Source organism: Eucyclogobius newberryi, unplaced genomic scaffold (assembly GCF_026437365.1).
Source record: "Eucyclogobius newberryi isolate DKJ021-1_F unplaced genomic scaffold, fEucNew1.0.hap1 SCAF_17, whole genome shotgun sequence".
Taxonomy (NCBI): domain Eukaryota; kingdom Metazoa; phylum Chordata; class Actinopteri; order Gobiiformes; family Gobiidae; genus Eucyclogobius; species Eucyclogobius newberryi.
Genome location: NW_027315801.1, coordinates 22,912,705 through 23,034,600, shown reverse-complemented (window position 1 = coordinate 23,034,600; position 121,896 = coordinate 22,912,705). Strand labels below are relative to the sequence as shown.

Sequence of the window (121,896 nt, the reverse complement as noted above, 5' to 3'; positions counted from 1 at the left end):
TATTTCAAATTGAAGCCAATTTAACTATTGTTGGTTCATTGTTTTGTCTGCAATGCCCAAATTATACTGAATACACGCTCAGAATTGCAGGCTGACATTGTGTCCCGGGGCAAACACCTCACCTACACACAGCCCACCACAAATCTGACCATATCCCTGTGCAGGTTTTCAGAAAATGTGTAGAAAAAGAAAGTAAATATCTACAGCATTGCTTCAATAACAGAAACCGAGCCCTTTTGGATGATCTCGCCCCACCAAACGGAGGCACGGTCCATGGTGAAACTTTATTAGCCGCAGTTTGTAGAGGGGTGGGGTCAGAACGGCCACAGGAGACCACACAGGCGCAGTTATTGTCTGGGGGTCTGGAGGTCTGGGGCTCGAAGCGTGAGGGGAATCCAAAATGTCTGACACACTACCAGAGTCAATGAATCACACCAGAAAACAATAAACAGGACATCTTTTGGAAGACACAGTATGAATAGGAGCTTATTGGACTGTGATCGGTAGTTTCCATTGTATTATGGCAAGGCAAGGAAAGGCAAGTTTATTTGTAGAGCACATTTCATACACATAACATATCCAAGATGTACCTTGGTGCTAGGCCATGGAGAGACTTGTACACAAGCAGAGCTGCTTTAAAGTCTCTTCTCTGAGCCACAGGAGCCAGTGCAGAGACCTGAGAACAGGACTAATGTGATCATACTTCCTGGTTCTAGTCAGGACCCGAGCAGCAGCGTTCTGGATGCACTGCAGCTGTTTTACAGCTCGTTTGGAGAGGCCAGTGAGCAGGCCGTTACAGTAGTCTAATCTACTGGAGACAAACGCATGGATAAGTCTCTCTAAATCTGGTTTTGACACTATATTTTTGATTTTGGCAATGTGTTTTAGATGGTAAAAAGCTGCTGATGTTATTGATTTGACGTGGCTATTAAAGTTCAAGTCTGAGTCCATTATTACCCCCAGATTTCTAATTTGGTTTGTAGGTTTTAGAGCGAGACTCTGGAGGTGACAGAGTGCTACTTGTTTAGCAAGTCACATTTTAGAATACAATTTTAGTGACTTCTCTAAACTGTATTCATATTTGTATTTATTGTAAGGTAAAAGAGAAGTCGCTACTCGTTTAGAATGACTGGGTAGAGTGGCCAAAAAATGTCAATGTAAGTAGAAATACAGGAAGATTACTCAAGTGAGAGTAAAAAAGTATTTGGAGAAACTACATCTGAAGTAAGAGTAATAGTGAGAGCAACTGTCTGGATGTATCTGGTTTTTAGTTTGAAGTTGATGTAATTGTGAGGACAAAACATTAAATAATGCAAAAAATCTGGTATTTTCTTTTATTTACTCAAACATTTGAGGGGAGGTGCTGAACCACGAGAAGCAAGAATCCAAGAAATCATTGTTAATGATATTTGTTGTCAATATTACATCAGAGTGAGCGATGCACTGCTGCCCCCTTGTGGTAAAACTGTGAAATTACACCTAGGTTTTATCAGGCGTGTCTTATGTATTGTATGTAACAGAACAACCCACAAATAATACACAAATGTGACGGAAGTGAGACAAAATGAGGCAAAAAATGTGAATGAGTTGAACGATAGTTAGAGATAAATGAGATGAAGAACTTTATTGAGATGAAACCCACAAATCCTCCACTAATTGTAGTTTCATGCAGAGGAAGAATTGTATTATTCCTGAAACATCCAAAACAAGATACACTAAATGTGACTGGAGAAATTAGATGAGTTTATGAAATGCAAACATCCAGATTGATGAAGCCGTGTTTCATTAATTCAAGCACAAACACGGAGATGAGGTGACATTTAGCTCCAAAAATTGATTCAAAATGAGTTTTTTTAAAATAGATCTAATTACATTTTAGTTTCCAGTATTGAGTTTCTGAGTCAAATTTAAAATGTCTCTAATAAAGTCTGAATTTGAACTGATGCACTAATTCACATTGACTGTTTCACTGAATTATGAGCATTTTTAACATTGAGCAGCACTTGCCATGACTGTCCAGCAGATGACGATAACGAATACGTTTTTATAATGAGCAGATTCTTGAAAATTGAAGTCACTCGCTCACTGTGGGTGTTTCTTCTTGTGAAATTATATTTGTATTCACATGTTATTGTCAAAATATGATGTCATGCTGTATGAAACATTTGATAAGAAAAACTGAGAGCTAATGTTACCTTGGCTCTTTCAACATCTGACTGTAACATATAAAGATAATATAAAAACTTAAATGTATTTGTAAACGAATTTACTTGCATTTGACAGAAGCAGTAACCCACCACAAAATCTTATCTTTCTTTTATTATTGTTTAGGTTTTGTTTTGTGTTTTTTTAATTTTTCCAAAAATGTAAAACAACAAACAGAACAACATCAGTAAAAATAAAACTATAAAGAAGTGATGGTATCCAGAGGGGCGGGAAAAGGAACACGAAGTCCAAAACAACAGTCCCATTTGCCAGTGTTCCATTTTCAAATTGAGTCAAAATGTGATTTTATTTCTTTATTTTTTCATTTTCTGTATGTCAGTCACAATGTTGGTCCAATCAGCGCATTCTGTGCCATCAATTATTTTTGTGGCTTTTTCTGCTGCCAGGAGTATAATCCAAAGATATCCATTTATTCTGTCCATGGCAGGGGTTTGGAGGCCCAAGTACATAGTTCTGAAATGGATCTTAATCCTGATCTTAATTCAGAAAGATCAGGTGGATCAGTGCTGTTTCCATGAGGAGACGATGAACATGTAGAGGGCAAATACAGGCCTCCAAATGAATGTTTTAGGGTTAGGGCCCTCACAAACGGCCTTGAGCTTAATGACTGAAACTTAAATACTTGTACATGCAGACATAAGAGCACGGTACACTGATGGTATGTTTGAACCCTGGACCTGCATGCCATTCAACTTATCAAACTTTTTTCAAAAGGTTTTTGTGTTGACAGGACATCACGACATTTTATAATTCCTAGTTTAAAATTGAGCTGGAACAGGTCCGAATTCTATGGCAGAATTTGCTGTTTAATATTTAATGTCAGACTGCCGATTTGTTGACTTGGTTTATGGTTCATATCTCTGTAATTACTGGGCCTAGCTACACAACACACAAACTGGCACAAAGTTCAACATCTCAGCATCAATAAACAAAACTGTTTTTTATTTTTCCCATAAGCCTTCAAAAGTGGTGCCATTATTCAACTCCAAAGAAGTGGTTCTTGTGTCAGTTGAAAGAACTTTGGGCCATAAGAATAATATGGCAAGTTTGTTTAGCGAATCATTTTGTTCATTTCTATTTTTATACTTCTTTCAACATGCCTCTGCCCACCATCTGAGATTATGACATCATCAAACACTAGAACGTGAACGCAGCATATTTGTAGGACAAAGACCGGCCTGTTTATGTTTTCTGTTGGCAGTCATATTGACAATGTAATCAGCATAACTGTTAAAGTCTATAACAGTGTTTTCCAACCAGGGGTACGCGGCCCTTTGGAGAATGCAAGCACTTATCAAGAACTTAGAATAGTTTCAAGTTTTAAAAGAGAGTGAAATTTAATATCACCCGAATAAACCTGTTATTTGTAGTTTTGTTTTTATTTTGCATTTTTTTGGACAAAATATCATGTATGGCTAAATATCATTGAAATAAAAAATAGCAGTATACCACAAGCAAACTTGTCGTAGTAATTGTATGGTTTAACGTCCTATAAAGTGACAATAATCACATTTTTCACAGATGTTTGTTTATGCTGAAATCAAAGAAGTTTAAACTTTGTGCCAGTTTTTGTTTCATGTGGATAGGCCCAGTAATTACCCATTAACCAGGTCAAACGCCTCCATTTTGTCAGTTAAACAACAAATTTCATCATAGAATCGTGACCTGTCTCCAGCTCAGTTTGAAACTAGACATTGGATCTGCTCTGGTCTCCTGGGGTCGATCCCGGCAGACACGGAGGTGGAGGAACAGACCGAGAGCTGACGACGACGTGGATCCATGTTTGTTTGGACAGCAGAGGTGTGCGCACAGATCCGACATGACACACACTGCATTATTGATACACGCTGAGGAGGAGACCTGAGCCAAGTGGACACTGTCTGCAGAGGACGTTCCTCTGAGGATACGGAGAAAAGAGAAGATGAGCTCACACTCAATCACTGCTTGCATACGAAGGCTGAAATAAGACTAATATAATCTTCAACGTGCACAAACTATATGTTTTTTAATGGAGTATATGACACCTGCTTGTTTCTTTACCTGGAATCTTCCACAGTATGGCATTAAAGTGCACAAGACAGGTTCTCATTTTCTTCTAATTATAACTTTATTTGGTGGGATTGTCCCTGTGGTAAATATTTATCATAAAGTTTTATATCAGTGAAGTTGTTGTTTGTGAAGAAAAAAAAACATGAAAAATCTGACTGTTACAAGATGGTGAGCAGAATTTGAATTTATTGTAAAAAGTATCTATTAGTCTATCTATCCATATATCTATCAAACTAATGAAAAAATATATTTGATATATTATGGTACAGTGTCATTTGGTGGTATGTGGCAACACTTTACGAGCACATGTGCTTCAGCATGTCCATTCTCTCACACATAGTTCAGATAAGTGATAAACATGGCTTCATTGTGTTATTTTTTTCTAGGGATAAGCATTCAAAATATTGTAGTTCTGTTCCAAATTTGTGATCAGTATTTTTGTATACAATTGTTGCAAATACGTCAATGGCTTCCTCTAGTCTTTTCCCTCCCAGTGCAGTTGAGTTTTCAGACACGCCATTCCAGTCCAGTGTCTTGACCCACTTTCAGCCTGTTTCTTCAGGGCAGACCACATGTTACTAAAGAACACCAGGAAGTATCCGACTCCCTCAGAGCAGAGACATGTGGACATGAAGTGAGCAGCACAGTTCATGTACTGCAGCCTTTAGAGCAGAATGTTAAAGTTTTCAGAATTGAATTTTAACACCCACGTCCAATCAATATCATCAGCTGCTTTTTATCATCTAAAAAACATTGCCAAAATCAAAAGTGTAGTGTCTAAACCAGATTTGGAGAGACTTATTCATGCATGTGTAGATTAGACTACTGTAACAGCCTGATCACTGGCCTCTCCAAACGAGCTGTAAAACAGCTGCAGTTCATCCAGAACGCTGCTGCTCGGGTCCTGACTAGAACCAGGAAGTATGATCACATTAGTCCTGTTCTCAGGTCTCTGCACTGGCTCCTGTGGCTCAGAGAAAAGACTTTAAAGGTCTCGTACACAGCTCTGCTTGTGTACAAGTCTCTCCATGGCCAAGCACTAAAGTACATCTCAAACATGTTAGTGCCATATGATCCATCTCGGACTCTGAGGACCTCAGGGACCGGTCTCCTGCTGGTGCCAGAGTCAGGGCTAAACATGGGAAATCTGGATTTCCAGTTTCATGCCTCTAAAAGCTTCCTGAAGACATGAGACGGGCCTCTACATTGGCAATGTTCAAATTGGCTAAACACGGTTTTGTTTAGCTTTGCAAATGACTGAAATAATTGACATTATGATCGCTTTCACAGTAGTACGTGTGCTATTACTTTTGACATTTGAACAACTTGTACTTTTAGCAGTATTTTCAAAAGTATTAGTACTCCATTTAGACAGTTTCAACTCCTTAACGCTTTAACCGATTTCAACATGTTATACCTCATTACGATCGCTTTCACAGTAGTACGTGTGCTATTACTTTTGATATTTGAACAACTTGTACTTTTTGCAGAATTTTCAAAAGTATTAGTACTTTTTCCCCATTTAAATGAATTTGGGCATTATGAGTGTCTGTGGATTTCTTTAGACTTTATTCTTTAGACTTTTGTGACGAAGCCGAGCAGGGGGAGAGAGGGAGAGAGAGAGAGAGAGAGAGAGAGAGAGAGAGAGAGAGAGAGAGAGAGAGAGAGAGAGAGAGAGAGAGAGAGGGAGGGAGGGAGGGAGGGAGGGAGGGAGGGAGGGAGGGAGGGAGGGAGGGAGAGACGCAGACACTCTAGCAATGGCTCCAGCCGTTGCAAATTATCTAGTTGTATATGCACTCTTCTTAACTGTTTTGTGATTTCTGTACTTTAATGAATTTTTCCAGCTGTGTGAAGCACTTTGAAATGCCTTGTGACTTGTGCTCTACAAATAAACTTGCCTTGCCTAGATGTGTATACAGGAATTTTAATTCAATTATGTTTTTTATTGAGTTTTGCTTCATGTGTTTATGTAATGTATTTTTATAGTTTTATCTCAGTGAGGTTGTCCTATTTGAATAAAGGTTAGGACTTTATAAAATTAACTATATTTTGTGACAAACCTCTGCATGGATTTGGGCCTATTCGTGGGTTGCAGTTTCCTGTTATATGCAAAATTTTGGACTCCTATTGTCTCATCATTTTGGAACCCAGAGATATTCAAGGAATAGCATTGACTCACCCTGGCCCATGTCTGCATGGCATCACTTTAATCATCATTTTTTCAAAATCTGAGAAGGACCAGGAGGGTCACTAAAAAGTTCCAGATTTGGCCCTGGAGCCTGACGTTGCACACGTGCAGCTCATCCTCCTCCTCACACCACTCTCGTGGTCACGTCTCTAGATTTACCAACGTGCATTTGCCCAATTCCCAAATCAAGGTGAGTAGCGGCGGGCGCACGCTTTGATGCAAATTCACTGCTGTTCCTGCTGCTGCTGTGGCGCGCGCATACGTGCCTGCGCACCGTGCCTGCCTGTCATCAGTACAACATCAGCATCTTCCGGGGAGCGCGCGCGGGGAAGAGGAGGAGGACAACGGAGCGCTCGAGAGAAAGCGAGAAGAGGAGCAAAACTGAGCCGATAATGGAGTCGAGGCGGTGGAGGATGCGCGCGGAGAGGACTGTGTGACAGCGCGCGTCTGTTTTCATCCACGGAGTCTTTGTGCGTGTTTTTTTTATTTTGGGGGGAGACGGTAGGGTCAGTGGAGGAGCAGAGAAAAAGAGGGGAGCACCCCGCGCGGATGCTGGGGACGCAGAGGGACGGAGGCTGCACCGCTGGCGCTGTTCAACGGGCTCCATGTCAGCGACACGACGCTACAATGAACCTCACATTTGAAGCTGTTCCCAAAAAAGACACACGCTCTGAAGCTCGTTGTAGTCTTTTTTCTCAATCATTGATGGGCCCTGAGGAGACGCGCCTCAGAGCGCTATGTTGAATCACTGGTGCTGGTCAATTATTTAGTAGAGCTATAGGTAACGCGGGGCTGCGTGCATGTAGCGGCGTTTGTGCGGCTCCGCGCGTGTCACTGGCATCATTAGTGTTGTGTTAGGTGATGTAGGCCCATTCAAGCCTGTGTGTGGAAAAGGCGTGGGGGTTTTTCTTCGTTTTTTCTTACTTTTTTTTTTTTTTTTTTTTACATTGAAATCTTACACAAAGACCAAACATGTTGCCTTCCCAAGAAGCCTCCAAGATCTACCATGACAACTACATGCGTAACTCGCGGGCCATCGGCGTGCTGTGGGCCATCTTCACCATCTGTTTCGCCATCGTCAACGTGGTGGTGTTCATTCAGCCCTACTGGATCGGCGACAGCGTCAACACGCCGCAGGCCGGATACTTCGGCCTGTTCCACTACTGCGTGGGCACGGGGCCGTCGCCCAGTCGCGAGCTGACGTGCGTGGGCAGCTTCTCCGACTTCAGCTCCATCCCGTCCGGAGCCTTCAAAGCCGCGTCGGTCTTCGTGCTGCTGTCCATGGTGCTGACCCTCAGCTGCATCGCATGCATGGCGCTCTTCTTCTTCTGCAACACCTCCACCGTGTACAAGACGTGCGCGTGGATGCAGCTGCTGTGCGGTAAGTGACGCTGTGCCATACCATTGTGTGTGCTCGGGGCTGGATGTGAGCTGCTTTGGCAGATGGACAAGCATTTAGAACAGGCCCAATAGGCTTCTTTGTGAATAAAACAACAATATGTTATATGTTCTCATGGTCTAGGTTCAAATCATTGCACACAATGCAACTGGCTCCACTTTTAAATATAGCCTGCAACATAACAAACATATAGATAATTACCTATGCATACATACACATGTAATATCACAGTATTGTGCTTTACACTCCTTGATGTTGAGACAGTTTCAAACATCCGTTAGTTCTAATGGGCTATGAAGAAAAAAATATGAAGGCTAAATTTCCCCTGTATATTATGTCCAAATGGTTGTGAAAAATATGTGAAGAAACAATGAGCAAATGCTGATAAATGCACTGTTGGCTCAAAGTCTTAACTGCCTGTAACTCCACATAATGGACAGTCTTTATCAGACTATGAATTAAATATGAGGAGATTGATAAACAGAAAATGCTGAAAAGAGAAAACACAGATTCTAAATGGACTTGACTGGAATGCACCAGTGTGTGCGAGCATGTGCAAAGGGAACCCCCTGATATGAATCATCATCTCATCCAGGTGCTCCCCAAATATTGTTTGTATACTGTACACCTAAGATTTGATCAAGCCTTAAAGCGTCACGAATAATAATGTAGTTTTGACTGTAATTTAAAAAGAGGTCTTGGTGTGTTTTTAGACGCATGTGTCCCAGAAACGTAGGGTGCATTCACACTTGTCCTGGTTTGCTTAGTCCTGAAGGTTTAGTCCTGTTTAGTCTCATTCCCTATTTTGATCCACCATTTGACCTATCTTCATAAAGTTTCACAATAGTCCATAATCTAACACACTTATGCACTGGTGAAAATGAAAAGAGTGTAAATGTTCATGTTAATTTGGTGGGATGCTGAGTAAAGCAATACAACATAAGTGTGAATTAAATCATGAAATTGAATGTATGTACAGGTCTTAACAGTAGAACATTTTGTGAAAAGATGCATTTAGTTTGTGATAAAGTGATTGTCATTCTTCCAATGTGATACAAATCTTGGAAAAGTATGATTTTGAAAGTACTTAAAAGCTGTAAAGGAGAACAATATTGTGCTCCTTTACAGCTTTTAAGTACTTTCAAAATCATATAATATTATTATTATTATTACTATTCCCAAAGTAACGCTGCAAACAACAAAATATCTTCATTTTAAAACTGTATATCCCTATGAACATCTTTTATCCGTCCACCACAAATCTTGATAATGGATGAGTTTAAAATGTGTGCACCATAAATTAAATTCTAATTTTAAAACAAATTGCAAATCTAATTGTATATGCAATGTCCCAAAAAATTGCAATTACACATTCAGCCAAATCACCAATGCTAATTTATAATCATTCAATTTTATTCTGTGAGGGGGCAAAAAAACATGGATTTTTACTTAATAGACACAAATAAATTGGTGCTGCCCGATGGTCGAGTGGTTGGGGCGCGCACACGTATCCCGGGCTCCAGGTGCGGCCGCGGTGTCCTGGGTTCGGACCTCCCCTCTCTCTCCCCCCCCATTTCCAACTGCCCTCTCCTGTCTGGTAAAGCCTACGGGCCATAAAATCTTTTAAAAAGGATTAAAACTCTTAAAAATAGATATTAAAGCCAACAAACACACAACGGCAACAAAAATCCGGGGACAGAAGACAGTATTACAATGAAACTTGGGGAAGTGAAAATAGCATAAAAAACAATGCCCGTAATGTATGGGAAAATACAAAACGCAGAAAGTCAAAACATGTTCTGCATAAGGTAAGATATAGAGTATGATTTATTTAATGAGATGCACTTTCTCCTGGATTACTCATGCTCTGGATTCCTGCTCCATTATTTTAAATGACCAGAACATGTTCCTCCAAACGTGATGTCTGAATGATATGAAACAATAATATAAATGCAAATAATCCAGTGTTCCACTTTAGGAGTAGATGTGTATTAATTTCCGCATATGTGGGCTCGGATATGTTTATTTGGGAGATTAAATTGTACCTCAGACTGGTTCAGATCATGTTTTAAATAAATGGAGAGATTTGTGAACAGTGGTCAAATCCAAATGGACAAATGGATGTCTGCGACTATAAAGTGGTATATTGCACGTCTGGTCGTTATGGGACACCTTTTTCATAGACATAGTATTAATATTGCAAGAGTCATGGTCCAGGTGGAGTCCGTGTTTGAGAAAAGAGGCCTGGGAAGCTGCGGCAGTGTATTTAATTAAAACTGCAGTCACCAAACAGTGATATAATGAAATATGACGCTTTTGTTTATGAACTGCTTTTTCCCAGAGTACATTTGTAGACTGTGCGAATACAAGGTAGACTAAAACAATATCTGGATATGAGATTGTATTGATATTAGTGCTGTTCTTGCCACATTTGCATTTGTGTGGGTAAAAATTGTAGTTTCAAGGCAGTTCACTGTGGTTGTGTGAGAAAATACTTCATTTAAAGGTGCGCTACACCACCTTTCTCAATTCAAGCAGGTGGTGAAATCTCCACCAGAAAAGCTACGCAGTGCACCTTTAATCCAAACTGTCAGAGGTCACTTTTGTTATACTGTATATATGATGATGTTGCGTTACATTTATCCTCGAAGGTCAAAACTCGTACCTCGGAGAAACACTTTTGTCATATGTCTGTTATGTACTGTAACGTCGCAAATAAAAAGATAAGAACCAGGAAAGTGCACAAATCAACCAAAAGTATACGTCCAATTAAGTTGATTTATTAACCCGGGCAGTGTTATCAAATTTGTGAGTAATAAATCAACGTTTGAAAGAGAATTTTATCAGTTCTGTGTAGACTTTAGCAGCATTAGCGTAAAAGGAATATAATGAAGTATTTATAACTGCAGTGGCTCAGCACTGGGGCAGTTCACAAAGAGCGAGTGGACAGTAGAAAGCAACCTAAGGGAAAATTACACAAGTGCTATAAATATTTGAACGGTCGGATGTTACATTTTATCCACACGCAGAGCACAACGATGTTGTAACTCGGGCTTCTGAAATGTTGCCCGAGTTTCCAAATATAAATTCTGAGACGTATTACTACATCTCCGAGGGCAACTGTAACGCAACATTACTATTGCAAAAAAAGAAGAGAAAACAAGTCTATAATGTTCACTGCATTTGCTAACAAAACAGACACCCATTAATGTACTTATTTGGCTATGCTTTGGGTTATACTTTTATCATGACCAGTTTAAATATACCTTTTGACTCACTCTCTTACTCACTTGTCTATAATGTATTGGCAATGGCATGTATACATCAATTTGTTGCTTGATATTTGTTAAGTAGTACTCCTGATTCACCATGACTGCATTACTACCACACGGTGCAGCCAGAGATGCCGATGCTCTTCTGCAGGAGACTTATACGTGTACAAAAGCCACAGCTGCGGAAGTTGCAGCGCACTCCAACCGATTTCCCATTCACACCAAGGCCCCCGACACCTGATCTGCTCAAAGATTTTCTCAAAGATCTGTTAATCTCACTGTAGTCAGCAATACCTCAGTCCCATTGGATACTACGGGAACCAGGCCCATCCAAAGCAAATTCCTGCATTGGCCATTGTAGTATTGGCCGGTATATGCGGGCAGATGAAGGCTTAGAGGACTATTTTGAGGTGCTATTGCAGGTCGATTGGATTAGTGTTCGCGGCCAGGTGAGCGTTTGTCTCTGCTGTCGGATTACTCTGTGCTTGACAATATGTGCACAAGAGCTTTTCCCACATCTGTGATAGTGAGCACTATTGCGGCCGGGGTATATAGCGCGGGATTTTGTCAGCTGATGGTTGGGGTTAGCGCTTCTCAACAAGAAGGTTGTGTTTGTTGTTTAGGGTAACGTAAGTAAAAGTACAAATTAGCTTACCTCACAAAACGAGATGAATTCTGGTGATTTTTATGAAATTACAATCTTGTACATCTGCTGCGAATGGGCTCGACCCACCAGTTGGTCTTTGCAATTGATTATTTACTCTGCAACATTGGAAGCCAAAGGTGAAACACCAACATATATAAATAGGCGCAGACATTCTGACAATTATGTCTTTGGAAAAAACATCCAGAAAGAAGCACTTTGTGCATTTGTGGACAGAAAATGTACCTGTGTTTTTCACTAAACTGGAATTAACAAGTTTGATTTCTCTGCTCGCTTCTCTCTTGGGACCTTTCGCTTCTCAATTTTTCCCAATCACTTTTCATCAATCCAACTTCTGCCAGATTAAAAATGAGCGAGTAAAGAACTGGAGACATTGAAGGAATCTGCTGGTTGACTACTACAACCATATGGTCTATTTTACCAAACAAATAGGCAGAATAAAAATACATGAACATTTCACGGATCATTGAGTCAAAATTATATGACCAATACAGCAATCCAACAACACGACTGTTTTTCCCTGGTTCGAGGGCTAGTTCAGCAAGGTTTAGACATGATTTCACCTTATTTTTCTCTTTTATTGTCTGAAAGTATTATTTGACACCTTGAACTGTAGGGAAAGAGAGTATACTTGTAACAACTATATGTGCAACACGTCCAACCACTACACCACCACTACCACCTATTCTTACACTCTTGAAGCATTTTACAAGCAGGCAAAAGGAAACCCTGCTGGATCATCATTCAATTAAGCTCCCAGCTGTTTGAAAGGCTTTCCCAAATCACACATTAACCTGCCCGTCTTTCCACCACATATTAGGTATTCCCATGTGTGAGCGCGGGACATGTTCGGTCACGGTTCATGTCCACAGCCTATTAGCCACAATGGCGTCCCCACAATCCCCGCTCTCTGACGGACACATGCTGAATGAGATTTATATGGCACGATGCTGGATAAATGACTGTAATGACCGTGAGACCTTTAGCCGACATAAAGCAGCATTAGGCTCTGGAGAACAGCACGGCAACTGGCGGAAGGAACTAATCGCCGATCAGTTAATGCTTGGGCTAAATCACAACTTTCCTCATATTTAAGAAACATATATCGACTGGTAATTGTGCTTTGGATGGAAAGGATACATTTTGTTGTCTACTAAACACTTTTTTTGTATTTTTGCAATACTAGACTAGTATTCTATCTGTATACCTTTTCTGTACTTGTTCCAAAGCTGGACAATGTAAAAAAGGGAATTCAGAGCGGCGTGGGAGTCGAACCATCAGCCGAGCCAACCGACATGAAGAGATCAGCACTTTTCGCTTTCTGTTTTTTCTCTTTCCCTCATCTGCCCACTCGATGCCCCATTCTGCCGACTACGATAAAAGAAACTGCAGCCTCTATAAAAGAATCAGCGCAAATTTAGGGAAAAGAGCCGAGGTAGTAAAGACAAGGCTCCACAAACGGAAAATCTGAGCGCAGTAATCAATGGCAGAGGGAGGATACTAAAACAAAAAAAAAAGATGGTTGTACAGTTCTCCGTGCGCTGGGATCATATAGAGGAAATGCATTATGGAGAAAGTGATGATTCAGCGGTCTGTAATGTGCTCTGGCGGTATGTGCCTGCTCAGACGTCCGTCAGAAACATGGGAGAAGTAAGTGAAAGGCTGTAAAGTCAAACGCTGTAACCGTATCTGTGTGATCACCACTTAAAACATCCTGCAATATTAAAGTCTAATGACCCATGGATTTTTTTTTTTTGAGTACCAACAGTAAAGAGACTAATGTAAAGCTTTGTGCCCAGTAAACCATTAATGGAGACAAAGTACCCTGCTTTATTTTTACTTCTAAAGCAGCTTTTGACACCTTGGCTTTGATATTTCATGTTTTGTAAAATATTGTACAGGGACACTTTCACCTCAATTTTAGGCGTTGAAGGTCCCAGCTGTAGAAATGGACATTGTGTAAAAAATACATAATAACACAGCCATTATTTATTTATTTATACATTTATTCTAACCTTTACTTAACCAAGAGTTCCATTGAGATTAAACACCTCTTTTCCAAGGGTGTCCTGGACAAGAGGCAGCAACATAATTACAGCATACAAATGAACAACATAAAAACAACCCAGGTTATGAGAAACAATTGCACTTTATTGCTTTATGTATTGTTTGTGTCTGTGTAATCCCTCATTCGTCCTGGAGCGATCCTCGTAAAACAAGTTGTCATCTGGACTATCATGTGGACTGTCATCTGAATGTTTTAAAAACAAGACCTTTTCACTTCCAAAAGTCATTTTCAATCTGCAGGGCTGGTTTGAGAAAATTTAATAAATTCAAGTTTCTCAGATTGTCTAGATCACTACCTGTGAAACTTCTTTTGAGATGCAGCAAAAATACTCAAAAAGAGTCCGCTGAGAATGAGCTTAAAAACTGGGTAGGAAACTTCCAGGTTTCTAGTCTATAACATAACTTATCTTGGAAAAATGTAATTGGAATGATTTCTGAGTGCTCAGAACGAGAGGACCAGTAAATAAGAATACAGAAATGTTTGTGAATGAGGCAAAATACAACTCCAGGTTAGTTCTGATGAGAAGACAGCGTTAAAACACACAAAAAGCAAATTTAGCATCATGTCTTTTCAACTTGATAACCTCATTTTGCCAAAACAGAATAAAAATGTTATTTCTGGTGGTGCTAAGGATGAAAACATAAAATAAACACAATGTTCTTTGGTTGTGAGTGGTGAGGAGCTGCACAGGTGTTGGCTGAGGGCCTAAAGTTTGCCACTACCCCAGAGAGGAGCGTTTAATCAGAGGCTGGTCCCGCTGGGTCCAGCAGCACGTTTCCTGGCTCTGCTTCCTAACTAAATGGACCACTTTAAACTGGACTAGACTCAACACAAATACACCTTATGTGTTTGGTGGAGGTCTGTTGTAGAGCTGAACATGTTTTTGTCAAAATATTGAATTGTGATTTGTCCGAGACACACCGCAATAGTGATTACATTTGTGTTTAACAGTTGGACTCTTCTCAAAGTGCACATTTTAAACTGTCCAAAAGGAACATTTGAGAGAAAACATACATGTTCTGAAATGCATTTGATTCTTGTATTATTTTTTATGTGTTTACCGAAGTCTAAGCTACAAAGTTAGTAGCATATTTTGTTATTTGAAAGGGACATAAATACAGTCTTTGATTTGCTAATTGTAACCATTAAAAGTGTGCAGCCCTAGTCTGTGGTGGTACCAATAGTTTAGAGTGTGTGAGTTTGAGTTAATATCAAGGTAACAGACTCCACTTTGATATAGTATTTCTTCCCACAATGCAGTTCTGCCAAGACATGGTTAACAAACATGTCCCAAAGACCTTAATCAACCTTACTATAATAAGTAAACACCGACAACAACACTGGGTTGTGATACAAATTAAGGACTGGAATTATGCAATATTCCTTATTTTGTAATTAAACGTCTTACTTATTTTGCATGGTGCACATAATATTTCTTCAATTGCTTTTTGTTTGGCTGAAGCACTTTGTCCGACTTCTTTGTTTCTAAAATTGGTCCATTGTCTACTTCTGCATGATAAACCGAAGAAGGTCAAGTTTCTGAGTTGTAATGGGCTAATATCAAAAGCCATCCCTACATGATGTCCCTCTTGATGTGCCCTTGTCTGGAGATAGAATGAAGGATGATTGAACGCGGTGATGTGATGCCTTGGCTCAGCACGTTCTGGACACTGCAGACAGTCAATGAGCCAGCGCAGACCTCACTGTTCCCTCACAGATGGGACACGGGACACGGGACACGGGACGGTGGACACAAGACAGCGTGTTTACCGATCGTCACAGTGATGCAGAAAGATGAGCCGCTCTAGTTTCTCTGGTGCCTACGTGTGCCACTGTTTGAGAAACCTTAGAGCATTTAAGTCTATGTGTGAATCGCCACTGTCTCTTCGAGCCTGTTATTGTTAAAGGTGTACTGTGTAACTTTTCTGATGAAGGGTGTGACAACTGCTCGTGTCCATGGAGGCGATGTTGCTTTGCCTGGAAAGTTACACAGAATGGCGTTTAACTGACATACATCCATGGAGACAGCAGATCATATAATGCACGTATGTCTAGGTATCTTTTAGGAATGATATTAAGTTTATCCATCTTGTATTTACTCAATTACATTTACTCAATTACAGGTTTTATTGCTAACAGAAACTACACATAAGCTGCACTTGTTTACATAGCGTTCCAAACGATTATGCAAATTGTTTTTAATTGTCATAAAGATAATTTGTTCATTTTTTCCAGTGAAACTCATGGATGGTTTTGTGTCTCAGGGCTCTTTGTGTCTGTGAAATCAATCACAGACAACAGTGCCAATTAGTTTGCCAGGTAGGTCCAATTAAAGACAATTTGAAAAAAAATAAGTAAGTTGTACATTATTAAGCAGATCACCATTTTCAAGAACTATGGGGACGAAAAATTATCCCCCTAGGACCAAATAGTGTGAAACAGTGTTGTAAGCAGTACTGTTACAAGGTATGACAACTTAAGCGTGATCGTCGTTCTATTAAAAGATTTGTAGATTTGAGCAGATGAAGGAACAATGAGGAAGGTTTCTGCCAGACAAATACATCGGATTAAGAGAGCAGCTGCTAAAATGCCATTACAAAGCAGCAAACAGGTATTTTGAAGCTGCTGGTGCCTCTGGAGTCCTGTGAACATCAAGGAGTAGGATCCTCCAGAGGCTTGCAGTTATGCATAAACCTTCTATTCAGCCCTTAACCAATGCTCACAAGCAGAAACGGCTCCAGTGGGCCCAGAAATACATGAAGACTAATTTTCACTAATGAGTGCAGTGCAGCCCTGGATGGTCCAGATGGATGGAGTGGTGGATGGTTGGTGGACGGCCACCCTGTCCCAACATGGCTGCAATGCCAGCAAGGAGGGGGCGGAGTCATGGGGCGAGTGAAGGTGCGAAAAGGACCTCTGTAAAGTATGTGGAAAACATCTCCATGCATGACAAGGCACCATCCCATGCTGCAAGGAATACCTCAGCATCATTGGCTGCTATGGACATAAAAGAAGAGAAACTCATGTTGTGGCCCCCGTCCTCATGTTGTGGCCCCCGTCCTCCCCTGACTTCAACCCTATTGAGTGTGGAGCATCCTCAAGCCAAAGATGGATGAAGGCGGGAGGCAGTTCACATTCAAACACAGCTCTGGAGGCTATTCTGAAATCCTGCAAATAAATTCAAGCAGAAACTCTCCACAAACTCACAAGTTCAGTTGATGCAAGAATGTTGAAGCCCCTGTCAGATAAGGGTCCATCAATCCATCCATTTTCTACCGCTTGTTCCCGTTCGGGGTCGCAGGTGACTGGAGCCTATCCCAGTGACTTCGGGCTTTAGGCGGGGTACATCCTGGACAGTGGCCAACTCGTTGCAGGGCCAAATAAGGGTCCTTTGTTAAAATATAACTTGACCAGTTAAGACGTTTTGATTGAAATGGCTTTTGATTTCAGTAAATATGACCTGCTTATGATTCTAATTTCACAAATGACCATTTTCAGTTCTTTACAACAATAACATGGTTTAATAATTACGTTTTTATTTTTGACTCTCTTTATATTTACTATTTGGCAAAATCAGATAAAAATATAATTTGCTTCATAATTGGGAACGTGGTGTATTGTATGGCATTGTATTGTGTGGTAAAGTAACAGGTTAGTTTTCCAGGGCAGTAAAGAGGTTACTTTTAAAAGGAACACCACACAACATTGTTCTCCACAGTTTTGACCTGTAACTTGGCCTGGTAGTGTCACCTCTCTGTATCCACGGAGACGGATAAATGTAATGCCGTATTATGGAACATTCTTGACAAAGCAATAACATCTTGATCAAGACGAGAAGTGAAAAGTGACATACCATAGGGCAACGGTTCTCAAACTTTTCAAGTCAGGACCCCTCGAAATATCCATGCAACCGACTCACGACCCACTGCGGAATGAAATTGAAAAAGGTGATAATTTAGTGTCTAAACGTGTTGAATAAGGTTTAAAGGAACGTTTGCGCTATTGGACCTTATTTCACTCAAATATACTGTTTTATACCAACATATTTATTGTGTCTTAATCTTAAAATCTAAAAATGATATCTTGAAATCATCGTGCGACCCCCTTTGCAGGATGCTTTCGAAGATGTGAAGGAATAATGGGGTCGGCATGTAAACGGCTCACTACAGACGAGTTGTGGGCCATTAGCAATCCAAGCAGAGGCTAACCACGAGCAGGTGACGGTCGCTCCCCCAGTTCTGTCGGCTCTCGAGGGGATTCTGAGTAATGGGCTGACTTTAGAAAACTCTCAGCCGAGCAGCAGAACACACCGCACTGGATTTGTCAAATGTTACAACAGGTCATGTCCTGAACAGTAAGTAACCTTCAGGAACAAAAGGCACCATGTCTGTCCTCTGATCTAGTCTCAAGGCAGATTTAGTTACAAGTATTAGTGCTAGTTTAGAGGGAGCCACTGTAGCTTGTATTAAAACACTAAATATACTGGGCCATGTCGTATGATATTGAACATATAAACTGACTTTTGACTCATAAACCGAAAAAAAGAACATAATAAAAGAAAAGTAGAAACATCTTTTTTAGATATAAAATATTTTACCAGAGCATAAAATGTGGCCCCTCCCAAGGTAAATATGGTCAACAACACATGTTTTGAGTTCAAACGACTTCCATTTAAATAAATTCTTAAAGTAATTTCTGTGCTTGCACTCAACTTCACGTGAGTGCGTAAGCCTCTGTAAATGAAGTGAATTATTAATGAGGCCGTTTCTGTGCTGTGGAGCCACTGTGGGGGTTCCTCTTGTTCCCCCCTTCTCTCCGCTGCAGTAGTAAGCGCGGCGTGTGCGTCATACGTGTGCAGCGCGTGCATGCGGTTAAACGCATCCATGCGATGCACTGCTCAGTACAGAATGGATTTAGATGAACAAAGAGTACAATTTATAAGCTGCAATTTTGTAAACCTTTGTGAGCATTTGTGTCTGTACATTTCAGTTGTAGATTATGCTCTTGAATTTTATCATTGATTCCAGTAAAGTGATTATTGTTTTGATGTTTTCTTGTATGTAAGTTCTTTGGTTGCAAGATATCTGATGTAAAAATATTGGTATTACTTTATTATGACTACTCCCTAATTAGCCTTAATAAAACATGAACAATGACTTAATTCATAATGAACAATGAAATCATGCTGATTTAGACTTGGTAACTAACCTACTTAATTAAGGGGTTAAGGTTTGGAATTAGGGGTATGGTATTTAATATGACTGAATCATTCAGTAAACCAGTTCTTTCATTATGAATTTAGTCTTAGTTCATGAGGCTTATTAAAGAATAGTTTTTAAAAAGTGTACCACATTTTGGAAGGCCAGTGATGCTGTAAAAATGTACTGGACAGAACATTCTATTAGTTATTAGCATGGCGCATACACATTTATTGAGTGATAACAGTAAATATGTATTTAGTCAATCAATAATGACTCCATGGTGCCTGACTATGGCATAGGGGTTTGGTTGCACCACTATGCCAGGCTCTATGAAAGCTTACTCTTCGTCCCATTTCACGCTGCTGAGTGTTGAATGTAAAAACAAAACTGTGGCCGACAAAAAATGGGTTTAAGATGAATATATGTTTATATTGAGTTGAGTATCCACTCTAAACCTGCAGCGTATCGGTGCAGCAATGTGGTTGGCCTTTGTTGAATTTGTGTTACTCGCGTTGCTCATTTATCTGGTGTGCTCTGAAGCCTGTTTGGGAGTTCCTGTGGTTTCCCCCTCTCACTGCAGTGCTGACGCTTGTATGTGTGCATCATATGTGTGCCAGTGCACGTATGTGGATAAACTCATGTGCACGCCTCCATGCTGCAGTGCTCAGAGTTATATATAGCGCACAAAGGGAGAACGTTTCCCCAGGGATCTCCCAGCTCACTCATTCACTGGCCCCTTCACAGTCGAGATTTCTGCCTTCTGCTCTTCCCTCCAAACAGCCATGTTTTAATTATCAGCTGCTTAATAAATAATTCTAAAGTCACCAGGGTGTTTCCATAAATAGCCGTGCAGCTTAATAATGGATTCCTTTGACCCCCTCGCAATGGCATTGTCGCAGCGTGAGAGGTGGAGAGATGCCCTGCAGCCACAGGAAATGATGCACTGTGGACAAATGAGAAAGTTCTTTTCACTTGTTTGTCCTTTAACTACACTTGTTTATGCGGGGATTGTATTTCTGTGCTCTTGTTAGAATTTGGAGGACGGCCATAGTTCTATCTCCTGGTGCACTGCAGGAATGTGTTTGGGATCTCATCCGCTCAATCAAATTGTTCAAGACAAACACATTTTTAAAAATCCGACTCAATTACATCTGTTCAAACTTTACAGTCATATTCTGATAGTCCGTGACTCAAGCGTCTTTGTGGATTGATGAGGAATTCTGACACAAGCTTCAAACCCATTTTTTTGTTCATTCATTTTTGCTGTACTCTATGTTCATAACTTAAACTGAAGAATTTAACCAAAAGACACACACTCTGTACTATTGATCGAACGTTTGACCGTGACACAAAATGCTATCTTCCATTAGAGTATATGTGCATTAGACCTCGCTATACTCAATAAATTCTTGAGAAATACATTTGTTGTTTACTGTTACGTAAAAGTCTTCTGCTTGAACGTTAATGTAATGTATATTGTGCAAGCCAAAAGCCTGCAAGCATTTAAAAGGCCACAATACACTGTAGTGACCCGTGGACATGTGGTGCTGCTCGCTGACATTAAGGTGAACTCTGAGGCCACTTTGCTGGTCTAATACTGTATAAACCCAGAGGAAAGTGTTTGCATTTGTTCTACGTTAAACTGTACATGCTTTAGCTATGAATTATATACTGCTACAACCAGTTCTAACCCTTTGTGGAATTTCAGCAAAAGGAAAGAAGGATACAAAATGGGGTAATAAAACAAGTGTACATTTTTTCTTTTGTTGGAACCCGTTGAATTACCAGTTACTAACCCATGACTGCAATACACATAAGACTGTCACTACGTTTACAATCAGACCATGAAAACCGGACCCTTAAAGTGAACTTTTCAAAGTGTAGTTGTATCTCAGCTGCATGTAACCGCGCAGTCCGATCATACGAGCAGTACACACTCGTTTTAAATCAGCAGAGGTAACAAACTATGGTCCCCCCACCGTGGATTAGTACATGTTTAGTTTTGATCCGCTGCGTTAAAACAAACGTTGCTTATCTATTTTTTTTTTCTTATCATTTTTTATTTTATTTTACATATACTGTACAACAAAGACAATAAACAGGAACAGCAACAATAACAACAATAACAAGAAAAAACAAAACAAAAACAATACATGAATGAAAGAAACAACCCACATACACACAGACATATAACATAAACAAATAACTAAATAAAAACACATTAAACAAGAGTGAACGTTGCTTATCTATGTTCGCTGTTTGACATGTTTTGGGACAAAGAAAAATGTGTTTTGGTTGTTTCAGTTGAATAAATGTTATTCAATTTGTTTTAATAATTACAAACTTGAGATGCAGTAAAACGTTGCATGCACTAAACTGGAGTTTCTTGGCATCATTTAACATATATAAACACCCTAAGCTTTATATAGTACATTATGGAGTGAGTTGTAGGTTTTGGCCACAGCCCTAGTGTTAATGTATGCTAATATATGAGCACAAGCAGCGCCTGGCTGGTGGCTAATAACAAGACGCTACAATACTGCTAAGATGTCCAGATCGAAGGACAACCTGGGCCGGAGAGCTCCGTGCCAAGTGGGGCAGTGAACCCTAGTGTTGGGGCGGTATAAAGTGCCCCCTCAGCATCATTCACACCATATCCTCAGCCCTACTTCCACCCAAAAGCAGTGTCCATTAGACTGATGGAAGACTCACCCTGCAGGTCCGGGCAGTGTTTTTAAGTTGTAGCGTGGACACGGGGGTTCCTAATGTGCTCATGTTGACACCTTTCCACTCTGCCGCGCCGTGTCTGGCAGCAATTCACTTCCTAAGGTGAGCCGAGGACTGTAGCTGCCACGGGAGGTTACCCACAGATATAAATAGCCCTGTTGTTAGGCTTTGGGCTTCTGAGGAAGACTACCAAAAAGATAACAGAAAAACAACTACAGAGGAAATCCCCGAAAACTAGGCAAGGTTTCTATTAATGTAACTGACCAGGGTGGAACTGAAAACATCAAAACATATTGTATGACATACCACACCACAGGGGCACGTGGTAGTGGTATTAATAATGCCTTAAACTGACTCAATACTTAGCAAGAAACACAAATTGCTTAACACCTGAGCATCTCACTGTACATGCCCACCAGGAAAACAGATTGACTGGCCAAGTCCAATTTAAAGGGGCTGATTTTTACTGTCTTAAAACGTGAACAAACTTGTACATTTTAAACTCGTTGCAGCACTACAAGTCTTGCTCACTTACCTGAGATGTTTGTATAAAAGTAAGTTTGCAATGCCTCTCTGATTTAAAAAATTGGCTTGCTGAAAACTTTTTGCAACTTAATGATGGAAAAAGAGAAAATGATTTTGGCACCGGATGAGAAACGTTCTGTAATTAAAGATCACTTTGGCTTTCTGGGCCTTTCTGTACGATCAAGAAATCTGGGAGTCTTTTTCAAATCTATGTCTTTGGATGGTCAAAACGCACCTGGGGAAAAGACTAATTGTATTTGGTTGTTTAGCGAAATCTAAATCAATCAAAGTAAATGTAGTGTTTGTAACGCCACATTTAAACTATAACCTTAGCTCAATTTGAGTTGAGATAACTTTGTGGTAAAAACATGGACGAATGGTTTGGAGACAGTTGTGCCATGGAACACGTAAAGCAAAGGCGACCGCAGCTGAAGATAGTCCTGTTTGTCTTATGTTTGACAGTTATGGATATAGGTTTCTGAATATGTAAAAGATTTCTTGAGTGTCTGCGTAATGACACTATATGTTCTTGTATTATGTATTATACGGCGCGTTTCAACTCCTTTACGCTTTAACCAATTTCAGTTAGTACCTCTTAAGTTATACCTCATTACGATCGCTTTCACAGTTATACGTTTGTTATTACTTTTGACATTTGAACAACTTGTACTTTTTGTAGTATTTACAAAAGTATTAGTACTCCATTCGGCGCGTTTCAACTCCTTAACGCTTTAACCGATTTCAACAAGTTATACCTCATTACGATCGCTTTCACTGTCTCATTATTGCTATTACTTTTGACATTTAAACAACTTGTACTTTTTGCAGTATTTTCAAAAGTATTAGTACTTTTTCCCCGTTGAAATGAATGGTGCATTAGAATTATTATTCCTTAGACTTTAATTATTTAGCTTTATTGTAATTTGTTGTCAATCAAACCTGACTTTTTATCTTAAGTAGTACCACCAGTACAACTTACACACATGTAGTACTCTTACACACATGTTGTACTTTTACGCAAGAACGCAGACACTCATTATTATCTAGTAATTAATTTAAGTTTTTACATCCCCACCAAACTCAATCTTCATATCCACCTGAGTGCAGTCCTGAGTGGCCCAGTAATGCCATACTTTGGAACATTCCAGTCAAAGCAAAAACTTATCCGTGGATATAATTTATGATACAAAAATAACAGTGTAACATTTTGAATCTTGAATCTATCCATCTCTCACTGATCCAGTCGACTCCACCATTAGAACGCGGTGGATTCAGAAGCTGCTCTGATCCAAAATACACAACACATAATATATATATAGCACTGCGATGATATTTCGGGAACAATTACGTAACCGCGTTTGGCTCAAATGAAACAAGACGTGTGTGAACATGCAGATAAGAAAGTCTGACAAAATCCTTATGTAACGACTATAAATACCCAAAACAGTTATAAATAGACAGCTGCACAGTTGATTATTTCTTCGTCTTCCAAAGTTTCTGCCAGTTGGATCGGCTTTGATTCCTTGACAGGCCGATGATAGGCGGTGATCAGACTCAATGAGAGGGATGAGACAAATAAAGAAGCAGTGGCTTTTGTGGATTGGAACATCAGCTTTCTCTCTGTGTGTGCATGCCTGTTTGTACCCCTTCCCTGCTCCGATGCGTTTGATGTTCTCGTGCAGCAGGGTCCCGAGGAGAGGAGCATCTGAAAGCGCCTGTGTGCTGTGGTAGTAGCGAGGTACGGGTTATTTTTAGATCTACGGAGTCCACAACCCGATCAAGATGAAGAGATGAAGGCCAGATGGAGGGGATCTATGGAGAAGGATCTGGGTGGCGTGCACAGTTGTGAATTGATAGGTTTTGCAGTAATTGGTTTTATGTATATATATATATATATATATATATATATATATATATATATATATATATATATATATATATATATATATGTCTAAAAATTCCTAGGAGCTGTGATTGTGGCATGCATGAAGCAGAAAAACTGCATTTGTGCTCATTTGTTGGATAACTTCAATCAAATGCTGAACTCAGAACATGATTGTTTGAGTTCAAGCATAAATTATGACTTCTTAAATAATTGTAGATATTTTTTTGGATGGAGATAATTCTTGGAAATGTAGTAATTGCGGCTACCTTTTTGGGAGGTGTCTGCAGGAATTGAGAACTTTTGGAAAACTTTGAAGCAGAACTTTTAAATTAAAAAGAATATTGTCTATTCTCCAATAGCATCTATTTTTTTCGTTGTGCAACAGCACATATATTTTCAGAAAAAGGCAGAAAAGGTTTCAAAGGCAGTCATAATGTTTTTTTTTTAAATCGAGACGTTTCAGCTGCCATCCGGAAGCCATTATCATCTGAAAAACCAAAGCTTGAGAGTTCAATTCAATGAAATGTATTTTTGTAAGAGTTAATTCTAGCTCCTCAAACAATTACATTAAGATTGAGAATCGCTCCCAAACAGCAGCCGAAACATTTCAGTCTCAAAAACATTGTCAAGACGACTCTGAACCTTCTCTACCTTTAAGCTCTCCTGTTCATCTGTGTCCAGGAGAACTCAAGAAGTTCTAATTAAAGTGTATATTTATGAACTTTTTCTTCAATATTATTGAAGAACAAGTATAGTAGAAATATTATTATAGTATAATAATAATATTATAATATTCTTATTTTTTTAAGATTAATAATTTCGGTCATATTAACATAATGTTTATTAATATGCACAATCCCTGAAATACATCAATAGATTAGGGATGCAAAATATATTGCAATGAAATTGCAATTTGAAGAGGTTTAGTTATCGAATCGCAAAGGCATCAGTTATTTATAAGCGTGTGATTTTTACTGTCCCAGAAATGTAACAAACAGATCTAGTTCATTTACAAGTATTTCCTGTAGTGTGTATATGTGTCGCTCGTTTACCTAATGCATTCGTAGAATTCTAATTATCCTTATTCACCGCAATGAGTTTACAAGTGCGTTTTTCCATCACGGTAAAACTAGCAACACTGAGAATATAACTCTCTATAATTAGATGTAGAGAGCGCACATCAGACTCATTTTCACCTTCTAACTACTTCTATAATATCTGTGCTGGGGCAAAAGAGATTTTACTTCATTACATGAAAAAATCAGATCCAGCCCCTGCAAAGAACAGAATGTCCACTTCAATTTTTTATGTGTTGTGTTTTAAAGTCCTGCAAAGTTTAAAAAAATATGCAGCCCTCCTTTAGATGTACTTGAACTTGAATTGTAATGCGTCATAGCAAACTCACTTTCATGTATTTATTTCCACAAAAAACTTGCGTGTGGTCTGGCAGACTGTGTTACAGAGTACTTTCATTAGTCATGAGGTTCCCTCAGAAGACCCTGCCTGCGCCCACAGTCCATCCATCACCGTGAGGAGGATGTGGGCGGTGGAATCACGCCAGAATCTGGGATGGACGTGACATTAGCATTAGCAATAATAACGTGTGTGTGTGAATATATTAAGACTCTCATTCCATGTGGGGATATGAAAACTGTGTCCAGCCCTTCTCCAAAACGATTGTACATAATGAGATTCTAATGAGAATCTCCAATAGTGATCATACTGTAAGTAATGAGAGAATAGAAATGCAACTGAAGTAATCTTTAGGGAAATCAGCACATTATGAGCTGCTTTTATGACCTGTGTATCAGATAGAAACATGGATGAAGGATGAAGACAGTATTAAGACAATATTAAGGTAATGAGCATCAGGTAGCGTGGTTTATGGATTTTTGATGGATGTGTCTCCGGCTGGCAAAACACCAGCCTAAATTATTGAGACTGGGATTTCCTGGAAGATCTCCATAATCAGCATTAGCGGCTCATTGGCCTTTGGCTTTGTTAGAGCCCATCCATAATAACTGAAAGGATTCGAGACAAAAGTAAAGCAAGATAGACAGCTCTGGATATAGGGCGGCACGATTTTGGATAAATATGAAATTGCTACTACTATAATATTTATGATTTAAGTTCAGAGGGCACATTCGCACATACAGTAGAAGGAAACTTTTTTATGAAATCCTAAACCCACAAGAATTACATACATTTCAGAACTTTTTTTAGAGGTTTAAACAATTGGGCTTGAGGTTTTGTAATAAGACGAAACATTTAGGTGTTAGCACTGACTTGTTACTTGTCAAATAATGATTTTGATTGCAATTCATCTGAAATGTTAATTTATTTTTTTACATTTTGTCTCCCCAAAAAGTCTGTGGTCATCAGTAGATTTTAGCTGAAATCAAGGGATTTTCTGCAACATGGACAAAAGTGGGAAACAGGTTAAATGTTCTTCAGTCTCAGTAGTAACAAACCCCTCTGATCAGAACACGTTTCCATTTTATTTCATGTGAAACTTATAAAGCATATGCATTTGCTATATTACATATTAACATGCTTGCTATTAAACTTCGTAGCCTAATGCTATATTGATTTGAAGGAGCAAAGTGCCACTGGGATAGGCTCCGGTCACTCTAGTCGTTCACGACCCTAACGGGAAAATGAATTATAGTGCTAAAGTACTTATACAAATGTATATATGGTATAGTGATGTCACAATATCAAATGTGAGTGCTACAATTACAGTGAAGAGAAACCGTGATGACAGTGAAATCCATTATTGGTTTTCATTCATGTAGATTACCATTTGTCGATTAGTTGATTATATGAGAGGTTTCTTCTGAAAGGTAAAAGTAAAGTTAATGAGACATCAGCAATATGTAATAGCACTTACTGTTAGGTTTACTTTCTGGAGATACAGATTTAATCGAATGTACTTAATGTCCAAAATGCTCAAATGTATTATTTTGTAGTATATTATTTGTCACATGCACGCAGTACAATATGTAGTGAAAGGGACAGGGTTATTGTTCCGCCAACCTTACCTGCGCCATCTTGGAGTTACTCTACGTATGTGTTTGTATTATTGGTTTGTATATGTTCACTATTGTCTGTATCCATAGGTTTCAGAGGGAATAATTAGCAAAATTGACGTGGCCATTAACAATTCATTTTTTTATTTAGATTTATTTATTTTTTTTGGCTCATTGGTTTTTATTGGACAGGACAGATGAGAGCAAAAGGGGGGATTAGAGAGACAGGAGGACATGCGGCAAACCGTTGGAATCGGGACTGTTACGGTTGACATGGAGTGGACTGTTTTGTGTGGAACGGTGCCACATGTTTCATATACAGTAGTCCAGGTTTCTCTTGTCCTGGTCCTGACAGGCCCCAGCCTCAGCACACTGCAGACCACATTAACAGAATACAGCTCCATCAGCTCCCTGGAGCACGCTGCTGTGATGAATGAGCGGAGGGGGAGAGTATAGATTACCATTTCTGTTGTAGCATCAACATTGCATGTTTGCATGTCTCCAGAGGCGTTTATTCTGCCACTGCGTACCTGTATATGGGATATGCTGTCAACGTTTTTATTATTTTCCGTATAACGACATCTTGGGATGCTCGAAAACTGTGCAGATGGCAAAACAGGCAGCGTAAGAATGTCCTATGTGCAATATTTTCCAAAGAAAAAAATGTGTGGCTATAATGTGAGATTTTATATCAGCATTTTGGGTAAAACATGTTTTAATCTTTGGAAGTGATTCTCTTGCACGGGTAATAGAGGTGGGGGAAACGGGAGTGCCTACAATAAATGAAAACAGGTTTGAACTCAAATATAAAGTACATCAATGGAACATATTGTGCAAAATGAACATTTAAGCATGTTTATTCCTGTTACAATAGTTTTTTTCTCTTCTCATTAGCCCATTCAAAGTTGTATTTATGCATGTTTGAGCAATCTTTATACTGCTTCTATTCATGGCCATTGCTCTTTACTTACTCGTAAGATTCTGCAGCATTTCAAAACCACTGTGGCATGAATAGGGGTAAAAAAATCAGCTGCTCGCTGTCTTTACCTGTGGCGATCAGTAGGCGGGGTCGTCAACATGGTCTGGAAGCACGACATTGTTGTGATGTTGTGATGATGTGATGATGAAGTACTGTAAAGAACTCGCAGAATTGTGAGTTTGAATCCTGAAATATTATTCCCCAGTCTCCAAAAGTAAAGGGCTTAATTCATGTGAAGAACACAATTCAGATTCATCTGACATGAGCCAGGTTAGCTTTTAATATGATATACTGGGACAGCCCACGATATCATTCCGAAACAGTCTTAGTATATTTTTCAGATTGATATAGACATAGGAGTGCACGGTGGCAAGGTGGAGTCTGCATGTTCTCCCCGTGTTACCGTGGGTTCCTCCCACCGTCCAAAGACATGCATGTGTTAGGCAAAATTGGTGACTCTAAATTAAGTGAATCAATGTGAGAGTGAACTGTCTGTAATGTGTATGTCTCTGTGTTGGCCCTGCGACAAGTTGGCCACTGTCCAAGGTGTACCCCGCCTACGGCCCTGGGATAGGCTCCAGTCACCCGCGACCCCGAAAGGGAACAAGTGGTAGAAAATGGATGGATGGATATAGACATTGTCATATCAATTGTCATTTGTATATTACCATACTTTCTACATACATTTCACTATTTTAGATCATTTATGGGGCATTTATGGGGCATATTATATAAATAAAGATAAATAAAGAACAGGGGCCAAAATGGGCAGAACAACCAAAAGAGGGACAGGTATATGTGTGTTACCACTGCAAAGTTCTTCTAACTTCAATCTGAACTCACCCATTTTCACAAACGTCTCGATGACCCCAATACAAACCCGTCACTAGCGTTCTCTTTGTGGAAGCACTGGGGTCCCTAACCTGTTGTCTCTTTTGTCTCATCGTCCCGCAGGAGTGTGCCTGGTGCTGGGCTGCATGATTTTCCCCGACGGCTGGGACGCAGAAGTGATCCGGGACATGTGCGGGGAGCAGGCGGGGAAGTACTCCCTGGGCGACTGCTCTGTGCGCTGGGCCTACATGCTGGCCATCATGGGCATCCTGGACGCCCTCATCCTGTCCTTCTTAGCCTTCGTCCTGGGAAACCGCCAGACAGACTTCTACTTGGATGACCTCCAGACGGACAACAAAGGTAAACAACAGTCTACATACACCATACACCTGGACAACAACTCACTCTTATTTTATCATTATGGCATTTACAGTCTCGCCCACTTCAAAACCTCCCCTGGTTCTGGAATGAAATTTCCTCTTTATTTATCCTATTGACATTTACAAATATTTGAGAGTATTAAGAGTTTAAAGGCTGATTTCAGAGTTCCAGAGATAGATTTTAAGATAAATTGTAGGTTTTGTGGTGGTCTAGCCCTTTTTTTCTATGCAGAAATGAACGGGAAATTTACTTCCAGAACCAAGCAGCTGCTCCATACTTCATTTTTATTTTACTTAAAAATCCAAATCCATTTGTCCCTTTTTTGACAGCGTTCTGCTACTATTATACGTATTATTATCATTAAATTGTGTTTGCTGTTTGGCATTAGTTAATCGGTAGTCATTGAGTGTCTGCGTGATGTCACGCAGGCACTACATGTTCTTGTATTTCACGTATTTTTTATTATTATGTTTTCCATGATTTTCCATTTAGCCAGTTTCAACTCCTTAACGCTTCAACCGATTTCAACAAGTTATACCTGATTACGATCACTTTCGCAGTAGTACGTGTGCTATTACTTTTGACAACTTATACTTTTTGCAGAATCTTCAAAAGTATTAGTACTTTTTCCCCATTTAAAAAATGAATTTGGGTATCATGAGTGTCAGCGGAATTCTTTAGACTTTATTCTTTTGGCTTTATTCTTTAGAATTTTGGGAGGGAGCCAGTCGAGCGAGAGAGAGCGAGAGAGAGCGAGAGAGAGAGAGAGAGAGAGCGAGAGAGAGAGAGAGAGAGAGAGAGAGAGAGAGAGAGAGAGAGAGAGAGAGAGAGAGGGGGGGGGAGAGGGAGAGACGCAGACACTCCAGCAATGGCTTCAGCCATTGCAGATTTTCTAGTTCATTATTTCAAAGTGTTAAATGTAGTCTTATTTTATTTCTTGTGTTTTTTGTCTCTTATGGAATCTCTAATACAATCAATGCCTCTCACATTCTGCTATTTGCTAATTGTGTGTTGCATGTGTTTTCTTTTTCATCCTGATGCTTTTGAAAGCATCTCATTAATCAAAATAATGAAAAAAAATAATAATGATATAAATATAAAAGGAGCCTAGACCCTGGTGGAGGTAAGAGGAGGAGGAGATGTAATGGTTCTGCTGCTACGGCGCATTATAGATGGCACCAATGAGGCATGCAGCATGTGCGACACAAGCACATTTATTGACATGTTTTGAATATTTTGTGATGGAAGAATTGAACAACAGGTTGATAAGTTGGCTGTAACAAGATCAAGCCATAATAATCTGGCGTTTTAGTTTTGTTTTTTATCTGCTTGGTGGTGGCAAAAAAGTCGACAAACACATATTGCACCGCACAAACTCACTCTTGTTTTTGGCGCCCTCTACAGACTGTTGTTGCTGTTGTGTACATGACGCGTGCTATGCCCTGATCTGAGTTAGTCCAGCCAAACGGCCCTGAGTGCTGCTGTGAGCTTTGGAGGAGCAGAGGGGAGTCCTGGGAGCCCACTGACAGTTTCACCGTCTTGCATCAGGACTCTCCAATCCCATTGTTTCAGTTGCGCAAAAAAAAAAATAAAAAAAAAATAAGGAGAGTTGAGCGGAACAGACGACAGGAGCAGAGAGAAAAGCCAAAATAGTGAAGCGGAAAAAGGCTTACAGCGGAATTATGTGTTTGACTTGACACTGTGTTCATGTAGAAAACAAACAGAGATACAGCAGCTCGGAAACGGAGGAAGAGAGCAGCAGAACAGTGACATAAGATGTCTCGCTCCTCCGACAGTCTCTCTCCGTGAAGGTTTCCATGGTAACTGGAGATATTCCAGAGCGTGGGCGTGTCTTTTCTTCTCATCTGATTAACCTCACTGACAGGCGCCGTCATTTTTACACACTTAATGCAAGAATATCACCAGCTCTGTTAGATTGCAGCTCAAGCATATTTATTCGTTATGTTAGCCAAAGGCATCTATGAAGGCATAACTTTATTAAAGGTGGCAAGTTGGACCAAAATTGTAAACCATGTTTTTCTTTAACAATAATGCATATATTTGGATGAACCTTAACTCTTGAGTTAAGTGTTATCGCAATAATGTTAATGTTGAACACTTGTCTATGGGAGGCTTCATAATCATACTGTCCATCGTTACACTGGCACTTTCACATTTTGCACATTGTTCTCAGATATTACTATCATGATTATTGACACTTTTTCCTGTTTGTGTTTCTTGCAGATTTTGCTGTGTCGAGGGTGAGTCAACTTTTTTCTTTATTTTGTTGTTAAAGTTATTGGACAGAAAGAACAGCACTTACTCTCCATTGTTCAAGAGGATCTATGGCTACTGTTTTGTTACTTCTAGATGGAGAGCCCAGTCTTGGTTTATAAGTTCATATTGAGAAACCTATGAACTTAAACATTTTCATGACAGTCACTTAGTTGGTGCTGTGGCTCGGTGGTTGAGTATGTGCAGATAAACGCTCTCTCAGGAGTCTGCTGATCGTCAATGGTCAAATGCCTCAACTCTATCTCCATCCTGCTTAATAGCCCTTGTGCTATTTTCGGGTATGGATGAGCCACCCATTCCAACCCCTCTGTCTCCAGAACTTTAAAAAATGTATGTAACCCACGCAAACTATTTTTGAGGGTAGCACAAGGCTTAAAAGAATACTGTGGCCAAAAGTGTTTGTGGATCAATTCAAAGAAAATAAATAGATTGCTTCTACATTCTGCTCCCGTGCTTGAACTGGTTTTACATGAATGTTCTAGATAAGTGAAGAAATGTAATAAATGTGACTAAGTGAGCGTTTGTTGTTGCGTGCAGATCGAGGTGCGGGACAGAAGAGAGCCTCGATACGGTGTGCAGCGCCTTCACTGAGTGCAGCCCAAGACTTCACTACATCCACCTGTCCGTCCTCTGCCCCTTCTTCAACTATCAGGATCTCACCCAAGCTAATGTGTACAGGATTCTGTATCATAAGAAAACAACTCAACTCACTTGGATAAACTATATTTTGAAGAAGCAAAATCTATAAGGTTGTACAGTTCATTTGAAACAAGTTTCTCAACAGATACCTTTATGAAAAAAAATATATGATTTGTGTGAGAATTTCAATCTTTATGATGAAGAACCATAATGTCTTGATTTTGTCAAGTAATCTTTTATTTCAAAATGTTTTAGAAAGTTAATTTGCTGTTCATAGTATGTTCATACCTTGGAAGAGGTTTGACTTGAGGGGGGCATTTTAATAGCAAGGACCACCAAGACAGGGACCCATAGCACTTCATCTGATGACACTGATCAAAAGTGAGAGGAGTATCCCATTGCAGCTTTACCGAACATCTCTGGGAGATTCTCTATTGTACATAATGAAACCATGTAAATAACATTTCTGCTGACAACAAAACCTCATCTGGCTGTAAGGCATAAGAGTATAGTACTTCTACCATTGGTTTCCATGTTCTTTCTGCCAGAAGAGCATTCAAATAAGTGCAGATCCATTGTATCATACTAAGTGGGATTCAGAATAGACAAAACCAAACTGGGATTTTCAGTTGTAGTCCACACATATAGACAGAGCAAGTCACTGTGTTACTTCACAAAACAAAAAGTGTTTTTGTGTAGTTTAAGTCCTTATTGAAGAGCCCAACAGTAGGCATGGATAGTCCGCTCGCACACATCTTATCTATAGGTCACTCCAGTCACTGGTGTCATACAGGAGTTTACTCTGCAGTTGTCCTAAGACTTTAGCCCTTTACAGACTTCAGCTCTGGACTGTCCGTTCAGGCCAGAGTGAAACATTACAAGGTACAGTGTTCTTTTCTGACCTCCATGGGGCATCTCGAGTATTCTTAGCACACGGTTGAGTTTTGGTGCTGCAACTCTGTAAAGGGCTTACGAGAAAATGGCTGGATTTGCCTTTTCTCAGTGCGAAGCCCCAAGTGCTGCATCGCCTTAAGGTACTGTCTCGTACCCATGTCAATATTCCAACTGTGAATCTGTTTTTAGGTTCTACACAACTGTGGAGAAATGATTAAGTCTCGACCAGATTTGGAGTAAATCCCAATGCAAGTTTTGAATCATGCATTGGGTTTTATGCTGCGTTGAGTTCATGGGTTTGTCATGAGTGAACGAGAGGAGGCAGTGGAAGGTACATGACAGTGCTCAGCCGTCAGATTTTGAAGTTCACTTGATTTCAGTGAGACAGTTTTTACTGTTTGGACTCCCTGACCACTTTCCGATCCAGAGAGCACATCGATGAGAGACAGGCAGAAGACCAAACCCCCCACGGACTCATTTTGGAAAAGCGTGGTCGGGCAGTGCGCCTCTTTGTTGTGATGACGTTTACAGTGATGCGCAGATGATCGGCAAATGGTTTCTTTTATGAATTTGTTTTGGATCCATATTGTGATTTAAAATGACAAAAGAATAAAATCCACGGGTGTCACAGAATGTTAACTATACAGCAGACAAAAGCATAATATGTCTAGGTTCGAAAGAGTGTGAAGAGTTGGAACCTCAATTTTGGAGTTCTTTTAACATAGGAAAACCGTTTTATTCTATTTTATTTTGCCACTCCACCTGCAGTAACTTCCCCCGGGGGATGTTGCCCACTCTTTGGGAACAGCCAATTGTACTTGAAGCACTTGTTACTTGTTTCAATCACGTAAGTAAGCTGAGGCAATCTTTCACTTCACTGTGACTTTTTGCCTCGTGATGTTTGACGCTACAAAATTGATGGCAAAAGACAAAAATATGAAATGGGCAACTGAGGAACTAGTGCCCAGAATCATTTCAAAAAGATTGCAAAAAATAGTAGACCTAAATCAGGTTTCCTCGCAGAAGGTGAAGAACTTCTTGAGATGCTCCCTGGATGTGTTTTCATGGAGGTGTTTTCGAACAGTCCTTTTTTCCTGGACTGGTTCAACAATAGTCCGAGCTTATGCTGTGACAGCCTTATAAACACCAAGCAGAAGTATTAGACTTTTGATGAACATGACCTAAAAGTAATAGTCTCATCCCCTTTAGATTAGTGATTTAATTTTGTTTGCGTAGCACCACCAAAAACAAGATGCTATGACTAGCTCAGATAGTCACACCCACAGCAGTTGAATTTGATGTAGCACTAGCACTGAAGACTAGCACCAGTGATATTACGTTTACAAGTACATTGTAAATGCTGCAAAACTGGTCATGAAAAGGTTGACCAGTCGGTGACACAAAAGCCAGTGTCGACAGGCAGCTTACACGGATTAGATCTTAACTGACATTCAACACACAAAACACATCAACTTTTTTTTTAAATCAAGAGTTGCCTTTATTCTGAACTTAGGAAACACTTTTGAGAGAATACTTCAGCACACAACTCTGACAACACGGAGGATTTCAAACGTTGGTATTGGATTAGAAAACAGAAATGGTGGATGACCTTGTTCTTCCAGACATAGACATATGAATTGCCAATTTTCCAAGCTGCATTTTTGACAGGCTTTCAGGTTGGGTCATGTTTAGGGAAGGCCTTAACTACTTAAAAATCTCTAAGGTCACCATAACATGCCTCTTTGAGCTGTATTAGACCGATAGATTCATACTCAAGAGATCTACCATACAATAGAAACACTTTATGCATTCTCACTGTGTGGAGGAGTCAAATATATGTATTCATGAGATGTTGGTCCTAGGCTTATGGAAAGTGTGTCCAAACCCCATACAAAATCATGAGACAGTAGCTAGATGTCCTGTGTGTTCTTGACCGTAAGCTGGCAAGCTCTCAGGAAGCTGTTTACTCTGTACTGTATTAAAGGTTCATTGTGAAACCAATCATGTCTCCAACCTTAGCGTACAGTGAACTAAAGTATGGGCCTTAAACAGAAGTCTACCAATGCTGACTGTCCACGCACGCTCTGCACAGACCTTACTTAAAAAAATGTGCTCTTGGCTTTTTTCAACCACCGTAGGGTAGGAATACTGGGCCCTCATTCAAACATTTCTACTTTCCCTGACACTATCCTGGCCGGCCACTCAGACTAGTGGGTAGTTGTGTTAATGCAAAGGAATAAGTACAGAGATGCAGCCCATAGGAAACCTTGAACTTCCTAAACACTAATTCTGAAATTCAAATACATTTTTTCAATCAACTGGTAAACCTGGTTGTGTTTACAAGATTTCAACAAATTGTCATTGATGAGTGGCTAGCTAGGCTTTTCTTAACCAACCTGTTATCAACAAGATAAAGAAAAAATACTGATGATTGAATATCTACAGACTTCTTTTACTTGTTATTGCAAGACTTGTTTTGCTTTTGATATGTTTGTGAGAAAAGACGTGCACTCGCTGAGAGATCAGCATGAGGAATTTTTTATACCTGACGTTTGCATTAACCAATGTCTCTCATACATTATGTATTGTGACTAAGACATCTACAGTGATCCTATAGTGTGTGTCTCTCATATGGAAATACTTTGATGGGCCCAGAACTTATTTTATGAAACTAAAGGTGTGCGATTGGTCTGGTCTACTCTGGGTCTCTGCTCCTGAGGACTTGACGATGAACTTAAAAAAAAAAACCTTAACAAGGATCTTACAATACTTTAACCCTGATGAGCACATCTTTGTACCCCAACAGGTGCCTCGAAGAACTCTTGATTTCATTCAGACGTGGTGCAGAACCAGCAAAACAAGTAGTGACACTGTAGTTTTTTCTACTGAAGACTACCACTGAGCTCGGAGTCTAGGGAGAGGTTTTTCTGCAGGATCTGAGGTCTATTCAGTGTCAAAAAGTGAAAAGATGTTTTTCCAAATTGTGTTTTTGATATGATGCTAGTTCAACTATTAGCACTTTTTTAAGCAATCGGACCCCAACGCTGATTTCACCTGATCTCAAACTCTCCAAAAGACGTGAAGAATATTTAATAGTAAATACATGCAGTCGATGAAAAGTCATTTTTCAATTTCGAGCAACAAATTCATGCTTGTTGAATATGTATGTCATTGATATGTCAATGATTCCATTCATAGTTTTTATCATGCAATATCATGTATAAAGACATATTGTTAGGGGTGGGAGTGGGAGGGGCAAAGACGATTAATGTCCAGTGACTTATGCTATGATACTAGTTGAATTTCTGTTAATTCTCCTACGATGCAGATGTTGCCAAAACACCATCAACAGTCATGTGTTAACCATGAGGGGAAAAAAGAAAGTTTTTTTGTATCACAAAAGAATGATATACTGATATTTGTCAAGTATTTATGAAGAGACTTTTGTTTTACGTGTTGCTACGGAAACCTTCCTTTCTGTTCTGGATTACTTTTGATGTATTTTGGTATGATGTATGATGATTGTTGTTCTGTCACATCAGACTTCTCATCTCCGATTAGATTTTGACTCACTTCTGAATGACTGCTTGTTGAAGTCTCAACATTCCCCCAAAAAGTATACAAGTCTATTGAGGAAGTGGCTTGATTGTGGACAGTGGGCCTGGAAATCTGAAACAGGCTTGTTGCTTTTCATAGATTATAATGACATGCTTTTGATTTAATTATTATATTGCCTACTTAATTTGTGAATAGTATTCCAACTCACCATGATAACAATTTCTGTTATTGAAACACATTTTGAGAAGGTCAAAATAAAGATATTTTACATTCAAAAATGTGACCATTTGGAGTGTCTATAAGGTAACCTACATCACGGCCTAAGCACCGGGTATATGTGGACCAATCCTTCACTTGAAAACTGTTAAAATCCATAAAATAATGACATTCAAGACTAGACTTCTGAAGATTCTTGACGCATTTTAATTCATTTATGGCTCTGCAAACATTACATTACATCCGGTTCAGTCATTGTGTCCTTCTTGTTCAACCAAATACGGTCCTGCGGAAGTTGGATCAATGTCAAATAAATGTGTTAGTAATCCCAAAAAACACTGCCCCCATTCTCCCGTGGCCTCGGTTAGGATACATACTTCCCTGTTGTGGTAATACGTATGTAATTAGCAGTGAAGCCAGAGCGCCCACTTGAACTACCGAGGTGAGTCACACACCCAAAAATATCCGGCGATGCTCGCTAACTGGGTGGCATTACAGAGACTGCTGCTAATGCTAACACAATGAGCGCAGAGCCACTGTCATGACCTGTTTTGTTTCACATGTGGCCTTCATTCCCTGAAGCATGTTGCATTTATTTAACCACAGACTGCTGCATGATCTCTCTGATGAGTTGGTTACCTGTAGAAGCGTCTGTGTGGTCCTCAAAGGCAAGCGCTTACACATCTTACCTCAAAGACAACAGCAGAACAGCCAACCTCCCACGTAAGACGGCATGTGCCATACCACAACCTGCAGAGCTGGGAAGTCATTTATCAGAATGCGGCTTGTAGGGCTGTTGCTAACCAGAGAATACAAAACACAACGTAAACTTCTCTGGACAGAACAGAGCTTTGGACAGATATGCTAACCTGCCTACACTGTAAGAGTGACATGAGCTGGAGGAGGGGTGTGTGCTGGGGCCCCTTTGTGGTTTTGGTTCTGGTTGATTAATCGGCAAACTCCAAATGGACATCACACTGAGGTGAGAGTGTGTGAGAGTGTTTTCTTCAGCTGTAGTTTATTCTTGATTATTTTATTGACTTTAATCCAGAGCAGGAAACCGGAGCAGACCCGGGGAGAACGTGCAAACTCCACACAGAAAGGCCCTGCGCTACCCGGGAGTCAAGCCAAGGACCTTCTTGCTGTGAGGTGTGATGGGACCGGAGTTTGCACTTGCTATAAACTTTGGTATGCATCACATGGGCTACAAGCTTTGTTTTGTAACTATGTATGACTGCATTGTCATAGGTGGTCTCATAATTGTGATTTGTTCAGAAGACGTGCCAGTTACTCTCTCAAATAACAATCACAAGAAGATAAACCCCAAACCATAAAGGCTCATTTAAGGTCCATTTATACTGGCATATGGATACGCATAGAGGTTTCTGTCCGTTCTCTGAGTTGTTTTGTCCATCATTTGGTCCGTATGTGAATTATTTGCTCACATGTACAACAGAGCTGTACATGTGCTAACATCTGGGAACAGTAGTGAAGACAAGCACAAGAGTGGAAGCTCGAAATGTGGAACGCGCTGATCTGTTTAATGGTGCGTTGCAGTCGTCCTCGGAGTTCGGATCTTCGGAGTGCCGACTTGTAAATTTTAACCCTTCTAACTCAGAATCCCTACTCAGAAACTTTGAGTAGGCAGCACCCTGCATTTGGTGAAAGATAAACACTTCCACGCTGCTTCTGAGCTTCTGCAGTTATAAATGCACGGTTGTGCTATTGTTGCTAATGTTTACACAGAGATAATGTAAACAAAACCAAAAATGTACTCTCAAACACTGTTTTATGAACTGGAAATGTAATATTAATGTCCAGGTCAATACCTACAATACCACGAAGGATTTAGATGGAAAGCATATTTGAGCACTGTTCTTGTTGTCATTACTTTAGTCCTTACTGTAACACACCGGTAATTGTTTTTCCGACTTGACGACTGGAACACAGAAATCGTCACCCCGAGTTGTGACCTCCAAGAATGACTAGACGACTGGGATTCCCAAATTTTAGTCAGTATCAAATTTCAAAATTCACACTGCACCTGCCCAGATTCTGCACAAGCGCATAGATGTTGATCTCTCACTACGACAACTCATATGTGGACAAAGAACATCTAATATGCCACCAATTTCTTTTGCCCTTTAAACATATTTATTTTAAGGTAAATATGAGCCCAACATTTTGTGGCTATTTAAATAACAATGAACTGATCTGGCTACACTCCTGATGAGTGCATTGTGTTACCATGGTACCTTTTACAGCCGACCAATCCTTTAACCTCAAACATTGTACAGCTCTATTTCATGGATATGATTTGCTGTAACTGAGTGCAACAACACTATGGGCCAAAATGACCCTCATATGTTACATACATTTTGTGGAAACTGGAATACACAGAGGAAACCCATGCCGACACAGGAAGAACATGCAACACACTGACTGATGCTCAGAGTTACTGTTGGATAACACTATCAGGCTAACATTGCACAAAGCCAATGTGGCCCAGAGCAGCTTCCTGCGCCTGGCCGCGTTATGAGGGGAAAGGCGGAGGTGGTTTCCAGTTGGATTGGTTCGTCCACCACACGACCGGTCCAGCTCCTTCATGTCCGTTTGTCTTCACTGCACTCAGAGCTGTCCACGGGATGCAGACTGCCCTCCGGAAGGAAGAGGCAAACCACTAACTCCATCCAATCTCTGCCAAAAAGCAGTGAAGAATAAGAGAGACCACACAGAGAAGAGTTTGTACGATCTAATATGTAATGTATTTCCCTGGCCTTCTTTTTGTTGTATGCCGTTGCCAGGTGCATACGCGTGTCAAAGTGTTTTTTGTTGCATATTTGATTTTAGTGTAACAGCGTTTTTATGATCACTATGCTTAAACTGATACTTTGTGCACACAGGAGACAACATCAGCAAAAAGACTTCTGTTTTCATGCTGTCAGCAAACATAAAACAATCTTAAGGTTACAGTCAGCAGATCCACAAAGGGGCGGGGCAAGGCAAGGTTGTTGTTGATTTTTTTTCACATTGCCAGTTCACAATGATAATGGTATTTTTAAATTTGTTTTGATTGTTATTTTTGAAGAACAAAATAAATGTCTGTTGAAGGTTAATTCAGCGCTGACGATATGTGATCCTAAAGCATTTTGGTTCAGCTGAGCCAAAGTTTTCTGACCTTGTGAAAAGTGCACAGTCCGGTTACTCTGTAAATGTCATTGCAGGACAGCCAAATAGAAGAGGAGACTTTGTTCATGTACTGTACAAGTACGAGTTTGGTGTTCTAGTCTTTTTTTTTTTTTTTTTAAAGACAATTGCATAAAGCTTTGAGCTACTACTACATGCTAAGAAAAAAATGTTCTAAACAGACAGCAGCTGTTTGGTCTATGTAAGAGAAGATTGCATTCAAGATCGGATTGAAAACTGAACATATTCACTGCAGTATTATGAGCAAGTAAATGGCCACATAATTCTTCGCTGATCATTCTTCATTTTATTGGATGGGGCAATGTTCATCTCTGTGTTGTGAGTTTAATTTGCAGATAGAGCTCCTGATGCAATGCTACAGGTCAGACCTGGGCATTTGAGGCCCCAAGGGCAAAATGTGGCCCTCGGCATGTTTTAATCTGGCCCCTAGAAGATTTTAGTTTCTATTTTTTAACTGTCTGTAACATCTGTCTGCACCTCTATCCTTAATAAAGATGACGTGAAATTAATTATATAATAGATTCAATAGCCTATATTTGACAGAAAACTTATATTTTATTTGATATTTAGTTAATACATTTATTTATTTTCACATCAATTATAGCGGGCCGGACCTCCGCTACTTGCCTGGATTCGTATATGGCCCTCGGAGGAAAATAATTGCCCACCCCTGCTATAGGTAGATATATAGATAGATACATGCAGTTTCTTAAAATTAACATAAATAACTGTGTATCAGGGTCAAAGTGCTCTTCTGCTAAGCTAAGAGAATTATACAGGCTGATGTCTTGGGGTACAAATGTAGATTGTGTGAGACATTGTCCCTGATCTCCCTAATTCTGGATAGTGTTCGCTCTGCTCCGCCACTTCTTCCACTGGAGCCAGCATCAGCCCCACCACAGAGCCAACAAGAACAAATGCAGCTGTAATATTTGACCACCTCTGGACCAGTGGACATCTTTGTGCCACACATGTGAACCGCCATCTAAGAGGTAACTGTTAGCACGCTTGGGTACACAGCCAACATGTAAACACCCTCCACACTCCAACTAAACACTGGTCGTACAACGTTTACCTCCTGTTCACTGAAAGAGGCTATAAATATAAAGGAGCTGCCACTTTCCCATTATAAAAGGGCCTCTCACGCAGAAAGCTGACATTTTCCTCCATAAAGGCAAATATATACATATTTTTATCTGCCACCATGTTCGGGACAGTAAGAAGTTGTAGCATTGCTCTGCTGGTTCTGTTCTTCACTGTCATTCTGCTTCTGGACACTCACTACACTGAAGCCTCTCTGTACCACATGAAAGGTAAGCTTTATTCTCATATAGGCTGTTGGTAGTACGGAAGCCCTGAGATGTAAGCAGAGATTTTAAAAAATGGCGCTCCAATTTCAACGTTTATTTTTTATAAATACTTTTTGGTTGATGTGGCTAGATTGGCACGTTTGATCCGTTTTTGTGCCTGTATATTGCTATTAGGCTCCACCATGAACCACATGCAGTTAGTTGTAGATCTGTTTCACATTTATTCACCAATATCTGATTGAGCAAATATTCCCTGCACACAGAGGACAAACCCACAGTCCCATCTGGAGGTTATGCAGACTCTAAATACGAAGAGCACTTTTTGGCGAGCGTTTGTGCACCCGATTTTTGATTTATGAGTCCACGTTGTTCTGGGCTGGTAAATGCCTCTGTATCTTCCTGCGTTGCACCAATGAAATTTCCCCACGTGGGACAATAAAGGAATATCTTATCTTATCTTAATTTTGTTGTTTTGCCCGAGGTTGCTGCATTCTGCACCGCTCACAGAAATCAATGAAGCTCTGTGACTTGTTTGGGCTGTAGGAAAGACCTCTGGTATCCTCTGGTCTGACCGGTCCCTCCCAGTGGGGCTGTTCAGGGCCCAGTATGTCCTGATATTGATCCCAGCTCAAGGTGACAGAGTGTCCCATGAGAGAGAGCGCCTGCAGGAATACAGAGGGGACAGTCGACATGGTCACTCAGCTCACCTCTTTAGCAGAACTGCCAGACTGCCATTTGTATATTTGAACGCCCCCCGTGCAAGACGCTTCTTGCACGGGGGGCGACACTAAACTTATCACCATGGAAACAAGTAAAAGGTCAAAAGTTAAAGGTCAGATCTGAAAAAAAAATTACCCCAAGTATGTATGCATGTTTTTTGTATGCATGTAAGTATTTTTTTCTGTAAAAAAACAACAACAATTGAGTAAATGCACAATATACAAGCTTAATGCCATACAGTGGAACATTCCAGTCCAACAATAACACCTCCTAGCACCTATGTGGTGCTAAACAATGGATCTTAAACTTTTTGGGGCCCCCTAGAGACTGGTGGGGCCCTGTATTTTTGCCCACTCTGCCCATGCCAAGAAACGGCACTGATGGCTGCTGCCATGTTTCAGGCTTAGCTTGTATGTTATCACGGTTGCAGTGAAGGCAGCTCTAATGCATTGTTATCATTTATACTATATGTCTCTTCACGAGCACAAATATATACCTATATAAATATATAAATGTGAACTGAACTACAGTGACCCCATAACAATCAATTAAATGGATGAGTCTGTAGCACCATTTAGTCAGCAAGGATGTGCGTATGTATGTATGTTCAAACATATTTTAACCAAGAAAAAGAAGCCTATTGCAAAAGGATAACTTATTTGCCTGACCAGCCAGTCCCAACACATTTGACTACTTTACAGCAGAATGTAGGAGGGACTGGTTGTCAGGCAAGTAACTTATAGTATAAAAAAATATTTTGTATAAAGGATTATAAATTCATTTCTGTCTCTAAAAAAAGTCATCCAGTAGAATGTTCCCTATCCCACTCTGTTGACCTTGCAGGTTGTAATTTACAAAGCATGTCAGGGGATGTATTCTGAAAAATGCACAAATTTGAATGTATAATACACAATTACAATTGTTCTTTCTTAGTCATTTATTGGATCAGTGATCATGACATTTCTGTTCTAGGCATTTGTTCTCATAAGGACAAGTTCCACAAACCAGGAGAGACTTTTAGGCGTGGCTGTGACAAGTGCTACTGCCATGAGTTTGGCGCCTACTGCATTTCGTAAGCAAATTTACCCCTGAACCTACTTTATAAATTCTCTTTATCATTTTAAACAATCCCTTTTTTTCTGCTTAGTCAAATGAAACCCACGTCTTGGCCCAACAAGTGTCATCGCGTCAGGACCAAGTGTGGCTACAGAGTTGTGTACAAGGAGAATCCCCTGATGGACTGCAGAGCTTACAGCTGGATTGGATGAACAACATGACAAAGGACATTTAGAATCCCATATTAGTGCCTCTGTGGGCTCTGAACAATTGAACTTCACTGTCACATTTCAGTGTCGAGTGTTTCCAACAGCACAAAGTTGAGTGAGTTAGTCCAGTGGAGACTACGAGTGGGGGAACGACAGAAATCCTTCATTTATGTGTGCTGGATATTTGTGTCAGTGAATGAGTCGAGAGCGAGTGTGAGTTGATGTTTCCACTCTCCTTAGAAGTAATTAGGTTCAAACTGCTTTACATAGTTAGTAGTTATTAACCGTCTTTATTAATGACTTATGAATAGTATTTCTCACATTTCATTTACTAACGTTATGAGATTACATGTTAGCATGATTTAGGGTTACATCTATGTTAATGTACATATTGTATCAAGGGTAATATAAATCACTTAATGTCTGTCTCTACACTTAAAAATAGTACATATTACCCCTTAATTAAATCCACTAAACATTAGATGTGTTAATATCACCTGTAGAGACAAATATATTAGATATTGTTTACTAAGTAATCTACTTTTAACAAATTAACACTTATTATTTTGAACCTTCTTAATTCACTTTGTGTTAAAGTTGTATCTTTTTAGCATTCAAAAATTTATGCTGATTATGTTTTGACACATGTAAGAGCTTTATATATTTTCATAAATAAGGTATGGTATAAATAAGGTATTTACAGTATGTTATAAAAAGTACAAGACAGATAAGCAAGGGTCTTGAGTATTTTTTTTTTAATCATTTAATTTCAATGTAAATAACTATATATTGTTGCCGTACCAGGGACTGTTTCACCAGAATGGCCTGTTTATAAATCAGGTGATATATGGCTAAACCAAAAAACACAGAGAATACCAACACTATTCTCTAATAAAGTGCATGGCGAAACTACAGTACAAAGAAGTGGCTTGGAAACATAAGAGACATGATCTATGTAGCACCTTTAAAGATGACCTGAGCCGGCAGAGTGGTTAACACTTGGGGGCATGATGAGGTCAGGACGAGAGCCAGGGGTGTCGGAGGCATTGTGCTGCTGTGGCCCTCCTCTCAGGACAATACTCCAACATGGGCAACAGGAAGTCCGACAAGTCCGAGGCCTCTTCCAACATGAAGTGGTATTTCTCTACAAGGATGTCGTAGAGCTTCCAGGACTTCACAGGACCCACTCTCAGCAAATGTCCTGCATGATGTAAAAGAACAAGAATGGAAGAAATAAAGGTTTCGCTCAATGTACAAATACTGTTATTTGTTATTATATGCTTATGTTCAGTGACCTCTGCGGTTGAAGTACTCTGCAGAGTATTTTCCTGTTAGTGCGATGGCTGCAGGGATTTTACCCAGCAGCACCATTATCTGAGCTATATGATCTGAAAGAAAGAAGAGAATCAATACACTCCCATAGTCTATATACTGAACATCCTAATGCATCAGCCAGGGACATTTCAGGATATTGTACTGTAATGGTAAGATGCATAATGTATACTGAATACTTCCTGACATTGTTTATTCACAGTGTTATTTGTGGTAAGTGAAAGTCACATTAAAACACCAAAATGGCCATTGTAGCGATATTTGGGACAGTCAAAACACAGCTAAGTCAGATCTAAAATGTGACATAATGTTGTAGATGTGGTCACACTAGTGCAATGTTATGCAGCCTGTCAGTGATCAAGTCTGACCTTCTTCCAGAGAACAGGATTCTGCTGGTCTGGGCACAAACAGAGAGTCTCCAGTGAGCAACTCAAAGGCCTAGAAGCACATGCTCGTGTTATATGTCATAAAAGCAGAGGATGCACTTGTATATGCATGGTACTGTGTTGTGAAACTGACCATACAGGCCACACTCCAGATGTCAGCAGGAGGACCATAGTCCAGTCCCACTAAAACCTCCAGAGAGCGGTACTGCCGGGTCTGGATCTCCTCGCAGAAGTGCTTGTACTGTTGAGGAAAGTGAGACAGACATACTGTACATCTAATATTATAATATAGTAAAAGCGTGAACAATGGGGTCCACTCTGGGGCCAGGACTCCGCTGAAGCTGAGACTCTAAATCTCAGTAGGACTATCCTGGCTAATGGATAACTAAAAAAAATAAATAATAATACATGTTTTACTTTACTTTATGTTTAGTATTTTTAATTATGGCGGGGGGAAAGCTATAATATATTGCAGTAAGACTGAGTGTGCCAAATGAATACAGAATGAGTCACTGTTAAGAACATTGAAGTTCAGACAGAGAGCTAGTATTCAGACACAGGACAGGTATACTTGCATGTACTTGTATGCTGTACAAGGCTGTACTACCAATTTGGATTGTTCTTCAAGCCAATTTACTTAAATGTATTGAATGTGGCTTTAATTCAGGATCTGTTTTTTTCCAAGCCCTCTGTCTTTAGCTTCCTCAGCACTCACGTTTCTCTCTACATAAATCTTCCACTGGCCACATTTCACTGAGAGCAGAACAGAGCAGCACTGACCACCCAACAGGAGCTGCCCAGGTCAGCAATCTTCACGTCAATGTGCTTCAGACTGTGGAGGTACATCTGGTCTCCATCTACACAGAACAAAAGACATGATAAATGATGCTTTTTTTCAACCTCTATTTCTAAACTATTCACTATCACAAGAGAAGGTGCTTATGATACAGATATGTGTAAGCTACGGTCAAATGGATGCCACATCTAATTATGTAGGAAGGTACTTTTCACAATACCCTTCAAGTTGTTGTTGACAGAGTTGACTGAGGAGCAGCCAGAGTCCCCTGGTGGAGAGTTGGTCTGGTTTGCACTCAGCAGGATGTTCTCTGGCTTTATGTCTGTGTGGATGATCTTACACTGAGAGTGGAGGAAGGCCAGGCCCTGCAGAACCTGCTCAAACACACACAGTAAACATGCAGAAATGTGAAAGGAAAGAGAGAGGATACTGAGTGAAGAGCTTACCTGAGTGAGGACTTGTTTGACCACAGGCCGGGACAGTCCAGGGGCCCCACAGCCCGACAGCACACTCCTCAGATTAGGGCCCAGCAGCTCCAGGACTAAACAAATGTCTGAGCAGCGCATGTTAAGGACCAAGTCTTGCATCATGTACTGTTGTGTTTTGGTTAAAATGGCTCTAAATAATCTATGCATTGCTTTCAGATAAGATACGGACTCCATTGACCCCGGCCACTTTGAACTCGTCCAGCAGTCGGACTATCCTCTGAGTGTGTGAGTGACGATGTGTGGAGCTACTCGCCTGAGGACAGAAAAAATATATTATGTAATTCAAGTTGAGACACTTCAAAGAGATATGGATTTGATGAATGCTAAAAGAGTAGATTAACAGTGGTATAATGTGACTGACACATCGGAGTAAAGCCAGTTCATCCTGTCCTGCCTGAGCAAACCCAGGGCCACTCTTCAGCACCTTCACCGCCACATGTCGACCCATCCTGCACACCAGCAAAACCTTTCAGGAGACATGTATTCAAGCAGCTCAAGTTATCATTTTAAAACTTGTGACTGTGTCCCAGTTAAAGTTAAACCGCTTTATATACACGCTGTATTATACGCCGTAACAGACAAAAGGAAAACATTGAGGAGCCCAACTATGGACGGACATTGAGAATTAACCTCGACTAAATTGTTGTAGTTTGTGACATGAGCTCATGAAACACACTTGCCCCTATCAAATAAATCTAAATAAACAAATAAGAGACAAAGTAAAAAGAACTACCTGTTCCACATTACCTGAGGTCCAGACAGAGCCACACGGTGGCATAATATCCCCAACCCAGTTTGGACATCACCTGGTACCTCCTGTTGAAAACATCACCAATTTGCACTGGATGGTAGCCACCTGTAATTATACAGTTTGCATCATATAAATATAGCTTTATCATCTCTTTTACTGAAGCCAACATGGATACACTAGAATGATTGCACTTGGATAAACCAATCAAGAGTTATCACTGTATTATATAAACCATTGGTGAGATCATATTTTAATTGTAAAAGCTCCCTTTTCAATGTAAAATATTTTGCCCGTATAAACATGTAAATGTAAAAAAATCTATATAAAACAAACAATTCAAGTCATGTCAGATTCCCTTCATCAATCTGACCAACATGTTTGAGAGATTAACCCCATTGTGAGGTTGTGTTGAGAGGAAGCGAGTGAAAAGCGACTAAACGTGTCTGTGTCCTTCAGCCTGGTGGAGCTGGAGCATGTCTACAGTGAGTCATGTGTCAACCGCCTCTCACAGGATACTGCACATAAGTGTTTATCCTTCTCTGCTCTGAAAACTGATGTTCATCATGTTCTCTTTGTGATTATACAAGTTATTTGTGAACTCCACTTTTGTGACCTGGTTGGAGCGAGTGGTGAGTGAAGCAGCAGTAAAGAGGGCTGCAATGGGCTGTACCATAGCAGTATTCTCCAGAGTCCTCTGTGCTCTGTGTGTTCCCAGGCCCCAGCTGCTCCAGGCATTGCAGGGACCCGGCCTGTCCCCTGAAAACAGAGACCAGAGAGGTGATAGTTACAGAAGAATCTGAGAAAAGAGGATGTTCAGAGATTGAAATGACAATAAGCATGAGATGAAAAGAAAAGCAACAATTACATAATGAAGACTTGTCTTCTTAAACCAGGACAATTCAGTGAAACGAACGGACACGGTAATAAATGTAATGTAAATGAAGGAATCTAACGTTAATAACATGTATGTTTGTTGTAGTGCAGATGCAGATCAGACTCTATTTACAAGCACTGGACATTAACTTCCTCCAAAGAGTGGCTTTGTGCTTCTATTGAAGGTTGAGGAGCTCGGGCAAGCCGAAGCAGCTCGGAGTAGAGCTGTTGCTCCACCACATTGAGGTATATTTTAATGCGTTGAAGGTCTCTGGGTCCAATGAGGTTGCAGTTGGACATGCCTGGAACAAAGGGACACTGGAAAGTTGTTTCAGACATGTTTTGTCAGATAGTTCGTTATTCAGAATTATCCAGAGGAAACATCTATAAAGAGATGTTTGTATGTGAACAATCCCTAAATCTGTCCAAACCTCTTGTGAAAATCAAACATAGGTGTGGTTCACGTGACATTCTAGACTCACTTTAGTTTAAACTGAGCTGGAGCAGGTCAGAGTTCTATGGTGGAATCTGCTGTTTAACTGTCAGATTACAAATGCGTTGTCCCGGTTTATCCTTCATATCTCTATAATTACTGAGTCTATCCACATGAAACAAAAACTGACACAGAGTTCGACGCCTTCTCTGTCAGCATAAATCAACAAAAGTGAAATACTTTTTTTCACAATGGCTTCAGAAAGTGCCATTATTCAACTCCAAAGGCATGATTGCAGTGGTGGAAAAAGTAAAGTATCACATTCACAAATCTACTGAAGTGAAAGTTTCTAAGTATTTCACAGAGATTTTGAGACTATTTTATGTAGTAAACATAATGATTCTGGTAAAGAATTGTGTAGATCTTTTCAACAGGAGAAATTTGATAAAATTTCTTAATTATTGGTTAGATTTTATGTGTATATTTTTGTTCACTCAAAGCTCGGACTTGAATTCAGAACCTTTAGGCAGAATGTCATCATGAATGTGCTTAAACTTTTCTTAACTGCTTAAACTTCTACATTTTAATTGAATCCAGTTAAAATGTAGTAAAGTAGAAAGCACAGATACCTGCTCTCAAATGTAGTGAAGTAAAACTAAAAAATATCCACTATAAAAACTACTTAAGTAAAGTGAATATATCTAGAAGGGTTAGGGGGTATTTTTACTTTTGTACTCTGTTACTTTCCACCATTGCAGTGCTTGTTGTCTGTTGAAAGGACTTTAAAGCACAAGATCAATATTGCAAGTATATTCAACCCAAAACCTTTAGGGCAGAATGTCATCATGAATGTGCTTAAACTTCTACTTTTGAATCCTGTTAAAATGTAGTAAAGTAGAAAGCACATATACCTGCTCTCAAATGTAGAGAAGTAAAACTGAAAAATATCCACTACTTAGAAATAAAAAAAAATATCCACTACACAAAGATATCTAGAAGAGGGTTAGGGGGTACTTTTACTTTTGTACTTTATTACTTTCCATCATTGCAGTGCTTGTTGTCTAATGAAAGGACTTTAAAGCACGAGATGAATATTGCAAGTACAGTGACTTCTCTGTTTCTTAGCGCGTCACTCGTGTGGAGCCTCCTCAGCTGTTTGCGTGAGTGGCAGTGGGTGTCTTGTTTCTGGGTTACTGCTTTCGGACTTCCCCACTGCACTGCCCAAAGCGCACATGGAAACTTGTCCCGGCGCCCGACTCGAAGCGGGACACATCGGAAGTCGTGCTATTTCTGATGTAGCTGTAAATCATTGCGCCGTCTGTGCGGACAACCAGCTGCTGAGTGTATCTGCCGGAGGGACGATGGTGTCGCGTCTGAAAATACTGCCACCTCCAAAAAGCTGATGGATGTGGCACACGCAGCCTTGTTTTTGATCTTGTCCAGGTTTAGCACAGGCACGACCTCGGGACACTGATCTGACCACCACCGGAGCAGCTGTTACCGTGGAGAAATTGTCAAAAACGTCATTGTGCAATTTGTTTTTCTGGCCTTCAGTGTTGTGATGTGGCAGGTCCTTGCACGGGATGGATGTCAAAGTACTCGAGCTGACCTGGATCTAAGCAATCGGAAAGAAAAACATTTTTTTTTTACTGTTTGACTTAGATGTGGAAATGCTAAATCAATCACATAGCCAAGATTAGTTGACAAGTGTGCTCTGTCACCCAACGTGTCTCCTAAACTCTGGAGAAAGACCTTTTGGAACTTTTATTTATCATTTGTCTATTTATTTACATATTCTATACCATCTTATTACTTTTCACGTCTTTCCAGGTATTCCTTCCTAGTACGCTACTGTTCAGAGGAGGTCTCTCTCTATATATAACATTAGAGTGCACTTCCACATCATGCTCCACATCAAGGGCTGCAACAACAAATCGGAATAATTGTGACTTATTGACTATGAGAATAACCGTATTTTGATCATTATAATCGCAGAATAATTGCAAAATGAATGCAAAAAGGGTTTTTTATCAAAAGACAGGGCATTATTATTAAAACAAAATAGCGAAATAGAATAAACATCTTGAAATAGTCATCAATAAAACACTTTAATCGTAAGTTTTCTCTATCTAGAAGTCTTCTTCAAACTTAATTGCAGCATTCCTTTTCCTAATTGTTAAACAAGTTGAAGATCATCATGGAAAAAGTTGTTGTTGAATGATCATTATTATTATCAAGGTCTCTTCTACTTCATAAGTCGGCTATGTTAATGAATATGGCTAAAATAGACATAAAACAAAACATTTACTTCCCCATATTTCAGTTCTGAATCATGGAGGAATCATAGGTCGTTCACATTATGTTTTACAAGGCAATTTTTTTTAGGCAGAAAAGTTACATTGTGTACTTTTAAATGTACAGGAGTATATTGTCTGTTTTTCATATATAAATCCTACTTTCACAGCAAATTTGTTTCATTAACAAGATTTTTAGTCACATTGTGCATGGCCTTAATTTGCTGTTGTGTCTGTTGGCCTTTTACATTTCAGATCAGTGAGCGTCTGCTGCTCTGCTCAGTGTACAATGCAGAAAGTACATGCATTTGTCATTGTTCTAAAATAATGTTAACACTAGATTTTGGTCGTTGGTGTTAAAGTCAACCAGACTTTGTTTAAGTCGATTATTATTGTGTGTAGATTATACGTTTATATAGACAAGAGCAGAAAGAAGAATACATGGAGTGAGCAATAGCAGAAGGTTCTGGAGTGTAATCTTTCTTTTTACATATGAATAGACTATTTGAACTCCAGTTGTACAATTATTGTTTTAATAGTGCGGTTTTGGGTTGATACTTGGTCAGTCAGTTCATAGAAATACTGAATGGTTTTTAGAGCTTTTGCAACACAATCTCTTTAGTCTTGAGTCAACCAATAAATGTGTGAAATAAACACATTTTGTTTATTTCTAAAGCTCTCATTGGGATTTTACCTGATTATTTACCATATTTTCTTATCATCAGATCAGATATGGAAAAAGCTTTAAGAAACTTTGCTGCCGGCCTATGGAACAAAACTCAATAACATTTTAAATGAATCAATTTTCTGCCTTTAATGAATTAAAAGCAAAGACTATCCACAATGCCAGTGCTCTTGTTTTCAATGTTTTGATTATTTTATTCCATATTGTGCGCGGTTTTATTGTTTTATTTTGTTTTATAGATTGTTTTATTGCCATTTTATCCAGACATTCTGTTTTTAATTACAATAAGTGTTGTAAATGTTTTATATTCAACAGGACATTACTGAAAAATACAGTTTCTCTCATTGAGTTTTTACCAGTGTGAATAAAATAAAATTATAAAAAATAATATTAACTGAATGTTGTCCCATAATTTTCATTCAGTTGTTTTTTTGTGTGAATAAATGACCGGTAAACTCTTGTACTTACGTGTGATGCAGCTGCTCCATGCTCCTTATACTCCCCCGATGGACCCCCAAGTCTCAGCCGCAGACCAATATCTCACACCCCGGGCTCTCTCTACACCTTTAAAGAACCCGCTGAGATGTTTTTTTTTTAGAGGTGGGGTAGACCAGTCGTCAGCATCTAAACATGGAAACCCCCTTTATACCTCTGCGAGCACAAGCCGTCGCTCTTCTTCCAGATTCACCGCAGCTCTTAGCCTGGATACGCCGGACAGAGCCAGGCTTATCGCAGAGACATGTGTGAGAGGGGAGTGGAGGTGGGCTGGACTGGACGGTCGTGAGGGCAGAGCAGAGGTCTTTCTCTTAAATGTCTGACCTTGTGCCACTGGGATCACGCATATGGATAAAAATAGCAGAAGAATGGATGTCCCGCTGGTTAACTTGAGATAAAGCAGCACAATAAAGCTGAAGAGGGGCTCGTGTTGCTGTTGACCCTGGTGGTTTGGCGGTTGAGCAGCTAAAGTAGACGTCAAGGAGGTCATAGGTTCAATTCCTTCAGGGGCGTGTAGAGTCTTTTTTTTGTAAATGTGCAAATTCATCAATCTTACAAAAGAAAAGATGATCTGTATCTTTAGCTGCTTCTTTTGTGCAAGTGAACACAGCAATCACAACTAATTTGGCACCTTATAGACCATTTAAACGTTTGTAAACCAAAACGTTTTAAATTCGGAATGGGAGGTAAAAGTGAAATGAAACATAATGGAGAAATTGGTTAGCCAGAATATCACAAAATATGAAAAATCAAGGTGGTTTACGCAAATTAAAACAACTCAGATACACATAACTACTATTGTATTTTACATTTTTGTTTATTTAATACTAAGCAATATAATGAAGGCACAATCCTGACTTTTAGGTTTCACTGGACACATACAGAAATTCTGACCTCACAACAGTTTCTCATTTTATCTACAGATACATTACACTCTTTACAACAAATTATACTTTTTGTGAAGCTACAATAAAATTTTAAGGCTATAAAATAGTTTTTTTTTTTATGGTAGAAAAGCACCCATAACAACATTTCTACCCTGGACATGCTAAACAACATTAAGCATTAGCATTTAAATCTGATCACAGTTAATGATTGGACATGTTTGACGGTCAACTGGAACATTCTGATGACATTGCATTGTAAAGGGCCGTTATTGAGGCGATATATAAAGCTTGGTTAGGCCTTTCATCTGGATTTGTAAACACTAATGACTACTACATTGGGCAGCACTTTTGGCATCTGTCCGAGCTTTAGGCCAGTAAGTCTTTTTCCTCTTTTGCACATTAATAGAAGTTCATAGAAACTGGTGACGTGTGAAGAAATGTTGTAAGAGCTTCAACGCCCTGGAGGCCCCTCAATGCTGACAGCCCAGTGTTAACACATGTGTGAGCTGGGACCCGATGACAAGCTCAAGGGCTGCTGGGAAATGAAGTGCAGAGACAGTGAGAGGAGATAGACTGGTGTGGAGAATGGACACTACACATGAACCTATGGCATTTCATGACTGACACTGACCCCAGCCTCAGCTCTCATTGTGGGTTTCAGAAGACATGACATCACAACATTATATAGGCCAATAATAAATTATTGAATACAAATGGGGGGTGTTAGAATTAAACATTTTGTAATATAGCTAGTTCTAGGGGAAATACTAATAAATGATCAGTTTCAACATTTGTGAATTTACCTTTTGGATATTTAATGGCAAAGTACAAATCAATCAACAGAAAATCTCAAAATTCCAAGGCAATATAATAATATACTGTGGTATTATTTTGCATCAAGGCCCTATTTTTGGGCATGTTCAGAGAGAGGTGGTTCACATTGCAAATGAAATATGATTCAAATCAGTTTTCATCGTGTGGTATGCTGGAGCCACAGCCAGTGACAAACAGAGACTACAGCGCAAGGTGATCGGCCGCGGACTTCCATCTCTACAGGACCTGTACGTTTCCAGGGCTCTGGGACGTGCAGATTGGATCACAGCTGACTCGTCTCCCCCTCGACACGGACTATTTGAGCCACTCCCGTCAGGCAGGAGGCCACTCCCCTCAGGCAGGAGGCTACGGTCCATCCGGACCAGAACCTCCCATCATAGGAACAGTTTCTTTCCCTCTGCCGTTGGACTCATGAACACTGCCTAAGCACTTTGCACTGTTCACTTTTTATTGCATTACATATTTTATTTATGTACATATCATGTCTATTTTGACTTTACTTACCTATTTTTAATATCCGGTAGCTATTCATTGTCCATTGTTTTTGTATTCATTGTTCAATGTTGTCTGTGTTGCACCGAACCGCCAGGACAAGTTCCTATGTTCGTGAATACTGTTCATTGACAAATGGCAATAAACCTTAATCTGATTCTGATTCATGTGTGAATCCAAGAGTTCTGAAGTGTCCGATGTAGAGAAGAAAACGGGACACAGCTAGGACTCGTGCTGCTGTCAGATTATGAGACAGACCAGGACTAAAAGGAAGAACCAATTATTCATTTTTATTAAATATGTTCTAAATATGTTGCTGTTGTCTGACAGGGATTTGGAAGATTGATCTGTTTAATTCCCATCTTTTCCATATAAAACAGATCTGGCACCTGTTTTATTCCAGAGCAAAAGTCTGCTCTACAGCATACTGTTATTGTGTCCTTAGGCAAGACACTTAACCCACCCTGCTTTAGGGAATGGGATGTGTGAGGGATTGGTGGTGGTCGGAGGACGCAGATTGACAGCCTAGAAAAGCAAACGCATGATTTGTATTTGTCAAATATCAATCTTGACCAATACAAAACTTGTCACAACATTAACTACAGCATGTGATATGATGCAGCCGTGAAGTAGTTCTTGTTTATTACCAGTCAAACCACAAGTATTCTGGCTGCCTCGTGTACTGGGGGTGTCCTACGCTAAAGTTCCAACTAAATTCTGTCATCAATGTTTCATCATTTCCGCTATTAATTATAAATAGATGCCTACTATAATAATGACTCACATTTTGTTTTAATACTCACACTCTAAACAAAGCCTGGCCCAGCTTTGTGGCCTGCTCAGAGACAAGCTCCTTCTTTGAGCTCCAGACTTTTGCATCTCTTCCAGCAGGCGCTAAGTCTCTGTAGTCCCGCCAGCCTCAGGAGTCCTGCTATTACCGTCTAATGTAGCTGCAGTCTTAAGCTGAAAAGCCCGGTCTGGCACTTACTATTTTCCATTTTTAGTGCTCCATATTAAGACTCCTCCCAGTGGAGCACAAAAGAGTGTAGCGCTACCACAACAGCACCTGCTCAATGTGGATCACTGGGTTAGTAGGAGCTGGAGATTTGCGTTTGATAAATCACTGCACGGCGCACGTATGCCCCAAATGTGTTCAGTGTACTTCTTCATCGTGTGTTTCCGTATCGATTCACAAACGCAGACTCTTGACCTCCACTTTGACCTGTGTGACCTCTGGCTGCCTCTCCTCGCACTGAAACGTGAGTTTCATTGGTTAGCTCTGATGCTATGGCTAATTTAAGACTCTCATTCCAACAGCTCTGTGTTTGTTCGAGAGGACATGGACACACGTACGTTTAAAAATAAAGAATTTCTCACGTAGGTCTGACAGAAGATGGGTGTTAATTTTGTTTTTATGCCTGTTGGTTTTAAACAATATGAGAGCAATTGGTGTGAAACGGGGGTGAAGAGTAGAAAGTGGCATACAGCATATTATCAATAATCAAAAATAACCTCTTTTCAGCCAATCACAGCCTGCTACTTTCCATATGTTCCTCTCAACAAATCACCCCTCGCTCCATTCTTATAATAGCATCCACAGCAGCAGAAACATCAACTTCAGCCTTTTCTTTTCACCACCTCCAGTGTTTAAATAGGGAGAAGATGGCAAGTGACTAAATACATGTACTGCAAATATATTCAGAACGAACGGCTGGTGTTCAGAATTACTAGTTACGCTGTACTGTTTAACGGTAGTAGTGAGAAAATAAATGGTATGTTATTTGCATATGCGATTTGCTTTTTTCTAAGCAGTGATAAATGTATGCATAACAAATAGTTTGACTCTAAAAATGAGGTGAAATTTAAAAAAAAAAAATTTGATCAAATTGTCCCTAAATATTTTACACAAAACAAGACACAAAGAGTTGTGTGTCACGTTTTAAAAAACTATAATGCAGCTGGATGTGAAAGTATCCAAAGTATCCAGAAAACAGTCCTCTGATTGGAGCATGTAAGGCCACAGTTATTTTATTACTTGGTTTACAGATCTGCCGCACTTAGATTATTGATTTGTACAATATAAAGTAAATTAATTATCTTTTTTTTATACATAAAGTACCGACGTCAACGCAAAATAGCATTAAATAAAATCTAAATAGCAGTATTAAGTCAATAAAATAACTGCGGCCTAACGGAATATGTAGCAAAAAACATTTTAATGCAGGTATTGAGTATTCTATAACTCAATAAGTTTAAAGGTGGTATGGACGATTTTATTCAGCAAATCCTCGTGGCGTGGATAAATCATTTGTCCTGCCACGTATCAATCATAAAACGCACCTACCGCTCACCTGCAGCCACGTCAGGCTCGTCCCCACGTTTCCGCGTGCCTAAGCGCATGGATCTATCATAATATAGTTCCCTCAGTTTACGGGGCAAAATGAAGACGGAGAAAGACAGTTCGAGCTGACGCAGAAGTGGACAGAAATCTACGGGAGCCGAGCGATGCGATTGCGCTCCGTTGCGCTAATAAACAAACGCACGTGTGTGTTGTATCGGTCCACACGGGGGAGGGCGCATGCGTTCTCAAATCGCCGAAAAATCGTCCATACCGCCTTTAAGTATTTTTTCCCGTCATTGTCAAAAATCATCCTCATTCAACCACATTACTATTAACTGTGTATGCATTATGTGTCAAACTCTTTATCCTCCAGAACGTTCCATCATTGACACCCTGTACAGGAAGTTCAAATACACATGTTATAAAATGTGGTAATCTTACGTTTTCTAGAGTATAGAACTGAAGGTTGTCGGTATACAATAAAATTGAAGAAAGAATCAAAACGCACTTCCACTGAGACAAGTTTATTGCGCCACATGACGTTGTTGTTAGGGTTTTTCTATCTGTTGGTTAGAAAGTCAGTTTGTATCTACAAGAACCGCAGTAATATTTGCACACAAACGTCCTCCAGCAAACCTGTGCATGGCAAAGAGTAGGAATTAACCTTTTTTTTCGTTTCTTTTTAACAAGTTTGCACATTACAAAGTATACTGGAAAAATAGATACAAAAAATAAAGGCAAACATTTGAATAGTACCAGGATTCAAGCATCATGTGTTAATCTGTGCACAGCTAATGTTCACGCGACACAGAAAAGCTCATAAAAATGTACAGTCTTTTACAAAATGACACCAATGCAATATGATTGAGGACAAAAATGCCGCCACGTATCGCTTCTACTTTCTGAAAAGCCTAAACAACAAACGAATGAAATAAATAAAGAATAAGTTAAATCAGAAAAATAACAAACGACTTTGACACAGCGCATCTTTGGAGGCTTCTCGCTGATGGTCCTCGGGCTGGAGACGTGGAGAGAAGCAGTAACACTGTTCACATGGGTCAGAACGTCAGTGCATTCGATTTGACAGGGCCAAAGTTTTGTGGTCCATTTTTGACCTGGAAGATATGGTAACGGTTGGGTTGGTATGGCAACGGTTCAAAGAGTACGTCCGGAGACAATTTAACAAAGTCCATTTGGATAGAAAAGTGAGATAGTTTGCAGTGAGAGAACCACTCCTACTCTTTGGCTTTGCCTCTGGTTTTCTGGTTAAAGAATAAAAAGTTAAATTGTTATCTTATTAAACGTCTTTGTATGTAAGTCTGTGATGGTTAAATATGTATTTTTGTGGCATTTGAAGTCTCCATCATCTCCCCTTGCTGTCTCTGGGCGGAAAACCAGCCTTGCAACATTGACATCAACCCAAAGGCAACTCACCAGTAAACCTTTCTTTTATATTAGTCAATGTTTTTGTATGTAATTATACTATCTTATTTCAGTAAGATAAGATAATAATTTTAAAAAGTCAAGCTATGAGTCTGTTTTCTGACAGTGTATTTTCACAAGGGAGCTGCAGGGGGAGCTCTATCGCTAATAAAGTCCAGCCCAGACTATTATTCACCTTATAAGTCGTCAAGGGCGCCGGCATTATCTGTATTTTACACAAATTAACATAATTTAAATAAAACGACCAGACTTTTCTCTAGTTCTCAGTTGACATTAATGGAATTCCCACTTGATGCGAATCATAACGGAAGTGTGGCTCAGTAGCGGTCCTATTATTCTATAGAAAACCAGCTAGCAACATATATTTCCAATGTAATAAATATCGCGCGACAATCCGACAACAATAGTATACCTTAACCACTCTAAAAAACATCATGAGCAACCCTGCAGCATACCAACCCAACATGTTTTGTGCAACATTAGGTGACTGGTTCCATTTGAATGCCGGTCCATAACGTGAACACTACCATGATTAAGTGTAAATGAGAATGTTTTACCATTATCGTATTGTTGGTAAAACTCACAGAGCCCCTTTAGAGAATTGTCCAGGACGGATCGGGTTAAGTTCGACAGAAAACAAGACGATCGCAGAAGCAGACCGGGTGAAAATGGTAAAGTTCAGCAGTGAAATGACTAGATGGCGATGTGAAGCTTAGAAAAAAGGTGTCTTTACAACGTTAAGACTGCAGAGGGTGAAGACAGAAGAAGTGTTTAAATCCACGTAAGACTCAAAATGTGTACAGTCACCAGCTGAAAACGCCAAAAACGTTTTCCTTCCCCTTCTTCACCATTTGAACCGAAACACTTTGTGAGTCAATGGTGCAGGAATGTTCAGTTTGTTACAGAAAAGTGTGGTTCCCTTTAGATTTCTCTTTTGTTATGCTCCCCGGACCAAGAAACCCAGTGCTGAGTCATAAGTCAACCCTTTTCCAGATGATTCCCTCTCAGTGTCATTAGTTGTAGGGGAATTCTAGCATTCAAAGGGGTAAAGGTGCGTGTTTTGGGGGTCTTGGGGGTCATAGGTCAGTAACTTTGTTTTCCACAGCCGCTGCAATCTGCTGGAGCCTGTATCCCAGCTGCATCTTCTGAGCCGTGGGGTCTTCTTCTAGGGCCGTGATGATCTGAAAGAAGATTTACAATAAGATAAAAGGTTTGGATTCTATTCACTATGATTAAGATACGATTGATTGAAGTAAACAGCAAAACGTGCGGGTACATTTTTCTTTATTTAATCGACCCAGTAACATTTCTTATGGCGTTCAGCTCTGCATTATGATAAGTATTCTTGGTCCTGATTTAGTCTTGCAGCTTGAATTGTCTTGGTTCAGTCATATATTGTCACTGATTAAGTATTTATAAAATGTCCACTCCAGGAATTGTTCTAGCAAAACTCCTTATAACACATATTAACTTTAGACTGACTATATTAGAGTGTATCTTACCTGGTCATAATATTTGTTTATGTACTTGTACAGTTCGTTTAGAGCCACAAGACAGTTGACCTCTGCCGCGTAATTCTGTGTTCAAAAGAAAGAAAGAAAGAAAGAAAGAAAGAAAGAAAGAAAGAAAGAAAGAAAGAAATAAAGTCTCAAATGAAGTTCAATTTTAAAAGTCACATTTTCTTTATAGCTTTATCCCTTAAACTCACCCGTGACAGTTCAGCCAGAGCAGAGTTCATCTCCTGGTCACTGGCTGAGATGGTCTGTCTGATGTCTGCGTAGTACCTGAGCACGCAAAGGAAAATACTGGATGTTTATTTTCTACCAACCTGAAGCGGATACATTTGTGCTACTACAGCGTCCTCTTGTGGTGGCGATTAGACACAGTTTACATTTGTTACTGCAGATTTCAGTTGTAATACATGACCAGGTTCAACATTTGTGATTTTAACATTTGGATATTTCTGAGAGTATGACAACATCACATTCTAGTATATCTACAAACAAAGGCTCAAGGCGACCAAACGGATACAGGTAAAGTCATTTCTGGCCAAGAAAAACGCAACAACAGGGACAAATCGGACCAGAAATACCTGTAGGAGGGGCAACCATTAAGCAGCTTTGAACATGATGCATGGAGTGAGAACACCCTTTAAGAGTTTGTAAAAAAAAATAGATTCTATATTCCAGAATAGGGTCAAAAGTGAAGAGGAACATAATGTGATTTCATTTGAGAAACTATTATTAACCACAGAATATCACAAAATATGAAAAATCAAGATTTTTTTGAAGAGGTTTTGGCAAAAGAAAACCTACTACTACCGACTTCTATTGTATTTTACATTATTTGTTTATTAAATAGGAGATAATAACACTAAGCTCAGATAAAATTGAGCGATATGAGAACCTGGTTTAAAGACATTCACTATTGTATTTTAAATGATTTGTTTTTAGGGAATTTCTACCCTTGAAATTCAAAACAACACATTTTTCCCTACACAAAGACTTAACACCATTAAAAGTTAGATCTGATGTGTAGTACAGTCCGCTTCATTTTTCCTCCAGTCACCTCCATCCAGGACTTTTGATGGCAGCATTTTAATTGAGAGTTAAAATATTAAAAAGCATAAAAAGGTCCCTGTGAAAAGTGGATTGTGTTTAATAAATTTTCTCTATATTTCACAGTTATGACCTCCTGAAGGAGAATTGCCCCTTCATAATTTAACATAATCACGTCCAATGAGCCTGCAGAGTATCAGTGCGTTAAATGTAACCGTCTGCTGTGGAGCCACTCGTTCGTCGAGCCTGGCGGGCCTCGCTCTGCCCTGCTCCATGTCTGCTCTGACAGATTGTCCCGGGACCCCCCCTCCACACAGACTCTGGCGTACAGTGTGTGTGTGTGTGTGTGTGTGTGTGAAGCCTGGGGTCAGCAGGACGAGTGGTTGCCATATTCTCACCTCTCTACCATCTGCTTGTAGCGAGGGATGTCTCTGGCGTACAGCAACTTGTTGATGGGGGAGTCCTAAATACACGGACAGATGGAGAAATGCAAACGTGAAGATTGGACCTGCTTTGAAGTGCGAGACATAAAACTTGAGGTCATTAGGTAAATTGTTTGGTTGCCCTTTAGATTGGGGCACAAAATTAGAACTTAATCTACAGCTTTGGAGTCTATTCCGGACAGCCAAAAATAGGACATGTTTTGGATTTTTAGTTCAGTAATGATAAATATCCAATTTAAAAAGATATCAGAAAGTATTAAATGTAATACAATGTAAAACTATAACTAATATGAGTTGGATAAGCAATTCGTAATACAAATTATGGTCATACGCGATCAATTTAAAGATGATTTCCACCAAAATAATGTTTAAATTATTGTTTATTATTTACGTAACTGCTTTTTTTTTTTTTAAATCAAATTGTGAAATACCCAAAGACTAGCACCAAAGATTTAAAAAAGGATAATAAGAACATTCAAACTGTTGAACAGCTGAAAAATAATAATGTTCATATAAATATGAGTTGGATAAGCAGTCAGTGGTTGAAGACTGATAGCATACTGCAGGAATGTGTTTGATTATGCCACAAAGCTTTGTTTCTAAATCAGTTTTAATCATATCAAATCGCGAGAGATCCACAGTGAGTATGTTTTTTTTTGAGAAGAAAGTACGGTCCTACTTTAACATCTGTCTGTGATGAGTTAGCGTCAGTAGGGAAAGACCACATCATAAACTCAGTGACTTTGTGCCGTACCCTTCCTAGTTTGTGGTCAGCGATGGTACAGGAGTCCATGAAGGTCTGTGCGATGACTGACAGCACGGCGTCCACGTGGTCCGAAGTCTGGACGTCAAAGATGAACTGAGGGTTCTTCAGGATGTTGATCCAGAACCGCAGAGGCAAACTACAAACACAACTTGTATTAGGTAAATTACTTATTGGTAGAAGGTTAATAATTGAAGGGGGCGGGGGCTGGAGGAGGGGGTGGGAGAGAGGAGTGGGATCTGGAGGATTAAAGGGGAGGTGGTCTAACGGGCAGAAATGTGGTGGTTATTAGCAGCAGTCGTTTTAACACACGCTATCTTACTTTACTCCCCCCAAAAAACATTAGGGACTGTAGATAATGCTATTAATAAACATGTAAATGGTTTAGTAGCAAAAAAATCACGTTGATTTAGTACCTGATTTTAACACTCTGTAATAGGTGCACTTTCTGTCGTGGTGCAATATCAGAAAGTGTCTGTAATAGTGTTGCGCAGTTGTTTTCAATGACAAAAGACAAATTATCAAGAGTAAAGATTGGAAAATAAAGTCTAACAACAGCAAGTGATGGTAATGTAACACTTGGATACCAACCGCCATAAAACACCAAAGAAGAAGAAGAAGAAGAAGAAAATGTGTCTACTATGTGTTTTGTCTTGATTATACACCATAAAGGAGAAGCAGCTGTATGGAATAGAGTCAGGCAGATGTTTTGCCCTGAGCAAACAATGTGCCTGACAGGATGAAAACCGGTGTTCCTGTCATGAACATTACCCAACAAAAAGCACAATGTAGATTAGGTTTTACAGCCTTTTTTCCCTCTCATAAAGCTGCTTTTACAATACGATGCACAATGTACAGAGCTTGTCTAGAACAAAAAAGTACAGGTATAGGCCTTTTAAGTCTTTAATAATTTCTACCTATCCTTTTAAAATGGTTCAGTGGAACAGAATCAGGATTAAAATGCAATCTTTATGGCTCAGTCAGTTTAGTGCTAGTTTAGTCATCTGAGAGCTCAGCAGCTAAAGTCCGTCACACGAGCAGTTTGGCCGTGGTCCACTCACCTGTTGGTCTTCCAGATGTGGATGGTCTCCGGGTCACTGATGTTGTGCTGTAGAGCCTGCTCATCCAACAAGTCAAAGAAGTACTTGACAGCCAGCGGCACGGGCCGACTGGTGCTGAGGATGGCTGTGAACAAGTCATCCACAAACTTCTGCAGCGTGCCCTAGGATCAACAAAACAACACGGGTCAGAGCAGAGGAAGCCACGGCTGTTGTATAAAAACATAAAAGCAATACATGTGAAATCTTAGTGATAGGATTGTTGTGAGAAAATATATTATGACTTAGAAAATTACAATTACAATTGACACCTCAAATGGAAATTCTTCATTCTACTATGACCTACCTTGATAATATACAAATATTTGTGTGGCACCTTTTATATAAATATTCAATCCAAAACACTTTGCAGAGACAAAAGATATTACAGTACAAAATTGAAATAGATTAAATCGCTAGATGATAATAAATATGAAATTGCAGAGTGAAATAATAAGTATTTAAAGCCATTGTATTGTATTACTATTTTAATGCTTTGTATAGGGTTGTACCTACAAGCACATTTAAAAGTAACTCTCAAACCCAAAAGACATCAGCTTGCTTTGTGCTAAAAACTGTTGTTGAGCTTGTTTGAGCCCTGGCATAATCAGGGCAAGTTTTGTGACGGTGTATGGACTTTAAAAACCAAAAGGAGCAAGAAGGGGCCAGCATTTGGAGAATGAGACGGACGGAATATGTAGAATTAATCAAACAAGCTCAAATGAACCAAAACAAAACCCCAAGTATGTTTTTGATGAGGATACAGCGTAATAAAATGGTTAAAAATGCTAAAAGATGTGCCCTTTATATCAAACTGTGTGACTGTTGAATATATTTATTAGTTTAGTTTATTTGGGTAATTTACATTTTACATTACATTTTGTCCAATGTGAATAAAATGTACATGTAACACTGATATTCTGCTGTGACGTGCAGACCTTCATGGAGAGCAGCCTGGTGAGGTAGATTTCGGGGATGGCCTTGGCCCTCTCCCCTCCTCTCTCCCTCACACTGCCTCTGCGGTGTTTGGGGTTCTCCGAGTCCTCACTGGCTTTGACCAAGTGCCAAAGTCTGACGCCGCCCTCCTCCCCATCGTCCAGCATTGGGGTCTCTGCACATGAAAAAAAAAAAAAAAATCTAACGTAGTTCATATGTACGTCTGTTTTCTATCAGGTGAATATTGTCGTTGTGTCATTAACGTAACTTACCTGTGGTGCCTTGCTCCCATTGTCTGTGTACACTGTGTATGAATGTGTGTGTGAATGGGTGAATGCTGCCTTGATGTAAAGTTCTCTGAGGGCCTTGACGGTAGAAAGGTGCAATATAAATGTGACTGTTTACCATCTGACGTTAAACACAAAGCTTTGTCTGCAACACGCCATGCCACAATAAATGGAGTAAAATATGTAACAATACAGTGGGTGAATGGGTGGATTTAAAATGCAGTCTGTTAATATTATACAGGCCGAATTAAATCATTTACCATGGGTTGTTATTCATGGATTTCCAAATTGTCAATTTTTGTGTTACGGACACCATTTTGAGAATTACTAAAGATAGACTATTTTGTTAAACTGTTAATTGATATAAGTCATTTTTCTACTACTTTAATTAGAGCAAAATAAATAAATAAAAAATACTGTTTTAGATCACCAATATACAGCTTTGTCATAACATGATCCTAAATAATTTTGTCAATTGTTTTTTAAAACCATTGCTATTATTGTATTGCTGTATTGTGAATTCCCTTCAAACCTATGTTAACAAAAGTCAGTGCTTTACAAAAGGAGGCAGCGCCCTCCACTGGTAGATGTGTGAATTGCTTGTGTGTCTATAAATCTGTATAAACACTTCAGGGTGGTTTATGGAGTGTGTTTTAAGTACTCACTCTCTCCAGGCATGTAGTCGTGGCTGTCGTGGAGGTGGTGTTTGACATTTCTTAGAACAAGAGCCACTGTTGCTCCATCGGGAACCTGTGGAAACATTAAATGTATGTTTTGTGTAGGAAAATAATAGAGCATTTAGTAGAGAACGGGCGAGTTGTGCATGAACTGACCTTGTAGTGCTGTAATGTATTGAGGCGTTTCCAGGAGCCCTGCACCACAGAGGTCAAATCCTCATCCGAGAGGATCAAGTGACCCGCTACTCCTGCACGCCATTCTGGACGCACAAAGTAGCAGTAGCACGATAGTCAAATAATAACAAGGAGAAGACTGACAAATGGACACAAAGGCAGTACTCACCTAGAAGGACAGAGTCTATATGTGGTCTTTGGGAGAAGGACGTTCCCTTCCACGCCTGCTCTAGCAGCTTCTCCTTCACCTGAGTGATGGTGTCACAGTCCAACACTTTGGCAGGTACTGTCTGAGAGGCCACTCCTCCACCTGCTGGGGCTGGCACCACTACATTCAGGGTCTGTAACAAACAAACAAACAAACAAACAAACAACTGATTAATATTATAAAATACTAGGAGACTACAAGTATTTAAAAAAATGTGCTCGACTCGACTGATCAGAGACATAATCGCTGACCAGTTGATTCCTAAAATGATAGTTAGTTGCAGCCCTACGTTTGAAAGTACTAACTACTAACACAAAGGAGACAATTCAGGGAAGTCGATAAACAATATTTGAAGTATCACCAGAGTGCGGTACTCCACGTCCTCTCTCAGCAGACGGTTGTCGTTCAGAGTGTACTTGGCCTTCCCCGTCACTGCGTCCACTGGGCCCTTGTCTACTTGGTGTTTGATGGCTCTGAACAGCATGTAGAAGGACTCTCCCGCAGACTCCTGCCAACGACACACACATCAGAGGTCGGTGCAGGCTAATTTTGATTTATGTGACCCAAAACACAAAACCATATTAGAACCTCCATTTATGTGCAGCTCAAGGACACTGCCCAACTTGGTCAGAAAAACAAAACAGGTCTGACTATAAGAATCCTACACTTAAAACGTGAAAACTTGTTAACCTAATCCGACGAGGTAATGGTTTCTCTCAGCTTTTTTAGGAGTTTTAGGCTACACAAGACAAAACATGAATTTACAATGAGCTTAATGTGGCCACCAATAGTGCGCTGGATACAGAAAACCACTCTTATTTTTTTCATTTCCTGCTCTATTTTCACCGGATAGCCTTGGACTGACTTTTGGCAAACTCTGGTCAACAGTTTTGGATCGTGAAATTGCTCAACATACCCTCAAAAAGGTGTACAGACAAATGGACATCCAGTTCGTCAACAGCTTTTCAACCACCGATTCAGTCCTGGAAAAAGGAAACAAAAAAGCATGTCAGACCTCTACAGTTCGTCCTCTTTAATATTGATGAGACAGAATTCTGACCTTCGCAGCATGAGTTTGGGGTTCTTGGCAACATATTGCTCCACCAGGTCATTGAGCAGTGTTTTGAGGATGTCTGTGAAGTATTCCAGTTTACCATGCAGAGCCACAGTGAGAAGAGAAGCAACATAAGCCCTGTCCCGGGGCGAAAAGGTCCTCTGTACCTCCAAAGTGTGGATAAACTGCAGGAAGGAAAATGTCAGTTTCCAATTTGATCACAATCGGGTGCTGGATTCTTACACAAAGAACATAAACTGACCTTTGTGAGGAAGAGTTTACTGTTGAGTAGATTGGAAAGCTGAACCAGCCCCTGCTCCACGGTCTGTCTCCTGCTCTCGGGAACATCCAGGTCTCGTCTCAATGGGGACTCCTGGTGGCCGGGGAAGAAAATGCGCTCTGCATAGCCTCTGTAATCCAGGAAGGGGATCCCGGAGCCCACCAGGTCGCTAGACATGTCCATCATCTCTGTCATCAGGTCTAAAAGAACACAGAGCAGCCAAAAAATTTATCTTTCAGACTCATTCATTGTTTGTTCATTTGTTTTAATTATTTTTTACCTGTGAATTCTTTCTTGCAGCGGTCTCTCACACTGGTCTCCAGATTCTCAAGCTGGATCTGCACCTTCTTGTAGTCTCGCATTGCTTGTTTACTCTTTCTCCTATCAGCACAAATAACACGTTGGTTTTCATACCTTTTGCAGTGATTGTAAGACTGAAATGGTCAAACTGTACCTGTAAATGAGCACAATCATGAACACAATGAGCGCCACAATGGAAGCCCCCACTCCGACTCCCACCTGAGCCTCCAGGGGGAAGGTGGACTGAGCCTGGCTGTCGTACTGCACTCTGCCCAATGAGAAGTTCAGGTTCCCCATCCTCACCTGGAACAATTACAAAAAATAATGCACAAAATAAATAGCGCCAAAGTGTCAAAACTACACATTTTATAATCAGACTTTTAAGTTGGACAGCAGTTTGATGAGTCAAAGTCATGGAAAGTGTGTATGTACAGTAATTAGACATGTAATTCAATTGCCTTATAGACCCTCTAGCAAGTATCAGAATGTTCAAAATGTCCATAAAAGACCAAAAAGACCATAAAAAAGATTAAATTACAATTACAAACAATTTTGAATTTCCACAGTAGAAATGTTACAAAAAAAATAAATGTGTTCTAGCTTCAAAAAAGTATCATTTGCGGTAAAGTATGTAATAAATCTGTATACAAACTAAAAAAAAGAATAGTGGCATCAATATTTCTAAAAATCTCCTTTATCAAATGAACAAATCATGTAAAATACGAAAATAAATGTCTTTAAAACAGGTTCTGACATCACTCACATGAATCCGAGTGGTTTTAATTTGCCAAAACCTTGATCGTTTCAATATTTTGTGACATTCTCAGGTTAATCCCAATATCTCCATTGAAATCACATTATGCTTCAAGTCGCTTTTGCCTCCAGTTTCCATTATTCTAGAATTTAGAATGTTTTTGTTTACGACATAGTGTACAACAATATACAGCTCCAGTGTCTAGCCACCCATCCACTAAAAGAGAGTCTCTAACATATGTCCATGAAAAGTGCAGTTGCTGTGATTTCCCTCACCGTGAATTCGGGCAGGCTCTCCAGGTCCTGCTTCTTCCCAGAGGTCAGAGAGGGCAGCTGGGTCGGGGGCTCGCAGTAGAGGTGGTTGTGGGTCAGCGTCTTCACTGCACAGACACCCTCTCCGATACGCGCCTCCACCTCGTGTTTGAAGATGGCCAGGTCCAGGTTTTCTCCCTAAAAACACACCAAGGTTAAATAATGGTATATTTATTGATAACAATGGAGGAAACATGATAATAAATACTTTTAAGTCAGGCACTTCCAACACTGGCAAGCAGGCTGGAGTTGTAAGGATAAGTAAGTAGGAAAAAAACAAAACAGTGGTAGGCAACTAATAGCAAAAAGAAGTTGGAAATGTATTGAAATTTAGATTGTATTGTGATAATATTTTGAAGAGAAGCTCAATTTCAATATCAAGTAACTATATTATTCATAGTAAAAAAAAGCTACAAAAAGAGCTGGTAAAAACTAAAAATGAATAATATTTCTGCAATTGTCTGATAATTAAACCTCAATTAAGACATCTTCAAATGTATTAGTTGTTTTAACACATTTCTGTTGGATTGACATAGTTATCAAAATCAACCAAGACAATCAGTTTTGGCGATGTTGCCCACGCCTAGTAGCAAAGCAACAATATTCTGAATAATTTTAAATAATATACTTGGAATAACATTTCTATAATTTGTACCATCTAAAAATCTGGAGCAATAGATATGAAAAATGGCACTATGTCTTCTGATTTTTATATCAGTATGTACAACTCTTAAAGTTGGTTTGAAATGTTTATCTGAAATAAATCATATTGTGTAGTTAAGTGCCGTGTACCTCTACAGAGATGATGCTGCCCGGTTTGTGGTGGAACGGCTTGTTGGGGTGGTTGTGGTTCAGAGGATAGAGTCTGGGGTTGGGCTCATAGCTGAAGGCCTCGTTCCCCACAGCACTGAAATCAAAATGGAGGCTGTCCAGCAGGAAGTGAACTTTGACCTTTGCCCGCCTGGCCTCTGGTCCCACTGTCGGGGTCGGACACATGATGAGGGTCGAGCTGTTGACTGTACAGCGAGCCTCGTACTAGAACAGACACAACAGGGAGAAGAGACAATATTAACATCAGGGATTTTTATTTCTGTTCACTTTGTACAAATCCAATCTGTGGTCAGGTATCAGATAATAATAATAATAATTATCAGACAATGAACAAAGGGGCTCAGGGTCACCAGGTTGAATAATTAGTCTAAAATAAATAAATAAAGAGTAGTAAGGAGCAAATATTTTTTTTAATTATTTGTAAAGTTTCACTCATTTTAATCGTTGTTTTTTATTTATAAACATCAGAATCAGATTTATTTTCTAATATTGGGGGAGTACCTGCTTGACCTGACAGAGGGCGCCCTCGGGACACTCAGCCTCTGGGACAATCCTTCTCCATCTCTTCAGTGAGTTCTTATGGAAGTGTTTCCTTTCCTTTTTCCTCACAATGTTGCGTCTTCTCCGCGGAGGGAGAGTGTCCGGGGGGCTCAGAGTCACTTGGATTTTAGGCTCCTGGACAACATCCAGGTTTTGACCAGACACTTGGATCATCCTACCACCACTGTGAACAGTACAAGAGAAAGAAATCCTTATTTTAAGGTTTACTTTATTAATCCCTTGTGAGTCGTGAGGGAAATTCATTCTCTGCATTTGACCTATCCTTCAAGCAGTGTCGCTGGGGCAACCTGACAGCAGCCGAGAGCAGCTGCCGTACAGCACTCAAACCTGTCTCCAGAGCTTCATCGTAGAAAAAGTGCCCCATATCAAACTGCAAAGGTTTCACTGAACAGTTAAGTTATCGTCATTTATGGAAGGTGGTGTGCATGAAAAAGTGTGTCATTCAGCATACTTGTATTTGCTTTTGTAAGACTGTACGGTTTCAGATTGCATCATTCTAGTATAAATTCTAAGAGATGGAAACAGGTAAAATTACTATTCCGTGTATACATATATATTTTGAGTAACTTTTTGCTTTGTTAGTTTAGCTTAGTAGTTGGGAAATGATCAGGTCCAACATTTGTGGGATGACTAATTGTATTAATAACATACATATACACATAACATAATAAATTGGGAAAACAGTCTCTTGTCTCCCCCATCTGGAAGTATGACATTATGCTTATTGCTTATTTTTCACATATTTTCAAAAACAGTACCTGAAGAAGCTCTTGGACGGAGCTGCACTGGTGATGTTGGGGTTGGGGGTGTAACGATAGACTAGGCCCTGCAAATGTCGCTCTGCACTGCCAAATCTCACAGTGATGGTGTGTGCCCCTGTTCTGTTACTGCCCCGGGTCACACACTGGATCTCATCATCCAGGATTTTCAACCTGCACGCAAAGTAAATAATGCTGTGAATCCTAAAAAGTAGGTCAGTTCACTGCATGTAACAAAAACTGATTTTTTAAAAACCCTCTAACCCAGAAAATAACTGTGCTGACACTTACACCAGACAGGGCACTCCTCCAATCAGGACGCTAGCTTCACTGGGCTGTCCTGTCCTCAAGCGTTGGCCCCTGATGGTCACAGAGGAACCTCCGGCTTTTGGGCCTCTATGTGGGAATATGCTGTTTAACACTGGGTCCTGAAAAAACACCCAAAGACAAATAATCAAGTCTTTGAATACAGAGCAGTGTAAAATGAAGTTCCCCAGCTATGATGACTTTGTTGTTTTGACCTTTAACCTTGATAGATGCTAAAACACAATTGGTTATCCTAGATTTGAAAGGGTACAAGGTGTTTTTTGGGGGGTTTCTATGACCTGTAATGTTTAAGAGAAGTAGTGTTAGGTAAAACTACTAGTGAAAAGACCTTATCTTGATTATTATCTTCAAATATTGTTTAAAAAATGCATCAGGAATGTGTAAAATTTATGTAAATGTCGGAGTTGAAGTCAAGCACAACATGTGAATGAACCATACAATCTCTTACAGTCTCTTTTTGAGGTAATTTCTAATTGTTTTGATTATAAACTATATACTCAATATTCTAATTTTGCATAACTCCAAAAACAATTCTGATACTATCCATGTTTTGATTATCTCCCACTAGCCTGGTGTACATCCTGTGCACATCAAATACGGTACTATATCAATGTCCCATTACAAAAAAATAGAAGACTAGTTTTTTGTGTAGTGAAATGGGTTTAAGATCTTAGTTAAAGTAAATATGCAATATAATCAACACAGAAAAACTATTATCTGAAATACACCACTAGCAGGAGTTCAAAATTATGTTGGTTTAAAAAACAAAAACGTTCTACAAAAAAAACATTTAAATTCCTTTACTTTTGTATGCAGCATTTGCAAAACCTCACGTACTAAGAGCAAAGTAGCACAGCACTTTCACTCCACACGGTGCTCGGGGGAGACAGGAAGTCCACAGTGGCTCTGTTAAAGTGTGTTAAATCCCATCTGTGTCCGTTTTGTAAACAGTCCGATGTGTGTCTAAATGGAGCGTGTCAGTGAGGCTCATTACAGCACAGAGGGAAGTCCCGGGCACGAGGCCGCACCCACAATTCTCAAATAATACTGCAGAATTGTATATTTTATTATTAAAATAGATAAAATAATATTATCAAATAAATATTGAGAGATAAGAAGCCTGGAAGTGATAATGTATTTTTTGTCTTTGTAAATATATTGTGTTTTTCTTTTAAAAAAAAAAACTTTAAATAAATAAAAAGAGGTGAAAATGTCCATAATGTTTATATGTTCCCTGGCATTTCCCACTATTATTTATGACATGAAAGCATCTAAATTTAGTTGGGCCCAAGACACTACCGTAATCCTCATGTATTCAGATGCACACTGCTGACAGCATCTATACAAAGTGTTTTACCTGGAAGCTAAAGATCTGTGGGGACAGGCCTAATCCTCCGCCTCTCACTTTGACAGAAGCATGGCCACTTTTCTCTCCTCCGCTGCTCGAAGTCTCACACACAATCCTGGAAGACAAACATCTCATCACTGCACTGGAATAAAGAGAGTTTGATTAAAGGAGAGGTAATCCTTGCCTGGAGGAGACCTCGTATCTGCTGTGGATGACGTGACAGGCGACTCCCGCCACAGTCACAGAGTTCTGGATGTCCTCGGCTCTCTGGCCCAGGTTAGAGCCAGAGATGGTCACCACTGTGCCGCCCTCTACCGGGCCGGACGCTGGGTCCACCTGCAACATGGGAATTATATTTAGCTATAGCAGCTTACACAAAAAATAAATAAATACATACAAATAATACTAAATAAACAAAAAATATATATTATATATGAGGATATTTTTTGTTTTATAGATGGATTATCTCAATAGTAAGACTTCAAAATTGTTATTATTTTACAAACATCAGAGAAAAGGTGCAAAAGAAAAGAAAATGTAACCATTTGTTTCACTTTTCAGTGAACTTGAAAACAAAGTTTCACAAAAACTGTGAATAGCTTTTGTACATGTCCTAATATGATTCTTTATAAACCATAGCTCTTTAAACGTCTCTATTATGCTAGTGATTATCTCTGCTTTATCAGAACAAATGTGTGACAACAATGAAGACTTATTACAGCATGAATAGACCTACTACAAAAACAAAGTCAGACCACAGAATGCCAAACTGTTAACAAAACCAGCTCTATACAACATGAAAATGCATTTTTGCAGTTTGATGTTTTTGTGTTTTTTTTCATCTTTACATGACTATACTTTTAGTCTTGTATAATGTGGTTCTTCTAACCTTGTCACACAAAGACGGACACAAACACAAATCTATTCATCCAGTCACTTCTGTTGAAAATGCTGACTTACAAAGTGAATGACAGGTGCTGGGCAGGAGTGCTTGACCTCATCAGAACAGGAGTCTCTGTACACACATCTGGACTGCAGCACTGCTCCACACCACACACAGCCGTACTTATGGTCAGCCGTCCGACAGCGGCTGCAGTCTGAGCGGCCCACCGAGCAGTTGAACAGGGTCACTGCAGCGCAACGTTCAGGAGATTATGGTGATTATGACAACACTGACCATAATTACGTAATGAGTAAATCGAAATGGCTGACCGTGCAGATTCTCAGAACTGTCGATGAGGAAGTGGTTCTTTCGTCTCACATTGATAGTCGCCTGGTACTCCTCCATCAGAGAAGAATACGTGTACTGGAACACAGCAATGCACTTGGTTCAAATGTGGATGTACTGATGGTGAAGAGGAACGCAGGTAGAACAATATTTTTCATACCATAAACCATCATGTGATTGAACCCAAACCAGTTCAATGTGATTGAACCCAAACCAGTTCAAGTTAGAGTTAGAAGTAAAAGAAGTTCTGAGGTAAATGTGGCTAAAGGAATAAAGGCATAAGATTCTATGAAAAGAACTACACATTTGTTTATTAGCGATAGTTATTATGAGAAGTATTACAATGATTTCAGCACGACTGTGAATAATCAATATAATAAACGTAGGACATTTGATTTGTAGACAATAGTTTTCTTGACTATATTGTGACTATATATTGTGAGTTCAGACCTGGTGGGAGTGACAGGTGATGAAAAAGACTGTGGGCTGGCTCTGGTCCTGCTCCACCAACGCTTCAACCACCACTGAGTGATTCTCCACATCCAGCACACACTCGTACTGTAGGCTCTCATCCTATTGGACAGAGGACATGGTTGTTACAATAACTCACATTGGATTGGGGGACACATATTTGAACCAGTTGTTTCTCTGTGAATGTGTTGGTGGTTTACCTCAAACAGGTGCAGGTGCTGTCCCACCAAAGTGATTTTCCTCTCCACGTTCACCGGCAGAAGAGAGGAGTCGTGGACCTTATCCACACATGGACACTCCTGCTCAACCACAACGCAGGATTAGAACGGTAATAGAAGTGCTGCTGATTCAATTTGCAATAATGACTGGCTGAGTTAGGACTCATTCTGTTTTATTCGAGTTTATGCCTTTGGTGGTTTGTGCTTCTTGCTTTTTCTTAAACCATAAAGGACAGTTCTGTAAGTGCGAGTATCTTCACACTCTCAGAAAAGATTAAATATTCACCTTAGTCATACATAACATGGGTCAGTCTAAGGGAACAATGACATTTTTCAAGACAATACAACTTCAGCATGCTGACTCATGCAAACTATTCATTCACTTCATGCAAACATTTACACACCAAGTCAACAGGCAATTCTAAAACTATATAATAATATATGATCTAATAAAACAACTCAACATAAACACATGATAGTAGAATATTATAACAACTGTGCATATAGTATATGAAAGATGAGACCTGTGTGAGGTGAAGTTAGTTTAACTGGGTCGATGTAGTTAGAATATCATGTGATGAGCAATGGCAGCACTGAAGAGAGCCGTGTTAGTGATTTAAAACCTTAAGACTTGTGTCAAGATTTACAAACATTCAAATGTTGTCAGCTATTGTAAAGAATTTATATAAAATCAAATCAAAAACAAGTTCAAAAGACCAAACAAAATATAGGGTCACTAAAAAAATTGCTACTTTATTTTATTTTTCAGTGAGATTCTACTTTTTATTGGTTATTTGGGCCAAATTATTATGATATATTATGATTTATTTTTTTCTCCAGGGGCTTTATTGGTTGCACTAGCCATCTAATGTAATGTGAAATTGGATTACCAGCATTCTTTGAGCTATTCAGAAAATGAAATTAAACAATTGGATGAATTTATTATAGTTATTACTAAAGGGGACAATAAGTTTGTGTTCTTAGGCCACAAACTGGCAAGATTATTAAAAAAGTGTAAGTGTAATTGTGTTTCTGATTTTTGTTGCACACATCCTCTCCACTCACCCGTAGATACGTCTCATCTGAAGAGTCTGACTGATAATCCCCTGGCATGTCTGATATGGGCTCAGTTTGAAGTGGCGGTTCATAAACTTGATCCTTGTCTTCTTCCAGTGGAGCTTCTGACACAGTAAAGACGAGTGCCTCCTTCTCTTCTTCTCCGCTCTTGTCCCACTCTTTCTCCCAGGCCTCTGTCCCTTCCAACACCTCCAAACCACCCTCTTGTCCATCTGCCACGGTCGTATAATCCGTCAAAATGATGATTTCTGACGATGTAGTGGGGCTAATACCCGAGGAAGACCCCACAGTTTCTCCAGAAGGATCTACAAACTTCAGCTCTTCATGGCCGCTAGTGCCGCTGGGTAATGTAGTCCCACTGGTTGCATTTACCGCAGTTTCTTCTGTTACAAATGGCGCACTTGTGGTTTCTTGGGCCTCTTCCCCCTCCACGTTTGTGAGCGTAGCTGTGGCACTCGTTGTGGCTTGGGTCATAAACCTTTCAATAGTGGAAGTGGTTAAAGTGAAGTTGTAGTTTTGGGTCGTCGGAGGCGCTGGGATCAGAACGGTTGTCGCTTCCACTGTCCGCGTAGTCATCTTAATTGGAGGTGGTGCAGTTGAAGTTGTAGTGGTTATTAAAACTGTTGTAGCGGCGGCAGTAGTAGTAGTAGTAGTAGTAGTAGTAGTAGTAGTAGTAGTAGTAGTAGTAGCAGTAGTAGTAGTAGTGGTGGTGGTGGTAGTTGCAGGCGGTGTGGTCGGTTTACTGGTTGGAGGTGGCATGGTTGGTGTGGGCGGGTTGAACTTGGAGATGGAAGGAAATAAAAAGAGACAAAAGACAAAAAAACAAAAAGGTAGAACCACGAATGACAAGAACGTAATCAAACAGAAACAGAAATGGATCACCAAACATGCAGTCTAAAAGAGGCAGCATGCACCATTCAACTAAACTGAAAGGGTGATATTCTGGGGCTTGTCAGGCAGGTTTACACACAGTAAGTGGGATCAGGAAGACTTGCCAGACAACAATAAATAAAAACTAAACTGAAGATTGTATGTAGTACTGAATAAGATCACTTGTAAATCCAATCTAATTCAAAAATGAAATTACAAATTTCAATGCTAATTGTCATAAATGCTTGTCATACATTCTAACAATACACAATCCATTTGTAAGTAGGATGTCAAGATGATTTATTTAGTTGATGATTAGATAAATCCCTGTTTCCCTCATAATAATTGTAACAATAAATGTTTAAATTGTGCCATTCCTATGTGTAAGCAACATGCACTACATCATATATATTACTGAATACAGCAAATCCTATTATAAAAGATACTAACTCAAATGATGAGCGGATTAAACAAATCTTTAAGCACACTTAAAAACAGTCCAAATATATAAATGCTTAATATCATAATATGTTTAGAAGTGACTTATTTTCATTAGAATGACATTTGAAATAGGCTGACATTTAGAAAGGCGCAGTAGCAATTGAAGATTTGAGAGAACTTTCTTTAATGCCGAAAAGCACTACATAAATAAAATGTAATATTATTATTATTATTATAAAATGTACTTTATAACGCTGGTCTCAGAGTCTGGCCAGTTCCATGATTGTACAAGTAGTCATACATAGTCCATTACACATAAAGCTGGGGTATCTGACTTTTTATTGTTGTAAATTAATACATTTTGTTTTTCCCACCAAAGAGCATCTTGTAAAAGCAGCACTTTGTGACAAAATGAGACCACTGTATGATTTCTGTGGCTAATGATGACAGGACAGGATTTTATTTTTCGTCAGCCCAGAAGTAAGAGCTCGAAGCAGCGCTCTGATTGGCTGTGCTTGGGTGGACCGCCGCAGTTTAATTTTGCCATCTGAAAAAAGCTGGTGTTGTAAGCCACCTATGCGCCTTTTGATGAATGCACGTGAATATTAAAGATGTGCCAGGGTTTAGGAGAGCTAGGAATCTACGCCTACTTCAAAATCAGGTGCCCCAGCATTAAAAGAAGTCTACAGTACAGTCCTACTTAACAAACCCCAGAACACCAGACTGACTGAGCACTGATTTGTACATGTACCCGTGTTTGTTACTCACATGTTGGTTGTAGATCATGAGTCCCTGTCCGCAGGAGTGCTGGTGGGTGCAGTGGTGCTGTTGGATGCACCAGTTACAGCCCCAGCGACTGCTCACACAGCCCTGGCACCTGTCACAAACCCAGAGGAGCAGATGTCAGCGAGATGTGCAGGGAGGGCACATCAAATATTAACGCGTAAAATATTAACGTGCCAGACGTGAGTGCAGTGTCAAGTCCTGCCCTGCGATCGTCCTACCCAATACCCATGAAGAAAAAGATAACTTGTGTGATTTTATTTGTTTGTTTGTCATTTGGATTCAGCTCTTTAAAGAAATGTCAGTAGTGCAAACTGCTCTTTTGGCACCAAATGTTGAGCAAAAATGAACTCCTGCAAGCACTTTATTTGCTGTTTTTCTCATTATATTGACTTTTCTACACTGCCAAGAAATACATTCCTAGAGGAGATCAACTTACTTGAATCCAGGATCTTAATTACAGAAGCTGTGAAAGGTTTTTCATTTTCACTTGATGGACATCGATTACTTCAAACGTTTCAGACTTACTTACTTTTTGTTTCAAACCACATCATTTGCCTACGGGGTAAGAACATTTAACTAACTCGATGTCCTCGCTTTATGCTAAATTATGCTTTAACCAGTCAGAAATGTCTCAAATCACATTCTAACAAGGCTACATATATCAGCATCAAGCTGAAATGTTGCAGTACTCGAGTTGTTTGAGCTCAGCCTGTCCCATTTTAGAGGTCACAACTTTCCGAAGCGAGGCATTAACCACCGTGTAACTACAAACGAATACAAGGCCACCCCCATTCGCCGCCGAGTCTGCTGTGTGTGCGTCTACTCACGGCCTGCGCCCCGAAAGCCGCTGAACCAAACTGCAGTTGTAAAAGGTGAACTCCGTCTCCGCTACGGTCACATTGAGGAAGCGCAGGGAGAGCGTGGCCATCACAGAGTCTGCATACAAACAAGCGTCAGCCACGTTCACAACATTCGATTCATAACAGAGGGGCGGACTCGTGTACCGTCTCCGTGTCTGATGTGAGGCAGCCTGTCCCCGGCGGGAGTTGAACACGCCACGCTGCTGTTGGTGAGGACGGCGGGAGACTCAGTGTTGTGGAAAAAGCAGGAATAAGCCTCTTCTTTGGTGAGACTGGGGAGGCCTTCAACTGACAGTGTAATCTAAGTAAAGAGGAAATAATATGCCATCTTTAATTCAGTTTGGATCAGCGCCACAACAACAAAAAAATAAAATCAATGGCAAAAGATGAGATAGAACTTGTTTTTTTTTAAGTTGGTTGCATCTGGAATCCCTCAACAGCCATTTCCAATCGGTAACCATGTTTTCAGACCAGTCTTTTGTGTCATCTTAATCTAATATTTTGGTCGGTTATGTGAATCCAATTATATCAAAGGACAGTTTATTCTGCCGAGGGGGAATATTGTTACACAGACCAGTGTAGATTGCTATACAAGGATGTAACACAGGAGCACAGTAATACAATATGCTGTCATTTTCAACAAAAAAACATGAACCGGTAATGTATTTTTGTTTCTATGCATTTTTTTTGTTCTGATAAAGCTCAAGCTCATTCTAAACTGTCCAGGGAAAGGTAACATTTTTAGTATTGATTCATATCTGACTTTTATACCCTTGACTGTGGGAACACTAAACAGGGTCAATAGAATTTGCAATAAGTGATGATAAAAAACAAGGCTGACAAATTCTCAAAACTAAGGAGAATTTGGAGGTCAGCCAAAAAAATATAATATAATTCCAGGACGTTTTCAGAATTACAATAAATAATGCAATATCAGCTTGAATAAAATATTAGGCACGTTCTTATTTTCTATTTTCTGTTGCTTCTTTCACTTCTTCACCTCGGTTTTCTCTCCGCGGCTGATGTTGTAGAGGCTGAGCTGCTGAACACTGAGGCACTGCTGCGTCTGGTTGAAGCTCCAGAGCCAGTGGCCGTGAACAGACCCGCGCCGACACTCCCATCGCTGGCCACACCTGAGCGCACCGGACACACAGTTACACATGTATGACTCGGAGGTGACAGGAAGGGAGGGAATCATCAGTGACTCACCGTCCCTCCAGCACACACCAGCCGCAGTACGGGTCTCTGGTCGACAGACAGGACGGGCAGTCTGTGTGCTCGCCACATTCAGCCACTGGACGCTTCTCCACCTGAATAAAGCACATCACACGTTAGCAACTCTCTAGACCAGGCATGTCCAAACTAGGGCCCGGGGGACAAATGCGGCCCTCAGACCAATTTCTGAACAACAAAAACTAGTACTTTTTACTGTGAAATTGGGAAAATTCAGGCATATTGATGTTATGCCAAGCTAATATTAATGTTCTAGGTATAATTAAAGGTGTGGAGGCTCATTGCAATTATGTCAAATGCAAAATTTCGAATGATTCACTTTGTCATTCAACAAATTCGACATTGTCAAGTTGTTTGTAGCCCTCTGCCCTGTTTAAGTTTCAAAATGCGGCCCTTGGTTAAAAAAGTTTGGACACCCCTGCTCTAGACAATATACCTTTGTAAATCATAGGAAAAGCGTGTAGTCTTGGCCTGGCAAAGGAAAGCATAAAACACAAATACAAAGGGTTTAATTGGGTGGAAGAAAATGTGATTATTTCAGCTGGACAAAAGTTTAAAGTGTGAAGATGTTTTGTTACTCAGAAAACTGGTGAGTCACTGTTCTATTTCTGGCTGTATCTTGTTGGTTAAGTCTACGGAACTACTCTAAGGTCACTTAAAACTTTTGCCTAGTTGACAAAATTAATTTTCTTTTGCTATGAAAGCCAGCAAGGCGACTGAGAGACTACACAGACTTCTAAAGTTTATGATTATGTTCAGACTTAATAACTTTATCAAAATAACATCTACACTGACGGCTCGGCTAAAAAAATGATTGTATTTACATGTTAAGGACTTATAGGCAGTGGTGTAAGAAGTACTAAATGTTGTTAAATAAGTAAAAGTTGAGAAAAAGTTAAAGCGGCACATTTAAAAAAACGTAATTAAGTAAAAGATCTTAAGTGCCAGTTAAAATATACATAATAATCAAGAATAACAAGTAAAATACATTTAAGTTCAACTGTTTAAGTTTAAAATGTGATGAGATCTGTGCTAATCTTTGGCCAACAGAAGCAATTCCAATCAATTTCATATTTTTTCTAGTGAATTTCACGTTAATCTTTTTGATTGCTCTGAGCTGGCAAGAACTCAAAACGTTTATGCAACTATGTCCCTATGAACACGCTAAAAATAACCCCTCAAACCATATGAAAAGCACATTCCTCTTTTCAGCCCAGTTCAAAAAAACTTATCCACAGTAAAACTACTTCAGTGCTTTTACTTTTATAGAATATAGAAACACGGCACAAGTTTCTTAAACATAACTCAGATGATAATAGCTTTTTAGTTTGGAATGTTATGCGTCATTAATAATAAACTAAGGCTGTAGGCAACAAGAGAAAAATCTAGTCAGCAAAATCCTGCCCGACTAATCTACTAGTCACACAAAACAGCTCTCTTACTCACAGCAGCTGCCTCTCCAAATGTGTCCACATTTAACTGGTGTAGTGCTTATGTATATAGAAGCATTACATGGGTTTAGATGAAGATCATTAGTCTAAATCAACGCTAAAGCTGAACATTGGGCATAAGCTGTCAACACCATTCAGACTACGGACTCAAATTCCCATAATTCCCCATAATCATTTATTAGCTCTACCTTGTCCACACAGAGCCGCCGTAGGGAGTGTGCCGCGACAAAACAGGCCACTTTTTCCAATCAGTTCCATTGTTGTGTCTGACCTGCACCCTCACGCTGACTGTTGTACCGAGCCCAGCGGGGGTCGTGACCTCTGAACCCTACAGCCAGCTGGCCTCTCTGTTTCCTTTATGAATCCTCCGCTCGGCTTCGGCGCGCGACACAGCTTGAGGAAGTGTCAAAAAGCTGAAAACGTGTGACAAACGATAAATTGTTCGAGGGTGAATGATGGGCCATGTTCATGTTGTTCTATGGAGACATCTGGGGGCAGAGTGAACGGGTCGATACCTTGAGAAACGCCATGGTTGTTCGGGCATCTGTTCACAGCGCAGTAGGTAACGCTCATTGAAATGTAAAATTAAAGCTGGAGTACATGGTTTTCACATTGCAAAAGGAGGAAGTAGCTATTCAAATCCAACTGCTGCATTTGCTAGCTCTCACAAACCCTTTGGCACATCGATAATATCCACATGCACAGTGAAACTGAAGTATACTACCGAAGCAAAGTCAAACAGAGCGATGCTTTTGACTATTTTTTTCCAGCTTGTGGAGAAGTAAAACCCTTTTACAGCTACACTGTGCCCTGTGTTTCTACTACAATAATATCTTCTTTGGGGGGAAAAAGAAACCGTACTCATTTACAACGACAAAAAAAGGCAGTAACCCCCATCTTTAAGAGCCTTTATTGAGGTTGAACATTTTGTATAGTTTGAAAATGACCAGAAAGTCAAGGGATATCGACTATTCAAAGCTGTAAATGAGAGTAATTATCCTTATAAATCACATGTGTGAAATTGACGGTTTGGTTATATATTTCATTGGTATGGCAGTCAGTGTCACCGGTCAGCAGGCATCAGTATCCAACACACGTAGTCTGAGAAAAAAATATTGGTGAACCAGTGTCAGGTTTTGGACTCATTTTCGATTCCTACTTACAGCATTTTGAGTCATGACGTAGATGTGTGCTCCACTGTGGTCCAAAAGAAGATCACTGTTGATGAGAGAATTGGCCTGGATGACAGTACTGGCATAGACCTCCACCACTCCGTCCTGACCCAGATAAACCTGAAGAGATACACCAGAAAATAGATATAAAAGATATGTAGAAAATACAACAATCTGACTAGAATGAAATCTATATCAGTGGTTTTATATCCAACTGTGAGATATGTTACATTTAACTGAAACTAAGTGCTGAAAAAACAAAATAAAACTGAAAACCCTTCTTCTCTGCAAACCTAAATCCAATCACACTTTTGCAGGATTGTGGCAGAAGTGGTTGTGAATGTGATTACTTCACTGGTAAATCTAATATGGCCGACAGGAAGACACCTCTGGCCTGAGTTGTTCCCAGGCTCATGTTACGTCTAGTTAACAAGATTAGCCGTGGTTCTAGTGCCTCGGCCCTTTCTACAGTATAGCAGAAAATCCCCATTAACAGAATGCACTTAGCGCATAATTGTGGGGGAAATAGCACAGTAATGTATAGGAACTGAAAAAACTATTTGTTTTGTTCGAGTGGACAATTTGGGTGTTTACTGTAAGGATTAGAATATAAAATGCACCTTATACAGATATTACATTCACCTTTGACTGTATAGCTAATGTGGTTCAAATACCCATTAGTGTAATTATAGAAAGCATATAGAAAAAGCAAGGCGTGATTGTTGATAACATGGTTGTTGAAAAACTTTGCTGCCACTGCTGTTGGTGCCCACAACCATGGCCAGGACTGGCTTGCCACACCCGGAGGTTGTCTGTTTTCTGCAGCAGGCTTGTGGTGCTTTTGGTTGACTCTAAAGAGTGCTATACATCTCCATAAAGATGTGCATCTTCAGTTCTTGTGTGGTCCCTGTGCTCTTGTATGGATCTGATACCCGGACCCTCTGAAACCTGGACCCTCTGGTCACCATGTTAACAATGATCACGTCTTTGTGCAAACAAGCTGCACCACTTCCATCTCCAATGTCATAAAGAGGGTTATGCTGTGTTTTCACAGCTACATAGCAAAAATGGACAAGGGAGTCCCCCCCCCCCACGTCTCACTACTTTCAAAAATAGGAAAGAACCACTAGCTTCAGGAATTAGAATGGCACCGACACTGCATGTGTCATGTAATGTTCTAAAGGTTGGGGCCCATAGGGTTCACCTATTTTTATGAACAAGGCCTTCACTAAAGCAGGTCTCTCTCTCTCGCTCAGACTGTGGAGTTAGTGGAAGCAGTGGAATGTGTCCCGCTGCGATACAATAATCCTGTCACAACAGCTCACTGCAGATAGCTCCACAGAATTCAGCTTTGATCTGCTGCACAACACAAGTATGCCCTCTTCACACACAAGAGACAGGGCTTCTCAAACAGAGGGTCAAGGCTCAGCATGGGTAGTGAACAGAGTAACTAGGCCCATTATCTATGGTGGTATGGAGTATGAGTTGTACCCAACACGTGATGCTTGGTTATTGGGTTTAAGCCTTCACCAGCAGTGGCACATGTCACACAACTTTGACAGATTTTACATTAAGATCTTGTATTACTCTTACTTTAGTCATTTCTTAGACCACTACTTTATACTTCTACTGACTTGAGTAATATTTTGAAGTAACTGCACTCTTATCTGAGTAAATTGTTTTTACTCCTCACCACAGGTTAGGACATATACTGTGCACAATATTTCAATATCTGAGAGAACACTTAAGTCTGCACTCTTAATATCCTAAAATCAACAGAGATAAATTCTTTGGGGAAAAAGAAAAGAAAAATCTACTCTTATGTATTCTGATACACACTGAAGGGTGGAATGACAAGAATCTTATGTGGCATCTGAGAGCCAGGCACGTCAGGTTTGAATTTTGGGAAATATTAAAAGCTGCAATAATCCATAATCCCTTTGGCTCATTGTCCTGGGACAGCATTTTAAGCAGGAACACCTCTGCCGTTTCCTCTCTGCGTGGCTTATATAGCTCTAGACGAAAGATCATCACTGCATTGCATTGTGCCATGTAAGTGGAAACAACCTGGAATAATAAGTCTAAAAAATCTAAATGTCGATATATATTGATACCATATTTATTTGATACAGTATCAATATATTGCCATAAAAAAATTGTTTGTATATGTTATAAAACTGGTAGCAGCATAACAATTTATCTGCTTATTTGGAGAAAAGAAACTTGTTACAGTTGAAGCCGTCTCTGTGATTAATAACAACTTCTTCTTCTTCTTCTTGTGCATGCAGTAATAGTGTCTTTAAAAGCAGTCATATGCTGCTTAATGTAATTCAATGCAATGTATCAAGGGCTGCAGAAATGAGGTATTGTACCATGTATTATGTGTGAGCCACAAAGATGGAACATACTCTGCTGCTCTTCTTAAAACGGGACCCACCTAACTGGTCACCTCCCTTCTGTAGTTACATTCTGTTAGTGCATGCAGCCACACTCCCCGACAGTAACACATTAGTATATTGGTCACCTTGTGCAGTGTTCCCCGGCTGTCTCCCAGGAAGGCAATGCTGTGTCCTTCTCTGACACTGACAGCCACCGCAGTGAGACGTGAGGTGGAGGTGCTCCACACAGCTTGGGCCTCCACAGGGGAGCGGCTGGCCATGGGGCTGGGAGTGTGGTCCGAGCCGCACGGGTACGCCTTCAGGGTGTTCTGGAAAAGAGTACCAGAGAAGAGGGTGGTTAGAAATGTGTTAAAATATTAATATTACAAGGCTTGGTTGATGATGTGACATATTTCCAGCACATGTCAACAGCCTTCCCTTTTAAAACATTACTGTGGCTTCTCTAAGGCCTTGTTTACACGGCAATTGTGGTCAGGAAAATGCACTATTCACGCCGAATTCAATCTGCTTTCAGATGTAAATGCTGAGGTGTGAAAAAGCTGCAGTACAAAGGCACTGTGCTCCGTAATGACACACTGCACTTCAACGCAGAAGTAATCTTACCTCTTGTTTACATCTTGGAGATAACGTGTAGACCATTTGCTTTTCTGGGGCATAGCTGGTGCCCTCTGAAGTAAAAGCAAGTAATTATACATGATTTTCTGTCCGTTTCTTGAAGATATAAACTTATGAGGCAGTTGCACGCTGGACCACTGACTGGACGGATCAAGTTTGACCTCATCTCTCTGTTCGCCAAAGAAACCATGTCTTCCAGCGTTTTTTGTGGAGCACGGATTGAACACAAATTGAATGAAAACGCAGCTCGTTGTCATGTAAAAGAGTTGTCCAGTTTCCCCTACCACTAAAAACATGTACAATAGGCCAAAAAGAGATACTAAATCTCAGTGGCAAAAGAGATGCTATATTTCCAGGGTAAATGAAGGTCAATAAATAAGTACGTTTAAGGCTTTTCTGGTGAGACTTGATGAGAGATGTTATTGCTTTCTGCTGTTCAACAATATGACATTTAGCTTTAGTTCCTCTAAGTTTAATCCTTCCAAACAGTCTTACTCCAGGGTCAAGTCTCCACAGATCTGACCTGTAACCAGGCTTGCACCTTTAAATGCTGTCATAATTACTGTATTATGCTGTCATAATTACTGTATTATACATTATAAGTGTAATACTGGCCTTTGCATCTCCATTTTTTCAAATATTAACCAAAGGAAATCTTTACTGTGTACTCTAAAGACGCATTTTAACAGAAGATATAAAAGTGCTTGTGCAAGATTACACCCATAAACTGGAATTTTATAGATATCGCCTGATGCATTAGCCCCGCGTAGTAACTCATTTGGATTTATCTATAAGCTAGCCGAATGCATTTTTAAATACGCTGCCATAGTGGATTATGTGGGCAGAAATGCATTACAGATCAAGACCTACAAGCCCCAATTAAGCCTTTTTCATCTGCAACTTTCCGCAGAATAAATAGTGAGTGATCTCTGGGTCACTGGGCCAAGTAATGAGAGCTTTGTTTAAAACTACCAAGTCCCCACGTGGAGCTCTCATGTGGAGCTCTCCACGGCCCCTCCACTGGGGCCCAGCCTGAGAACTCAAATGGGATCATTACGGATCAATATGAACAAACCCCAAATCAGCAGTGGAGATTTATAATGAGAGCTGACAAGAAAGACATGAAGTTCCTTTGAAATGTACAGTCAAATGAGGACACGCAGGACGACGGGAAATAAGAAGAGCAAAAAGCAGAATTCATGATTACGATTTTGAAGAATAAAAAAGGAGAATTGCAGAGATGGCCACAATTTGACTTCTGCTTCGTCCCCCAGGGCCAATTATTTTAAAACTTGGGACTTACTGGAAAGCAGGATTTTGAGTGGTTGTGCAAAATCCAAAAGAAGGGAGTTGGCTGGCTCCTTTAATCTATGGCACAATCCTCTTATGGTGAATCATAAGAGGATTCACAAGCTTTGGGGCAATCACAAAAAGGAAAGAGAGACTAGTCCAATCCATGCCAACCTAATCGTGTTAATTGCAAACTTTACTCACATGGCATTTGTGTGGTCTTTTACTGAGAAATGATTGATGTGTGACGTCTGGTGTTTAAGTTTATGTCGACCATACATACTCGATTCTCAAGACATCTCAACATATTGTGTATTATATGACAAAACCATACTGCAACACATGCCAAAGCCAAACTTAAAAGCAGTGCAGAACCAACAGCTGTAAATATAATATACTTTTAGTGTGATGAATTTAAACTTGTAATTATTCTAATATTCAATACAGATGCACCTATACTTAAACTTTCATAGTTTTGGTTTGTATAAAAGATATTTTACTACCTTTACTATACTCTAAATAACCACCTAGTTAGCGTAGCATGTTAAAAGTCACATCATGTAGAAACAGTGCCTTTTAGTAGTCTTGATTTTTTTTCAGTTTCATCAGAAAAAAGCTGGAAATGTCCTGAATGACACTTAAGAAGCCACTTAAAGCTCGATTTTTAAAGTGTGAAAGGAGGAAGTAGCCATTTAATTTGATCCAACTCATTCCTTGCTCTAACAAACCCATCCTAGTATTCACTTGCATGGTTGTTTTTTGTTACTAGCTCAGCATCAGCCATCCTTGCACTCATCAGCTCTCATATCTCAAAGCCCCACATTGCTGGGTTTCAGATGACATCATAACATCCAATTGACCAGGGCTGGGCAATTATTTTCCTCCGAGGGCCATATTTAATTTCGAATCCAGGCAAGTAGCGGAGGGCCGGCCCGCAATCATTGGTGTGAAAAAAATAAATTATCCAAAAAATTTAAAATCAAATAAAATATCACTTTTCTGTCAAATATAGGCTATTTGAATCTATTATTGAATTCCTTTCACGTCATATTTATTAAGGTGCAGACAGATTTATTAAGGTGCAGACAGATACCTAAGGGCATATATATATATATATATATATATATATATATGCCAAGTAATATAAAATATTACTTGGCATGTTTGGCGGGCCGGCTTATAAAGACAAAAGGGCCACATGTGGCCCGCGGGCCGCAGTTTGCCCACCCCTGCAATAGACCAATGATATTTAATACACGTAGAGGGCATCAACATTTTAAACCATGGTTAAAAATGCAGATTTGTGATGTATTACATGACGTGAATAATAGAAACATTTGTGAATTTACCTTTTAGACTTTTCGCCGCAGAGTACAATGTTATCAATAGCGGAATCTGAGGGTAACAACCAATAGTGACGCCAGCGTGTAAAGGTCAGATCTTTGTCACAGTTCTGTTTTTTAACATATATTCTCTGGGGGGAGAAACAAGATGCAAACAAAAGACCTGCTGTCGAACAATGACCTGTCACAATAATCACTATATCGACTTGAGGCTCAAAATGTATTGTGCAGATCTATTCTTTGCACCCAGAGGAAGCTATAGTTTATTTGGAATAGGATTTACTGGGATTTTCATGTGTAGTTTCAGTATTATTGTGGTATTTTCTGGAACAATATATTGCACATCAAAATTGAGTCGAACACATATCGTCTCACCAGGGGCAGGTTGGCACAGCTGGACTTGACCTCGTACTCGATGTAGGCCACCGTCTTTTCCCCACTCGTGCGTCCGTCCTGGGTGTAGCAGAGGTCGCGGGTGGAGTCGACGTGCCGGTCCAGTTCCTCCATAGGGTAAACGCACAGGCCTGAGGGGTCCGAGGGGCTAAGGTGAGACGAGCTGAGGTGCGAGGAGAACACACCCAACAAGTGCTCGCCTTGTCTTCCTGTCCCACGGCCAACCTGGTGAAGTACACAATGATAGATTGTTGGCATCTTATCTGGTGTGTCGATGTATTATTAAGAGATCAGATCAAATGTCAAAAGAGAAAATGTCCATGAAAATGCATTAACCAAAAGAATACAGTGGGGCGGTGCAAATCATCTCATTTTGTCGATGATCAGCTTGGGTCCACAGCCAATTATTATCTGTAAAAGCATGCGGTTTGGAGTTCAGACTTTGGAGGAAGTAATTTGACTTGTGGTAAATGGCAACAATTCAAAGTTGATTCAGTAGTTGTTCAAAACTGTTCAGGAAATTGATATTGAAAGACATTTAGATTTTTGTTTAGTCTAAATGAAAAATAATATTTTCCGGTCGCACCTTTTTTCATAGTTTTGGCCGGGGTGGAATTTATACTCCAGAGAGACTTATATGTGATATTATTCGTTATTTTCCCATTGGTTACTTTCACACTGGCAACCGCAAGAGGGCGCTCTAGGCTCTAAGCGACACAGAAGAAGAATCAGCACTTCCTCTACTTCTAGAGTTTGCAAAGTTGTTTAGAAGTGACACAGAGGAAGAAGAATTCAATGGATTTAGTGATTTGGAGTAATACTGATGCTTTGATAAACTTGTTAGCATGTTCTTTATGCTATAGTTATCTGAATAACTATTAATATGTTACGTTAACATTCCAGACACGAGAGTTTGTTGTCTGTGCGTCATGTAGCTGAAGGTGTACGTTAGCATACGGACACCTATTCAACATGTTCTCTAATGTTATTATTTTAAATTGCATTTCAAGATTAAATGTCTGTTCTTGGTCTTGGATTTTATCAAATAAATTTACCGTAAAAATGCAACTTATACTCCAGTGCAACTTGTATAGGTTTTTTTCTTCTCCATTATGTAGTTTTTGGCTGATGCGACTTATAGTCCGAAAAATACGGTATACTGTAACTGCTGCCTCCGCGACCCGGCCTTGAATAAGGGCAAGACAATGAATTGATGGAAAATATATTTGAGATCGATCAATATGAGGAAAAATGTCTTTTACATTTTTTTTGTCATGCCACCCAGCCCAGTCATACAGTATTTCCATTTATATTGAGGCTTCTGATACTTATTCTAGAAGTACCTAGTATTTTATAGTATCACCAAGAGGACTAGATCAGAACTTAAATTAACTAATTGGATGAAGAGAAACGTAGCTGTCATGAAATTATTTATTTTACTGTGAAAAACATTGTTACTGGGGGCGGGGTCGCCTCGCAATAGATACATTGCTACATCTTACACACACATGCTCATGATGTAGCGACTACCAGGTCACACTTGTCGGTGATGTTGTCTGAGTGTTAAAATGACCCCTGTCCCAGGACAAATTTCTCCCATGGGAGAGAATAAAGGATAATCTCCATGAAAGTACCGTATTTTCTGGACTATAAGTCGCACTGGAGTATAAGTCGCACCAGCCAAAAAATGCATAATAGAGAAGAAAAAAACATATATAAGTTGCACTGGAGTATGAAATGCAGTTGCAAGTGTGAAAATAACAAATAATATCACAAATAAGTCGCTCCAGAGTATAAGGTTATAAGTATAAATATAAGTCGCACCCCGGCCAAAACTATGAAAAAAGGTGTGAAAATACGGTAGATAGGTTTAATGCCATAGTGTTGAACATTGTTGACGAAGGAATAACCTCTCCATGAAGACAAGCAGGTGGCAAACCAGGAAGGTTAGGCAGAGCAACTTAGATTTACTGTTTATTGATCTATTATTGATGGCAAAAAGGACAAATAGTATGCATTGTTTGTATTGTATTTTATCTTAAGATAATGTGTCTTCTAAAACCACACGTGTGGGTCAGCCGTTTCCCAGATCATGAATTGTGATAAATCTCAATCTCCTGGCTGCAGAGAAAATCACAAAAGTTAGATAAGCAAACATAGCTTTCCCCCGACATGCTAATGCAGGCACGCAGTTTTAATGAATGCGATTTGACAGCAGAAATGCTCTGAACAAGCCTGGCAATGATTTATGGACTTAAAAAACAGCGGAGATGTAATTGTAGCAATGTCTGTGAAAATTCTGAAAATGTTTGAGTATTTATTTAGGCTCAAAAGGGAGATGACTTATTAAAAAAGGATTAATCAACAAATGTGAATAAAACAACGCAAAACAAATATTGCATAATGTGTGTCCTTAAACCTGCGTTCTTACCTGCGCAGCTTGGAGGAGGTTGTATTTCCTGTTGGAGGCAGATGATGATGATTCTTTACAAATCAAAGGGACTTCCACGTAGGAATAGTAAGAGGTATCGTCCAGACACACCCTGGCAGCATAGGTCCGGTACTCCCTCGACCCCCCGTATATATCCCGACGATAGAACAGAAAGTACACATAACTGCGCCACGTAAACACAGACACAAAATGGTGGTCGTACTCCGCAAGCCGCCCTGCTACCGCCAACTTCGCAGTCTCTTCATAGGAGAACACCGGGTCTAAAGATAGGTGCCGCGTGGATATGGGAGGGTGGTTGGCCGTGTAACCCCTCCCCACGTACATCACAGTCCGGTCCCCCGCGGGAGGCCGCACCACCAGACCCACCGTGGACACGTGCTGGTCGTTGGCAGCCACGTGTTGAGTGTCCACGGGCCTCTCGGTGGAGAATAGAATCTTTTTGATGGACGCCAGGCTTCTCTTCTGGCACGTACCCTGGTGAACGCTTCCACAAGTGATAAGTTCTTGTGCGTACGGGTCCAGCAGGAGTAGCTTGTTGTAATTGCTGGTTGTGCGGGCGTTAGGGCAGCTCGCCTCGGTGACAGGGGGGAAGCAGTCTTTGCCATCGCTGACGGGGCCGGTCGTGTCCTCCTGCTCCAGACGCAGTCCTCCTAACCCGTCCAGCTGGAAGAGGTGATCCCGGGCCCCCACGTACACAGTGCCCACAGAGGGGTCCGGATGGAGGGCCAGGTGCTGGAACACTGTGTCATTACGGGCGAATCGGGGGTGAGTGCGACCCAGGGCAGATGGGAGGATGGTGGAGAGGAGCAGGAGCAGGGTGAAGCTCTCAGCCTTTCCATGTGGCATTGCAGATATTCTGAAAAAAGACATTTTGATACCGTTTTAATGCACCACATTTTTTTCCAGGCAAATACAATTTTTATTTTTTTTTTGCTATAGAAAATTTATTTACACTTAAAAATTACTATTACTGATAAATTGAGATGTGTTGGATAAAAAATAATAATAGTAAAAACATAAAACAATTGCATTATAATTGCAAATCCAACTTAGAGTAAATACAGTTAATCATAAAACAAAACATTCTGATCAAAAAATTTAACATTATTATACTTGAAATTTCACACTTTATTTTAAAATGTAATGCTTTAAGAAAATATTAAATTGGATAGTGCCAAATGTAAGGCTTTCAAGGAATAAACATAATTCTCACCATCTATTTCCCTCGTTCATTTGAAGACGTCCTTCCTTCTTATCACCTGGACTCAGTTCCCATTTTTTCTGCAAAAAACATACAAAGAATAATCATAAATTCACTGGATGTAAAACTGCGTTATTATTATCTCTTATGACAACCAGTAATTCTGCTCATGTTCAACCTCGTAATACATCAATCTACTACATTCAGTCCAACCCTCCAGTGTATCTATTACCATTGAAGCGTTCACGACTAAAACAACTCCCATTTCCCACTCCCCGGCCCATCAGTCAACGCCTCACAGTAGAGTGCACACTGAAAGCCCCGCCATTAGACAGAAAAAACATTTTAAATATTCACGAGCTGTCCGAGACCTCTCTATGACCTTACAGAGGAGGGTTACTCCCGAATACATGTTGTGCTCCATGTAGCCAGACCTGGATTACACAAATTACCAGTGCATTAAAAATCTACATAATGATGGTGTTGAAGGTGCTCCAACACAAAGCCACAACACTAGCATAACGTTCCACGCACACAGCTCAGCTCAGAGCAAAATTTAGAGCACAAACTAGATTTAGGGGTGTTTTGAGTCAATTGTGACATGAAGGAAATAGCCTGATAGGGATTTTGAATTTTTTTAATATACAGTTCAACACAAAATGTAAGTAATTTCTTTAAAATGATCACGTGGTCCTCTAAAACAGTGGTTCCCAAAGTGGGGGTCGGAACAAGATGTTGTTCTGTGATTTATCTGTGAGATACTAACAAACAATTACTTTGTGTGATAAAATAGCCAAACTTCTGACAAATTAGAGCGTATAATGGTGTTCCGCCATTATTTGTTTTCTCAGAATTGTATTTCGATTCATTCATGCATACATTTGTGTACATAGTGAGCCTATTTTTATTTTTTATCTTATAGCCCATTTTTATATTTTATCTTATAGTAGATTTGAATTGTTTTTCTTTTTGACCTATATAGGTTGTTTTATCATTGTTCATTGTTTTATGTTGCACCGTATCACCAAAGCAAGTTCCTATGTTTGTGAATTATGTTCATTGACCTTTTCTGATTTCTGATTCATTTTCTACCGCTTGTTCCCTTTCGGGGTCGCGTGTGAATGGAGCCTATCCCAGTGACTTTGGGCCTAAGGCGGGGCACACCCTGGACAGGTGCCAGCTCGTCATTCTACTAATTAATTCTACCATTTTTCTACAATAAGCACATGATACAAATCCACTGCTTGCTCTGGTGAAATGCTGAAGCAGATATTTCAGTTCTGGAGTTTTGAACAGGAAGTCTATGGACTTATTATTACGTTGTTTCAAATAAATATTGTTATTCACAATTAACAAAATGTAAAATAAATGATCTAGATATGATATAGTTTAATACTAAATATCCGTGGGGGACAAGTACTTTTTAAAGACTGTGGAAGAAAAAATTACACATGCCGTCTCACCTAAGAGTCTACACTCCAGGGGTGGGTTCAAAAACAAAGAAAAAAAGTGGGAGCACCCAGCGAGTGTAGCCAGGGGGCATTCTGAGGCTGCTGCGGTGTGTTCAAAATGTGTCTGGAAAATGTGTCTCAGCCTCGCCCCGCTCACTTATTCATGAGGAGGAGAAGAGGTATAATAACCAACACCCTCCACGCCCATGCGGGGTCAGGACGAGGGACAAGGAAGGAGAGGATGAGGGGCAGGGAAGGAGAGGATGAGGGACAGGGAAGGAGAGGATGAGAGGCAGGGAAGAAGAGAAGGAGAGAATGAGGGACAGAGAAGGAGAGAAGGAGGGGCAGGGAAGGAGAGGAGAGGACGAGGGACAGGGAAGGAGAGGATGAGGGACAGGGAAGGAGAGGATGAGGGGCAGAGAAGGAGAGGAGAGGACGAGGGACAGGGAAGGAGAAGACGAGGGACAGAGAAGGAGAGGAGGAGGGGCAGGGAGGGAGAAGACGAGGGACAGAGAAGGAAAGGAGGAGGGACAGGGAAGGAGAAGACGAGGGACATAGAAGGAGAAGACGAGGGACAGGGAAGGAGAAGACGAGGGACAGGGAAGGAGAAGACGAGTGACAGAGAAGGGGAGGAGAAGACGAGAGGCAGAGAAGGAGAGGAGAAGACGAGGGACAGTGAAGGAGAGACGACGAGGGACAGGTAAGACAAGGGACAGGGAAGGAGAGGAGAAGACGAGGAACAGGTAACACAAGGGACAGGAAAGGAGAGGAGACGATGAAGCACAGGGAAGGAGAGGATGAGGGGCAGAGATGGAGAGAAAGGGGGAACAGCCAGTCTATTCCCCAATAATAACTACTATCTACTACTTAATGTTAAAGGTGCCATAACGTGCTTTTTTCACGTTTCGTAGTCTATCCTAAGTGTATAATTGATAATAATAAGGGTTGTGCAACACCCTTAACATAATAGTTATAGAAATATCACCCAGACCTTGGACCCCCTCACCAACCCGGAAATGCAAACGGCTTGGTTTGATATTCACCCCCACCCTTGCGAAGAGCGATCTGGCTCCCCCGCCCAACCCGTGACGTAGTCTCAGAGCGCGTGTGTGCCCCGCCCACCCGTGACGTAGTCTCAGAGAGCACGTGTGTGCCCCGCCCACCCGTGACGTAGGCCCCACAGCTGTCTGCTCCGCGCTGTGCCGCCGAGTGAGTGAGAAACGATAGAACTTCAGATCAACACTACTGTGAGACTAAATAAATCTGGTGTTTATTCTACAGCGTGCACAGAACAGATATCTATCTATCTATCTATCTATCTATCTATCTATCTATCTATCTATCTATCTATCTATCTATCTATCTATCTATCTATCTATCTATCTATCTATCTATCTATCTATAGATATAGATATAGATATAGATATAGATATAGATATAGATATAGATATAGATATAGATATAGATATAGATATATAGATAGATATAGATATAGATATAGATATAGATATAGATATAGATATAGATATAGATATAGATATAGATATAGATATAGATATTAGATAGATAGATATAGATATAGATATAGATATAGATATAGATAGATAGATAGATAGATAGATATACATATATATATACATTTCCTGGTTTTTCGTATCGGATAGAACTTCTCTCCGTTTATCTTCCCGGTTGCTGCATCAAGTGCCACATCAACCTTCACCATTGTGATAATAGTAAAGAGTGCGATATCATTAATGACGTTTTGGGCCTCTTTGAACCGTGTTTCGTCGTAAATCGAAGCAGAAAAACTCCGGGGCTTGTAGGGAGACACGGCAGATTGCAGCAGCGCGGAGCCGGGGGGAAGGGGGCAGGAGGCGGCAGGCGGGAGGTGGGAGGGGGGTGGAGAGGGGGGAGGGGGAGGGGGGATGATGACGCGTGCCTGTGGTTATGACGCGGTCTTGCAGCCACCGCCCGTCAGTTTGGAGATTCGCGGAAGGAGATAGTCTGTAATATAGCTAAACACTGCGGGAATCAATCAAAAAAAACACTCTGGGTACATATATGAAGCACACATAGCAATGTAAGAAGGTTAAAAGCTCTGAAAAGTCGATTTTGCATGTTATGGGACCTTTAAGCCCTGAGAACCGAGGAAGAGGGAAGGGCCAGAGAAAGAGAGGAGAGAAAGAGGGAGGAAAGGGCCATTTGGTTGTTTTCAATGCTTTACTGTGCACATTGAGCTTTTTGCACGTTTTCCAATGCGTTTTACTACAAATGGCACATAAACTAAATTAAATTAAGGAGGATGGAAGAAGAGGGAAAGGGGGATGAAAGAAGAAGGGAAAGAGCAAAGGGAGTAAGAAGGAGAGAATGTGAGAAAGCCAAAAAAGAGGAAGATGACGAAAAGTAGAACAGCAAGGAAATGAGAAAACGGAGAGAACGAGTGGAAAAAAAAGAGAAAGCGGGGGGAGAAGATTAGGATAGGAAATGTGGTTTAGAAAAGTAATTATTGTGACAGGTCTATCAACTTCTCTGTTCAATATTAATCATCTGTATGTTTCTTTACTACTAAGGAATGTTTTGTTATATATTTTCTTCTTATTACGGTAAGATTTGAGCGGTTGAGTGTCAGATAAATAATATCTATGAGTACTTAAAAGCGTTTAATTTGGCTTTTTATTTGTTGCAGTGCATTTAAAGCATTTATTAGATTATTCCAATTACTGTCAGTGTTATAGTTTCAATAGTATCGTTCATTATACAGTATTTTCTTTACTATATTGCACTTTTGATTCAAATTCTCAAAATTGATAATCGTGAAAGGCCTAGGTTAAGATGAGCGCTGTGTGTTCACCAAGGTAAAACGTCTGGAGCGAAAATTTACTACAAGATAAAATGGGGGGAAATCCATACAAATCAAAGAATATGTGTAGAAATCTCCAGCAGATTTAGAAGGGTGTCTTGCATCTAACCTTTGCGCCATGGATGAGAGAATGTTGTCCTGTCAGTCATGATCCTTTGGTCAAAGGTTTACACGATTTGAGCTCCATTTGGTGTCATTACATTACAATGAAATCTATTCAAACAGTCCAACCTCCCACTCAAACTGCCATCATTAAATTAGCATCAAACTACACTGCTAAATGTCAAATTACTCCCATGACCAAAACTTGAAATGTCTTCCAAGTGAACATATACTGTACGTTCCATTTTGACAGTAGTTCAGTGACTTCTCTTTTTCCAAATTTGGCAGAGTGTTAAGAGTAGGCTGTATAACTTATAACTGCTTTGACATCAGCCCAGAGAAGCAAACATTACAAACCAGGGCCAGATAATGGGACAAGCTCCTCATTCTTCTATAGGATTCTTCACGGAAACACTTTATAATAACTACATTCTTAATAGCCTTAATAAACCAAATGAACAAATGCGTATTAATAATGAACAAATACATGCATGAATCAGACTTAGTAACTACTTGAATTAATACCTAAACTCCTTTGTTATGCCTTAGTCATGGAACTATTTATTCAATATGACTTAAGTCTTTGTTCAGGCTTTATTAAGGCTAATTAAGGTGTAGTTATTATAAAGTGGTACCATATTCAAAGCCAGTTTGGCACATTAGAGAAGATTGTTAAGTAGTAGTGGGATGGGCAATATAATCAGAACTAATATTGTAGAAGTTTGGGGAATATTGGGGAATTGTTTCACATCAGTATCTAAAAAAATGCCCAATATATATTAGGTACTTATGTAAACACTCTATCCATTTCATTTTAATGAAGCACAAGCACAGACACATGGTTGTTGTTAATATGTTCATTACTTTAACCAATGAGTCATTACTATCGATAGCTAACTTCAACCTCCATTATCTAAAGTTCACATATTACTGCAGGATTTGTGGCGCCTGGAGGAACAAAACAAAACAGTTCTTGTCAAACAAAATGTTGTGTTTTGGGTGGATTATTGTCCAGAATAATCTTGAATTCAAGAAATGTTTATAACGAAGTTGTTAACATGCGTGCTAATTTCGGCATTCATCGATAACGGTAACATAACACTAACCCTATCTACACAAAACACTTCTGCAGGCTCTGATTCACATGGAGGTCGTCAGTCTCTGGATTTTCATAGTTGTTACGTTTGTAGGCTCACCATTGACAATGCATTAGCGCTAATAAGTGCAACATTTTCCCAAATCACTCATTATATTTATATGAGAAAATCTATCTAGAAGTTTAAATCAGCAGATATTATTATCGGCCACAACAGCAGCTCAAATGTCGGATGATGTACGCTGAAAAAGTCCCTATAAGGTGTTTTGTGTACTGTATACAGAAGGATAAGCAAGCATGTTCACGAGCTTTATCAAAAATCATTTTAAAAGACTCTTAAACTAGACGAATGATTATAGGAAGTGTAGTCCAAAGTGGTAGGCTTTTTAAATGTGACAAAGTGAAGTCTCCATTCAGCCTTCCTCTTGTGCTAAAGCAGTCCGAGTTGGTTGATTCCGATCTACTGGAGCACAGAATGACGCTCATAGCAATTGGGTTAGAGGAAGTTCCCATGGAAATAGGGTCGCAGTAAAACTATAAATAAGAGAAGAGACGTTAACAGGTCAAAGTTCAGGTGAGGACGCCGAGGCCGAGCGGCGAGCAGACTGCAAGCCAAGTTTTACAAGCAAAACAACACAACACTGATTGACTTGCATGCAATTAATCGTACAGTTAGTGCTCCCATCAATTACAAAAGTAGGGAAAAATAACAAAAAATACATTCTACTCTGTGCTCGGGTGCACGGTGGCGGTTAGCGCTCTTGCCTCCCAAGAAGGAGATCATGGGTTCGATTCCCGGACCAGACCAACATCACATGATCTCTCTGGGTGGAGTCTGCATGTTCTCCCCGTGTTACTGTGGGTTCTCTCCGGGTTCTCCGGCTCCTCCCACCGTCCAAAGATGTGTTAGGCAAAATTGGTGACTCTAAATTGGCCCTAGTGAACGAATGTGAGAGTGAACTGTCTATGTCTCTGTGTTGGCCCTGCGACAAGTTGGCCACTGTCCAGGATGTACCCCGCCTAAGGCCCGAAGTCACTGGGATAGGCTCCAGTCACCCGTGACCCCGAAAGGGAACAAGCGGTAGAAAATGGATGGATGGATGGACATTCTACTCTGATATGGGCACTCGCTCTGCCCCACAACCTGGTTATCTAATGTATAGTGGCTTTTAAAACAACAACAATCATAAAACTATACTACTAAAGCGGTGTAAAATGTCTTCCTGTTCTCTAAATTATGACTACGATATTTGGATTGGTTTGTAAAAAGGTTGAAATAATCATGGTTTTGAGTTTGTTGGGTTGGGCTTGTTAAAAAAATGAATAAACCTCTCTATGAACATAAACAATACACTTTTAATTGCTGCCATTTAACGTGAGAAAATAGTCACTTCCTCAAAACTGTTAATTATGCTCCAAATCACACGCTTTTGCTGACGGAGGATTGACTGTGGACCTGTTGAGCCAAACTGATCACTGAAAAAAATACATTAAAGGCGAGATAGAGATTCAATCATTTCTAATCATCAGGCATTAAAAATATGTTAAAGGTGTCTGAAGTCCATGCTGTTGGTAACGTTTCATATGCTTTTATATGCATGGTTACATGACTCACCAAATTCCATACAGAAAAGAAGATGCAAAATGGTGATAAACCTTTCTGGTGGAGGGTCTGTCACCTGCTTTACTGTCGTTTTGCCTGGAATGTTCTACATAATGGTAAATAATGTCTGTCATATATTCAATTACAGTTTTATGCTATTTTGTGAATATGTCAGAGAAAACAACAACATCTCCATGGAGAAAAGAGAGTTTCAGACACTCCACTTTAAAAAAAAAAAAAATCTAAATATATCCTAAACATAAAACATGCATCTAAAAACACAAATAATAACCACATAAAACAAAAATACAAGCTTCCCTTTTACAGGCTCGGGTGTGTTTGCTTAACTTCCTCACTCTCTCCATGCTATGTGACAATAACAAAGACAAATGTGTCCGCTTTACTGTACGTACTGGATTTACAGCGCTCCAAACTGTGATCCTGTGAGTGAGCCCGTGGCCCTCCCGCCTCCTCTGTCTTCTTTATAACTGTCTGCGGTGACGCTTGTTTCTAAAGGCGCTAATGAGCCGTGACTGCCACTGAATGTCCGATAAAATATGTGGGGTCAGCAGCGGCAGCGGCGGGGGTCCTGGGACTGGAGCCAGGGAGTACTGCATCACACTGTTGAGCACGGGGGTATTCTGGACCCAAGCTCGATGGGTCCACTCGGGCTAAGCGATTTGGGACATTTTTTGTGAAGAGTATTGTGACTGCATTTATGTTTTAATAATAGAAGTTCAAATTTCAACTGCGTCCAGAAGAATTGAGAGAAAAACCTGTACTAGGCCTAAGAACTGACAAACTACAGGGTTAGCTGTAGATTTTTGCAGAGTAACAAGATATTTTATTATTTGTAGAGAAAAGTATGGCAGCCTTGCGATTTCGATTTGATTGCAATTAATCTTGAAACCCAAGCGTACACCGTGTATCTCTGCTGTTCACAGAGAAGAGTGATATGTTTCAGTAGCTCTTGGAGGTCGGATCTCAGAGTCTTGATAAGGGCTGGGCAGTATGGGAAAAAAATTACCTCTTTTTTTCTCATATTGATCGATCTCAATTTTGAGACAAAAAAATGCCTTTGGGTAACGATTTTATGAGCATAAACTACACAGACTTTTAACACAAATAATATTCAAATGTCTTCTTCCAAAGTCTGACCACATGTTTTTACTGACAGAGGATTTACTGCGGATTTTGCCATATATATTGTTGATTTGCATAACTCGATCTTTTGATTAATTACCCAGCCCTAGACTTAATGTACCCTACAGTCCAGGTACAGTGATGGGAACCGCCTAAAATAAGACAAAATGTGGACGCTGTGAAGTTAATGTATTAATCATGAGGACATTGCGCTTATATTTTAAAAGTCAACATTTGAAAGAGAATCGTGTTGTCCTTAGCTCCATGAAGACATTAGCATAACTGTAGAGGCTCAACCAAAAAAAGATTAAGCCAGGACCTTGGTCAATACCAGACTGAAGGATTAGCATATGTTTTTGGTTGATGGGGGAAACCAGAGATCCTATGTTGTTCTGCCTGGAGACACCTACCTGATAGATTCTGACAGTGTATCAACACAATCTAAAATGCAGTTACTGTAGCTTCTGCTTGACTGCTCTGAGACAGAACTATCCATCCGCAGTCTGACCTGTCTGCTCCCCTTTCACTCAATCAAATCCCAGCCAGCAGACGGACTGCAAATAAACTTCTTCAGACACTTTCTACTTCACACTCAGTCGTCTGCAACACATCCCAATGAATCTCAATAAATCCAAGCGGGTCAGTGAAGAGAGCAGGCTAATATTTGGAGAGGCAGATGTGCACATGCTGGGCACGGCTCCACTTCCGTTGCCTTCTTCACTTCAATAGACGCCTCTCAGAGCAGTGGCTTCAGCCCAGGGCACAGAGGTCCGTCTGTCCTGCCCCCGGTGTGTTGAACGGCCTCTCTGTGCTGCCCCAAATAGAGTCTCTTTCACTGGGCTCACAGATCTGGGACCGCGGGGCTGCTCTGAGCGGATCCCTCATAAAAGACACTTCCCCTGGCTGCAGCGGTACCCACAGCCCAAGGCACGCTCCTCTATAACAGAGCCTTTCACTGGAAGATGCGCCGCAGAGACAGGTGCTGGCTTTAACGGACTCCTTAAGCACAGGCAATAGAATCATTAGCACCGGTCATTTATCTGATGAGAGAGTATAAAGGAATACACATCATGAACTATGTGAAATTAACTTAAATTCATTATTTATCTCAATCAGAATCAGTTTTATTGCATTTTTCAGTGAACAAATCAACTTTAATTCAAAACTAGGAACTTGCTTCGACATTGAGGTACTACATAAAACAATGTATAATATAAACGTGATGCGATATACAGTATATACAACAAGAGCAGAACGATGGAGTGCAACAATTAGCATAATATCACATAAAAAATATTAAAGTAAAAAGATACAAACACAAATTTGACTAACTGGGTCTCCAACCTGTAGTTTGGCTTTATATCTCTTCATTATGCTTGGTTCGGTGTTTGGAAAGCATACTTGTTGTAACCAGGACAGCATTTACCATGAAAAACCTATGTCAACAAAAACATACTGGCTTAATCTAAAATGCCACCACTATTTGAACACCAACCATTATGTAAATAGGGGTGGGCAATAAGGTAAAACATTTATATCATCATTTTCATTTCCATCTGCTTCTTCTGAAAGTTCACACCGTCGCTCACTCAAAGCTTTACTGGGACTGACCAATAAGGTAAATGGTTGGGGAAAAGACTATTTTTGAGCAAAGAGTAGCATTAAATAAAGAAATACTGTAGTAAATCACAATATAATATCACCAAAATAGCATATCGTCACAGGCATGAGACCACGATTCGATTTTAATCAACACACTGATTAGTAATGTTTATGGTGACTGCATTAGCTACTCTTTTGGTTGTCACTGCAATCAACATCCACATGTACGCGAAGAAAAAAAGTATTTGAATGAATCATGTTGTGCTCCCTAACCTTCCTTCCACACCAATGACACAAGATGTAATCACAAGTATTTTCCGATATCTCGTCACAAAGGCGCCGGTCCAGCTGGCAGCCCGGTGTAAACGCTCCGCTCTTTTTTCACACTTTTTTCACACTTATGTGCTTTATCTTTTGTATTTTGTAAATATTTTTTCTACTTTAGTTGTACGATCGGGACACGCGCTGGAATCGCTTAATTCAACTTGTTTCGACTTTGATCGGCTGGATTATTGAGTGTTTTTCGTTGTGTCGTCGTGATGTGCGCTAGCTCTGAGCTAGCCCCCCCGGCCCCACCGCGCTCCTCGGCCACAGCCGCCGTATGGATCGGCGCCGGTGCGTTTATACAAAGGAGGAACTCATGAAACTGCGGAAAACCATCGTCTTACCCGGAGATCGTCACGTTATCCCGGCGGACATCCTAATTTTTCCCCTCCATCCCTTGTTGGGAAATGGGAGGTTTTGTCTATAGGAGTTTTTGTTTATAAGAGTTCTTCTATTGAGAGTGTTTTTTAAACTTCGTATATTCTGTTATCTGTCCTTTTCCTCTGTATCTACCTGCGTTGTATCAATGAAATTTCCCCATGTGTGGACAATAAAGGATTATCTTATCTTATCTTAAAAAGAGAATTCAATTCTGTTTACGATATGTCAAGTTACAGAAACAGTAAAGCTTAAAAAACATGATAATCGCCCACATTCAAGTCTGTGGGAGCAGACAGTAAGACGGCTTGCCTTTGACAGCGTGTCTTTGACCTCTGACCCCGGCTAGGTGAGGGGCTCGGGGGCACATTTGACAAGCTGTAACTCCTCATCATTACACAAAGATCAAAAGGGACAGATGACGGACAACAGCAGCTGAGGGCGGCCCACAGCAACTTTTACACACAAAACTAACACCACAAGAGGTACAGGCACTTAATGATCATGTTTAAAAAAGAGTGAGGATTAATAGTGCTCATAAAGCCCAGTTCAAAACCTTGGATAGGCCAAAGGGTTACCAGCCCTGTAACTAAGCAACCCAAGGGGCATAATACAAGGGCTGGTCCGATATGAACCATTTCAGCCAATACGATATGCGATATTTGTCCTGCTGCTGTGGAAAGTATTTTCCGATATCAAAATTCTGCGTTTTAAAATGTATAGTAAAGCCTACAAACTGAAGTGAAGTTCACAAATTAATGTTTCACTTTTGAAAAAAAAAAAAAGTTTTTTTGGTGATAATCTACATAAATTGTGTTCATGTTCTAGAATTTGAGTGTGTCATAATCTCAGATGGTGGGCGTCGGCCTATGTAACTCCATTTACCGTTTTTGGAAGAAAAATTTAAAAAAAGAAATCCTTAAATGAACCTCATTCTTAATAGCTGTAGGATTGGCTCCAAAAAATAATATAAGTAAAATTAAACTTGTGACTTAAAGTTCTTGTCGACTGACAACAATCACACCTTGAGTTGATTAACACACAACTTTCTGAGGTGACAGTGAAAAAATACTTCTTTATTTGTGCTGACAGAGAAGACGTTTAACTTTGTGCCAGTTTTTTTTTTTTTCCATTGTCAGGCCGTCTGGGCAATATTTATACATAGCATATTTTAACAGCATTCTCCATAAAGACAGGAGTTCCCGATTAACCGTAAATGTGATTACAACGGAAGTGAATATCCGTGGTAAAAAGAGGCCAAAAGCGGGCGTGGCGGAATAAGGTCAATGTTATAACTCATTTATATGAACCATAAACTAGGTCATCAAATGTGTAATCTGATTGTTAGAATGTTGCAATTTCCTGTCTGTTTAAAAAGACTGGGAATGTTATCACCGATACCAATATATTAGCAACGACATATTGTCAAAACTACCCCAAAGTAACCAGGACAAGCTCCTCACCCAAAATGCAAGAGGTTCTGACATGAAAAAGCAGCGGAATAAAGAAATTGAAAAATAAATGTGTCATCGAGCTTAAATAGAGCGTGACCTCTAATGCCACAAGCCAAACTCAAATAGTGAACACGGGACTATAATAATCATAATAAGTCATAGTCAGAGAGTACATGAGCGAGAGGGTGTCGGTTACTTATTTACATTAGTTTGTGCTGACACAGTTCCACCGCAGCAGCACCGCACTCACTGACAAATCCCCCCCAATTACAGCTCTGAGAGGGTCCGGCGCCTGGAGAGACACGTGTATTTCAATATGTTGAACGTTGAGGTGGGAGATATATCCAAACATGTATATAATCGCAATTGTGGTTTTGTAGAGGTAAAAATATATATATCATCAAGTGTATGATCTATCATTATCAATATCAAGTCTATAATTAAAACAATTAAAAATGACCTTAAAAAAAGTCAAGTATCGTCTAGTAATATAATGTAAGAAGTGATATTGATGTCGTTTTGAAGTTCACGTTTTGTGCGATTCCTGATGCATTATTAAAATATCATCTGGAAATTGTTATCGAGGTAATGCAAAAAATATATATATAGATATTCATTTTCATCAATATGGCCCAGTTGAAAGTAAAGATTGTTTGTTAGACAGTATGATTTCAAGTTTGGCTACGATAACCTCTACTATTGTCTACAGTGAACTTCAATCTTAACATAAGAGAAAAGACATTTGCAGTTCTGTTTTATTATAAATATAAAAGAGCAGTGAGTTTGGACTGAAGCAAATGCTGTGCTAAGGCAAACAAATCTTTTTATATCTCCTTCAGTCAGGTGGTGGGGTCATTATCAGCACAATATAGTGGCCAAGCGATGCATAAGCGAACTCTATAAAGCTGCATTAATTCCAATAGAATAGATTTTTTAAGTCGAGAAGTGGTTGTAATAACAAATCATGAAGGCTGGAATAAAGAATTAAAATAAAATGCGCTAACCTCACAGAGAACCTTTGAAATAAATTGAATTAATAATTGATACACTGATCATCCTGTCATACATGGTGCTTTAGGATTAACTGTGTATAATGGTATTGCTTGCGTTTGGACTCAAGATCATAAAAGGACTGTAACTAATGTTCTATGTATAATCTGGGTAATATTGAATGTACACATCTAGCTGTGTGTGTGAAAATGGACGAGTGACTTTTGACATGTCACTGTTTTCTAGCTGGATGTAAAATAACTTGATATTTGAGGAAGAAAAAGCAGTTTTGGACATCCACAACACAAAAACACAAAACAGGTTAAATACACACAGGGATATAGACAAATACAGGTGTCCTCAGTCATTTTAACAAGCTAAAACTGTATATTCAAGGTTATGTGACACATATCGGATCGACATCCTGGCCCAAAGTCCATTCAGGCTAAACAATAGCCGATCCGCTTCTTCAGTGTGGTAAAGTTAACCTGCTCTGTCTACACACTACAGTCAACAGTCTCTTCACATTCAGTAACGCTTTTATTAACAGTGCTGCTATTGTGACATGTTCGGATTAATTATGAAACAGGTCAATAGCCACTTTCCATATGGCCCTATAAAACGTTTGGTCACATTTCAAGACTCCCCCGGGCTCTGTAACACGAACTGATTGGATATTCCCACTGTGACCATCAGAGATCAAATGGTCTGCATTCAATGTATGACCACTCGACTGGCAAGCTTCAGGCAGTTTGAGCTACATTTTGAAATGTGTTTGTGCTTATATGGATCATAGAAAGAGATTAGGGGAAATATGATAATAATGTTCCATTTACATTTTGTTTCATTTCTTGTATGAATTTATTCGTAATATTGTATTTGTTATAGAGATGTACCATTTATACAGGAGTTCTGTTACAATATTAGGTAAATTGGTGAAATCTGGAGCTGTTTATCTCTACTCCTCAAACATTTCCGATAATATCTTATATGTGGGTTTTCCCAAATATCTGAAATGTATTCTTATTTTTTGTAACAGCAGATATTTGTTCTACACTGCCCCAGTCTGTATGTGAACATGTCTTTCCCAGTTTGCACTCAAAATGCATCAAATGTGACTTCTTAAAAGGGAAAATGGAAAAAGAACAGAAATTAGACTATGTTTACTCATGCAACATTTTTTTATTTTATTTTTTTGTTGTTGATGGCCAGGTCTCTCTTGTAAATGAGAATCTCAATGGGACCTCCTGGTTAAATTAAGGTATAAATACATTTAAAATTAAAATAAATTGTGAACTTTACATACATTTGTGTAGCATTCTTTAGATTTTAATATCGTAACATATTCTCAAATGCTCAGCAACATCCATTTCTATATTTATTAATATGACCATGAATTTGACTTAAAATGGTTAAGTTCTAAATGATTCTCTAAAGATATGCCTCATGAAGAACGCTACATAATGAAGTGTCTCCATAAAGTTCACATTCTGGCCATCAAACCGATCTCATACACTTTTCTTTGACTGACATCTCCAACACAACACACTGCATCTGCCACTTTTAGCCCAAACAAAATGAGTGAAAAGCTGACGAGTGTGAATCATTAGCATGCTGGCTCGACAAAAACAAAGCCCTCACAAATAGCCATTCTCCCGAGGTTAGTTAGTGGTTTAGAACGGCCATATGCTGTGACGCCATCAGCACATGTGAGTATGCTCATTGTTCCAGCTAATGCTAAGGAGGCGGCAGTGGGCTCGACTCTGCATACATTACCACCTACGGGCCGGACAGCCGCAACTCTCCAAGTCCCCTCTTTCACCGGAGCTAAATAGACCCGGGACGGCCATTGTGGTGCTGGGTTGTCGTGGCGACGGGGGGGTAGTGAATGGAGAGTGTGGTCTCGCTCGTGTTGGCTGTGGGCATTTTAATCAGCTTGTCACACTGTCTGGGGCTGACTGGTAATGGTTGAGACAGTGAGGCATACAGTTCTTTTTTGCAGCAACAATTTGTGTGTCATCGTATGATTCAAAGAGTTCTGGGAAACATCCAGATTAATTTTCCACTGTGTTATTTAATAAAAGAGCCAGCGGAGGGGGGAAAGTGGCATAGTCAGGCACCAATGATGGCCAAGTTTATTGCCAACACGCACAGACCGGATGTTTCAAAGGGACATAAAATTACTGGTGATTTTATTTGCACTCTTCTCTTTTATGGCTTGAACTGTTTTGTGATTTCTGTCATGTCTTTATGATTTTAAAGTATTTTTCCTGTTGTAAGAAGCACTTTGAACTGCCTTGTTTACGAATTGTGCTCTACAAATAAACTTGCCTTGCCTTCCATCTTGGCACCGAGGCGATTGAACCAAAAATTGACCCAGTTTCAACAGAAGAAATGTCATGTGCATGAGAAAAGTACATAAATATATTAGCTTATACCAATATTTTAAGGGTGCCACGTGTCAAATGACAAGAGAATGACAAATTTCAGAAAGTGATACAACATAGACCATGAAATGGTCTTCATGGTCTTCTGGGTCCCTATAATTTTGGATTATTTTTGTAGTTACTATACAATATTGAAAGGTCCAGTATGATGCTAAATTGACTCCTGTGAGCTTTTAGCCAGAATGTTGTTAGCTCATCAAAAACCTCCCCAGATTTGCGTTTTGTTCACACATATTTGAGAAATCTGGCATTTTTAGGCTACATTTCCAAAGCTTAAAATGCACTATTCCACGTTGTGATGTCATCAAGTGGTAGTTTGAAAGTTAGCAGCTCTTGAAGCCTCAATTGAACCGCTTTTACACTACAATGCCCTAAAATAACCAAAGGTTTTTGCCTCTTTTGTGTGAATATTGTTGCATTACCTTTTGTTCAGTTAATGGATACTTTCTGTGGCGATCTTATCTACTGGTGCAAGAGAAGTGACGCAGTTTCAACAAGGCAACGGGCCACTTCATTTCATCTGCACCAAAGCAGAAGTGAACCCTAGTGTCGTATGATTGGACACATGTTAAGGTCATGCTGTTTTGTGCTCACTCGTTGAACCGTGCTAACAGGAAAACTGACCCCGAGTTCTCTTAAAGTGAACCAAATCCCAAAGAGAGTGAATGTGCCTAAAACAATATCTGTTTCTTAAAAGTTAGTGAGTAAGTAAATGATTTTGGTGACGCTTAATAGAGTTTAAAATGCAGAGGAACACGTCCTGTGTTACCACTTAATGACATCACAAGGTGAAGATGAGTGTTTTCAGTTTGGGAGAAGAACACAGTCTAAATAAGCAGAATTCCTGTGTCAAAGATGTGTGAATATAACAAAACACAACTCCGGGTGTGTTTTTGATGAGGAAACAACATTATGACAAAAACATTTTAATGAATTCGTAGAGGTGTAGCTTTCAAAGGAAGGAGGAAGGAAAATAATTGTAATGGCCATAGCCTAACGGCCTCTTCAGTCTTTTACAATCATTTTTTTAATAAAAGGAATAAATGTCATACTCATCCACACACCAGAAATATGAACACTCTTTTATTACCAATATTCTGCACTCAAATTGCAAAGGAACAAATCTAACCCCCAACTTAATAAGACAAGATAAAAGAATCCTGAAGACAGCGCCTCTCCATTCCCACTGGACTGGAATACACACCAAAGAGCATCATCTGTGTGACACATGAAAGAATCACATGACCTCTGGGTAAACCTTTGACTCAACTCCCTCACCCCACCCCCCCATCTCCAGCCCTGGTCCTCTCCCAGTGCTTACGCTCTCACCCGCTCTGCTGGTATGCGAGGCGCCTCTCTGGATGCCACACATATTCGAGATGTTTGGTCAGAATCCTTAAAACCCGCTGTCGTGCACGGCTGTCGGAAGGGGACAGGCTGCAGGGTTATAACGATACATCATCACACAACGACACGCACCACCAGATGTGAAGAGACCCCCCTCTGAACCAAAAAAGGCACCAAATGTCTTGGAATTTTAAGGTTATGAAGCCTAATGAGCCCTGACTTTTTGTGGGATTATGAAAAAACAGTTGGTCTTGACAAACTGAACGGAATGTTTCAATTTTGGCCTACTCAACCAATCAGCATACAGAAACAGGACGCTACACTATGCTACGCTACTCTACGCTACGCTAATTTTCAGACTTCACCCGAACACAGCCTTTAGAATGATGGGTGCAGGATTCAAACTCTCTGTTACATTAAACAGTTTGATGTGTGATATATTTCAACAGAAAACAGTTCAATAAATTATAAGGCTAAATCCAAATAATCCCAGTAAAACCATTCTTCTAATATCATAAAAAATTGACCCTTGCCTCTAGAGCTCAAGTTTTATCGTACAACAGAGAAATAACAAACAACAACAAACATACATATACATATTGAGCCCTGTAATATATTGTTACGTGTATAATTTATTAAACGATAGGTCAATATAGAGTGAGTATCGTGGCAGGCCGACCTGAGACAGCCTGTTGACAAAGTGTCTTGAAAGCTGATGTATAAAACGAATACTATTTACACATGTTTTCGTTTCAGTATTGAGTAGAGTTGTCAAAAGTATCAAAAATCAAATACCGATCAATGCTAAAACAAACAAACAAAATGTGACCTTTCCTGAAACGTTTTAGAACAATCTTGAGCTTTTTCAGATCTAGTTTGAGACCACATGGAAATCAGTTGAAAACGTCAGCTGTTTGTTTTGTTTTTATCATCATTGTAGTATCAAATATTGAGTCTATTCCCTAGTGTCAACTGCTGAGATTTGAGTATCGGGACAGCACTAGTGTGGCGACAGCAGATTTCTATTCTGTAAACAGACTTCAACGAACTCATATGATTAATGCAAACAAGAAGGAAAAACATAAGGAACAAATAACCACATACAAGTTCAAAAATAGTCCTCTAAAACATAACGCTTTGATGGTATCAGAAATCTCTGACTTTAAACAGCCATTAAAGGTGGTATGGACGATTTTTTTCAGCAATTTTTTTTATCATATTTCCTCGTGGCGTGGATAAATCATTTGTCCTGCCACGTATCAATCATAAAACGCACCTATCGCTCACCTGCAGCCGCGTGCGGTTCATGCTCACGTTTCCGCGTGCCTAAGCGCATGGATCTATCATAATATAGTTCCCTCAGTGTACGGGGCAAAATGAAGACTGAGAAAGACAGTTCGAGCTGACGCAGAAGTGGACAGAAATCTACGGGAGACGAGCGATGCGATGCGCTCCGTCGCGCTAATAAACAAACGCACGTGTGTGTTGTATCAGTCCACACGGGGGAGTGCGCATGCGCACTTCCGCCTGCGTTCTCAAATCGCCGAAAAATTTTCCATACCGCCTTTAAGTCATGTAGACTTGCAAGAACGCTTCATAATGTTGAATGTGCACAAAATCAGCCAAGTGATCCCATCATATCAACACAAATAAAGCCTATTTATAAGCATTAGATGTCTTCTTTTAAATGTTTAGTGATATATAAGTGGACATCCTTACCCAGATTCATGTATTCTCTTGTTGGTGGGAGCAATGTTTCTATACTTGTATCCTTGTCAGCATACACTCCCCTCACCCCTCTGTCTCCGCCTGAGGACACTGCAAAAACACAAGAGGAGGAGGACGTGTCAGGTGGCTATATTTTCAATAGAACACATTACATCCTTTTGTCATTCCAACATGAAGCTGAGACATTAAACTGGCACTTGTCTCTGGATTTTAGACGCTATAGCGAACACCGCTAAACCACAAAGAAAGGACTACCCGACAATGCCGGACCTGAATATCTCAACGGCGTGACCAGTCGTTTTAGTGCTTGTGTGTAAAAGACTGCCTACTCCGACCAAGGCGTGTTTCATCTGCAGCCAGGGCACTCATGCAAACATAATCCCACCAAAGCTCTAAAAAGGGAGCAGTGACAGGCGTTCCTAATTCGTATTTCACTGCGGATGGGCCGGTACAGTCCGCAGGGGTCATTTTGTGCACACTGGGCGACTGCTCGAGGGTACTTCCTGCTGTAATGCTCTTCTCTATAGGGTATAAAGTGCTGGTTAAACAAGTCAGCGAAGTATAAGTGACAAAAGGAAATGCATGTGGGCGCAAGAAGAAAGAAAATCGATAAAAGCTGACTAAGTAGATATTGGGAGACCAGCCAAACTGTAATACCGTATTATGCTTCAGAGGATGAATGATTGAAAGAAACAATCAATGAGGGAAGTAGTAGTACAGTAGTTCTCTGTGGGAAACAATCAACTACTACATCTTTCAGTCATGGTTGATCAAGAACATCAATTCATCTACTGTGAGCCAGATAATCAAACCAAACCACTGGCCATTCAAGGCACAAAACTCAAGCATTAAATGGATGATATTGTAGACGTTTCTGCGATATTTTAAAGTCCACCAACGATGCTATAAAACATTTTTGGTTTCTATATCATCACCATTTCAGCTCAAATTGATTTCATTCCTGTCTAATAGCAGCTACTGATATTTGCCTCATTTTCAGTGTCGCTCATCTGCAAGTAGATGAAGCTGAATCATGGGCGATGCTGACAAAAATGAATTTCTCTGTATTTTATCTACAATTTATCTCATATATTGTTGCAGTGCATCCAATGTGCTAAAATGTGAATGTTAATGTCTTGGTTGAGGTTCAAGTATCTCATAAAACATGAATAGACCATAAAATTAACCACAAAAGTGCAGAAATATCACTTCATAGCCCTGGGAGATTACACTATTTGAGCTCATTTTCAGTACTTTGAATTACAGATGATATACTTGATTTAATTTAGTATTTCTCCAAAACAACCACTCCAATATTATACATTTTTCGATACAATACCCACCAATAATCAGTGAGAGACTGATCCACCCTCGATGTGCGAAGGAAAGGTTCCGTAGGTCTTTCCTTCCTGCTGCTGTCAGACTTTATAACAAAAACTGTTTGTACTGAACACTCGCAATACTGACCTAACCTAATACTGATGTGGAACTCTGTCATATGTGCAATTGCTGTTGGAATTCATGTGCAATTCATGTGAAATTCATGTGCAATCTATGTGCTGTCGTGACACATATTCATGTGCAATTACTGTCGTGATCACATGCAATGGTATTTATGTATTTATTTATTTATTTGTCTATGGGAGTTTTTATTTATTTATAGGAGATCTTCTACTGAAAGTATTTTTCAGACTTCCTATAAGTGATCTGTTCTTCTGTATCTACCTCTGTATCTACCTGCGTTGCACCAATGAAATTTCCCCATGTGGGACAATAAAGGAATATCTTATCTTATCTTATCTTATAACTGTCGTATAAAGTATGTGACTGAAAAGGATGAATGATTTTAGAACTGGAAAAATATCAAATTGTGTTTAATTTTTTTAATTTACGTATTACGATGGGTAAAATGTATTGCTATGGAACATAAACACATTCAGAGTAAGAGTAAGGGAACACTGACATATAAACAGCGAAACTACAGGGTTAGCAGGTTTCACAGGGGAGGAAACAAGAATAAAACTGTTGTCAATACATGTCAATGCAGTTAATGTGATTGGGGGAGGTCCTCATTCTGATCAGGACAACTGTCAAGTCCTTGCACTAAACGGTTGACCCTAGTGTTAGAGCTGAGAAAACCATGGGAAAATGTATAATATTGCAATTGATGTTTTTGAGATAGAGGTGGGAAATATATTGAAATTTAGATATCATAAATGGCGTTTTGAAGATTAGGCTTTAATATCAAGCATATCGTTTATGTTTAAAAATGTTGTGATATTTCTGCACTTTTGTGATTTATTTTACAGATATTTCACATTTGTCATTTGAGGTTTTCAATTAAACCTCAACTAATATGTTTAAAGACATGTTTTAATGCATTTTCTGTTGGATTGACATAATATAATCATTCATAAAAATATTGAGATATTATTTTTTGTCAAGATCACCCGCCCAGATAAGGAGAAGTGTATTCTATAACTAAAACTCACAGATAACCTCAACAAGAAACATGTAATCTTGTAATCTTCCAAACAAGAGTATTTAGTGATATTCCTGCCCTTTTGTAGATAATCCTATGATACATTAATGTTTGTGCAATACTCGACTCTCAACCATTTTGTACAAATTCCTGGTGCATAGCAAAATTATTTTTTTGAGATGATTAAGAAAACAAGATATATCCAGCAATTATTTTTTGTAAATACCACCCATCCCTACCAAGTGTCATGTTCCATGCAAGTTATTTTAATCAGGATTTAGAAGAACTGCTGGGACATGCTGAATAAAAACTAATTGCATCTAACCTAATTACATTTTCATATTGTGCATAATTTGCTTGGGGTCTTTCCTGTCCAATATAAACGACTCTCTGCTAATAGCACAAAGCCAAGGCCCAATCACAATATTTACTAAATCAACTTTCGCTCTCTTTTCTCAGACTGATTTTTTGATGACTTTAGACGTCCATTCACGCCTCGAGCTGGTGGTTTGGAGTGTGGGCAGGTGCGAGTCATGTCCCGGACCTTCTGTCAACAAGACCAGTGACAGACAGCTTCATTAGAAAGAAAATGGACGCCCTTTGAGACACTCCTCACTCCCCCATCACAACAACACGAGTCCCTTTAGCTCTCCGGAGATTGGGAGAGTGGGAGGTCTTCACTTGTCAGGTGCTTAATAGACTGTGCTCTCTACATTTCGCTTTTTGAAGAGATGCTTTTGAGATTGGGTCCTCCGCATGTAGAGGCGCTATCTATGGCGCTGGCAGGAAATCAAAGATGATTGATGAGAGTGGCCGGCCCGTGCTGAGGTTCCGAGGTGTTGGAGGCTGATCCGGAGACAAAGAATAAGGTGGGGAGAGGTTAAGCGAATGATAAACCAGCTGCAGGAAGCTCAGGGAGGATCGGACGTGTCATTAATCATGTCGAGCCAATCACTCAAACAGCAACTTTCTGAATTTGCGAGTGTCAATGCCATTTAAAGCTGTATCATTTATTAAATTGGTAACTTAAAAAAAGGAAAACTTTGTCCCATTTATAAAAGTATATCTCATATATCACAACAAAAGTACATGTAATATAATTAGGCTCAAACAAATTCCATGTGGTATTTTCAGACAAATCTTGTCTTTTTAAGTTATTTGTGACCTGCTACTTGCACTCCAAAAGTTCTAATTGTGACAAGCCTAGCAACAGCTAGTGATAGATACAGAAAAATGTTACGATAAATTATAATATTGAAATTTTATGCCCTTCACACAATGACCAAAAAGAAGAAAAAAAAATAGCTGTGAGAAATACCATGAAAAACGTTTGTACCTAATCAGTTTGTATTGTTATTCTTAGATAATGATCTCCAAAAATAGTTCCATCATACAGTAGCTATAATTAATAAGAACATTTGGGGCTGAGAGTTTTGAGTGTTGGCTGACGAGGATTGGTTCAGATAGGTCGCAGCGGTAACCCCAGTTCTATGAATGTGTCGATGTCACGCATTGGAAGTAATTCATAAAATTTCTAGAGTCCACATTAGGAAAGTTGACAGATGGGCAATACCTGAACTAATGGTCACGATGGTGGGTCCCTCCAGAGCTTTTCATGTAACTAAACCACATGAAAAAGAAATGACCCTATATTGCTTTCTGAACCAAGAGCCTGCTCCTTAATTCAGCACGACTTCAAAAAATTCAACATTACTTCCCCGAGTCTCTTAACTCAGTGGGTGCCCTCCAGGCCTCTTTACAGTCAGTGATCTGGAGACAAACAGTGAGCAAACGGCAGCAGGAAGCACTGAGGAGAGGCACTGGGGCCACGGGCACGGACCCAACACTAATACGGCTAATGGCTTAGGAAACCCCACTGCTTCTTTAATTGAGGCTTCTCTCGAGGGTCCGGAGGGGAGCGAGCAGAGCGGGCGCGATAAGGAGCTGCAGCAGGGACCCAGATTGGCCTTGAGTGTGAGATTGGACCGATGTGGAGAGAAGAGGCGGGGCTGTGGAGGGGCTGCGGGCGAACCAATCAGAGAGACACTTGAGGTCCGGGACACCTGGGATCATCAATGATTGATCACACTGGAGGGGTTAAGAAAAGCAGAGCGTAGTTAAAAAGAGGTGGAGGGGTGAGACTGTGAAAACAAGATGACGGAAATATCCAAAAGGAGAAAGGAATGAGCAAAACAAAATCCGATGGGTGCTGAATCAAGAAAATCAACCACTGAAAGAAGGAAAAGATCAAGTTGGATGAATATTGAATAGAATACTGTGGTGAATTCAAACAAAGAGAAACAAAGGGTGTAGAGTTTTGCAGGTGGAGTGGGAGCTTTGTCCACAAACCTCATAGTGAAGGAACAAAATAATGGAAACAAAGTCTGAGTAAAGAATACAAAAACATGAGCAAAACCAAAGATCAGAGAGTAAGAACAGAGCACAAAGTATTAGTGGCTGAAAGAAGCATAATGTACATCCAGGCCATATCCATATATCCAGGCCATATCCCGTCCAGAAATATGTCCACTGGGCTGGTCTGTGGTCAGAGCTCACATCATAGACAGAAACACAAACAGAACAGAAGGCATAGTTCTTACTCACACACCAACTGCTTGGACTGGAGTTAGCTTAAACCAGAATAAAGTCTTCAACAATATGAAGGACATTTCAAATTCAGTTTTGATACAAGCAAAAAAAAAAAAAAAGTGTCTAGACAAAAAAAAAAACATTCATCTTCCCCTGAAGCCCTTTTGATGGAATTGACTTGAAATTCCTCATTAGCATTTTACTACAAAAGCAAAACAGAAATGTAAAAATTAGCTCTTTTAATATTAATTCTCTTTTGTTGCCTGAGGTTGGACGATATTAGCAAAAAATGTATATCTTAACATTTTGGGAAGTTTATTATTCCGATGACCATATCCAGACCCATCAGAAATGTGCTAAAAAACAATACTTCTAAATGTTATGTTTGAGGTTCAAGTTCAATCACTGCACGAAGATTAAATTTATTCTAAAAGGAGTCATATGACAAGAGAAATGTATGATAAACCAGCTGCAGGAAGCACAGGGAGGATTGGACAACAAAGAAAGCAACCGATGTGTGTTTTTTTTTTGTTCATGGTCGATACAGATCCTTGACAATCCTGAGAAACCGATGGTCGATAGCTTTGGGCCCCACTACAAACTCACCCACAGTCTCGTTTTACCACAAACCAATAAGAGCCGTGTAGTTTTCTGTTCGTCAAAATGCCTTCCATCCTAACATGACTGAAGATTCAACACTTGTTTTCCTCACCAGCCTTAGAGTTAAGGACGATCGGACATAAAGAGTTATTCATGTATTGTGTCAAAGTGACTCTCCTCGACTCGGCAGGTGGATTTACGTTGCTGCGTGGCCCATTTAGCATCAGCCTACTTTGTTTAGAGGCGTGTAATCCGAGCACACCGGCGTACCATGGAGCATGTGCTGTTGTGTTCACCTGCTGCCGACTGGCTCCGGGGGTCGCCTGCTGATCTGACTCGGTGTGTGAAGAAATACTTGGAACTGCCGTCTGAGCTGCTCACAAATGTATTATTAATGCGCAGAGTGACTGATGCTGGAATAATTACTGTCGCTTCTGGATTGTTAAATTGTTTGTCTGTTTTTTCAATGCATGCCCTATTTGATTCTATATGTTGTTGTTAATATTGTTGTTCATTGTTGCACCGAATGTTTGTGAATTTTGTTCCTTTTCTGATTTTGAATAGTACTAAAAGCATGATTTCTACTACACACAAATGAAAGGAGTACATTTCTATAATAATGCAACTTTTGTTTCTCAGTCTGAAGCAAACAGACAATAATGTGGAGTTTTATATTTTACTTTTGCACCTGCAGACTACTTCACTTTCCTAAAAGCCTATTGTTCCTCCTTTCACTGTGGTTTTTATTCAGTCTTTCCTCCCACAATAGCCCATGAACTTTTTTTTTAGCTTTCCACACAGGATCTTTCCATATGGGATTTCCAAACAGAAAGGCATAATTAACGATATATAAGGTAGGGAATTATGCATAGTTTGGAGTTTATAGCTTTGATTTATTTGACGGAATAACAGGAGGAATAAGGGAGGAAAAGCATGGTATGGTACTGTAAATCAACAACTATGACTCTCTATAATACACTGACATTTCAAACTTCAGTGTAAAAAAAAAAAAAAATGTTCCTTCAAGTCAATAACAGCAGAATCTTTCAGCATTTTTGTACCAAAACATACATACGTAGATTGATGTAATACAGCTGCATGTCAAGCTCGCTCAAAGTGATAAATAAAGGCTTCCAGTGACTAATGCCCATTGAAATGTATTGCAGCTTCAACTTCAAATTAAATACATTCAGTAATTCTAATGAGCCCCTGTGGATTCTGGGGAAGATGGTCCTCATGTTTATAGCTCGTGACAACTCAAGACTAAGATAAGCATTTTTGTTTATTTAAGTCTTTTTCTTAAGGCCACAAGAGAACACTAAACCAACTTCCTCAACAAAAACATGTCCATCCACTTTTTAAACTTGCTGACTTGTTATTTCACCACTGTATCCCTGTGAACAACTTTTATCATGACCACGACTCTCATTCTACATTTGTCTAGCTGTCAAACACCACACTGCTGAAAACCATTTTTTCTGCTAATGTTGCATATTGTGAGGTGTGAACAATGCGTAAAGACCACCATGTGAATGTGCACCTCCTCATTCATCTTTCGCAGGGTGGATACAAATGCTAAGGGCCGTTGTTGCTTTCAATTAGCAGCGGCTGCGTCTGACACCGGGCAACAGAGCGTGTATTGATTGGCCAAAGCTTTAGAAATGCATGTGTCAAGGCCAACTGGGGTCAAACTGTGCAGCCTGGAGAAGAATAGAGCAGGAGAGTGTAAGAAGGGAAGAGCCAGGGAAGGCAGACACACCCATCCAACATGCCTCTGGAGCAAAAGAGTCAGGGGAACGTTAATGTGTATGGCATACGTGTGTGTGTATTTGATTTTAAAACATGCTGAAATTAAACAAAAAGAAAGAATATTGAAATGGCAGACTTTGCAGAATTAAAAATGTATTATTGGAATAGGTTTCATGTTTCCAAGTTACCAGTGGAAGAAGTGTATGCAGCATAAAAGAGGTAACATTTTGGAATGTTGCTGAGGCTGTATTTGAATTTATAGAAAATATGAATGTACCGTAATTAAAAGAAAGCAATTTAACAGACAATGATGAAGACAATTAGTTAAATAATGTGGCTGACTATTGATGCAAGTCAGTGTAATGCCTCATTCATCCAGAACATTTTCATTGTTATCTGGACCATGTTTTTTTTCAAGATCAAGAAATTTTGCATTCCCTAAAGACATTTGATAGCTTACTCATTGATTGATAGTCAATTAGTGCTATGAAACATGATATTGTGTCAAAAGATTGAATGCTTTTATTCATTATTTATATAATTACTTGTTTTGCTGGTCAAGTTGGTACAGGCCAATTGTAATGGTGAAAAATCAGTGCAGACAGCTTGTAAAAATGCCTGTTTGTCTGTATTTTGCTCAAAGCGAGTATAAAATCCCACTGAACAGAATGTTAGGCATCTCTGGTCCTACTATTCTCCTGCACCGGGAAACATGCTTACTTTTTCCAATTCCAAATATTATTTTATATACAAAACACAACCAACAACGCGCTTCTGAACTTAGCGGTTTCGTGATCAGGAGAATATTCAGACATAACCGTAACAAAGCCAGGTGTACAAACCTAATAACCCTGATTAACGCTGATGAGGACAGGTAAGAGTGGCCCTTCACTGACAGACACCTGCCCACCGCTGTAGCTTCAGCCTCTCTGATCTCACAAGCTCTTATGCTTCTTAATCCCTGATGCAGTCTGTTGTGATAACCGTATATTATGTTACACAGTTGTACAGTAGATGTATCAACAACTGTCCTGGTTGGTAAAAACATGTTTGGGTGTTAATAACAGGTCCATTTGCACTGCAGTTGCCTGGAGTGAGTCGTGCGAGTGGAACCGTGTAGGGGCGGACAGCAGCTGGACAAACAGACCTGAGCCCACTCCTGTTGGACTAATGGATTCCACTGTGCACTCACCGCAGCGGCTCTTGGCTCACATCTTAGCAATAGCATTAGCTGCTTTGATGTGGAATCATGATAGTAACAATAATAAGCCGTGCATTGGGGCCGGGCGTTTGTTTAAAACCAGTAGCACGGGCAGGGAGGGGCAACACCTGGGGAGACAGGGAGCAGCAAGTGAAGGAACCACAAAGTCACTGGAAGGTCAGATTTGAGGTGGGTGATATGCAAAAACCTTTACTGTATATGGCGTTGTAAAGCCTTGATGAAGATTTAGCACCATCCAAGTACAGTAAATTCAAGAGGAAACTAGAACCATCTGCTTTTTCTGGGTTGGAATTAAATTCAAATCAAATGAAATGTTTAACTCTTGATGATAAAAGACAGAGATTGGGAGAAATTGTCTGAAATGGGGCGGGCGGATGCCATATTTGATTTTGGAGAGGACATGCAGACATTACGCACACGACTCTATTAAGCTCTGGCATCTGTGTTTGGTCATTTCCTCCCGTTTTCTCGCTGTGTGGTCAATCGGGCTGAAACTGCACTGAAAACCTATCCTCCCTCTGCACTGGACTCCCGTGTACCACAGCTCCTGGTGTTTGGTTAGTCTCTTGAACAGAGTGAGACAGCACACTGCTGCTCAACTCTTATTTTACCGTATTTTCTGAACTATAAGAAGCACCTTTATTTCATAGTTTCGCCTTATACTCTGGAGCGACTTATACGTGATATTATTTGTCATGTTCACACTGGCAGCCGCAGTTCACATGACAACCCTAAGAGGGTGCTCTAGGCTCCAAGCGACGCAGAAGAAGAATCGACAAATCCTCTACTTGTTCAGAAGTGACACTGAGGGAGAAGAATTCAATGGATTTAGTGATTTGGGGTAATACTGATGCTTTGGTAGACTTGTTAGCGTGTTTTTTAAGCTATAGTCATCTGAATAACTTAATATGTTACGTTAACACACCAGACACTTACAATAGTTCTTTGTCTATGAGTCATGTAGCTGAAGGTGTTGCGTTAGCATACGTACACCTATTCACCATGTTGTTCGTTCTCTAATCTATTATTATTTCAAATTGTATCTAAAGATGAAATGTCTGTTACTGGTCTTGGATTTTATCAAATAGATGTCCACAAAAAATGTGATTTATACTCCGAAGTAATTTATAATCCGGAAAATACGGTAAGTACGCCGAGAGACAGACAATAATACCGTTACCGCCCGTTGTTACTGGAACTCGTCACTATGTTTATTTTTGTGGAAATCAACTTCTAATGAAGGGATACCAGACTAAGTTACATTTAAAAAGCTCTCGGGTCAAAATGAGACCGATGTGTGCTGTCGGCATCTAATAATAAATATTTTGTAATGTCCGAAAACCAGGAAGTAACGCTGGTGCGCTGTTAGTGTGCAAGTTTTAAGGAATAAGTCTGAACCACTGTAAACACTTTTAAGACTGTAAAACCATGTACAGCGTCTATAGGACAGTAGTTAATTTGGTTGACAAGACCATTATACAAATAAGAGAAAGGTCACACAAATGACCCCATGTTTTCAACATTTGTATTCTGAACTAACTCCCTGTTATTTTCCATATTGCAAGGCTAATGACCTACCGTTTTGAACCCTCACTAACCAAACATCCAGAGTTCATAGGGGCATAAGGGGCTGTGTTTGTGTTTTAACTCACTCATAAATGGATGACAGAACAAAGCGGTCTGAACGATGTCTTCCGCTCTCAGAATCCTCCTGCTTGTCTTTCTCCACACGGCCTATCTGCCCAAGGTCCTTTACTGAATTATGCTCTTGTGTATAGAGACTCTTCCCTGCTCCTCATTTAATAAAAACAGTCGAGTGCGTGGGGGGGAAGACGTGCTCCAAGGCCTGACATTGGCACAAAAAGCATTTATCCGTCAGATCCAGAGAGATGTAGGGAAATGTAATCCTTTAAAGCCACTTTTCAGGTTCAATACAAGGCTTACGGATGAATTTCACAAAGAACTGTCAGTGTTTTGTTGGTGACGTGCAGTTGGACAAATGTAAGGAGGCCTGAAGCAAGATAAAGATGAAAGAAGCACTATAAATATTAAACAAAAGTCATTTACATAACGTCGTGCCCCTGCCTTGTACTGTAATTAGTGAGATTCAAGCATCGTCACAACTACATCATAAGGTCATTAAGAAAGATTGCCGTCAAGAAATGTGGGTTTTATTGTAGTGGTTTGACCTTGGCCCAAGTGTTAGTCCATCCGTGTTAGGTGGGTGCAGGGAGAAGAAAGTCGACCTTGGCAATGGACGCAAGCACTGATAGGAACATAGTGAGTCAGGAAACTTGAACGTAATAAAAATAGGAGATAATAATACAGTTAACTCTGGTATCTGTTTGGTCTATTTTCGATGATGAGGCTTTCTGTGACCAAATACGGGCACAACGTCAAAGAATTTCCAAAGGCATTCAGTTTGAGATAATAACTAGGTTGGAAAGACATACAACTAAAGCTAAAGTTAAACTATTGTATTCAGAACGATTTTCAGAAAATGTAAGATTCTGTAAGTGGTTTTCAATGGAATGTTATAATCTTAATAACTTAATGTTTCATTGCCTAAAAAAGCCAGTCTGTTGCTGTATCCTTGTAGTATCCAGCATTTCACATTTGTCCGTGTAGCAATTCTAATAGTGTGATTCTTCTGTTATTTTTAATCTTCCCTAACAAAATAATGTGTACTGTAAATGGGATAAGTTGTTTTAGTCGACTAACATCATAATAAGTTAATTAAAGCTAAAGTGCTAATAAAAGCACCTAATGGAACTAGTTCATTGTTGAACCTGTAATTACAGTAAATGCCGTTAATGGTCCACTAATGTAATGTCTGTGTGTCATTTGTGTTGAGCATTCATTTGCATGTAATTACCTTTATCATTACAGCTGAAATGAAATAATAGACATCTTGCATCTTGTCTGAAGCTTTAATATATAATCCCACACGTATTCACGAGAGGAAAGCTGCCATATGCCCACGTCCGAATGCAAGACTACAGACAAGAAGATCCAGGCTGACTTAGCAATAGCCTCCGGACTTGCTCTGAATCCGACCCTAAATCCATCAGAACAATTGACAGCAATGTAAAGCAACCTGGGCTCAATCAATCCCCACAAAGTTATCTCCACTTGTGCAACTTAAATTGATGACCTATTGATTGGCAGTGACTCCCGGCTTCTTTGTTTAAAAAAAACAAAACATAATCAAATCTATTTAAAAACCATTCTGGGGTGAATACTGCATGATCTTTGCGGTTCATTAATGGCAATTGACAGTTTCTTGAACAAAAAGGCCAATAGAGAAATGCCAAGGCGTTTCTGCAGCAGGGAATCCTCTGTGAAAGGCGCAGATGGCCAGCATAGCGTAGCAGCATCCAGACACAACTGTCCAGGGATCAGGGCTGCATGGGCGTAAAGGGGATTATATCTCAGGCCAAAGGCAACTGGGAGCACAAGGAACTGGCCCCCAGACACCAACCAAATCAATACGCTAAAGGATGA

The 121,896-nt window shown here is 39.9% G+C and overlaps 3 protein-coding genes across 6 annotated transcripts; 1 reads left to right on the top strand and 2 right to left on the bottom strand.

Annotated features, from left to right (window-relative positions):
- Positions 1-6,634: 6,634 nt before the first annotated feature.
- LOC140363154 (LHFPL tetraspan subfamily member 4 protein-like) lies at positions 6,635-37,088 on the top strand. Its single transcript, XM_072449519.1, has 4 exons — positions 6,635-7,844; positions 29,167-29,403; positions 31,669-31,685; positions 32,257-37,088. Exons 1-4 carry the CDS (start codon positions 7,436-7,438, stop codon positions 32,308-32,310), a joined length of 717 nt encoding a protein of 238 aa, XP_072305620.1. The 5' UTR covers positions 6,635-7,435; the 3' UTR covers positions 32,311-37,088.
- Positions 37,089-44,297: 7,209 nt separating this feature from the next.
- On the bottom strand, positions 44,298-52,347 carry LOC140363160 (SRSF protein kinase 3). 4 transcript variants are annotated; one of them, XM_072449530.1, is made up of 12 exons: positions 52,035-52,347; positions 47,952-48,037; positions 47,278-47,386; positions 46,892-46,979; positions 46,696-46,783; positions 46,489-46,595; positions 46,251-46,416; positions 46,027-46,103; positions 45,380-45,487; positions 45,229-45,298; positions 44,824-44,916; positions 44,300-44,729 (listed from the first exon to the last, which is right to left on the bottom strand). In XM_072449530.1, the coding sequence occupies exons 1-12, from the start codon at positions 52,052-52,054 to the stop codon at positions 44,545-44,547; spliced, it is 1,197 nt and encodes a 398-aa protein (XP_072305631.1). In that variant the 5' UTR covers positions 52,055-52,347; the 3' UTR covers positions 44,300-44,544. The 4 variants fall into 4 exon arrangements, with proteins under 4 accessions (XP_072305630.1, XP_072305633.1, XP_072305631.1 ...); XM_072449531.1 differs by having other exon boundaries at positions 44,301-44,729; positions 46,263-46,416; positions 52,035-52,346; XM_072449529.1 differs by having other exon boundaries at positions 44,298-44,729; positions 46,696-46,979.
- Positions 52,348-58,395: 6,048 nt separating this feature from the next.
- Positions 58,396-109,843, bottom strand: plxnb1a (plexin b1a). Its single transcript, XM_072449528.1, has 39 exons — positions 109,742-109,843; positions 91,238-91,305; positions 90,004-90,880; positions 87,555-87,797; positions 84,057-84,239; positions 81,524-81,652; positions 78,886-78,986; positions 78,677-78,809; positions 77,821-77,977; positions 77,644-77,752; positions 76,799-76,907; positions 74,708-75,499; positions 73,625-73,723; positions 73,404-73,526; positions 72,938-73,031; positions 72,686-72,855; positions 71,910-72,061; positions 71,735-71,840; positions 70,342-70,478; positions 70,051-70,224; positions 69,233-69,455; positions 68,693-68,935; positions 67,865-68,038; positions 66,990-67,138; positions 66,816-66,916; positions 66,518-66,735; positions 66,262-66,440; positions 66,118-66,184; positions 65,563-65,709; positions 65,163-65,334; positions 64,976-65,079; positions 64,808-64,892; positions 63,858-64,030; positions 62,884-63,044; positions 61,814-61,961; positions 61,015-61,079; positions 59,767-59,842; positions 59,561-59,635; positions 58,396-59,239 (listed from the first exon to the last, which is right to left on the bottom strand). The coding sequence occupies exons 3-39, from the start codon at positions 90,868-90,870 to the stop codon at positions 59,135-59,137; spliced, it is 6,543 nt and encodes a 2,180-aa protein (XP_072305629.1). The 5' UTR covers positions 90,871-90,880; positions 91,238-91,305; positions 109,742-109,843; the 3' UTR covers positions 58,396-59,134.
- Positions 109,844-121,896: the final 12,053 nt, after the last annotated feature.

Excerpts from the sequence above, each read along its gene's own strand:
- LOC140363154 (XM_072449519.1), top strand. The coding sequence starts at position 7,436 with ATGTTGCCTTCCCAAGAAGCCTCCAAGATCTACCATGACAACTACATG. Across the intron at positions 7,845-29,166 it reads GTGGATGCAGCTGCTGTGCG|GAGTGTGCCTGGTGCTGGGC; the intron begins GTAAGTGACGCT and ends ATCGTCCCGCAG.
- LOC140363160 (XM_072449529.1), bottom strand. The coding sequence starts at position 52,054 with ATGGAGCAGCTGCATCACAC. Across the intron at positions 48,038-52,034 it reads ATGGAGCAGCTGCATCACAC|GGGACAGGCCGGGTCCCTGC; the intron begins GTAAGTACAAGA and ends CTCTGTTTTCAG. Across the intron at positions 46,596-46,695 it reads GGCCGGGGTCAATGGAGTCC|ACATTTGTTTAGTCCTGGAG; the intron begins GTATCTTATCTG and ends TGCGCTGCTCAG.
- plxnb1a (XM_072449528.1), bottom strand. The coding sequence starts at position 90,870 with ATGCCACATGGAAAGGCTGAGAGCTTCACCCTGCTCCTGCTCCTCTCC. Across the intron at positions 77,753-77,820 it reads TCACATCAGACACGGAGACG|ACTCTGTGATGGCCACGCTC; the intron begins GTACACGAGTCC and ends GTTTGTATGCAG. Across the intron at positions 67,139-67,864 it reads AGAGCCTGCCCGAATTCACG|GTGAGGATGGGGAACCTGAA; the intron begins GTGAGGGAAATC and ends TAATTGTTCCAG.